We start from the raw sequence: 144,179 nt of genomic DNA on the forward strand, positions 1-144,179 counted from the left end.
TTGCTCATAGATGTCCAATTACTCCAGTACCATTTGTTGAAAAGACTTATCATTCCTTCATCAAATTGGTTTTACATCTTTGTCAAGAATCAGATGGGTAGTATGTGTGGGTCTATTTCTCGATTCCCTGTTCTGTTCCATTGATCAATATACCTATCTTCTGCCAATAACACAGTCTTGATTACAATCAAATAACATATTATTTTTTATTAATAATATATTTTTATAGGTGTATAATATTATATCTAATTAATATGTTAATATACTCTTATAGAATAAGTCTTAAAATTGGATAATTACTCCCAATATATTTTTTTCCAGAATTATTTCAGTAAGTCTAGTTATTTGCATTTCTGTATAAAGTTCAGAATAATTTTATCTATCTGTACAAAAAATCTCACTGGAATTTTGATAGGAATTGCATTAAACCTATATATAAATTTGGGAAGAACTGACATCTTTATTATGTTGAGACTTGTAACCCATGGACATGGTATGTCTCCCCAGATAGCTTAGGTTTCTTTCAACAGCATTTTACAGTTTTCAGCATAAAAGTTCTTGACATGATTTTTAGGTGTCTACCTAAGAATTTCATTTTTCAGTGATTTTAATGAGAATTGTATTTATATTTCTTCCACTACCTTTTTTACTTTTCTGTGTTATTAGACTGGCTAGAATAAAACTCCTAGCACCATGTTGAATAAAAGTGGTGAGAGTGAGCATCCTTGTCTCATTGTTGATCTTATGGGGACGTCATTTAGTCTTTCACCATTAAGTATGTTAACTATAGGGATTTTTTCAAAGAAGATCTTGATCAAATTGAGGAAGTTCCCTTCTGTTTCTATTAGTCATAGAATTTTCAATCATGAATGGGTGCTGAATTTTGTTAAATGCTTTTTTCATTATCAATAATATCATGTTGTTTTCTTCTTTATAAAACAGTGGGTTTTATATTGAAGATACATTGATTGATTTTGGAATATTGAAAAAGACTTATATCCCTGGAATAAATATCAATTGATCATGGAATATAATTATTTTTATAGATTGCTGAAATCTATTTGCTAATATAAAAGTAAGGTTTATTGAGTCTATAATCACAAGAGATATTGTATATACTTTTCTCTGTTTCTACTGTCTGCCTGGGTTTGGTATCAGGATAATGAGGCCTTTCTTGGAATATATTTGTAGGCACTCTAAAAGAATGTGTAATTGTTTGGTGTATATTCTAAAAATGTTAATTAGACCCTGTTGGTTGATCATACTGTAGAGTTCTATATGTTTGTTAATTTTCTGTCTTGTAATTATTTACATTGCTGAGAGAGGTGTATTGAAATTTACAACCATAGTCATGGGTTTGTCTGTTTTTTCTCTTTTACCACTTTTTATTCTACATAGTTGGCAGCACTTTTGTTTAGTGTATACACATTCAGGGTTGTTATATCTCTTGTTGGGTTTTCTCTTTTTATCATTTTATGATGTTTATATCTGTCTCTGGTAATTTTCTTTGCTTTGAAGTTTCTTTTATTTGATATTACTATTGCTACTCCTGTTTTTTTTGAGTAACGCTTGCATTTGATTAATGGATGCATTGATTCCATCCTTTTGCTTTCAACTTGTGTGTATTGTTGTATTTTGAATTTAATCTCTTGTAGATAGCATAAAATAGTATGTACATTTAACATAAATACATTATTTATACATTATGGCTTAAGCCTGCCATTTTATTCTTTGTTTTCTGTTTTTTTTCTATCTGCTTTTCCTTTCTTCTGCCTTCCTGTGGGTTACTGGAACAATTTTTAGAGTTCTTAGAGTGTTTTTAAGTGTGTTTCTTGTGTGTAGTTTTTTAGCAGTTGCTTTAGTATTAGGTTATATATATACATAAGTTACCATATTGGTGTCTTCTTTTTACCAGTTCAAGTGAAGTATGGAAACTTGACCTCCCCTTTTATACTTTTATTTTTACCCATTTGTTATATAATTGTCTTAAATATTTCCTCTACATACATGGAGAACCACTTCAGAGAGTGCTAAATGTTTCCATCAGACATAATTTATAAAACTCCAGAGAAGGAGAGTCTATGTATTTTTACCCATATTTTTGTTACTGAATTCTTTCTTCCTTTCTAAAGTTCCAAGTTCTTCTATCATATCCTTTCTATTTAGACAACTGCATTGGCTGTTCTTTTAGGGTAAGTTTACTGTTGAAAAGTTATATTAGTTTCCTTTCATGTCATAATACCTGGATTTCCTCTTCATTCCTAAAGGAAATTTTTCCATGGATATAGAATTCTGAGTTGACAGTTCTATTATTTCAGCAATTAAAAATGTTGTGCCACTTTCTTTTAGCCTCCACAGTTTCTGATGAGCAACTCACTTGTCAGAAACATTTTTCCCCTATCGCAATATTATGTTTTCTTCTTATTGATTTCAAGATTTGTTCTTTGTCTTTAGTTTTCAGATATTTGACCATGATGTGTTTTGCTGTGGATTTCTTTGGGTTTTCCCACTTGTGGTTTGCTCAACTTCTTGACTCTGTATGCCTTTTGCTAAATTTGGGGGGCTTGCAGCATTATTTCATTTTTGCATATGTTTTAAGCTTTGCCCTCTTTATCTTCTCTTTGTGGGACTACAAAGGCACAATGGTTTTATATTTTCTTGTAGCTCTATAGTTGTCTAAGCCTCTGTTTATTTTTTTTAAGTATATTTTTTCTGTGTGGTTCAGATCGTAAATTTCTATTGTTCTGTCTTCCAGTTTACTGAGTCTTTCTTTTGTCTCCTTCGCTTTTAAATCTTCAATTATTGAATTTTTTTTTCAGTTTAAAATTTTCCTTCTGGTTGTTCTCTATATCTTCTATTTCTTTGCTAAGACCTGTTTATTTATTTTTTTGTTTGTTTGAACCATGTTCATCAATGATCTCTCACTGAGGCATTTTCATGATGGTTACTTTAAAATCTTCATGAGATAATTCCAACATCTCTATCTTGGTGTTTACATGTATTGGTTGTCTTTTTACATTCATTTTAGGTCTTGCTGCTGCTTTTTATGACAAATGATTTTCAACTGAAATTTAAACATATTGGGTATTGTGTTGTAAGACTAAGTATATAGGAGGTGGAGCCAAGATGGTGGCGCGAGTAGGAGGTGGGAATCTCCTCCCAAAAACAAACATATTTTTGAAAATACAACAAATACAACAAATCCTCAAAGAGAGACCAGAAGACACAGGACAACAGCCAGACTACATCCACACCTGGAGAGCCCAGTGCCTGGCGAAAGGGGTAAGATACAAGCTGCAGCCCGGCAGGACCCAAGGTCCCTTACCCCAGCTCCTGGCGGGAGGAGAGGAGTCGGAGCAGGGAGGGAGAGGGAGCCCAGGACTGCTAAACACCCAGCCCCAGCCATCCGCACCAGACAGCAGACACAGTGCTTGCGTGGGGTGCTGGATACTAGGGAAACAGGACAGTAAGACCTTTGAGTGGGTCCTGAAGCCGGTGCCCCTGTGACAAAGAAAAGCGAGTGCTTTTTGAAAGTCTTAAAGGGATAAGGACCCCACAGCTGGACGGATGCATCCCAGGTCACAGTCCAGCAGCTGGAAATTCCAGGGAACTCCAGGAACACTAACTCCCTGGGAAACAGCTCTGAGACCCCTCATGGAGGTAAACAGCCAAACAGCCCCCCGTCCCTTACCCCTCCGGGGACCCACCATAGCAGAGCAGCAACCTGAGGCTGGCCACGCCCATAGAAAGGGAGCTTCCTCCATACTGGCCGGGCAAGATACAGAGACCCAGTCTACACGCAATTGCCCAACACGAGCCACTAGGGGTCGCAGTTGTCCCAGTAAAGAAAGGCCAGGAGCAAGTGGAAAGCCTTGGATCTCCCAGTTGACAGACGAGTCAATAGCACATCACTGCACCTATCAACATGAAAAGGCAAAAAAAAAATTTGATCCAGACAAGACTAACCCAGACAGCTTTGACATCTGCTACATCTTCCCCTGAGAAGGAACCTGGGGAGATAGATTTAACCAGTCTTCCTGAAAAAGAATTCAAAACAAAAGTCATAACCATGCTGATGGACTTGCAGAGAAATATGCAAGAACTAAGGAAGGAGAATACAGAAATAAAACAAGCTCTGGAAGGACTTCAAAACAGAATGGATGAGATGAAAGAGACCATTAATGGACTAGAAAACAGAGAACAGGAATGCAGAGAAGCTGATGCAGAGAGAGATAAAAGGATCTCCAGGAATGAAAGAATTCTAAGAGAGCTGAGTGACCAATCGAAACAGAACAATATCCGCATTATAGGGGTACCAGAAGAAGAAGAGAGAGAAAAAGGGATAGAAAGTGTCTTTGAAGAAATAATTGCTGAAAACTTCCCCGAAATGGCCTCTCAGACCACAGAGGTACACAGAACTCCCATGACAAGGGATCCAAGGAGGGCAACACCAAGACACATAATAATTAAACTGGAAAAGATCAAAGACAAGGACAGAGTATTAAAGGCAGCCAGAGAGAAAAAAAAGGTCACCTACAAAGGAAAACCCATCAGGCTATCATCAGACTTCTCAACAGAAATCCTACAAGCCGGAAGAGAATGGCATGATATACTTAATGCAATGAAACAGAAGGGACTCGAACCAAGAATACTGTATCCAGCATGATTATCATTTAAATATGAAGGAGGGATTAAACAATTCCCAGACAAGCAAAAGTTGAGGGAATTTACCTCCCACAAACCACCTCCACAGGGTATTTGAGAGGGACTCCTCTAGATGGGAGCACTCCTAAAAAGAGGACAGAACAAAATACCCAATATATGAAAAATGGAGGAGGAGGAATAAGAAGGGAGAAAAATAAAGGGTCATCAGACTGTGTTTATAATAGCTCAATAAGCAAGTTAAGTTAGATAGTAAGGTAATAAAGAAGCTAACCTTGAACCTTTGGTAACCACGAATCTAAAGCCTGCAATGGCAATAAGTACATACCTTTCAATAAGCACCCTAAATGTAAATGGACTGAATGCACCAATCAAAAGACACAGAGTAATAGAATGGATAAAAAAACAATATCCATCCATATGCTGCTTACAAGAGACTCACCTCAAACCCAAAGGCATGCACAGACTTAAAGTCAAGGGATGGAAAAAGATATTTCATGCAAACAACAGAGAGAAAAAAGCAGGTGTTGCAATACTAGTATCAGACAAAATAGACTTCAAAATAAAGAAAGTAACAAAAGATAAAGAAGGACATTACATAATGATAAAGGGCTCAGTCCAACAAGAGGATATAACCATTATAAATAAATATGCACCCAATACAGGAGCACCAACATATGTGAAACAAATACTAACAGAATTAAAGGAGGAAATAGAATGCAATGCATTCATTCTGGGAGACTTCAACACACCACTCACTCCAAAGGATAGATCCACCAGACAGAAAATAAGTAAGGACACAGAGGCACTGAAAAACACACTAGAACAGATGGACATAATAGACATCTACAGAACTCTACATCCAAAAGCAACAGGATACACATTCTTCTCAAGTGCACATGGAACATTCTCCAGAATAGACCACACACTAGGCCACAAAAAGAGCCTCAGTAAATTCCAAAAGATTGAAATCCTACCAACCAACTTTTCAGAACACAAAGGCATAAAACTAGAAATAAATTGTACAAAGAAAGCAAAAAGGCTCACAAACACATGGAGGCTTAACAACGTGCTCCTAAATAATCAATGGATCAATGACCAAATCAAAATGGAGATCCAGCAATATATGGAAACAAACAACAACAAGAACACAAAGCCCCAACTACTGTGGGACGCAGCGAAAGCAGTTTTAAGAGGAAAGTATATAGCAATCCAGGCATATTTAAAGAAGGAACAAGAATCCCAAATGAATGGTCTAATGTCACAATTACCGAAATTGGAAAAAGAAGAACAAATGAGGCCTAAGATCAGCCTCATTTAAGGAGGCTTAATCAAGGAGGGACTTAATCAAGATCAGAGAAGAAATAAACAAAATTGAGAAGAATAAAACAATAGCAAAAATCAATGAAACCAAGAGCTGCTTCTTCGAGAAAATAAAGAAAATAGATAAGCCTCTAGCCAGACTTATTAAGAGGAAAAGAAAGTCAACACAAATCAACAGAATCAGAAACGAGAAAGGAAAAATCACGACGGACCCCACAGAAATACAAAGAATTATTAGAGAGTACTATGAAAACCTATATACTAACAAGCTGGGAAACCTAGGAGAAATGGACAACTTCCCAGAAAAATACAACCTTCCAAGACTGACCCAGAAACAAACAGAAAATCTAAACATACCAATTACCAGCAACGAAATTGAAGCAGTAATCAAAAAACTACCAAAGAACAAAACCCCCGGGCCAGATGGATTTACCTTGGAATTTTATCAGACATACAGTGAAGACATAATATCCATTCTCCTTAAAGTTTTCCAAAAAATAGAAGAGGAAGGAATACTCCCAAACTCATTCTATGAAGCCAACATCACCCTAATATCAAAACCAGGCAAAGACATCTCCAAAAAAGAAAACTACAGACCAATATCCCTGATGAACGTAGATGCAAAAATACTCAACAAAATATTAGCAAACTGAATTAAAAAATACATCAAAAGGATCATACACCATGACCAAGTGGGATTCATTCGAAAATCCATCAACATCATCCACCACATCAACAAAGAGAAAGACAAAAACCACATGATCATCTCCATAGATGCTGAAAAAGCATTCAATAAAATTCAACATCCATTCATGATAAAAACTCTCAACAAAATGGGTATAGAGAACAAGTACCTCAACATAATAAAGGCCATATATCATAAACCCACAGCCAACATCATACTGAACAGCGAGAAGCTGAAAGCTTTTCCTCTGCAATTGGGAACAAGACAGGGATGCCCACTATCCCCACTGTTATTCAACATAGTAGTGGAGGTCCTAACCATGGCAATTAGACAAAACAAAGAAATACAAGGAATCCAGATTGATAAAGAAGAAGTTAAACTGTCTATTTGCAGATGACATGATATTGAACATAAAAAACCCTAAAGACTCCACTCTGAAACTACTAGAGCTAATATCGGAATTCAGCAAAGTTGCAGGATACAAAATTAACACACAGAAATCTGTGGCTTTCCTATACACTAACAATGAACTAATAGAAAGAGAAATCAGGAAGACAATTCCATTCACAATAGCATCAAAAAGAATGAAATACCTAGGAATAAACCTAACCAAGGAAGTGAAAGACCTATACCCTGAAAACTGTAAGACACTCTTAAGAGAAATTAAAGAGGTCACTAACAAATGGAAACTCATCCCATGCTCTTGGCTAGCAAGAATTAATATCGTCAAAATGGCCATCCTGCCCAAAGCAATATACAGATTTGATGCAATTCCTATCAAACTACCAACAACATTCTTCAATGAACTGGAACAAATAGTTCAAAAATTCATATGGAAACACCAAAGACCCCGAATAGCTGAAGCAACCCTAAGAAGGAAGAATAAAGTGGGGGGGATCTCACTCCCCAACTTCAAGCTCTACTACAAAGCCACAGTAATCAAGACAATTTGGTTCTGGCACAAGAACAGAGCCACAGACCAGTGGAACAGAATAGAGACTCCAAACATTAGCCCAAACATACATGGTCAACTAATATTTGATAAAGGGGCCATGGACATACAGTGGGGAAATGACAGTCTCTTCAACAGATGGTGCTGGCAAAACTGGGCAGCTACATGTAAGAGAATGAAACTGGATCACTGTCTAATCCCATACACAAAAGTAAATTCGAAGTGGATCAGTGACTTGAACGTAAGTCATGAAACCATAAAACTCTTAGAAAAAACATAGGCAAAATCTCTTAGACATAAACATGAGTGACCTCTTCTTGAACATATCTCCCCGGGCAAGGGAAACAAATGCAAAAATGAACAAATGGGACTATATCAAGCTGAAAAGCTTCTGTACAGCAAAGGACACCATCAATAGAATGAAAAGGTATCCTACAGTATGGGAGAATGTATTCATAAATGACAGATCCGATAAAGGATTGACATCCAAACTACATAAAGAGCTCACACACCTCAACAAACATAAAGGAAATAATCCAATTAAAAAATGGGCAGAGGAGCTGAATAGACAGTTCTCTAAAGAAGAAATTCAGATGGCCAACAGACACATGAAAAGATGCTCCACATCGCTTGTCATCAGAGAAATGCAAATTAAAATCACAATGAGATATCACCTCACACCAGTAAGGATGGCTACCATCCAAAAGACAAACAACAACAAATGTTGGCGAGGTTGTGGAGAAAGGGGAACCCTCCTATACTGCTGGTGGGAATGTAAATTAGTTCAACCATTGTGGAAAGCAGTATGAAGGTTCCTCAAAATGCTCAAAATAGAAATACCATTTGACCCAGGAATTCCACTTCTAGGAATTTACCCCAAGAATGCAGCACTCCAGTTTGAAAAAGACAGATGCACCCCTATGTTTATTGCTGCACTATTTACAATAGCCAAGATATGGAAGCAACCTAAATGTCCATCAGTAGATGAATGGATAAAGAAGATGTGGTATATATACACAATGGAATATTACTCAGCCATAAGAAAAAAACATATCCTACCATTCGCAACGACATTGATGGAGCTAGAGGGTATTATGCTCAGCGAAATAATCCAGGCAGAGAAAAACAAGTACCAGTTGATTTGACTCATATGTAGAGTATAAGAACAAAAGAAAACCGAAGGAACAAAACAGCAGCAGAAGCACAGAACCCAAGAATGAACTAATAGTTACCAAAGGGAAAGGGTCTGGGGAGGATGGGTGGGAAGGGAGGGATAAGGGTAGGAAAAAAAGAAAGGGGGCATTACGATTTGCATATGTAGTGTGGGGGTCACAGAGAGGGCTGTGCAACACAGAGAAGACAAGTAGTGATTTAACAGCATCTTACTATGTTGATGGACAGTGACTGTGCATGGGGATATGGAGAGGACTTGGTGAAGGGGGGAGCCTAGTAAACATAATGTCTTTCATGTAATTGTAGATTAATGATACCAAAATAAAATTAAAAAATAAAAGATTAAGTATATGATTTAAACCTGTTTTAGTTTGTTTTCTTAAAGTTTATTCTTTTCATGGAAAATATTATACCATTAATTATTAATATGCAAATTATAGTCTTCATTTATATATGATGTATATTTCAAAAGTATTTTCTCTTTTTAACAACTTTTAAACATGCTTCAAAACAGTTTTAATCAAAGTTAAAATAGAAGGAATATATCTGCTAATCTTTTTTCATTGAACCAAGAAAAACTGGAGTTTATTATAAAATGGTTCAATTGTTGAGCAATTTACTCCAGTAGAGAAAGGAGGGTACACCTTGTGTAGGTAGAAATCTGGGTCTCCCCTTGGCCCCCGTTGATGCCTGAGTGGAAGGGCTCCATGTTACTGCTGGGTGAGGACGAGAGCTCCTGTTCCCCAGCAGCCTCTATTGATACCTCTTTGGCTAGTATGGATGGGAGTGGTGATTGATTACTGCTCCCACTGTGGCCTCTGCTGGCACATTATAAATTGGGTAATAGTAGAGTGGCCTTGTTATTGCTGGGTAGTTTCTAATGTCCTGACCCCCAACAGGCCTCCTTTGTCTGACAGCCCCTTAGCTGGGAGGGAGAAGGGTGCTGCATTACTGTTAGGTTGGAGTGGAAGTCCAGGCTCCTCTGTAGTCTCCACTGGCACTACACTGGGGTGGGGGGAAGGACTTTGTTCCTCCTGATAGGGATGAAAGTCCCAATTCCCTACACAGACTTCCCTTTACCACCCAGGAATTAGGGACAGGAAGTTGAGATGCTTTGTTCTAGTCTAGCAAAAATTGGCTCTAGGTTCCCCATTGGGCCTTCTCAGGAGTGGAGTGGGTGTTTGTGTGGTGTTTGACTGCAGCAAAGCTGTATTATTCCAGTATCTTTTGTCTTTCCTGTCCTCTGGCTAGAGAGAACAGGCTTCTCTTGGAGCTTTTCTGGTCTGCACCAGTTGGTGTCTCTGGGTTGTAGGCTTCTTGAGCTTCAAGTTTTAGATAAAAGAGGCAAAAGAAAAACAAAAACAAAATCACTGGGGAACTCACCACCACATTGTTCCTTGGATCTTGAGGCCCTTGGCTGGTCTGTCTACTCTCCATCTTTCAGACTCTCCCTGCATTTGTTTTATATGTAATAGCCAGGGTTTTAGTTGTAATTAACAGAGGGATCAGGAGAAACTGTGTCTACTCCATCTTCCTAGAAGTGAATATCTACTGTTTCTTTTTCTTTTCTTCTTTATTTCATTTTTTTTTAATTGGGAGGACAGCTTGCAGTTGTCATCTTAGATTCTTTAAGGAAATTAAACAGTTGTTTTTGACTAGCTTGACACCAACAAGTGCTCCTTTAGGACTTGGAACACTTAGGTTTAGAAGTGAATTTTTCTAACTTGGAAGTTCCTACCAAATGACTCCTGCTTGGGGGCATGTCCATTTGATTCCTTGCTGTTCCCCCAAGCTTGTCACAAAGCCAGGCCACAGACTAGTACTTCTGAATAAGTGAATGAGCACTGAACATTTAAACTTTCCTTTCATGAGAGCTTATATATTTTCTTGTTGCTGTGATGAAGTAAGGGACATGTGTCTACCCTCTGTGCTTGATTCCTCACCAGGTACTCAACCTGTACTTAGGACATGAGCAAAATGTATACAGAATTTTGCAATTTAGAAAAAAGCAAGTTTAATTTCTGCACATGGCTAAGATTTTGTTTTATGGCTTAGAATTCTTTGTATTTTGAATTACAAATGGGGAGGATACCAGAATGTTTCCTGTATGTATGTGTGTGTGTGTGTGCATGTACAATCACCCCTATTGTTCCTAAACAAAATGACCCAAAGAACATGGCACACACAATAAAACACAGACCATTTTTAAGGTGTTTCCTAGATCCCTGAATCTTTTTTTTGGAGGGGTATGGGAAGATGATTTTCTTTTATTAGGCAAGTCATGGTTTGATTATCTTTTTAAGTCTTTGTCATGTATTGTGCAAGTTTTGTGTGTATGTGTGCATGGTGGGGGAGATAATGTTAGTCCATCATTTTGTAAAGCTCTGAATATAATTTTAAGTTTTTGCAACCATAATTGTACTTTAGATAAAGATCTTCCATCATTGAAACATTTTTTAATGCAGGTGAGAGAGCATGATTCTTTTCAGTACTGCTGAGTAGGTTTGGTTTAAATACTAATAATACTTGCTTTCCCACTTGGCTTTAAATTGTGCTTAAGGAAATGGTGAGATTTAATTCACTGTACTTTTGATAGAAAGTAGGGAAATATTTGTCCATGGGAAATTTCATCACCTGCTAGAATGGAAATTCATGGGGGCAGGGGAACCATTTCATCTCATTGCCTAAGAGGTGTTGTTTGCTACATTCCCTGACTCTCTCAAAGGCATCTTTCATGGCAAACAGGCAAACAGTAACTAGTGATGGAACAGAAAGAGCACTTCTTATGTGGGTCATTGTCAGCAGACTTGCACAGCAGCTGCACTAGGTACTGATGAGGATTACCCCAGTATCCAGTTGCAGGATTCTGTGTGGTTCAAGAGACTGGCTCTCTAAGCATACCACTTAGAAGGAGATTGCAACAATAGTGCAGCCCCACTGTTGCTAGTGGATATTGTGGCCATTATATCATAGTACAAAGTCAGTGTCAGATAAAATCAGAAAGCCATAAAATGCAAGAAGAATCTCAGAGATTTTAAATCCTAATGTGGAGAGTCTAAAACAAATGTACTGGGCTTGTTGCACTAACTAGTAAGGAAAGGAACACAGAGGAGGGGATTCCTTTAACTCAGAAAACTTGCAGGGTGTTCAGTCTTTTCATTTGAGAACCATTTGGGTGTGTTTTGAAATAAAGTCACAGAGTAGGCACGTTCAGACCTTTATTTGCTACATTTAGTGGGAAAAGATTTTTCCTTCCTTCAGAAGTACAAGGAGCCAGAGTTTTCTGTGCAAACTGAAACAGGCGTTGCAAGAATCAGATTCACTTTGGACGACTCTTCACATTCCAAGTCATCATTGCATTAGGCAGCACAATTCCATCTCTGGTTGATGGGCAGAAAAAGTGGGCAGCTTGCCAGGTAGACGTTTCCATGACTCCCAGCCCCCAAAGGTGATGCGTTTTTCAGCTAATTCAATGAAGAGTGGGCTGAACTTTGGGTTTAACCGAGACAATAGCTTCCTTCGCAGTATCAGCAGAATGGTTGATGGGAATGCACTCTACATTTGGCAGAGAATCATGTGACCTTACGACTGAGATTTTGTGATGGTGCCAACGGAGACTTGGAAAGCAGCAACCGTCCTGACTTTTTTCTTTTTTTCTAGCATGGCTCAGAAAATGGTGGATCTTAATACTTGACTTTAGCCAGACTCAGCAAGCGACTGAGCTTTGAAGCACAACTTCGCCTTTATTCTGGGTTTTTGGCAGGCCACCAGGAGGCTGTCCCTTTCACGCCTGATAAATTCTGCTGCTTATCTCTAAATAGGAAAAAAAAGGAAAATATAAACAGAATATTGAGGCATAACAAGTGAATCCTAAAATGTATGTGCTTTTCAGATTTTGTTTTTTCTTCCTGCTGATTTTTTAAATGTTAACACTTTCTGCTTGCTGAAGAATCCCAGTAGTATTTTTTTCTTTTTTCTTTTTTCTTTTTGGTTTATAATGAACAGGCATTTGAACTGGGCAAACAGGACGACAGCAGCAGTGAGAATGAGATCATTGCAGCAGTGTAGCAAACTGGCACCCTGCCTTCTCACCCTTTTGGTTCAGGAGACAAACGTGTGCAATCCTCATTTCTAAAGTCAGCACAGCCTGGAAGGATTCCTGGTCTCTCCCACCTTCTACCATTCTGCTGCCAGGGACGGTGAGGATTGGTGCAGCTTCTGCGCAGTGCTTTGTGCCTGGAATACCGAGAAGGAAGAAAAAGAAGAAAAGCACCCTGGTCCTTTTTTCCAAGAAATAACAGGAGCCCTGAAGAAAAAACTCTGAGTTTCTCCTACTCCATGCAACAGTGCTGGGGGAAAAAAAAAAAAAAAAAAAAAAAAAAGGACGCTCCTGCTCAAAAACAAAAACAAAAACAAACAAACAAAATCCAAACCAAAACAAACCAAAAAAAAAAAAAAAAAGCAAACATTGGCTTGTAAAACTACAGAGACATCGGGCTTTGTACAGCTTTGTAAGGCAACATAGCCAAATGAGCCTTCTTTATTTTTATTATTTCAAAATATGGCCTAATTAGCAATATATCGCACTTGGTGAAATCGCACCTTTCCTATCAGGTATAACTTTTTTTTGTTGTTTCTTTTTAAGCCTACTCTTATGTATAAGGGGATCCTTGAACTTTCAATTTGCTCTTATTTAACTCATCACCCACTTTACTCCTATTAACTTTTTCCTTTTGCTCTCTTACTCTAATCCTGATTAGAATAGAAACTTAAGTAAAAATAGAAATATGTCTATGAAAAAGACAGTACATGTTTTTATTTTTGTTATACATAGAAATTTGGAAAGGCATTAATGTGTTATCTGTGCTTTTTGTGTATAGTATTCGTTTTTGCTTCTAAGCAAAGTAAGCGTTTAGCCTTAGTTACTAAAGAAGCAAAATCTTTCATGTACTATGACTCATAATTTGAAAGGTGGAAGAAGGAACTTTTTGAACTTCTAATAAAGGGTCATATTAGAATATGCATTATTAAACTGCTGATAAATGAAATTAGTTTGGGGGAAGTTATTCTTAAATTATTTACCAGGATTTCAGTATAACAGAAATAGGAATGAAAAGATCACGTTCTCAGTTGCTACTTAGAAAAGAAGCTTGTTCCATGGTGATCAGTCTTTTAAACATATTTTAAAAGAAGCATTTGTCTTAGAGAAGTTGCAGAGTGTTAGAAATATCCATTAAATATTTTAGTGGGAAAAAGAACATGCAAACTTGTTTTAAGTTTAAAGCAATGTATTGGCTCAGCAGATAAATGCATTGCATTCGAATTATTTTGTCTGTAGAAGTAAATTGCTCAACAATTGAACCATTTTATAATAAACTCCAGTTTTTCTTGGTTCAATGAAAAAAGATTAGCAGATATATTCCTTCTATTTTAACTTTGATTAAAACTGTTTTGAAGCATGTTTAAAAGTTGTTAAAAAGAGAAAATGCTTTTGAAATATACATCATATATAAATGAAGACTATAATTTGCATATTAATAATTGATGGTATAATATTTTCCATGAAAAGAATAAACTTTAAGAAAATTGTTATGCTTCTGAAATCATATTTTATATTGAAAATATTTAGGCAAACAAAATATTATAGAACTGATTAATTTTACCTTCTGTTTTGTTCTATGAAGAATTATGGGAAATTGGAATTACCCTATATACTGATAACATTAAAAAATGTTATTATTAAGTTACTGTTTATTGTTCACTAATTATTTAAAAAATAGCTCTTGTTCCTTTATACTGCCTCAGCTAATGGAACATCAACTTTCACAAGCTTAATTAACATTTATAAACCTGTTTTCGTATTTCAAGATCCTTTAGTTGAAAAACATTATTTTAAATGTTATTTTTAGGAGCCGTTAATCTCTACACTCTTAATTATCTTATTAAGCTCCATGCCAAATCCGAATCTCCTTTCAGCTTTCACTAGTTCATTGTGCAGAACCTAGTCGCTTCTTGAACAGCCATGCCTCCTTTCACTTTCCAAACTGTTACTGTGAAAACACCACCAACCAAATGAACGCATAAATGCAAACTAGGAAACCACATTATATGTCATATGAGTGGCCTTGGGTGGGGCTCTCCGAGTCTTCCAAGCCTTTTTAAAAAAAAATACTTTAAAAGGTTTTGCCCGTTTTGATACTGTGTTTTCTTCTCGATCGTCCACCTTCATTCCCACCATCCACCCAGATGATCTCCTAGACAGCAGTTGTCTGATATTTCTCCTTTTGTGGTTGTTTTAGGGAAAAACTTGAAATGGATATGAGAAGTGAAGAAAGGGATCATAGGAGAAAATCATCTCAGGTAAAAACAAAAAGCAAAAGAGCAATTAGTACTTAATATTTTTAAAGAAAAAAGGAAGATAATTTTGACTGTTTGCTTATAAGATTTTGTCTCATATTTTCTATGGATCTGGCTGTCCGAATTTTCACTGATGGTTTAAAAATGAACAGTATTACCTATCTTTGTGAAAAAATTTCTGTGTGAGTTTCTGACCAATGTACAGTTTGAGTCCCTTTCAATATATATCTATATACCCATTCATGTATCCATAGACGATTCATATAATATGTAATGGTTGAATAGAAAGCAATTTGGGAAAAAGGGAAAATATATTTTTATTTGTCATACCACAAAAAAGGAAGTGAAACCTGGGGGAAGGGAATAAAGTTGTGATTTTTTTTTATGATCTAATAGAGAATGAAACCAAGCTATACATTCTTATAGTTATGATAAACCCAAAACAAATGTTGCCATTAATTTCATATCTAAATTTATGAATATATGTTGAAATGTTTTTATTACAATTGAACGCATGATTGTTGGCTTTTACTACAATTTTATTAAGTATGGGAATAGTAGAAAACAAATAATGGTAAAAATTATATAGACCAAAGTATTTATATAAAGTCTGTAAAACACATTTGATTTTATTTACTTTAAAACATACAAAAACACTATGTAATTTTTGTATAGTATTATTATTTTTCACCATGAATATACAATTTAAATATGCTAAATACTGTGGATTTGAGTGAAACAATTAACAATTGTGCAACTTATAATTTTGTTGCTACTGAGCTTAGAATCTTAAAAAATGTGTATGTGGCTGGTTTTGTTTACTCTTTGTGTATGTTCATTGTCTGGTGGTTTAATTTTTTTTAAATAACAATTTATTTTTGTCCAATGTGTGGGCCAGATTAGAGTTGTATGTAGTCATGTATAATATTTTAAGTATAGCTTTTTTGAAAAGTAATTTTAAATTTATGGTTTAAGAGGTAAAAGATCATCTTTTATGCACTAAATCTGGAGTACAAATGTTAATAACATTGCTAGTAATAATAATGCTATTAATGTATCATTAATTTTAGTTTTATGATAGTAATTTATCCAAATATTGTTAATTTCAGTGTTATTCCAACTATAGACACATACGTATATACTTAAGACTTTTAAATAACTTCCTGTATTCTCTGCCTAGTCAACAGGATCTTACTTGTTTTGTGAAAAGTTATAATGTCACCAATCCTTTGAAATCACTAAGGAAGGTTTTATAAGAGTTAAAACATGCACATTCTAACTCTTATACAATTAGGTTAATAGTTAATTTGGTCTTAATTATAGGCTGGTAATACTACATTCATGGCTCACAATTACATAATTCATACATGCATGTATGGATCTTTTTTTTCTTTTAAAACTCATCATTAATGAGAATGGCTTAATTCCCAAATACTCACTTTTAAAACAAAAGTAATCTGTGGAAAATCTTCCAATATACTATTCTTTAAATTCTCATGTACATAGGTCTGTATTTATAATATTTATGAAGGCCTTTAACTGGGAATACGCACACTTAGAGCATTTTAGCCTTTAAAATATTTATACTAAAGGATCAATATTATTATTTTTGTCTAATTTCATCAGATATTTACAGCAAATTCTGCATTAATAGGGAGCCCATGTGAGATGTTGCCCATTGGCATAAACCCGTAGATCCGATCTTGTGGTGAAGTGGACCTCACAAGCTCGCTTCTATGGGTCTGTGTCAGTGTGGTGATCTGACAGAATGCTGCACACAATGCTGTTTAATAATATTTTAATCAAACTCCTGTTAAACTCTAGTTGATTGCTATTGAAGTGATTATATTTTCCTTTGTTTTTTGTGTACATATTAATCCTCATCTATCCTGAAAGGCAGGTTTCAACTGTTGACCACTTTTATAGCACAGACATTAAATTTTGAATCCAAGTATAGGAAATTGCTTAAGAAATTTGAATTTTTTATAGAAAGGTTTGAACCAAGATCTAAATATATCCTGTTCAGAAACTTCAGTTCACATTACAGTGGTTAGTGTCATCAAATTCCATATGCAAATTAAAGGTTATAACTGGCTTTACTATTGAAAACTTCTCTTGAAAAATGAAGCAGAGTGCTTACTGACTCTAAATATTATTAATTGCTAGTAAAGCTATACCAGGAGAGGTATCATTTTACATGACCTATGCTGGAATACCAAGACGTTAGGGTAGTCCTAGTGACACACATTGCATTATTGGTAAAATGTTAGAATATTATGTCTACATCCTTGCCAAGCCCTTTGGTAGATGGCCGCCATATTTGGAGAAGCTGCCTGAAGATATGATAAGGAGTTTGAAGCAACATGGGAAGCTGTGTGCATCCGGGTTGAGGTAGTAGGTTGTATGGTTTAGAATTACACCCTGGGAGTTAACTGTACAACCTTCTAGCTTTCCTTGGAGCACACTTGAGCCATCGAGGAATTCTTCATCACTTAAATCTAATGAAGCCAGTTTCTGTGCAAGAAGGTAATGTGTCATGAGTATTTTGGAGAATTAATTTGAGCTTTTATTACATTAAAATGATCCTTTCAAATGAGATTATGCCATTTTCACTTTACTTATAAACACTGACAAGATGGTATTTCTAATATGATCAAACATTTTTAAGAACTGATGAGTAGTGACTTAAACTGCATTAATACTGCAGCATTTTTCACTCATAGATTCACAATTTTGGCACCAATTTTATATAAACTGGTCATTTGTCTTTCTAATTTTATTGGCCACTTAGACACTACAGTGAAAAAAAAAGTCTGCTAGTGTCAGTGACTTCACAGTACATTGTCTGAGTCTTTCTTATGACACATCACTTTCTTCCTCATGTTATGGTTATCTACAAGCTTGTTTATTTTTTCCATGCTAGACTGTAAGCCCCTTGAGGGCAAAGTCCATGCTTTAATTTTCACTGTATCTCCTGTAATGCTTTACATATTAAAATCTTAATATGTACTGGATGAATGTATGAATGGAGAAAGAGATCTGTTTCCGTGATGAGCTTCTACTGAATAATTGAATGAATTACAGCAGTGGTCACAAATCTGAATTTTGTTTATTGGTTCTAAAATTTGCCTAAATTTAATTCCCAGACTGCTCTGCATTAGTAATATAGTTAACTTGTTTTTTGACTCATTCTAGGTAATATATAATTTAGGATTGCTTTTTCTCCAGAATAAAAAGAATAGAGCAAATTCATTTTATTAATAAGTTCATTTTACAGTCTATAATCCTAAATTTAGTTAATGTATATTATTTTTGAAATTTTGAATTCCTTGATTTCTAGATGAATGGATTTTCTATCAGCATCAATTTTATGAATCAGTTTTTATATTCCATATGTTTCCCTTATCTTCTACCATTTTTTTTGTATAGTTATATATATCTGTTGAATCAGAAACAACTAAACCAGGAAACGTATCAAGAGATTAATAAAAAATAGGTTTACAAAGTGTAATTGAGGATTGGATCATATATTATTTGAAGGAAAGATACCTACAATATTCTGTTCTTACAAAAAAGCAAATTGGTCTTTTGGAGTCCATTAGCTTACCCTCAATTTTAGCTGCAGTCAACAGTGTAATGTATGTAGATAAGGTAGTTTATATAGATCATCTTTCAGTCACAGAATTATATACTTGTAAATATTAGAACTTTAAAATCTAAGTATGAAACAATGAATACACAAAAGATTTTTAGATACAAATCTATGTTAAGAACCCCAAGATCCTTGCAGTTTGGTGATGTGCTGTCTATAGAACATTCTGGCATCCAAAATATCTCAGAACCTAAACTTTACCAACAACGGTAGTGAAGGAGGAACTTTTGAATCACTAAGAGGAAGAATACATGAGCCTTAGGAAATTGAATACCAATTATTTCAAGCAAAATTATTTGACTGCTATGCAGAAGTTAAAAACTAGTAGTCTCTAAGAAAGAAGGCTTTTCAAGGAAGGACTAATCAAGAGACAACAAGAGGCAGGAGAAATCGATGAGAGAAAGGGAGAGAGAAAATGAAGAGCTGAAAAAGAAAATGACACACACCTAGCAAAGAGAAATAATATTGTGTCTGATGGTAGCATTTCAACTCAAAGGTAGAAGAAACAAGCATCTGAATAGTAAACGATCACCTCTTTATAAATAGTTTAACCCTCAGGGCCTCAGATCTCTTTAGTGTGTGTGTGTGTGTGTGTGTGTGTGTGTGTGTATGTGTGTCCCAGGACTTTGTGTATAGGTTTGGAAACCAACTCATACACACTAATAAGCCAAGTAGAATACTATTGCCGATAAATGCCTGTTTCCATAGAGTGCAATAGAGTTTATCATAGAAGTCAGTTATGATGTGTAGTTGAAGAATAATCTTATAAAAATACTATGACAGATGCATAGAATGGTGATCTCTTATCTACCCTATCTAAAGTAAACTGGTGTTACAGAAGAATAGCTGAAAAGTAATGAAGATGTAGCTATGACACATTATTTGAGTCATGTAGAAATCATAACTCTGAAGCTACAAGATATAGTTAGCATCAGTGAAGAAAATAAAAAGCTTATCTGTAGGGTGAGAATACCACATGAGAGAATTATGCATTCACTAATGATTAATAATAAGTTTTGCTTCTCCAGCTAAGGAGGTTATTTAATTTGACTATATTTTTATGAAGTAAAATGTTAAATGACAAATTCATGAATTGATAGGATTATTTTTAAAGAAGCCAAGATTCAGGATCACTGCTGGTGTCAATATCTAGAAATAGTTAAATTATGTCTAAGAAACCACAAGAAACATTGTACATTCAGAGAATTAACATTCAATGGGGGGATAACTGTGCAGATTGAGTAATTCCTTTAAGAATTTTAAGTGGTCAAGCTTTATTGTACACCAAATGTTGGAAATGTGAAAAATCAGGAAACAAATATCAGCAAATTATACTTTACTTAACCAATATCCCTTTTGATATTTTGTGACAGTGAATTTTATATATGTCCTTGTGTTCATAGTAGCTGATTTCCCTTAAATGCTTTGTGGAATGAAGCAAGGAGAGTGAGGAGCAGGAAAGTCAGAGGTTTGTGAAAAAAAGGGAAAAGAGATGGAAAACCAATTGCAGAGCAACTGATTGGGCCTTACCATAAAAGTCTCATTTACTTCATATTATCATAGGCCTAATTGGCCAAAGTAAGTGAGGAATCAGATAAATTACTTGGCAATCAGATTGAGTCTTCTTGAAAACCATCCAGCAGTACATGAACTATGTTATTAGAATAAATGAGTCCCTTTCTGTAAATAATCATTTTGTTTCTTATTCCCTATTATCAAATGTTGACTCATGAACAGAGGTGATTCCCTAACTTTTCCTAAATGATGTGGTACAGGGTTCTGCCATCCTGAGCCTTATTTCATACCCATGCCTAATTTCTCTTCCACAGAATACAGGAAGAACTCTTGAGGTTAATGATCTTGACTATACCCATAACTAACCCCCTAAAAAGCCCCTAAATGCCTATGAAAGATCCTTAGGTGAATGTCTTAACATACCAAAAGGGCATTAATCTCTTCATTGCCTACTGATTCCTACCATCCACTACTACTTCTCAGCAAATTTGCTGCCTGTCAATATCATGTTCTTTCACCCATGTGTTTCACCTCTTCAGCCACAAAGCCTTTATTCTTTCTTTCATGAGCTTAAATAACTTAAGGATTGGGCAGTGTAATAAACCAGACTTCAAGACAAGAGGAAGTAATGGAGACTGTGGTAAACCAAAGAAGATATATTCATTTTCAAGATATTCCAAAATGACTTCATGCAATCCAAATTTGGTTCCCAAAAGCAGTCAGTTTTCTATCTTTGAAATAAAGGCATCATAGTAAAGTGAAATTATAATAAATTTGTTTTTTGATGAACTTCACATTATCTTTTCTTATAGTTGAACTAGATACTTTGCATTATCTATAGAACTTTCAAGTAATTCTTAGGTGTGTGAAAAGACAAATTCCTATACACTTTTATGCTGATGCTGTTACTTCCAACAGACATGTATGGCCCATGACAGTTCAAATATTTCCTTGAATTTAATTGCCTAGTGAGAAATATTTATTGGTCAAGCACCAGCCACCACTTGCAGTATTTTAATGCTATTTTAATGAAAGAAATGTAGTAGTAGTAACTGTGGTAGTCCTAGCAGCCTGTAGTTTTAGGTTTCTATTTACACTGAGATCTCACTGTACAAAACAATGAAATTCTTAAATTTCTTATTTCTCAAGTAATTATAACACGGATAGAAGGATAACTAGCATTTTCAAGTCAGAAAATAAATCTAAAGGCTAGATAGAGTGTACACAAAAAAAAGTTTAAGTGTTTTCATTCCATATAAAGTCTTACATTTTATATGGATTAGAGTTCAAGAGTAAAGAGATTGGTATTGTTGTTAATTATATTTTCTTATGTTATAATTGAAAGACCATTATGCATAAATCTGGAATTAGATCAGGTTCCTGTCCATAAATTTTTCAATATAGTTTAATCAAATGAACTTAAATTTGGCAAATAGAAATGACACAACCAATTATGAAAACACTGAGTTTATAGTAATATAGAAGACATGTGTTTGCAATTTTGCTATGTTTAGTAGAAACCTTCCTATTTAATACAATTGGGTACAATTGGGATCGGTAGTTGATTAGTTAATCCACAAAGATTTTCAAAAAAACAAATCTTAAAAGTTAACACATATATACACTATACATTTTGTTTATATTTTAAAATTTAATTATATATTTATCTGCCTGTATTTTTATGTAAGCCAAGAACTATTTTTGATTTTGGGTTGATGCAGATCTAAGTCATCTTTCCTTTCTGTAAAACCCATAATGCATCATTTATGATGTCTAATTTGGTTGTTTCATGAATGTCTTTAAGTGAAAATCCAATGCAAAGAAATCTGAGAGCAGAATACTTTTTTTCTACGATTTTTCCCTAATCTTATAAAGTTGTCCTATCCACATTTAATTCTATGGCATTTTTTTAAGTGACTGAATTTTTTAAAGTCTTCTCAAAATGCTCAGGTTTTGAATACTTCTCATTCTTTTTACACTTATCCTTAAATTGGTTTAAATAATATTTGATTAAGTTACACAATTTCACATTAAACCCACTGGAACAAACTGGTTTGGGAACAAACATAACTGACTTCCAGCAAACATAGAAATCACTTGCTGGAGGGAACAGAAATACTGAGGTATTGTAGAACTTTTTGAGGTGATGGAAATGTCTTTGCATTATCCAAAGCAGTAACCATCAGCCACATGTGGGTATTGAGCTTTTGAAATGTGTCTAGGGTGACTAAAGAACTGAATTTTAAATTTAATTAGTTTTAGTTAATTAAAAATTAAATAGCTATGTGAGGCTAGTAGCTAGCGTATTGCACAGTGCAGTTCTAAAAAGTAGCTCACTTGTATTTTGCATGGTGAGGGCCCCTGTTGAAAACGTGAGATACTCTGTAAAGTGGTGATGTTTAGGAGTACTTCCTCTGGAGCTGAATTCAGGTTTAGGAGAAGAATGGCTTGGGGAACTCAGATTGATTTGGAATTCATTTTTGTTTTGTTTTGTCTAACTGCTTCTTATTTGCTTCTTTATTTTGCTGTGTGAGTATAGCTTTAGCTGGATGCAATTTTCAAGCTTTATACAAAAGAAGGAAGTCAAAGTGTTATAAGCTACAGAGGTTTGCAACTGTTTCCTAAGAATTCAGTCAACACAAACCTAAAACCTAATTAGTAAGTAAGGGGGTTAACTTCTCATGTTGGCAAAAAAAAAAAAAAAAAACATTCTTAATTAAGGATCATAGATCCATAGGAGCTATAAGATGAATTTATTGAGTCTCTGGGTCTTTGAAAATATTTGTAATTTTTCTGAGGTGTGTTTATTTTTCTGAGGAAAGAGTTCCAGTTCTTGTCAGATAATCAGAGGAATCCATGATTCCCTGGGAAAGTTAAGAATAACTGCATTGGGTTACTGTTAATACTCTATGAGGTACCAGAAGTTTTCAGAAGTAAAGTCTGAGAGAATTGAAGCTTCTCTTACAAATATTGTAAATCTGTCTATCCATCCACATATATATCTCATATATATAATTTACATATGTAATTAAATATATAAAATTTTAATTAAAGATTATAAGATACATAATTTGTATGTATTTCAGTAATGTAAGTATGATTTAATTGATTGGCCAATCCTATGGAACGTTGTTGAGGAAAGAAAGAAAATAACTTGTACCTTGGACAAAGTCAACAAAATCAGATTCAACAAAATCAGATAGCTAAGATCACTGTCACATTGAACTTTCAACTGTGAATTATCGGAAAAATCTTATCAGTGCCTTTATGGGTTCTTGTTGATGAACGATGGAGCCCATTAAGATGGTGCATTATGGCAATGGTTTATGAAACATTAAAAGACCATCACCAGTCTCATACTAGATAAAAGGACTTGTCTCACGTGAAAAATTAGAAAGTTGTACTTTGATATGTTTTATGAAAAATTAAGATATTTATGTTTCCATGTATTTTTATATTTCCCTTTCTAATTAGTATTTTTGTTTAATCCACCAACTACTGATCCCAAACACATCAGGTTGGATGGTTTCTACTGTTAGAGTATAATGGTACTATTCCTGTTACATAAGTTAACAGTCCTTTTAAAAGAGGACGATTTTTAAAAGTGAGAAAAACTACAATCTGGGGCATATATCATTCCCTAGAACCACATAAAATGGTGAATAGAACTGAAACAAATGTGTCTTATACCAAAGGAATTGATTTCAACTCCCTTGTTATCTAAAATGCCTCCTGTGACAGAGGCTCAAGTGCATGAAAGCAGTATGTACCAACAGCAAAAGTTGAGAGGAAGATTCACTCTACTTATAGAATGAAAGGGCAGCTTCACTAGCTGAGCTGGCCAACCATTTCTGTGCTTCCTGAGACTTCCTCGACCAATGTTTCTTTCAACTTAGTGACCCACACAACAAAAGTTCAATGGTCTCTTTCCTGTTTTTGATTTTTTTTAAACCTAGAATAGCATACATAAGGTTGCTAGGCCTACCTGAAATGCATCAAATGTATTTACTTCTCACCAATAATTTATCAGCTCTGTGTGGTAAAATATTTACTTAATGATAAAGAGAGAGCTTGAGTAGACTCTCTCTATTGCATAAATGATTACTTTATTTTTAATGTCCAAGTATTTCAAAACATGGGAGTACATAAGTCTTACAGATGATTTGAAATGAAGTGATTGATATTTGGTAATACCCAACATTGTTCCTTATACAATCTAGAGACTCAGAGAAGACCTCCGATTTCTCTCCCCTCTAAAAATATTAGCTTGAACTTGCTTATTATTCCGCACCTTGGGTTTTAAGACCTCTTAGAATAGTGGTTCAACTTTATTGCTTGAGGACCTGCAGTGGGAGGGGACTCTGCAGCAGGAGGTGGGTGTAGTTTAAAAAAATCCCTCATGCTACTCAGATTTTCCATCTGCTTAGGCACCCCTTCCAACCGGCACCCATTTGTGCTTTGGTTTCAGAGGCCTCAGAAAGGTCATCCCTACTCCAAAATGAAGCTTGGTGCTTCACTGCACATTAAACTTAGAGCACAGTTACTGACTATTCCCTACTCCTCTTAATAAGGGGACTGAAATCCAGCCCTGGATTCAGGCACACCTGAATATATAACAAGTCTGAGTCAAATACTGCTACACAAGCTGATCTTGTCATCATTGCTTTGTGCTATTCATATGTAGAGTGGAAATTATGACACCAGCATTGCAAGATTTTTATGAAGATTAAAAGATCACATGGATATGGCATTTAGCAAGCATGGCGCCTTGAAGAAAATATAAGTTGAAAAACATATGATTATGATGATCATTGCCATAGCACACGGTATGGTATATTGTTTACTTATTAACACCCCTCCACATCCAGTGCCGTGGAATTCACAGAGGCAGGGCTGGCCACAGACAACCTGGGATGTGAGAGTTTCCTCTGAGCCCTCCCCGTGGATTTCTGAACATCATGGCTTTGCTGCCTGGAATTGTTTTGAATATATCACATTTCAGGTATTTCTCTTATTGTTAGTTCATGGTGGATGAGAATTCTCACTTTTTCCTTCTGAGATTATAGTCCCTTATATATCTAAAGTTAATTCTTTTCCTTTCTGTATTATTCTGTTTTGAAAAAACATAAGCCATTTGGCACTACTGGGTATGTACAAATAAACTGAAATGATAAACTGCTCAAGAGCTTTAGTTTTCCCGACTCTAAAGTACGGGTAATAATCCATTCTTGTTATATTTCTCCAGTATAAAATGTTGAGAAAACAAAAATACATAATGTAAAAATAAAAAAGCCTCAGCATTCTCAGCAATAGAAAATTAACTAATTTAAACTAATCTTTACAGGAAATTTTATTAACAGACTTCCAGGGAAGAAGTAGCAAAGTATTCTTAAACCTTAAAGAGAGGATGCCTCTCTCTCTTTTTCTTAGTACCTCTCTTTTTCTCTGTTTCTCTTGCTGTAATTTGCTGTCTCTCTGTTTCTGTCTGTCCCTTCTCTCCTGCCCTCTCTCCTCCCTTCTCTTTTGTGTCTGTAGGTCCTGTTTGTATTTCTATTGCTTAACTCTGCATTATGTCTGCTTCCATTGCTACATGTAAATTGCTTTTTAATATCTAGCTAAGTGCCAAAAGTAAGAACATTATGTTTATCAGATAAATGAATGAGTTATTTAAGTGAATTAATGACCACAGCTACAGAAATGTAACTTTAGTTCATATGAAATTGGATTATATTAGATATAATGTAATTTATATATTAATTTTTGGCTAATGTTGATCATCTTGGTCCAGTGATGCGATAGGGAGCTAGGTCAGTCCTATAATTTTTTTCCTAACAGGTTTCTTTTCTTATAAAGCAAATCATTTTAGTGTGAGCTAGGGCATGCACACCATGCCTCTGAGATAAGATTGACCACATTAAAAATTTCCCACAGAAAATAGGGCTGCTCTCTTTGTTTCATGATTAGGTTTAATTTTTTAGTCTTCAGAAACTAAAGGCAGTTTGCCATCCTAGGCCAATGAAAGCATAGTCAGTGATTTTATTAAAACCAGTTTACATTTTAGAAAATAGACAGGAAGTTTTTGAACTTTCTAAAAAAGCTTGTGACATTTTGCACCTGGTTCTTTTTTGTCTGTTCCTCAGGGTGGCTGAGAACTGAGTACCATGGCAGGGAACTGACAGTCTCCCCAAACAGGGTGACTTCCAGAGGGGAAGCAGCAGAGGCATCTCAAGTTCAGTGTATAATGTATCTAGGGCCTGAGAGCCACTAACCTCTGCTCTGGTCCTGTCCCACGAATCTACTGAAAGGCCGTACCACCTTCCTGAGTCCTGGAGGAGAGCCTAAAAACTCAACAGGGAATAGCATCTTTACCTACTTGGCTCTAAGCACCCGAAATTCCCCTAATGTGTTGTCAGAGCTTTTAAGAGCTGAGATTCTGACCTGGCCCATTTTCAAATGCTAATATTCTTTTATTGATGTCTGTGAAAGTGAAGTGGCCTTCAGAGTAGGTCTTTCAGATATAGTAGATGACTGTTGGGTACAGGGAAGGTAGGCCTTCTTTACTTAGTTTCACTACAAAGCATGGGCTGATAGAGTGGCTAACAGATTTAACAAATAAAAATACGGGACAGCCAGTTAAATTTGAATTTTAGATAGACAATGAATAATTTTTAGTATCACTATGTCTGATATTTCATCTTGTTTTCATTGCTTACCTGAAATTCAAATTTGACTTTATAACCTATATTTTTATTTGGCAACTCTTTTGAGATAGCATTTTCCATAATAATCTGTCTTACTCCATTACTCCATATATGCTCTACTTTTACTAAATAAGGCAGGAAAAACTCACAAAGGACCCAGAATAAAATTAATGTCATGAAAGTTGAAAGGGAAAAGCATTGCACAAATTAATGTTATGATTTATATTAAGATAAAAGAAAATTGGAGACAAACTTTCTTTTCCTATATGCTAGGAAACTGGATGATATTAGCTATAGTGTAATTTATATATTAACTTTTGGCCGATGTTGATCTTCTTGGTCCAGTGGTCACTTCTGAGTTAATGTAAAGCATAGCTTGCTTTTCACATGATCTGTTGCTATCAGTTACTTTACAGTCTTTGTTGGCTTTTGAAACATCAGTTGCCATCACAAGAGAAATCTAAACACAGAACCCATGCTGTGTCATTTGCCCCAGACTCAGTGAGTATTTCTCATGCAGCCAGGGAACCAGTGATACTGACCCCCTGGCTGTGTCCACGCATGTCAGTCACATCTATTCTCAAGGCCCAACCTATATTCTCTTCCTTCTCCCCATCCTGACCGCTCCCAGTCCAGGGGCTCCCACCCCTTCCAGCTTTGCTCAGACTGCCCACCAGAGCCAAGCTTCCCAGATGGCTCCTCTCCCCACACACATCAGGCCCAAGTTCCTTTCTATTCTTGCAGCCTCCGGCAGAGAATCACAGACCTGAAGACTTAAAAAGTGTCACCCATCAAGTCACGCCAGGCGCACATATGCTTGTCCATGTGTTCGCACACAATGAATCTTTTCATTTAATGAGGCAATTTGTCCTGTCAACTTGGCCCCATTTCCTTTACTTTATACAGGAGGACATAAGCACATAAAGATCAGGAGACTGTTTTCAAAGTCACATAGTCACTTACAAGTCAAGGCTGAAACCCTGATCCCTTCGTTAAATCAATCTTTTCAGAGACTTAAATTCTTCCTCTGTTGAATGGGATCATCTGGCCACAGAATGGTGTTTTTGTGAGAAATAAATGAGAACTTAAAGTGTCTAGCAAAACTGCTTATAGGGAGCTTTCAGGAAACGTTTGTTTCCTCCCCTCTATATTTTTATTAAATGGACAGTCAATTTATTAGGATGTAATAATAGAATTCCATACCTTCCCAGATCTCTGCCCAGCTTGCTTTTTGACACTGACAAACTTATTTAACTTTTCTGTTCCTCATGTGGTTCTCTGCTGTGCATTAATGTTCTGTGAGTATACGTTCCTGTAATTCTTCTACTTTAGAGTTTGACTCATTAGTTAGCACATAGCTATAACTCAATAAGTATTTTTAAATGAATAAGTGCACGAGTAAATGGTAGTGTTCAATGTTGTTATTATTTTCCAGTTGTTTGATGACACATTTGGAAGTAATGTAGGTATTATGTAGTTTCTGTGGGTATTTTAAAGTAAACTGTGGGATGTTGTTTTGATGTAATTAGATTTTAAAAATTGTCCCATAATCTAAATTAGATTTGTGCTTAGTTTCACAGTATTTCACATTGAACCCCAGTTAAGCCTCTGGCTTCCTTTCACCTCCTAAAGCTCCTTTCCCTGTCTGTAAGACCCTGCTCAAAGAGCAGTGGGTGCTTTGGAAGAGTTTTATTATCTTGTATACGTGATGCTGTTTAAGTTCCCCCACAGGACATTAAGGAACTTTACAATCTGTTTCCAGTGTCCCAGCGTAAACTTATGTCAGCCTACCCATTCATCTGCCCCCAGCCACATCTCTTCCCAGGTCAGGCCCATACACCACTCTCCTGTGTGAAGTCACGCTGGGGTTCCATGCCCAAAGGTAGCTCAAAGTCAGTGTTGTATAATAAAGACAAAAAGGTACATAAATAAGCACAGGATTGGAATGAGGCAGCCAGAACACAAATGAGGATGTATCATTTTATAGCTGCGGGGGGGGTCTATGTAAGCCTCACTTGTTTTATCTAAAACTAAGGTAATAATATAACATAGAGCTCTTGTAGGAGTAAATGAAATGACATAATTTATGTGATAAACTGCTTTGTACCTGGAAAGCTGTAAGTGGGAGCTATTGTGAAGATGAACCCAATGTCTGTTCTTATTTTTTTCCCTCTTTCTTAAAACTACTTCTTTTCTGACAAAATTGCATTAATTCTTTAAGATTTGCATCTCCCCTGTATTCACATGAATATGTAATTAATAACAAAGTTATATGTCCGGGCATTTCCACTTTCTTATTTCCTTATTGATCTTGTATCCTTTTGTGTTCTTTAGTTTGTCACTTAACAAAAAAACAAGTCATAGGTAATGAGTGAAAGGGACTTTGACAATCATTTATTCCAATATCCCCATTTAGTAACTGAGAAACCTGAATTTCAAATTGCTTAATAATATTTTTTGCATTGAATTGTGTGATATCTGCCTCCCTAGTAGTCTGTGAATTTCTGAAAAATAGAAACCATGCCTGTCTCTCAGTTTAGTATCTGCGGTGATTGACAAAGGTGGACTTAACAGTGGTGGGTATTTCTGGAATAAGTGAGTATCGTGAAACTCCTGGTCAAATCGCTGAACTCTAGGTTGGTGCTTTTGTGCTATACTTTATTGTTTGCCATTCATCTTATTCTGTGGATTCATTTACTGAAAATTTCTCTCAAAAGTTTTTGATCATCCTGGAGTGGCACACATAAAGCTGATCTTCATAAGATCCAGGCACTCTTCTGAGTCTATAATGTGATCACTTAACTCACTTTGGAGTTGTAATAATGCATACTCTTGGAGGCAGCCCCTGGGAAAATTGAAGCTAGAGCTGTATTGTTTTTTCCTAGTGAAGCTGATCTAGTTGTGTGGATCTTTCTACCCTTGACATCAAACCCAGTGGTCCTTTCTTTGGTCTAACAATTGATTGCTTCAACTTTGACTTCATAAGAATGCTCATTTTGTTTTGATTGTGACTGCATACTACATTAATGCCTGTTAGCTCATTTCTACTCCAAGAAGAAGCAGGGAAGGTGTAAGGATCCAAGTTTTGTGGATGAGGAAACTAAGGTTTGGTTTGAATTCAGATTTCCTTTCTCCAATCCTCGTGTTTACACTGTACAATTTTGCCTCTCATTGCTTGGTTGGGGCTGCCTTAGACCTGTGGCTGGGCTATGCTATGCTTATTCTACACTGCAACAGAAACCTAATATTCCATGTAAGTTCAAGCAGAGTCCCAAAAACAGCCATGGGCTGTACTCCCATTTAGTCCCCATGCTAAAGGCCCCTTTGGTTCCTGAAATAAACACCTGGCTAGTTCAGATTGTGGTTTAGGGATGCACACTCTGCCTGTAGTAATTATAACTTGAACTGAGCAGTAACCTTCAATGAGTCTTTCATTTCCCTGCTCAGGGAGAGAGAGACCAACAAGCAGAGACAGAGTGTGCTCCAGTTTCCACGTGTCAGTTGGCATCGTTGTTAAATGTATGGTCTTAAACAAGTTCTTTAACTTCTCTGTGCCCCAGATGCTTCATCTGTAAAGCAGTGCCAGCCTCAAAAAGTTGTGGAAAAGGGTGAATGGAATAAAAAAATGTAACAGAGCAGTACTTGGCCCACAGGGAGTGCTCAATAAATACTAACTCCTAATCGTTCTTCTTATTATTCATCACTTTGTGAAAATTAAAAGCAACAATTTCATTCAATCTGAGTTGATCATTGAATATATTATCATATTTTCTTTCTGTAAATAAAGTTAAATTCCTTTTAAAACAAGAAATAAAAGGGATTGGGATTAGTTTATTTAGTATAACTAGGTGATTTCAGTTCATTCTAATTTCAGTAAAAGTACATTTGTCAATTTTGACCAAGGTGGACACTGAGCACATCTCCTCTAGCATTGCTGACACCACATTGGGAATGCATGTAACCTTTTGTTGAAAATACAGTTACAAGTGCCAGATCCTCTTCTTGATACTTGCTTGAAATTCATCCCTTAAGAGTTACGTGTTATTAATGAACAGTGGAAATTTGCTGAATGCATTCAGGTTTGATTTAGACATAGCTTAATATTGTTTGCCTATAGTATATTTAACATTCCAGGACTCCATTCTGATTTATTTTATCACATCTATCATAAAACTAATAATTATTAATCACTTCCACTTTTCTATTAAAGCAGGTAGGGCACAACAAAGCAGAGTAGTAGCATGGATTGAGAAATGATAGAATTTCAAAGCTTCTTCTCAAGGAAATGGAAAATATTCTGTGCAGGCAGTTGTCAGTAAGAAGAAAATCTGTTCTTACAAGGTTATCTCATATAAATATTAATATTCCTTATATGGCTATTACTTCCAGCATTTCATTTTCCAAATGCGCTTTCTACAAACATGTAATATTATGGTCCATTACCAACCACTAATGGAGAATTTCATGACTAACTTTTGTACTGAAAACAATTAAGTGCTGTGTGAGGATAGATTTGCAAAACAAGATGTGGTAGCGTTGAAATGGCCTCTTATTTTTAGAAGAAGACTCACTGACTGTGGCTCAAAACTTAGACTGCCATCTTATGGCATCATTATCTCCAGGCCCAGATGGGTGTCTTGCGCACTTAAGGGACATAATGGAAGGCAATTTGATTAAAAAAGGTGGTTTGTTATCATTAGAATATTTGGGGATGGAAAAATAATAACTTGTGTAATAAATATATGATTTGAAGCCATGTTCATCCTCCACAGTGATTAGCAGTTCAGTTCTTTCAGCAGCCATGAAGTAACCAGATTTTTCTACTGCATGCTTTTTTCAGAGAATAGTGAGTCTGATTCTTGATCGGTCAAACTGAACAAAGTGGAAATGTTTCATTTATGGTGTGACTATTATGGGAATTACTCCATAGCTCATTTTTTCCCCTCAACCCATAAAATTGTTATTTCAAATATATTTATAATCTAATTTCTAGGAAAATACCCAAGGATCTTATCCTGTTAAAACATCATAATTTTTTTCTGTCTTATTTTTATTTAATATGTTGGATATCTGGGTCCATTAAAGTTAATTTAGAATGTCTTCCTTTATTGATGTTGCTGTAGTCCATTTCTAGCATTGACATCTGAGGATAATATAATGTAAATAATGATTCAGTAAAACAAATAATTTATATTTGTATTTTAAATAGTGCTTAAGGAGATTTAGTTCTTCATCTAGAATCCATGTACTGAAATAAGCGGTGTTAATGTTGTGGAAGGTTTTTTTGTTTTTTTTTTTAATTTTAACTTCTAGGATTTACCCATACTTAAATAAATTTTAAGTATTTATAACCAATCTCCACTGACAACCCTTTCAAACATTGTTTCCATGTTGTTCAACATGTAAACAAGAAGAATAAAGAAAATAATTTTGAAATAAAATAGAAGTGAAGTGACTTACCTGAAGCCACAGAACTAGCTCATGGCCACACCAAAAATTAAACCTGTATTGTCTATTTCTGCCTAAGTTCTTTTCACCACTCCTGTAAAGAAGACAGTGTTTTAAGACAACTGTCCATAGTACATGGTTTCACCTTTATTTGTGAACACAAAATACACTTTTCACTATTGTGGTGTTTACATGAAACATAAAAAATATAAATGCTTATATGACACCCACCATGGATGATTAATCACAAATAGTAATATAAGGTGACATTCATTAAATTGCTATTCTCTCAATATAAGTATTTCAGTGAAGAGTATTCTTTTACCTTAAAGAAGCCAAATAATAGCATTAATTCATGAGAAATGAAATCACTCAGTGGTAAAATGCTTTTAGATTTTTAGAACAAATTTAGCTGTGAATTCAGGAACATTATTAGCAAGGCTTTTTATGTCTTGAAGGTGAGATTCTGCTATTTTTTTAATAGAATATTTGCTATAAATCCCAAAAGTGATAAGTAAGGTTATATGATTTAGGAGATTCAGGGAAATGTAATTCAAAAGAGAATACTTCCTACATAATGGAAGAAAAATTAATTTAACTTAGATATTTGTACAATTTGGAAGCAGATGACCCATAAAAGATTACAAAAGCAATGCCATATATTCTTTGGCCCAAGGCCAGGACATGAATTTAAGAAGCACCATCCCCACCCCTCTTCCCCTGCCCACACACACTCATCATGCTTTCACTCTCCTTCCCCTGTCTCATCGTGTTCTCCTCCACTGCCTGAAATACTTCCCTGTCACACGTCAGTCTCAAATATCACATTCTCCAGACTCCTCTCCAGACTCCTGGAGGCTGCGATAAAGACTCTCTAAGGTGCTCCTTAGCATCCTGTAACTTGCACAGCCTCTGTCACTGTATTAAACTGTGATCGTCCACTTACCTGGCATTATTTCCCACCAGACTCTCAACTCTATGAGGAAAGGAGCTGTGTGCCCATTACCTAGCCCAGTGTTTCACACACAGTAAATTGATACTCTCTGATGGAAGTAAAGAATACCAAAGTTAACCAAGTCCAGTACAATTCCTTATAGCTTATGCACAAGATCTCTTCCAAGGCTCTTGTCAACTTATTTCACCCATATTACAGAGGAGGAAGCTAAAACTTATGCAGGCTAAGAGACAAGAGTGAGGGAATCCCACCATTCTTCCATCTTCTATTTCATTCAACAGATTTGTTCTGAAAATTCTCAGTCCCCTTCTTGCCAGACACTATGTCAGAGCTGAGGATCCAAAGATAAACTTAAGTTCTCCTAAAGCTCTCTGCCTCATCAGAGAAACAGACTATAAACAGTAATTATAAAACATTATGATAAGGGTTTGATAGAACAACGTATTTTTGTGCTGCGGGATTTCCAAAGAAGGAATATGATTTCCAAAGAAGGAATAAGACTGTGCATATTCATTTACTCTATTTTATTTTATTTTTAATATTATTTTAATACTTTTCTTATGTCTGAATGCTTGGTATATAACCACTCTAATTCAGAAAAGGTAGGCAAAAGCCTGTGCAAATTAATGACAATTTAAATATTGTCATAGTATTTCAAAACTAATTAGTTTTCATTATTGTTCATATTATACATTGATTTGAATATCAAACAGAAGTTGATATAAAGCATAATCCATGATAGTTATAAATGGCTTTCTTAGGAAAGTCATTATCATTGTCATTTATATATCTCGGAATCCTAAAATAATTTTCAAGAAAGAATTACCCGAAGAATGTTAATAAGAATGGGTGAGTGGAAGAACTAGAGTAGCAGCGCAATATGGCATGAAAGAGACTATGGGTGAGTCAGGAACTTGCGAAACTGTTCTAGAAAGCAGCTGTGTGCCTGAGTTTTGATCAGAAGTTCATCTGCTGTTTTAAAAAATTTTATAAAGAAAAACTAGTCTGGATGAAAAGATTCATTTCACATTTCATAGTTTTCAAATTATTCAGAGAAAAGCAAGTAGCCATGGAAAATAATGGTGCTTGATAATGGCAATTAAAATATTTCACTGACTGATAGCAAATGTCAATGAATAGCATAGTTCTATTTGCATTACTTACTAATCACCAAGCCATTCAAAACGAAAAGCTCATAAAGAACAAGGCAGGAACATACCAGTTCCTTGAGGGAAGTTCCTTAAGGAAAGGAGCTTTGCTTTATTAATCTGTGTATTTCCAGTGCTGAGTGTGGTGGTATCTTGCTCCTGCTTGAAAGTCTTCGATCAAGATAAGACGACTCTGTTGACTTCATTCTTTAATTTAAAGATAGAATAAACAAACATTAAAGAGACCTAAGCTAAATGTGGATAAAATAGCTGGGCCATAAAAGCCTTCTTTCAGAAACTGAAGAGCAGTCAGCTGTCAGTGATTAAGGGCCAGGGAAACAACTGAGTATGTAAAAGTAATACCTGTTGCCTTTGGAAGCTGTCAAACCAGTGAAAATGGGTAGAAGCCAGTAAGGGGGCAGTCACCCCTTCAAAGCATCTCAAGAATTCACATTCAACGCATTCCAGGAGCACTTCCCCCGCTGGCGATCCTGCTCAGCCCAATGGCTATCCACCTCAAACTGCAGTGTGCAAAAATTAACAAGGAATCAAAGAGATGTTTTTATGGAACTATCCACACTGCAACCCTTTCCCTTGTGATTAGGAAAAAGAAAGTCAGTCATAAACTCATTGTGAAAGAGTTTCTGGTAAAGGAAGTGGAAGGGTCTGCAGGGATAAGCAGTAACCCACACAGAATTTGCTAGATATTTTTTCCTTCTAGTCATACTTTATAATTACTTGGTTACATCCCTATCTGACCACCTGTAATTGAATGGTCATATATTACTGTAAGAATGGAGGAAGAGGTGTTTAATAGTAGATTAAGGCTACCCCACCTGTTTAGTAATGTGACTGACTTCAGTAGACAAAAATCCTTGCTTTACCAGTGTTCACAAACCATCCAATTGCTACAGTCAAATCAAGTGTGTCAGAAAACTCGTTCCACCTTTGATAACCAGAAGCAGTAAATCAGCAAAGTGGATTCATTGTGCTACATCACTAGCTTTTACTGTTATGATCTATAGATACCCTCAAGGGACACTGAACTTCATATGTACCTAAATGACTTGCTCCCAATTTCTTTACTTTCTATCATGTCATCTGTTTTTCTTAGTAAGGTTCTCATAAACTGTAGTGAGGTACTAAAATTTTAAAAAATGACCCACATAACTACAATTTCTAGTTCTAATGGAACAAGATAATTGTAGTGAGGTCTAGTAATCATTTGTGTCTAGTATGATTTCACTGTAAATCATGCTTTTTTCTTTTTACATTGTCCTTATGTATTAATACCTGTCATAAAACATGTTTGATCCCTTTTTCACAGGATAAGCATCATACTTCAATCTTTTTTAGAAAAAACCTTCATATTCTCACTTCATTTTCAAGGGGGAGCCTAACTTAACATTTACTTCTCACTCTGATCACCTATTAACTTGTGGTCATAATCCTACTTCCAATAATTCCTCTCTTTTCTAAATTATAGATGTAGGAGGATAGAAGTGTATTTTTGCCTGAGAACAAACCCTGGATGTATTTCAGTCCTGCTTTTAAGAACAGTCATTTATGTAAAGACATAGTTATAAAAAACTCTAAGATAAATAGCTTTTATCACTGCTTGTCATGGTATTTGCTATTGAAAGTGAATTTTATACTAATTTTAATTGACTCAGATTTTAAAACAATACATTCTAACCATCATATAAGTAATGGTTTGTAACAGGTTATTTTTATGGTACCAGAAGCTAGAAATAACCGTTTCCCAAAATAACTATACCTCTTTATGCCCTTCTGCCAGGTAGAAAAAAATACATATGTTCTTGGGTTTTACCTGCATGCTATTTGCCTAATACTAAAGCTATATAATTTGGTATTTTTTTGTATACATTTCGAGCACTTGTAGTTGTGATTTTACCATTCTCAAGTAGAATAAATAAGCTTATAAGTGTCTTTTGCCTTTACTAATTATCTACAGAAGATGTAATAAATTACAGTATAAACCATCCAATGAGTCTGTATCTGTGGTACTTGTTCCATACTACTTATATCTATAATTCTGTTTTACCATTTTTACTTCATTTTCTACCCTCAAATCCCACATGTGTGTGTGTTTGTATATCATGATAGCTTTCTGAAAAATAATATAGATAGAAGAGATAAACTAGGAAAATAAATAGAATGATATCCATATTTTAAGTTTTCTAAATACCATAATTTAAACTTCAAGAATTATTGTATCTATTCAAAATTAAAAATCAAAAAGTGATATAAATATTTAAACAATTAACACTTCATCCTAAAGCTGTGCCAGTGGAAAAAAGCATAAAATATGAAATGTAATTAATAAATAGTTAACATTGAGTAGTGAAGCCATCCTGCACTGTCTGTGACAGTTGTGGCTAAATATTTTGTATTCTAACTTATGAGATCTATATTTTATAAATCTTCTAAACTTCTATCCAGTAGATCGGTTTGCCCTAAATTTGAGTATGGATCCCATTTAGTAATTGTTTCCAGTTCTTATCAGTGAAATTTTTATTAAAAGTCCTTATAAAGAACACAGGTGAACAGATTTCTAGAATATTTGAGCTTTTTACCCATGTTAAATACTGTAAGCTTATAGCTTTATAATACTCATATCATCTGTCAAAACTGGGGGTTTATAATTTTTTTTCTTTTTCTCAACAAGTTTTAAGGAGAGAATTCAGATATAAAAAAAAGTCACCCACCACACCTGTTCCCTCCTTTAGTAACTGATTACTTTCACAAAAACTAATTTTAGTATATAAGAAATGGAAAATTATTGTAAAGTGGTTAATTAACAAGGTATTTTTGAACCCAGGAACTTTCATTCCATATCCTTTAAATCAAGTTTAATATATACTAAAAGATAAAGCTTTCTTTGAATTAAAATTAATATTAAGAAACATATTTTTCAGGTTTCGCTGACCTTCAACAATCAAAGACTAATTACTCTGAGACCACTTAATCAAATCTTAACATTCTTGGTGTTCTTTTCTCACTGGCTATTGACATCATAACACCATGTATCAATAGGTCTTCTTTAAAATGAATAATCATAATATCTTGGCCATTGCTCACTAACGTTTTTCCTTGGAAAAAACCCTCCCCTATGTATTTATATGCATCTCTTGACTCCATATTTGGCCTAGATTAATCACTCTGCTAATTTTCTTATTCAGTTGGATGAAAGGAGGATTTCAAGCTTTATATTTCTTGAGAAATAAAAAAATGAGTAAAAGAAAATATCTAACTTATGCCATATTTATTTCCTTTGGGCATTTGATCCACACATATGCATGCATGGCAACCTTCTGCAGTAGTCCAGTTTATACACGAGGTCTACCTTTCAACCTCATAAAAGACATTTCATCTGTTTGATAATGCATTGTCCACACCTTGGATTCCAGAACATATACTGAATCTATTATCAGAAGAAAGATTATTTAAAATGCATTTAGAAATTGTTTTGAAGAATGTATCGCTGCAAGGTGGCATAGCCATGTAAACATGACACTACCATCTTATGGAATGTACAAAATGGGGTGGCTCTTGTGCCAAATAAACATTCTTCAATTAACGCTTCACAATATGTAGTGTGAATGTTCATAGTCTGTGTTTACCCATCCTGAGGCTGCTACTTTTAATGCCTCAAAAACTGTTGCCTGTGTATATTCTCCTTCTGGTGGAGCTTGGGTTAAAGATCTGATTACAGGCACATTTTCCCCTTGAGTCTGTCTAATGAGCTAAAGTAAAATCAAATGAATAAAGAGAGAAGGCCTCTTAGATGAATTCCATTGTCCTATAAATAAAGGTTAGAGAGGGCTATAAGGAAACTAACAACATAATAAACTCTTTATATTTGAACATAATACCATTTTGAATTCTGAAATTAGGGGGCTCATATATGAAAAGTTTCCTACCCAGGATGATTTAGTCATAGTTCTTTGGGAAAAAGTTATTTTATTTTATAGTGAGGTTTTGAATAGGTATTTGACACCCATTATTTATTTGCAGGGAAATGGTGGGTTTTCAAAATGAAATAGACTGCCTTAATATGATTTGATCCTTTTGTTACTGAAAGATTTACTCTCACATTGCTCATTTGTTTTGTCTGTATACTCTTACCCTTTAAAAAAAAATACACACTCCTTTCATTAGTTTTATTTACAAATAAAATCTAACACCTTAATTTTGAATTAGAATGGTATATTTTCTGCACATTTTATTAATGAATCTCTTTCATGAGCTTTTCTTTTCTGGGTTCTATACCCTGAATTTTTTTTTTCTTTGCCTATGTTAAATTCAGTTTCATTGGCCTACTTAGAATGTTGATGTTCAAACAGTTAAATACTTCTTTGAAGCTCAGATTTTAAGCATTCTTTAGCCCTACCGACATGATTTATTCCAATTAAACATTGTCCTGCCCTCTGTGCTGTCTGTTAGGTGGTAGTAGCAAAGGTTGCTCCAGTCCCATGCAGGAGAAGCAGGGATTGACTTGGCAGATAAAATGGTCTGAGAGTCTACATCACGTGATGCCTCTTACATCCTTGTTGAATTCACAGGTTGTTTCCACATAGCAAGGGTAATGCTTTATGAACTGTGGGTAGCTGACCTTCCTCTTGATGTAGATATTACCTCTTTCATCATTGCCAGCATTTTCTTTTCCATTTTATTATTTTCACTGGAGGACAGAGGCCTTGTAATATTAGTTTTGTTATATTTCCTTATATGTAATATATATATATATATGTACATATTACTTAAGACATAATTGAATTAGATACATTCTTCAATAGAAATTTTGGAACCAGTATGTCCTTTCCAATAATTTTTCTAAAAATAAATTATTTTTAATACCAGGTAAGGCTAATAGGCAATAATCTCCATGGTGTAAACTTTAACCTAGAACTAAGCTATGCTGTTTGATAATCAGACCTCAAAGGTATAATAACTTTCTTTCATTATCAGAAAGATTATGATTAGTGTGACCTGAAGTTCCAAATAGTTGTGACATCTGTGAAATCCAGTTCTCTGGCTATTTCTTTCTTATTCAAGTAATTTTCCCTTCGAGCCATTTTGAATTAGAATGGTATATTTTCTGCACATTTTATTAATGAATCTCTTTCATGAGCTTTTCTTTTCTGGGTTCTATACCCAGAAAAGTAATTTTCCCTTCGAGTGTTGTTGCTGCACTCAAGGAAGACAAAGATTTTCTTTGCTCTGATACAACTAGAAAATGTCATGAAAATTCATGTAATGAATTTTGCCTGTATAACTGGAAGAAGTGGTAGTAAATTATTGTTTAAAACAAGGTTAAACATATTTTTTTTAATTACTATGATAAACAGTCAATGTTTGTTAACAAAACACACACTAAACTATTACTGTCTAAACTTCAAATGAAGATGACTGGGTAAAATTAATGAAGTGTTTCCTGAAGTCATTGCTAAAGTCTCAAAGTAAAAAGAGGCAGTCACAAACTGACTTAAGTTGCAGGAATGGCAGCAGAAAGCATCCTGAATGTAGGTAGAAATGGAGGTACACTCCACTGGTCAAAAGAAGTATTTCTGTTGTCCCATAGCTATCTTAGTATTTGGAAATGCACACTAGAAGGCATGGTTTTCACATTATGTCAGATCTGCTCAGTGGATGAGTGGCACATGATATGGAAGCTGTCCGGTAAATCCCATGTGGAAGGGGATATAAACTGGTGGACCAGGAGAGCCAGGAATGTGAGAAAAACATGTTTGAACCTCTTACGTTCTTAAATTTTGAAGCCCTTATTGACTTCATCTTTTTTTTTGTAATTATTACATGCTATTGTTATTTCTTCTCAAGAACACACTGTTCTGTGACTTCTCTGTCCTGTTTTCATATTTTTAGTATCTAATACATTTTGTACTTGATCTCAAGGAGAATTTACAGGGTTTCTTTAAATTCTTAACTCAGTGTTTTTCAGGATAGGGCAAACCATTCTGAAGAAAGGAACACAAAATTCCAGACACGTTTGAGGTATGTAAAAAGTCTGAAGTACTTGGATCTTAAAGAACTGTAGGCACAGGTTAGGTTACTGTCCTGAAAATTAGGGAGGCCAAATACTACCTCTTTGTTTAGAAATCCTGCCTCTATGACTTTTTCAAGATAGCTTTTTTGTGAAAAGAGTTGCGACTTGTGAGGAGTGAATGAGTAAGCATTTTTTATTAAACAAGCTCAACTTTGATCTATATGTTGCTGTTCATTTGTTGTTACAATGTATGCTTCTAATTCATGCAATACCCAACATGTTTTTCCTCTCTTTAAGAAATAACCCTTTGAGAAATACTTTCACTTCTAAACAATGTGATTTGTCTATATTTGAAATTCTCTTTAGTTAACAGAGATCTATGTGGGAGTATATTCAATGACATTGATAAAAATCTCTCCAAGTACCTCAAGACTAACTGAACAGGAATGGAGAATAGTCAGAGTAGAAATAAACCTCCTATGTCACCACACTATTTATTGAATTTTTTCTAAATGAAGGGGAAAAGAAGTTATAAACATTAGTTAAGTTATATGCATGTGCTTTTCATTTTATAATTGTAAAAGTTGGATATCTGAGGTTTGGATAAATAATCAGTTGCAAATCGGCTTCATTTTAAACCGGTAGGGATTGTCTTTTCAAAAGAGTCTAACGTGTCTTTCATATATTTCATTGATATGTAAATCTAAAACTTTTTTGGAAGGGATATGGAAATGTGATGGCATTATTAAAGTTTGAAAAGTTTGTTTATCTGATTCTTCAGCTCAGAATAACAGTGCCTCAGATCCTGAAAATTCCACTAGTTGTCTCTATTTCTCTTTGCTGTGATAGATCTTGTATACATTAATCTTTTTCTTTTACTCTTTTCTCTGTTTCACATCTTCAAAACCCAGCAACTCTCACACCACATTCCAGGTACATGGCGTCAAGTTTAAGAAATAGAAATGAATTGAGAATGTTTTTTCCTTTTAAAAGTAACAGGTAAAATCCCAAATCAATCTGTTACATGGACATGTTATTTTTGCATTTATATAGCACTTTCTGTTTTCATTGGGCTTAAAGTTGCAAAACTGACATTCCAATACAATGTGGCAGATTAATGTGTTTTCACATGGGGAAGCCAGAACCTTGAAGTGGTAAGTAGCCAGTTTGTAGTTGCACAATGAATATGGCAGAGATAAAATTAAAATTAGAACTCAGAGTTTCTAAGTTTCATGTAATTTTTCATCTGCTTTCTTTTATATACTAAATTCTCAAATTAGAATTGCTGTGTGCTTTCAAAATTAATTTGTACCTCTCAGAAGCACTTGTCCTATGATACACTTCTGTTTTCTTTTCTGAGATTTAAGTGCTTGTTTTCAAAAGGTTAAAAATGTTAGAAATGTGAATGAAATAAATGCAAGTAAAAACCTCTAAACTGGTAGATTTCTTGTTTTGATAAAATCCTCATGGGCGATGCAACAAGCTTTGATATTCTACCAACAGGCCTTATTCCTTGGAAAAGACATAATGGTGTATTACTAAATGCTCTTTCATCATGTAACTTGAGATTTTGCCACCTGGGAGAGAATAGAATATTTTGTTGATATGTCCTTTGAACACTAAAGTATTTAGTGGCTACTCTCAAAGTCTACCAGATACAGAAAAGTTTTACCTGTAGCTGATTTTTCAGTCATATCATGTGCAGTCAGATCAGAAATAGGTGAACAACAAAACAGTGGAGTAAGGAACCAATGAAATAATGAATTCAAGAATGAAACTTCTATGCAAAGGCTTTAAAGATATTGTATTAGATGTTATAGTTCTATGTTTGATATAATGTAAAATTCAAATAAAAAATAGAAAACAAAAATAGAAAACCAATTATTCATTTATGCCATAGTTTCTCAGTTATTTAAAATCATTTTAACTTTCCCACTTCTGCAACATTACACAAAGGAGGAAATTCAAATAGGGAACAAGACATCTGGAGAAAAGTATTGATTTCAACACTATTCATAATGTCCCCAAATTGGAGCCCCTAAAGATTCTCAGCATTTGGGGAACAGTTAAGCAAATTATGGTACATTCACAAGATGAAATTTTATACAGTTACTTAAATTATTAGTTAGACAAATGGTAGCATGTGATAAAGGAAAAAATATGAGCTTTGGTATCAGACACATCTATATTTGAATCCTTCTGTCACTTCCAAAATCGTCAGAATACAAAGGGACTACTAGAATCTCTTAAAAGTTCTTTATAGGATCTTCTTGACACGATATAGATTGTCTGTATGTTGAGTAGTGAGATCTGAATTCAAAAGTATACTCTCAGGCCAATTTAATTTTGAGAGGTGTTGTGACAAAACACCTAACTAGATGAACTTCAGAATCACATAGACCAGGATCAAATTCTATCCATTTACTAGTGGTATGACATTGGGTACATTACTTGACTCTCTTTGAAGCTCAGCTCTCCTATCAATAAATTGCAAATAATGACACCACTTACCTGGCAGAGGCATTGTGATGAGATAATGTCATGATGCACAGGACTGGATAAGGATTAGGTTTTGAATACATGGTAATTATTGGCATTATTGTTATTGGGTCATTATACTAATAAAAAAATCTCAAAAAGATTTTAGTTGTCCATTTTTTGCCTAAATAATTAGTTCTCAGAATAACATTAGAGACCCTTTATAACTGTGCTCCAATCCAACTGCCTGGCAACTTCTCTTAATAACATTCCTTGCATAAGACAGCACTCTACAATTCTTCTCTGATCATTTCCCAAACATTGATGTATCCCCACCTTTGAGCGTTTTGTCTTTCTTTAGCCTCAGATTAGATGTCTTTTTCTCTAACTTTGCCTTTTCTAACAGTTCTCCTTCCAGGCTCAACTCAAGTGGGACTTCCTTCTCTATGCCTTCTTTATAGCACTCGGTATTTGTTGTTACTCCACTGTGTTCTCTAAGCACTTTGTATGAGAGAGCATGCTTTGCATCTTCCATGCATTATAATTTTGTTTATGTCTGACACTTCCCCTACATATTAAGCTCTTTGAGCACAGATGCCTTTCCCTTCTCATTTTAGTAATTCTTTTAGCAACTTAGTCATTTGTACACAGTTGACATTCACAAAATTGAGGTCAAATCAAATTCACAACTGACTAGAAATAACTTCATGTAACTCTTCTTGAATAGGTATGTGCTCCTTTAAAGTGCCCATTTGTAATTTTCATGTATATGAAGTTGGTTCAAAGGCAAAAAATATTAGGCTACTTGACCCAAAATCACTTTTCCCCCCTTTTAATCTGATTTTAATTAATTGTACAGATATATAAGGTATATAGGTACAGTTATATGTGCATAATACTATTTCTGTCTAGATTAGTTCATGAAACATAGCCTTTATGTAACTCACAAGCTCTAGCCTTGGCTTGCTTACAACAGTGCCTATAATATTTTAGGAAACTTTTACTACTTGAAGATACAGAAAGACAAATGCATTGATTAACGTGTTGTATTTGGAAGACTTATAGATCCTTTGGATAGCAAATAGACTTGAGATTTCAAACATAATATTTAATAATTCTTTCTTTGGAAAGGAAGAAATTGTAGTTAAGATGGTGAGAAGATGAAGATGGTGAGATTAGAGGAAGGAAAAAGCCAAAACCTAACCATAATGTGATGTCAGCTGATCTTGAAAGAGTTCCTAATTTTAGGCTAATTAATTTTTTTAGCAGCCTTGTCTATAACTTCACCCATTGATAGGTAATGTCAATCAAGCCCCCCAGAACAATAGCTCCCTTTGTACATTTTTTTATCTATTATATCCTTACAAATCTATGAGCCATTTTTATAAGAAATTACTCTGAATGACTGAAAAGATCAATTAAACTGCAAAATCCAATATATATATATTACGTACATGTGTGTATATGTATATATGTATGCATGTGTATATGTGTACAATATATATATACATGTGTTTTTTTTCTTTTGCAAAGATTTACACCCAAAGAAATAGCCTATTCATTACCGACCTAAAGAATTTGCCTAAACACTTGGTTTAAACAGTCTAAAATGTAAATGCTTAGATAAAACAGTTCATGATATCCTTTCTGATAAGAAATCAGTATTTATAATAATACAGTCAAAGAATCAAAATGCCTGATCATAATCTTATGATATTTAAATATCTTGATTACTTTCTCTTGGTATTTCAGATTGAATGAATTCTACTAAGGCACAACCTTAGATAGGGAAGGGACTGGACTTGCCAGAGTTTGACCAAAAACAAATTAATAAAAAATTTAATACTATTCAAGGTCAGGATAGACTTCAAAAATTCCATATAGAATTGTGAACTTTACAGATAAATGTACCAGTATTTTGCAAGTCAATATAAGATCCAGCTCTCTTTTATCAGAAATAGAGAATGAATTATTTAAATATTACATATTTTTCTTTGAATAGAAAAAGAGACAAAGTAGTTCAAGTACACTTCTAACATGGAAGTATTATCTGACTTAGGAAGGTTCTAGAATATGTGTTAAGAATCTTGTCTCATGAACTGCTTCTCTGTTTCATCCCATGTTGCTTCCCTAATCCCACCTCACTGCATTCTCTTCCTGTTCATTTATATGAAACAAAACTGGACTTCTCATCCCTCCTTGAATATATTTTTATTGTTTTCTACATTGCCAAGTTTCAAACTCCTTTTCAGTATGTATAATTCTACCTTTCCCCATGGAGACTGGATGCTCCTTGTGTACCATCAGAAATAAAATATACATACAAACAAACAACTAGTATAAATCAATGATGCCTTGAAGATTAAAAAATCAATTATTAATATGTAGAAACCATTTTCAATAACAGATATAATTCCTTAGGCTAGTTCAATGGTAATTATATTTAAATACATACTTTTAAAATTTATATTATCACTCTCAATACCTAGCCCAAAGAAATTAAAACTATTGTTACATGTAAAACTAGTTTATAGGTAATATGCTCAACAAAAGATTTGGAATAATGATGAAATACTATGTTTTACTAGTACTTAAAAAGAGTCAAGCTAATGTTAATGGACAGAATAATCCTTTTGCTTGATAAGAGGAAAATTCACAAACAGACAAGGATTATTTTCCTATTTTAGATCATTTTCCCTCAGTCTACCAGCTCAAAACTAGATGACAAATCCATTCTCAGTTCTTGAGGAAGAATGAGGGCTAGCACACATTTTTATATTTTAACAATTCATGATGACCCAAATATGGCATTTTTCAACAAAGTTTTCATAGGCTATGTTGCATGTATCATATATGAGATGTTTATAACTAAAAGTCCAAAGAAATTGTGAGAGAAAAAATGTGTAAAATGCTAAATCAAACTTTGCTAATTCTAAGCTTAGGTAAGGAACTAACTTATTTCTGTTACCCTGAAATTTTTACCTGTAATCCTCACAACATTGAATAATTCATCATTTACTAAATTTAGTTGTTAGCTGGGTATTTTGTAAGATTTATTAGTTGGTGAACACTCAAATAAATGAAATTATTTTATTTTTAATCATAAAGAAATGAAATTCATTCAAGTTGATAAAATAAATATAAAATAAAAATCAAATTATTTTCTAATAAGAATACCCCCTTTTTTTCCTCTTGGCTGAAATTGTCATGGCAAATTTATTTTGTTTGCCTTTTTATAAAGACATATTTGTAGACAGTTGCTCATGCTATTAGTACAGGTGACCTTCTACATAAATTATATATGATTCCTGGATATTCTTATTTTTGTAAACATAACATTTATTTGTATAAATGTATTTATAAATGTAAATATGCCATATGTTACAGATGTTTTAGAGATACTACACATTTAAATGAATATATGACAGCAAAGGATCACAGGATTCTGGAATACAAGTGAATTTAAATAACTAAAATATTTATAAATAGCTTTGAGAACTTCAGTCATGTGAATTTCCTTATGAAGCATACTTTAATACTGCAATGGAGAACAGAGTGTTGGAGTTGCCTAATTTTAGTCCTCTTTTAAACAATGAGAAATTTACTGGTTGCTTAATTTTTAATGATATATTCATAAAATTAAGATATGTCCACTCAATAATTTTCCCTATTAAGTTAACTTTCCCTCTACTCATCAACAATATTACATCGTAGACTCTGGTTATTTCTGAATTGGTTCGTTTATACCTTAAATAAGGCAGGTTATTTTATAATGGGGTTCACCTTCAAAGTGATTAAATTAAAAAGAAAATCTGGGATTTTTCCATTTTAGGAGCAATAACATAAGCAGATATATATTGGGGTTTTTGAAATTATCTGCAAAAATGCAGATATTTGAACTGGAAAGGACATCGGGTCCTTATTCTATAGGGAATCTAAAGAGGTTGCGTGCCTTACACCAGATCCCACAGCCAGTTAACCAGTGATCAGCAAGAGGGCAGATCCCCTGCCTTCAAATGGTGCAATTTCATATTACCCTGATATTTAAAAGTAATCCTCACGAATATTTCATTATTATTAAATCACATTTCTAACTGCTCCAAGCCATTTTTATAGTCTGCATACACAGTGAATGACACATAAAAATAATCACATGCTTAACCAGTGAATGAATTTAAACACCTTTAAGTAAATTTAACATCTAATGGGAAATTGATACTTACTCTGTGATCACCATTCAGTGTAAACTGAAGGTATGCTTTATTACTGTGTATTTGTTCACTCTTTTTTAGTTGGAGGCGCAATTCATAAGAAAGTTACTGATGCAATAATGAAAATAACTTGTTTGTCTGTATATTGATTTAACTAAAGAAGGAAAAATAAGGCACAGCGGTGATTTATTTGTATATTGTCTTTAAACTGATTGAGAGGTTTGCCAGGCTTACATACTTATTCTCCCAAGGAAAATATCTCTTTGATGGCTTTAGTGAAGAAAACGATGCATTTGAATCTATGTATCATGTGTGATTTAAATGCAAAGGATACATTTACTCTTCTGGGGTTGTATTTGCTTTAGGTTTATCCAATTTTCATGGAAGGCCCTTTACAACAAGGGTTGACTGTGTTTTTGTTTTGGGGAGTCTTTTGCCCTGTGTGCAGTTACATGCCTCTAGTATAGAGCAAAAGTGGCTGCTGCTCTTGGGTTTCTCTTCTAGAGCCACAGTCATCTCCCTGCAATACTGCCTGTGGAACATTCCCAATCCTCATTTGTTTCTCCCAGGACTCTGGCTCCTTGGGGATTTGCCTGCCTAACTTAATGAAGATATTCCAGTTTTGCTCTCTTTTGGGTAATGTTTCTCCTTCATTTTATCTAGTAGAGGATTATGTTAGCTAAACATGATTGCAGTTGTGATACCAGTAGGTACATTTCTAGTATCTGGTTTTGTTACACGTTGTTTGGTCCCTGTTTCTGCATGTAACATAGTGATTTAACGTAACCACCTTTAAATAGCTGCAACTCTTAGGAAAAAGTTTGGAAGAATCCTAAGCAAGTTGTTTGAAAGAAAGAGGCTTTTAAGTGCCTAATTCAATTAGCAACTCATAAAATCTATACTGATGAGGATGCAGATAGCCCTTATGAGCATTAATTTCATGAAATGAACATTTTGTAAAAGTGAGTGTGGAGTCTGTAGATCCTTAGGCAAATCTTCACTGTCGGTTGAATTTATTTAAAGAGCTTTTCTGGTCACCTTTGAACCTCAATGATTTCTCCAGATGTACAGAAGTGAACAATGTAAAAATTTTGCTGTTTCAGCAGAACTGATTCCAGCTGGCTGGGAACTGGATCTGCAAGTCATTGGTTACAGCTGTGTTTCGATTTATGTGATGGTTGAAAAAATAAATTACCCGATTAGATGGCTAGAAAGAGGACTCTTTGTTTAGCCCTTGTGTGGGGACTGAAAGTGTTTATGGTGCTGTTTTCTACACAGTCTTTGCAAAGTAAGCTGGACAAATAGACTTATTCAGTATTCCTAAGAAATGTTGCATATTCAGCTTTAATTCCGTGCTAAAGAAACTTTTTTAAAAATCATTCTGTCACCTAGCAAATGTTTTAAAGGTCTAGCATTTAAGAGAAGCAGTAAGTTTTCTGTCCTACTGAGCACTACGTTTAGTAATGGAAAAGGCGTTTTCTTTTGTTTAATGTGTAATTTAAAACATGACCTTGTCAGGCATAGGAATGGAAATATGTTTCTCTTAAATTCAAAGCTTTGTAATAGCAAAGCATATGATCATAAATTCTAATTTAACCCTTTTTCTACTAACGAGTTATGGCTCGTGGCACATAAGAGAAAATAAATTCATTAAATTGCTAAAGAAAGAAATATAATCAAGCATTAGTATAAAACAGTTGACATGCCTATGGGCCACTTAGGCTATGAGGGTTTTGACTTTGTGAATATTTTCTTTGTAATCTCTGTAAAGCTTACAGCTAGAGTGGGAAGAGTCCTAAACTACATGTAACTTCTCAGGTTACAATCAAAATGTTAGTAAGGCTTGAGGTTTAGGATACAGTGTCTTACAAAATATCCCCCGTGAGATTAATATACTAATATAACATTGTATAAAGGTTTTTTTTTCTCTAATTATTTTCCAGTGTAGCTGAAGTTGAGTCCCTCAGTTCCATTAAGTTATAAAGCCGTCAGGACCAGTGAGTAGATTGTTTGCAGCTCTTCCAGTTCCACTGAAGCATTAAAAAAATGAATGGGTAGGTGGTTCAGAAAAAGAAGGCTACAGTGCGTTTTTGTTTTCATTTTCTCAGACACTCATTTTCTAAATAAATCCAACATTTTTGAAAGATTTTTCCCCTGATGCTTTGTAAAATCCTGAAAAGGGACAAAATGCTAGAGTGGACATGAAAATGAGGCCAAGAACTTGATCAGGTGTTACAGTGTCCACCAAGTTCAACAACAATTCAGTGTCATTTTTTCCAAGAAAATAGATGATTCTTAATCTATTTGCTTTCTTAGGCTGTGATATGTCCTGTGGAATTTAGGTGATGCAGAAAGAATAGCCATAATGTATCCAAAAGGAAACAAAAATGGGATTGATCTCTCTTAAATTGCCACTTTTGCTGTGTCAGGCTATGTCCTTTATCAATGAAAGTATACCCTCTAACCTTTGACAAACCAGTGCAATTGATTGGAAAGGATGGGAACAAAGCATGAGAATGCAGGGTGCACTTGAACGTTCACTGTTCAGAAATATTTAAATAATGTTTACAATGCTTAGAAGTGTTTTCCTCTACTCCCATGTAATGAAAACTTCCTCAATTTACCTTGAAGACCTATGTAATAAAGTTAGGGAATGCCACTAATGTAAATAGTGGCATTCTTTATGAAAGAATGTTTTGAAAATTTTAACTTGTCTCACAGTATTTAAACTTCAAAAAGTGTATTAATCAGGAAACTTTCTGTCACTGAGCAAGAGATAGCAAAATGAGACTTCAATTTTGAAAAGAACATGTATAGTTGTGTAATATTACATTTCAAAAATGTACACTGTCTTAATAGGAAAAAGGAAAGGAAATAAAAGTATCAATAAAGAGAGAATATTTTTTATTTAAGAGGATTTACTCTATCATTGGTTCTCTGTTATGAAGTGTTTTCTTTAAAATAAAAATAGCCTACAAAAGTATATTTTTTTCATATTGAAGAAAACTCCTAGAAATCTAGAATTAAAATGATTGTGAGCAATAAAAATAATAACTATCCATTATTAACTTTATTTTCACCTAAATTAAGCAGCATTCAAAATAGGTACTTTTAAAACCAAAGAAATGAGTTTTTGAAGTTTTTGATAATTAATAGAGATTTTTAAAATTGTGATTCACTTGATTTTCTGAGATCTTTTTTATTCAAAATGTCTAAAAGCCACTTGAGGTTTTATAAACTGACATATTTTAGCCTGACATTTAAAATGCATTATTAAAGCTAAAATTTGTCCTACTTTAATATGCTTATTTAATAAATTAATCCTAATTTTTTCTCATCCACATTGGCTAATTTTTACAGATATTATCCAAGGTAACTGAGTTCTCCTTAGTGCATGAACCATAACAGTGTACTTAACACATTTTTCTAAATCTTAGAGAAAATTACTACCTCCCTAGTTCCAAAATGAAAATATTTTATATACCATTTCAAATAAATGACAATTTAAATGCAAATAGGGTAATCTAATAAAAGATCTGATATAAAATTTTAATATTACCATGTTAACAATTTATATGAAAAGATATTTCTGAGATTCAGTTATTAGGTGAGATGCCACAGGGACATTGGAAGAGGATCTATCATAAGTCTTTCTGAGTATAAATGCTACTGGACAGTACTGTGAGGATTAAATGAGGTGATAATGTATACAAATACCTAAATGGTAGGTAGTCATAACGCATATGTATTTCCAATTTCACTCCTTTTGTACTGAACAATATTTTAGAGCTGAATTAGGCCTCAATGACTAACCTAGTAATTCCTCCTAGTTTTTAAAAAAAGTGAACTGATGTTTCAAGGGTTAAATGACATCTCATACCATAAACTTTATTATTTACATAATTGACACTAGACCTAGTTTCCTGACTCCTAGATCACTTTCCTTCCCTCTTCCCAACTTTATTTCAAAGTGTTGTTTATAGAACTTAAGAAAAATAGTACTCTTCTATAGTTATATTAGCTGAAAAATAAATTATTAGTGCTCCCTTGCCATAATATTCAAGCTCTAAATGTGTCAGTAATTTTGAAATCATTGATATCATTTAAACCCTTTCCACTTATGTCTCCTCTTAAAAAGTCAAGATTAATTATTTTCTCTTGCCTATTAAGAAGTACATCAACACAGCAGAAGTGTCCCTTTATTAATACTATGTATAATCCTGCTAACCACTGAAAAATATTACTCCAGATTAAAATATAATGTGAAATGGCATCACTTTTCATGGTCTCCAAAGCCCCTCATTATAGTACCTTGCCTTTTTCCTGAAAGAGAAACACCCCACCAGCATCTTCAAGACCTATTTGTTCATGTATGTGACTGGACAACAGTGGCTATTTTGTCACTTTCCCCTCAAGACTTCCCTCAAGTTCATGTTCTCGCTTTAATTACCCCTGTCTCAGACTTGCTGTCCTTAAGTCTCATCTCTCTGGTGTGGCTCTGAATGCAGTCCCCTTGTGGATACTGATGGCAGACTGGACTGGCAAGTGGTTTGCACACTTGGGGAAAGTGGTGAGGGTTGGAGTAAAGGGAGGGAGAGAAAGAAATTACTAAAGAGAGTTCTAATCACATACATCTCCTAAATAGAAGAATAAACATTAGAGTTCACATGTCAGGGCCTGTAATCATCTCTGAAAAGATCATCTCTGAAAGGAAGATATATCTCTGTGATTACAGTTACATGTTTGTTGTGATATTCTATACTTACATATCAAAGGAGAGAGAGAATAAGTGATTTCAGGTTGACAAACATTTTGCATCCCTGTCAAAAAATGTCTCAGTTAAACATTGAATCATCCCCTAGTGCAAATACTAAATTTCTGAAAGTGAAATTCTGAAAGTAAATATAGGTGAGGTTTTTCCTGGTCAAAAACTAGCTGTATCCTTCACCATGAAATTTTTTAGTGGTAACTAATAAGCATTTATATTTTACTGTGTTTTCCTTTTTGCTTAAGATAATTCTAGAATCTACTTGATAACTCAAAATTATCTTAACAAGGTTTACACACACACACACACACACACACACACACACACACACACACACACTTCTTTTTTTCTCTTTTATTTAATAGAAAATTACCAACCAGATCGTCCTCATTCATTGGCATCTGATTCTTACCTACCCCATCCTTTAATTATTCTTTCTTTTCTCTTGGAAAGAAAAAAGTCTAACTGTAGTTGCTGCTCTTAACTGTTGTTCCTTCCACATATAAGTAGGATTTTTACAAGTTGCTTTTTCTCTGGAGTTTTGCTACTATTACATCCTTTACTGAAAGGAGAAATATGTACTATGTGTTGTTTGATGCTATGAAGTGAATCGTTTTCATTTCCGGGAAGGTTAGACACATAGGGATCTGTCAGATTTATTCAGAGATTTAAGCTTAATTATTTTTGTGTGTCGTTTGATGGTTTTGTTATCAGTTACCTTAAAGTTAATTTAAGATAAATTACTCTCTTTAAGTAGTCTTGCATATTTCAAAACTGTTAGTAAATAAAAGCATTAGATGCTCTTCAGTCAAAAGAAACTCTCCTACATCTTCATAATCAATATAGATACATTCTTTAAAAATAGACTGGAATAAGAGTATTGAGATCCAATGATCAGTTATGCTATATACTTTTCACAAGGATAGTTTAAGTCAGCACTGTCCAATAAAACTTTCTGCAGGGTTGGAAATGTTTTATAGCTGGATTGTCCAAAATGGTAACCACCAGCCATATGTGCTATTGTACATTTGAAATGTGGCTAGGGCAACAGAGGAACTGAATTTTTACTTTTATTTCATTTAACTTTAATACCTATGTATGGTTCATCATACCTTATTGGAGAATGTAGGTTAAATAAAACAAGGGAAATATTATGCAGATACTAAAAAGCAGTATATCCTACATATCCATGAATTTTGAGTCAGAGTTTGAACCATAAATCATATTTTCCTTTACCCTAAGCCCCACCAGTTTTAAATATGATTCCCATAATAACACACTGATTTCAATAGCCTTTATAAGAAATAAAAGATCCCTGCCTTAGTAGCAAGCCAGACGGCAGGTTGTCTTTCAGAGCAGTTATTGCTTCCTTTAACTTAAAATATCATTGATATACATTCAGATCTCAAGTTAACAGAACAAACTCAAATAGCATATAAAAATATTTTTCTAGCAAGACCATATTTGCATTGCATTGCTTAAATTAAATATAAAACAGTGAAAGTTTTACTTTGTAAATACTTCAACCATAATCAAAGTCTCATTTAGGGGTGTTTTAGAAGATGATCAGAAATTAATATTAGAAGAGACCTTAAGTCCATATCTATGACAGTGTTAATTGAATTGATTGATCACAACATTTTCTTTTGAATAAATATTGACTTAATCAAGTCTGCAGTCCCATTGACCCAGCAGTAGGCTTGACAGAAGCCTGGACACTTGAAACTGGCTAACCCCTGTCTGAATATAAATATTTTAAATGCATAGCCTTTCAGTTATAATTATTATTTTCCTTCAAACCTTTATTCCTCTTGAATTTTCTAACCCCCGTGGTTAATATTTTTAAATCTTCTGTTAAGTTACGTGATGTATGTGTCTGTCTCTGTATGTAATAGAAAGAGAGTGCATGGATTGGGGGGAAAAGTTGTATTTACATCTGTTATTTATGATTTGCAGAACTAGAAGTGAGGTGCTCATACAGATAGTTCACAGACCTAAGATTATCTGTAAGCAGTTTGCTGTAAACGCATGTTCAATTATTAAAATAGTCGACATTTTATGTCTGATAGCCATAGCAAGGTCATGACATTAATTTATCCAGAGTATTGTGGGCAACTGTTTGGAAAAAAAATAGCATAAAGGACACAGATGCCAGAGCTAAAAAGAAGAAGGATGAGTCTGAGCAATGTGACTTTGCGAGGACCAGTTTAATACCCGCAGAACAGGAAGAAGTCAGCAGGAGTCTCACTGTTACTGACAATAAGTATTTTAAGCTATATTGTGCATGCATTCATTTCTGTTCCGGTTTTTTATTAAATTCTAAGCTTGAACACTATTCCGAAATCTACAGATGCTGAAATCTAATTTCATGTTTTATTTGCTGCTTCATCATTGCCTTCTCTCTCCTCATTTCTGCATTTCCATTTCTTCCTTCCTCACTTATTCATTTCCTTCCTGCCTTTCTCTCTCTGGTGAGAGTGTGTGTGTACTTAATTCCATGTCTGCTTCAGGTGACCACTCCTTTCTTTTTGGGTTTTTCTTTTTGGTTTTTGTGCTTGAGTTTTTCTTTCTCTTTTCCTTTTTCTTTCTAATCTGGAGCCCGTAGGAGCTGATTTTAGATGTATATCCACCTGCAGATGCTTCTTTCTCTGTATGGGCTGTGTGATGTTTCCTATGGAAGCTCTGCGAATGGCTGTCCTTCACGTTGGTTGCCACAGATCTATTGCCAAACTGCTACCTTAGTTGGTCCTGCAGTGCCGCAGTGCATACTGGGATCTGTCTGTGTGAGTAAACTGAAATTTCTACAGCACCAGACAGCATTAGCGTTGGCTTGAGAACTGCCGTACTTTTCAGCCCTTTGTATGTATTTCTTGTTTGCTGCAGAGTCACCAGTGGCTTGCTCTGTCTGGCAAGTAATTCAGAAATATTGCTTATGTAGAAAGGAAAGGTAGGCAGTTTACCACATTCTGTCATTAAAGGAAAGGATTAAAGAACAAAGACACTGGATAAATACCTATATACTGCCTTTTATGTTGTGGAATACTGTAACGCAAACACCCCTGTGTTCCGCCAAATAGTTTTACTTCCTTTTGCAACAATGCATGTAGTAGGTGGTTTTCATGTCTGTACATAAATCCGTATTTTATGTCAGCATATATTCCATCTTTAATATTTATATCCTACAAACATTTCTTCATCTTAAAGACTTTACATATGCAAAAATACACAGCTCTTTGTTGTTATTTTTATAAATATATGTGTGTGTATATGTATATATACACACAAACATGTACTAATACCCTGTTGACTGATTTCATTCCAGCAACTTACTATTTCAACACAGTTTAAATCATACTGATGATTCAGATCCTGGCAGATCTTATAATTCCTGTAAAATGAGAGCACAGCTAATAAAAATATTAAGCAATTATTTTATTAAAATCGCAGGTTTTTTTTCATTATTAAGTAGAAATGATTGGTCTATACAGATTGGTCTCACTTGCGTGTCTCTCAGGCTGTTTGGGGGCTCCATATACAAGTGAAAAGACTTCTTTTGCTCTTTCTTCAGCCAAGAGGAAAAAAAAATAAGACATAGAATAAAGCCTAGGACTGTTAAAGACTTGCTGGCATTATTCTCTATCTCATGTGTGAGCCTGGCTGCCTGCTGCCTGGGGGAGTACATTTAGGGTGAGACTGTGTCGGAGCCTGTTTCCTCAACTGCATTTGGATATCTGTCTTATTGATTAGGGGGGAAAGGGGCGGGGATCCGAGTGCGAGGTGAGGGGAAGACCACCTGACTACTGGCTCACTGAAGCACAAGACATTTTCTTCCAGAAAGATGTCAAACAACTGAGACGTAACCACAGAGGATGTAGAGAGGTAGAAAAAATAAGGAAACCCTGGAAGAAATGAAGGCATTTCTTACAAGAGCCCTGGGGCTTTTTCTTTTCACTCCTTTTCTTTCTTTCTTTCCTTCTTTTTTTTCTCCTTCCATCATCTGACCTGCAAAGGCTAGAGTGACAGCGTCATGCAAATGCTGCAGTCCCGCAGGTCTGGGAGAGGGTGGATGCTAGACTGTGAGTTAATGTTAATGATGAGCGCAGTGAAAATACCAGCCGCTGCCACCACCCCCTGCACGCAGAAGCGCTCTGAGTCAGCATCAGATGCTTTGCCTCGCCTCTCGCCGGGTGTCTGTATGCCTGTGCGCGCGCGTGCTCGCTCGGGCATCCGTGTCTAGCCGAGGGGAGGGGGTGGCATGTGAGTGCGTGGAGGGTAAAAGCCAGTCAGTCAGTGAGAAGCAAAGGTACGTTGGAGAGCAACTAAAATCTGACTGATTTCCATCTTTGGAGCATCAGATGTATTCCCTAAGGAGGATGGGTCTCCGTGATGGGGGTGGTATAATTATGTTAATGTCATATTTATGGAGGGGTGAGATTTTTCATTCTAATAATTGGTTGAATGCTATGGTCAAAAACTGTAAAGCCATATTCAATTTTAAGGAAAAGCATGGACTTTTATCTATGGACTGTTTTATTTTTTGCTTTTTGTGAGTGCTGCTTTTTTGTTTTATTTTTTTTAACTATTTACTATTTTAAGCCATAACTGATTCAGTATGGAAAATCAAATGATAAACAGAAAGAGATCTTATATAATGTATTACATCACGGAGCAGAATGTTTAAAGTCTTACAAGGCAAAGTGAAGATCTGGACAAGGGTGGGGGGGTAGTGGTTGGAAAGGGGTGTGGTACTAGGGTGGAGGAGGGGGGCCAGTTAGCAAATATTTTGTTCAGCATAGCTTTCCTTGCAGCTTACTTCGAAATGGATGATTCACCTGTTCTACAGGAAAACATTCTAATTCTTTCCATTCTGCTTTTTTTTTCCCCTTCTTCTTTTCCCTTTTAAGATCCACCACTTCAGAAGAACCAGATTCCACTTCTGTGGCCAAGACTTTTATGTTATGGCTGGTCCGATTGTTTTACCCTGCGTTCTATGCTACTAAACCTTGGATCATTCCTAAAGTACAAATTCTGTTCTTGAACCACAAACAAGGCTAAGAGATCGGAGGAAATTTCAGTGAATATACAGGATTGGGATTGTGTATTGTCAAAAGTATTGAGTTTTATATTGCAATTATTTGAGAAATAGAATAATTTTATTTCTTATGTTGGCAGCATTTTAAGTTACATGTTTATGAAGTGGCATTGCTCAAATAGCTACAGAGTATGCATGGAAATATTTGCTGTTGAATAGTTTGGAGATCCAAAGAGAAAAACCAAGCTTCAGAGGTATTAAATTGTGACATGCAAAAAAGTTTTTGTTTTATTCTTAACTGCAACAGTAAATATTTAAATCAGATTTAAAGTGTTGTATGTCCTGGGCCCACCTTAACAGTTATACTGTGTAGAAGTGTAATGAGAAGCAAAATTTCAATTAGGGCCCCATTAACTGGCATATAATCCTTTAATGTAATAGAGGCTATGGTATTGCTGTACAAATCTACTAGAAACAAATTTTAACCCATTTTTAGTCTCCTTCTCTAGAGCTAATGGAATGACTCTTAACTGTTCATTGTCTGCATTGTTTCTCATATTCTTCATTATTTTAAGGTCTGAAATTAGTCTCTAAATGGTCGTTATGAATATCCAGCTTATCCTAACTTTTTTATAGCATATATATTTATACATATGTATTTTAATTAATATTTAGAGGAAAAAGTTTGACTGAACACAGCTGTAATTTCTAAGCTAGCCTAATTACTGGAAGAAGAATTCTACTGCATCAAACCAGACTTTTCCTAGTCCCTGAGACCCTAACTTGTGAGGTATTTTAGTAACATCACAAGTCAGGCTCTTGGGACCTAGGCGGAGGGGAACCAGCAGCTTTGGACCTTATTGATTGTCTGCAGTTACCACCAGAACAAAAGAACATACATAGATTCTGCCTAGGAGAAAAGAACAATGCTCTTCTTTATAATCAGCAATGCTTTCACCAAGACCCACCCCCAAAAATACTATTTTCAGAAACTGTACTAAAGTGACTACAGAGTTGCACTGAAATAGCATTTGTATTATATTAGAATGACCATATAAAAGCAATATGAAATAACTTTGTAAAAGCAAAATTAAAGTACAAGTGTTTTTAAAATACTTTTTTTGGTGTATTTTAGTGTCACCAGTCTAGGAAAACACTTCCTTAGTTAATAATGAAGAGGGTGATGTATATTTATAACATTTTTCATATGCATAGAAATATATACATTAGCTACTTACACATCCTATATCTCTCCATGTAACTATGGTTCAGAATATGTAATATATAGCTATAATCATGCATGAGGCCCAGAAACAAAGTGATTTACAATCTTTTTACTGACCCTATTAGATTTTCTACTGATTTAAATGGAATGCTGTCTTATACTCGTTATTTATTGCCATAGTTTTAAAAAATATTTTAACCAGACAAAATACTTTTTTCTTATTACAGTGTTCTTGTTTTAAGAGTCCAACAGTGAGAATTATCAATCATTAGCAAAAATATGTTATCTTTTAATTTTTACATTTAGTTTTGTATATATCTTGGACCCACGTGAGATAAATCAGTAAACACCACCTCTGAGGTCAGACTGCTTTAGTTCATCTGTCCACTGAATCTGAACTGCATAGTTTTAGTTTTAAATGTAGAATTTTAGTTTTGTAAGAGATAACTATTCCAACTATAACTAACATGTCATATTTGAGTATTAGTAGCCATTACCACATCAAATATTTAATATTTAGAAATAGAATCACTATATTAAATCTATTTAAAATTTTTACAATAATGTTTCAGATGTTAAGATTCAAAATGGAGATAAGAGACTCTTCATAATAGAAGAAACAAAGTGATTTTATTCTTTTACCTCTATTGCTTTACATGGGTACTCTAAATTATATCTATTTTCTGCATTGTTAAAATAAATGTGTGAATGTACTTGAGAATACTCTATGGAGTCTTTGTTCACCTGTGCATTGGATTTGTTACAATAACTTCAGATTTGAAATATCACAGAATACAAATCACTCATGAGTTATATTTTCTAACAAATCGATAATATAATATTATAAACATATTCTCATCTATTCATGGCATACAGAATATGTCTACTAATCTATCCACACAGTACTTATTCAGAGTCCTTATTTATATCATCTCTTTCATTTATCTAGGATGTCTGAAATTTTAAGTTTGTGTATGTGTGTTTGTAAACATGTTTTAAAACTCCAATGAAGGGAGGTAATATAAATAGTGAAGATTTGGGGTAGTATTTTTTACTTCTTTTAACCCAATTCTCATTGTAATTAAACATTTTAAAAAGCATAAGTTTCTTAATACAAAGAACTCCATCTGCAAGTACACTGAAACTTGATTGTATTTAATAGCAATGGTTACACAGTGGATCAGAAACTACCTCATATAAAGCAGTATCACATACAGGTATATGTCTACAGACACCTGTTTTAACATGATCATAAATATATGTAAGATATTTCATCAATATAGTTCCAAAATAATGTAAGGGATACATGTTTATTGGCTATAGTGATAACAAATACATTATTTCAAATGCAGTATTTTATATTTTGTTATCATATTTCTGAACTGCACTATATGTTAACTTCTATTTCACAGATGAAAGGTACCAAAGCTGAATTTAGAATACAGTAATGTTTATTTTCCCCATAAATATATGTGAAATACATATTTTTTACCAAGCATCATGCATTCTTTGAACTCTCTCTATGTAATGTTCCTATATATAAACTATCTTTTCTGAGAGCATCATTGATAAATGCTTTTCTCTTAGTCCATAAAGGTGAGTAGAGGTTTAAGTGGGTGACTTTGTTTATATAAGCTGCTTTATGTTGTACATGGTTAGATGGACGCCACTTCTGCATTTCTATCTTACCTGTCACAAGATAATACTGGTTTGGGGCTATATAATATGACTTTGAAAATCAGAGCATACTAAGCTTAAAATAAAAGGAGAGATCTACAACAAAGAGGGAGAAAATGATGTGTGTTGCATACAAAAAAAGCAGTGATATTAACAATTCGATGGCTTCCTGGTTGGGAGGCCAGCCTGAGCCAGACGCATATATTAAGGACTGTCTGCTGCCAATGTGAGCTTGCTCAATGCGGTGGAAATGAGGAATCACCTCCACTCTGACACCAGCTTATTTTCACATTTTAATTTTGAAATAGCAAATCATTGTTTTACGTAAGTATACTAACCCCTGATTGATTCTTTTCCTTTCTCACATTGTTGACTAATTTACTATGAAATTCAAGTTCCTTTTTTTTAAGGGTATCACTCACTTTACTCCTATCATTTTAAAATCTATCAAAGACCAATAACATTAGTTCTGTGGGGTGGGGGGGGCGCAGGGGTTATTGTCTCTTTTGTATTTCTTTATAATCATTGTGAATCTCATAGTTTAAACTTTTAATCTCTGTAGGGAAAACAGCATTTTTCAAAAAATTTTTAAAGCTTTTTAGGATACATCAAAGAAGCCACTTCTGGTATTTTGTCAAATCTAAATATGATTATATTTCATTTCAGGGTCACGGGTTCAGCATCTTTCTGAGTATAAAAGTCCTTAACACTTTGGTGTTCCAAAATGTGTAGCAAGAATGCTACAGATGAGGTGTAGAGATAGTAAGTCATTTAACTATTAGACTCCATTAATAATGTCTAGAGAGGTATGAGTATCTCAGGGGAATTACAGTCCAAGTTAATTACTAATGAAATTAGAAAAGATGTATACTACCTTAAATTCCACATCAAATGGACATGCTGTTCCACGTGCCTATGCTTGGTGGAATTCCCCTGATAAATATGTATGGCTTTACAAGCTGTCGTGTTTGGATGAGTTTTGTGAAAAGCTTACATAAAGGGTTAGCTAACGCCCAAATTTTCTTGCCATTTACACAGGCAGTGCAGCTTACGTTTCGGTAGCCAGCAAATGCAAGCTTCATTTTGATTACTTGGATTCTTTTGTTTAATTTCTTACTAGACATTTAACGTAGTACTCAAATCCCACTGATCTCTTAGTGACTGTGTTTTGGAAAAGGAAAACAAAGTTCCCAATGTAAAGAGTTTCTTAGAAATCTTGGACATTTGCAAGCATTTGAAAAATATAGACGTTTTAGTGTAGTTCCACAAATACATATGTAGTACACAGAAATCTATTATGATCTGTTATCTCCGCATTTACTTTTATGATCTATCAGTGACCAAATACACACTGAGGCATTAATATATATGTATATATTTTTCTATATATATCTTCATTTCAAAAAATCTTAGTAAAATCAGTATAAAAATTAGGACGTCTATGTAACATGATCCACAGTTTTTCAATGAGCTAACTCCAATTTTAGGTGAATGTTGCTTTTTCCTCCATACCTCTCCACATAAAATGTAGCTTTACTAGATGATGTGCATTACTAGTCAATACTGACTTGTATGTAATGTTTTACCTGTGGACGTTGGGAACTTTAAATTGTGAAGGTAAATGAGATTAAGTGAATTTAAGATTAAATAGTATTATCTTCTGTAATCAGAGGATTTCAAGCATGTTTTCTAGTAAATTTAAAAGTGAAAATTTTTCATGTGGCGAAATAAATTTTTTGTTCTAGATACAAGTAATGTGATTTTAAGTTTGTTACTTAATAATTAATTCCTAAACAAGCAAAACAAATGTAAAAATAATCATGGATTATATATTTTAGGCCAACTAAATAAAATAACAACCCCTATATTTCATCTTAGCCTCTTAAGGTTTTTGGGGTATTTGTGGTTATTTAGGCAGATTTTCTGAGAAGTTTCTCCCTCTCTGTTGGGAGGTGTCTGATGATTTGTGAGCACCAAGTGACTATTCTGTGGAATCATCTCTCCTTGTTTTTGAATTAGCTTTCTCTTGGTCATGAGTTCGCATCAATATTCCATACATCCAAATTGGTAGCTCTTTCTTGAAGCCCTTCTATGTATTTTTCTGGACCTATAGTGAATTGTGAGACATTAGAGATTCACATTTTCTTTCCAGTGTACAAACATCTCCGTAAGAGATTTGGGGTGGTGTTGAAACACTAGCCAATGGAAGCAACTGACTTTGGAGGATTTAAAAATATACCGTCTTTCTCATAGTAGACTTCCTTTTCTTACTGGGGAATAGGGAGCCAGGCTGTAACTAAGTTATTTCTCTGTTACACACCACACCAAAGCCCAGTCTGTGCATCTGTAAACCTTGGGGAGGTATCTACATTAGACAACATTTTTTGTTGGGGGATTACACCAAGTCAGTTCCCTTCACCTCTCTCTCTCTTCCTGGCCCCCCTTCACCCAACATAGAGCCTTTTCAACTTCTTCAAAGAAGTGGGGAAAAAAGTGGACTCTTTATTAATGGCAGAAAGCAAACTGGCTGCTGGACTTCCGAGACAGCCTTCTAATAATAAAGCAGAGTAGGCATAGCGACAAAGAATTCTTGAATGTACCAAATATATATAGGAAGCCTATTTAAATTCACCAGAGGGGCTTAGAGGACAAGCAGTAGAAAGTTTAGAATTCAATTCAAGCCATGCCAGAAAATGAGAATGTACTTAAAAAAGGATTTCTGCGACAATTGTTCAAAGACATGTCAACTTTTAAGGTTCTTTCTTGAATAATGAAATTTGTACTCTAATTTCTGTAGTGACTTTTTCAATTAGAAAGGAAAAATGATTAACAGGATCTCAGAAGAATTGTGTCTCATATTTAAAGAAAGTGAATTTTTTTTCCATAGGGTATGCAGTAGTGAGGGCCACCTAGTGCAGTCTATTCAGAGTCACCCAACTGTATACATGGGACAAAAAGGTAATGTATTTTTTCAGCAGTTAGACATATCATAGCAAGTGCTTTTCTTACTTTGGAAGAAAGATACCCAACTTTCATGTTCTTTCTAGTTCATTTCCTCCCATTTTCTCCCATTCACGTCAATGATTTATAACATTTTAAATAGATGTAATGAAGTAATTCTGAAAGAGCAGATGGCTGATAAATAATAGGACTATGTGATACTAAACTTGAGAGATAAGAAATGATCCACACCATCTCTCTTACTGACCTTAGGGAATGCTCTTTGCACTTTATCTCTAAAACATGTACATCTATGAGGAATATGTACATCATAAGGATATATATTTTACTAGTCCTAATGTTGAGATAAAGAACAACTTATAAGCTTCATTTAAAGGTCACTATCGCCTTGACTCTGATGAAACATTTAGCAGGCTTTTTCCTAATGTCTTCTTTCAGAATTAACATAGATAAAGAAAAAGATTGTCATTCTTAAGGATTTAAAGTTGTAAATAGGATGGAAACTTTTACTCACAGGCAACACATCTTTGTTGCCATTGTGGAGAGATCCTGCTTGAGAATGAAGCCCAGATAGAAATCGCCAGCTCATAAATATAATTTATCAATTCTAAATAAGCTGCTGATTCATTCATTTATGCATTCATTCAGAAATGAATATACAGGGTAAAAAAGAACTCAATGAGTTAAGCTTGCATCAACACATGGGGCCACTATGGTGGGTTAAGATTTAATCATCGAACAAAATTTGATTGACTTTAAAATGAAATGGCAGAGGTAGGAGTATTAGTTATAGATATTAAATATTTAATGATAAAAAGTAGTTATTTTCCTCAATCCATATAGATGCAGCTGAACTGATTTACAATTGTTCAAGTGCTAATGACATTTTAATATCAGGACTTCAGTAGACTTAATGATTAATGAGTGAAATAATCCAAGTAATTTTTTAGCCCAGTCCCTAGCACCAAGAAGACACTCAGTGACTATTAGCTTATTTCTTCCTGTTTAGGTCAGTATTTGTCTTTGCTAAACAGACTATTTTTTCATCACCAAAATTTACTGGGAAATCACTTTAGCTCCAGGGACACTTAAAAATCATCTACTATAAATGTCTTTATCAAATGTTTCCTAAGGGCCAACTATAGGAAAGAAAGAGAAATTCTGCTCTCAATTAGCTTATGGTCTACCAGAGAGATTTTTCACTTACTCAACATTTTTTTGTCCTTGTTGTATGACATAGCATTCATAAATCCTGTGGTTTGGTAATTTATAATTTGCAGATTAGCATTATATGTGATTTGCTCTATATTCTGGTTGTCAGTGAGACAGTCTATCTATACACTTAGAGTTGCTTTTGAACAAGATACGGGGTATAAGGATTTTTCAGTGCCTAGATTGTGTTCATATTATTCCATATACTATACATACAGAATTACAAAACATAGACCAGGAAAATTTTCATAGTTTTGCTTAATAAAAATGATATTTTCAGAATAATGGGGCCAATGTACAGTACTTCCACATGACTTCAGTTTCTCTAAAAAAAAAAAATCCATCATTTAATTTCTTTTTTTAAAAAGTAAGATGAATATAATATTGATCATAAAAGTTTTATGAAGCAGCAATTACATTAATTAGTCTAAGGACCCAAACATTCTAATTGGACTGTTCTCCAGGAATTAATGAAATATGCAGAGGGACCTCAGAGTTTTAGACTTTTGCATCATAAATGCCAACATTGAATTAGAATAGTGAAATAGAAGGTAGAAAGATGGAATTCTAAGACTGCTTCTACCACTAGTTATCTTAGGAAACTGAAACTCTCTCCTTTTCACTTTCTAATTTAAAATGGACTTATAAAATGGGGTTGTGGAGAAATATGATTTTAAAGTGACTTTCAGGAAATAATTTGTATGTCTTTAGACAGTTAGATATTTTTTCATCCCATTGGGGACTTTTTGAATCAGAGAGGTAGGAAAGAATAACCTTAGTTTGAATCACCACACTAATAGATTCTTTCAGTAGCAAAAGATCAAAACCCAGTTTAAGCAAAAATCAAACTGGTTCAAGCAAAAAAGAAAGCTATGTGTACGTCACCATTTCCTTCTGCTCCTCTTCCTCCATGTCCCTTCCTCCTCTTTCTCTTACTTCTCCTCTCCTCTTCTTTTCTGTTCCTTTTACAGGTTCCTCTCCCTCTCTCACTCTTTGTGTCTCCAATTTGACTTCATTACGAGATGACTGACTTCATTCTCATATTACGTGGTGGCAAAGGTGGCCACCCGCAACTCGACAAGCATAAGGCATCATTCCTAGAGCTTGTGATGCCAGAAGAGAAAATAAAAAGGGTCTCTCTACATCAATTTCATTTCTCAGAAAGACTCTGATTGGCTCAGTTTTGAAGCTACATCTCTGCCCAGATGAGTTATTCAAATTGGGCATCCCATGTAGAGAGGCAGGATAAGATTACCTAGCAAGGTTAGTGTCAATGGCAGAAGGTGAAAGAAATTCAAAGCAGACAAGAAATAGCAAGGCTCCCAACAACCACTACAAATTTCTGAATTGCTTAGCATAATGGTATGTTACAGAATTCTGTTAGATATATTTGTCTTGGTAAACTTAGTGGAGTCTTACAACATACAGGCAGAATTAAGTTATTTAGCCAAATGTGTTCTCAATAACATTGTATATCTACAGCGACAAATTTTCACATTGGGTATCATGGAGATCAGTTATACTCTATGAACATTTTCCATGATCATTTACTATATGGCATACATCAGGAAAGTCAGCATTTGGACGATTTGAGAATGTGACACTTTAAAAGTTATTTAGAATTATTAGAAATGGGAGTTTTGTGAAGAAGGGATAGTGATTATATTCTGTAGTCCAGTGTTTATCCTCAACCACCATATGTTTAGGCCTACTGCTAAAGCAATTTTTTTTATTCTTTCCACTTTTACTGCCAATATTAGGGAGCTTTATGTTGCTGACATCCTAATCATATGAAATCATATAATGGCTACAATTATATGCAGGTATAATTATATAATTATATACATACATACAATTCATATGTAATTATATCTGCATATAATTGTAGCCACTGTATGATTTTATATGATTAGGATATTAGATTTTTATCCTTTGAGCCCTGCTGTTAGGTCATGTATGACCTGGGCAGTTTTAAACACTTACTATCAAGAACTACTATTTAGGAATCTTCCCCAGTGAAAAAAGATTAATTTGCTATAAATAATGATAATGCAAAACATTTTGGTGTGTCTTTTTGTGTGTGATATACACGAGCAGTGCTGTAAATATAATTTAGAGAGTTTGAAAATTAATTTTAACATTCATAATTCTTCTTCCTAGTTAATCAAATTACAAAATTATGCTGTGGTTTCCAGTATATTAAAATCAGTTGTCATATTGTGAACATCTGTTTATGCTCCTATTATGAATATGTGTTTCTAAATGTCTGAAGTACAGATTTCGTAAATAAAGTTTGTTATTCATTCTATGTAAGTATAATACCTACTTCCTTCCACAATGCTTGTTTATTTCTCACAAAGTAAATCTTTCAGATTGTATTTTATTATTTCCTTATCAACACGGAGGAAAAATGAGTAGGATTTTAGTTAAGCCTCACTGATTGGTTAAGGAAAGTGATGGCTGTCATGGGCAGCCCTTCCTAACTCTGTAGGGTGGCTCCAGACAGTCAGTTGGTACTATCACTTTGCCTTAACTATAAATCACAGTTTAGTAATGGCCAGGGCTGACACCTTGACTTTTTCAAGAAGAGGAAAAGACCTGATTTGAATGGAAATCAATTTCATTTCACAAATCTTGGGCTACTACTCCAACCTGTTCTTTTTTTTTTTGCTTCTTGAGACTTATTTGGGATTTTCATAATCATCAGAGGATTATTTCAATGTTATACTAGAACTCTTTTAGGTGTAAAACCATATTCTTACTTCCTTCTTAAATCTCATTAGGGAGAAATTTATTTTTAAATATAAGAAAATAATAAGCAGTAAGCCGGATTTTATTTTTAACCATTTAAAGTATTTGATAGGTTTAAAATATGGCAGTAGCAGCAACTGCTATTTAGTTTTACAAAATTTTTGTAAAATATTCTGTGATTTAAAAGCAATCTGAGTCTACACATATCCTGTGTAACCTTTGATTATCTAATATGGAGTGATTTTGAACATTTATCAAGCAGGTCTCAAGCTAGAATCTTTTGAAAAGTATTTGAACTTTCATATTCTTGCATGTCAAAAGTAGGTTTAAGTATTCTAGAGTCGATGAGGGATAGCATGCATTTAATTATATTAGGAGGGTCAAGCATTAAACACTACCTCAATTTCTCTGAACATTCAGCCCAAATAGCATAGACATAATTTCACACTTGACTAGTATAAAAAGTTATTTTTAGATATTTTAGGAGCTTGGCACTGAATATTTAAAAAAATTAACTGACCCTATTATATCTTCCATCTTAGGAAAACACTGCAATTTCTTTAAAACTGTAGATAGGAAGAAACTTCTATTTCTTCAGTATTTTTGCTGACTCCCTCTACAAGAGTGATCTAAACTCAGTGAAGCCTTAGATCTTCTGAATACAATTATTAATAGAGAATTTGTACATCACTTCTTTCTGTCAAGTATGGAAAGAATACCACAATGCCTGGTAGTGATTCTCTGTATCATCTTCATCATTCATCTTCAATTTTGTCCCAAAATCTCACTTCTAAAAAGGAATATTATTTGATTGCTCAATTCATGATTCTGTAATGCTCCATTAACAAGTGCAGACAGTTACAAACAGGAGACTCCAAACCTTTAAATCGTTTTATCTACAATTCTCATCCATCCATCTACCCACTCATTCATTCATTCATTCATTCATTCATTCATTCAGAATCTAGACAAAACAAGATCCTATGCTAGATATGTGACTAATACAAGATGAAGTTAAAATTCCTGCACAGAGTATTATGAAGTATTTACTTTAGTTGTTGAGAATCAAGGAGAATTCCCTAGGGGAGGCAGCATTTAGCTAGTGTAAGATAGAAAGGGTTTTTAGAGGAAGTGAAGCAAAATGTGGGTTTCAGGAGGAATATGCAACAGCTGCAAAAGTGCAGAAGTGGGAAAGACAACCTGTATTTGGCATTCAATTTTGTTGGAAAATTGGGTGCATTTTATAAAATATCTGTTGTAGGGAAGCTGAGATTTGTTTAAGGAGGCCCTGCAGTGCTCACAGAAGCTCTTCTGGTAATTGTGCAGTTTTACAGTATGGTTTGCACTGGGAACACTTTAAAGATTTTTGGTAAAATGCAAGATTAATATGAAGTCAATGTAACTTAAAACACGAACCAAAGGACATATCAGAACCATTAAGCAAGGTTTATAAACACACATCACTCTTCCTACCCTGTAAATTCTAACAGTAGATTTGGAGCATACAGAAAGATTTTGTAAAAGCTCCTAGATGATTGACTAACTCTCCACTTGAGAAATTGTTGAGTAGATAATGTTGAAACAAGAAGATAATAGGGATCATTAGACCCAGAAGAAATTTAAAAAAGGAGATCTAAACCAGGGATTCCTAACCTGAAGTCCACATATGCCTGCCCTTTTGAGGTTTCATGTTCCCATGAGATTACATGACATATTTTGTGTGGATATCCATTTTTTTCCTGGGGAATATGATCTAATAGTGTTGGCAAGATTCTCAATGGAGACTAAAACCACCCCCAAATTAAGATATCCTGAAAAGGAAGAAGTAAATGTGAGAAATCTCATGACTGTATCATTAAGAGAATGTAATGACTGAGCAGATTGCATGGGTATACAATCGTGGCAAGGAAGAAAGGAACAGAAGATGACACTAAATTTTTCCACCTTTTGACAAGAAGAATGAGAACGATGAAAATTCTGTGAATCAGCATCAGATCCCACTTGGCTCCTATTTCATTTAAGAGAACTTTATTATCAGGCATGTTGGATTCATTCTGTGAATGTGACACGAGAGGCAGGTGTCAAACACATAATGGAAAATTTGAAGGTGATTATTAACTTTGAAAATCATTCTCATGGAAACCAAGTTGAATGCTTCAAAGTCAGGAGCCTATGCTCCTTCTAGAAGTTTTTTGCTCTCTTTGAAGGTATTTCCATTTCCCAGGTAATAGCAAGACAGCCCCTGGAGTTTCATCATGCTGTTTACTCAGTCAGTAGGAATAAGGAGAGAAAAATAAGAACATTCACTTCCTTTTCAATAAAATTTCTGGAATTTTTATATACATGATCTAACACATTCTTAGAAGTTAGTCACCAGGTAGGTACACAAAGCTTTTGGAGGGTAGGTGCATGGAAATGTAGATTTTATTCTGGATACTAATGACTACCCAGAATACAGCTAAAAAGGAGAGGAAGAGGAAACTATTATTGCAGAAAAACTAGCAATCTGTGTCCCAGGGAACATAAACAATTTTGAAGCACTCAATAATTAATAAAAGAAAACCATAATATAGGGACTTTTTATCTCAACCTTTAGTGTAAATAATATATTTTGATTGGAAAGAGGTAGAAATTTCTTTATAACATCATTTTATGAAACCATACTTCATTCTAGCTTTCTGTACTCCTCAAGTGATTCATTTCCTAAAAATACTGGAATTTTGTCTGCAACTGGAAACATAGTATTACTGGTTACAAATGAAGTTAAATGTACTAGTCCAATGTTATTGAGTCCAATGGCTCAATTCATCTTAAGCCAATTTAAGATATTTTCTTGTTATTCTGGAGAAAAATAGTTTATTTACAAAATAAGCTCTTACTGCAAAATGATAAAAGGTGTTTATTTTATAAATTTAGAGATTCTAAATAGAAAAGCAAGAAAGTATGGATCTTATCACTCAGAAAAATAGCTCCTATTATATAGTATATACTCATACCTTCTCCCTTCTCTCTGTGTCTGTCATTTACACATACACAAAGACTCAACATTTTCATAATCACTTGTAACTTGCTTTTAATTGTTGAATATCAAATGAACACTTTCCCACATAATTTTAGCCTATGTTATTGTTTGAGCATAGTATAATTATTTAACTAGTCTATTCATAGGTATAAGTTGAGTTTCCTTCCATCCTTTATTTCCTAATAAAAATAGTATTCTGGTGATAAATACACATTTATATAATTATAGATCATAAATCTCTTGGGATATTAATTGGGACGGATGATCATGGCCTGAATGAAATTTATGTCCATGGAAGTGGGATGTCAAGGCATGATCAGAGGAATGTTTAGAAGACCATTGTCAGAGCCAAGTGACTAACAGTATGCAGGAATGCTGCCTAAAATATTTCATCCAAGGTTATTCCTTCCACAGTTATGCTTGTTGCTTAATTTTTCTCTACTCATTTAATCTATAACATGTATTGCTTTAGTGGGAGGACAGACACAATAAAAAATAGTCAATAGAAAATTTAAAGTACCTAGTAGATCATTTTTTAAGCTTAGAGTAAGTACAATTAGTTCAAGACAAACTGTTTTGATTTGGAAGAGCTAGACTCTTGAGAGGGAAATAGTTTTATTTTTAATTCCTAGAGTGCGTGGCCAGAAATATTAATCAGATGATAGAGACCTGGATAGTAGAATTTATGAAAATTAACCATAAAGTAGAGAGGCATGCAGGATATGAGAGAGGCCGTTGCCGGTCACACAGGACAGTGTGAAACTTTCTAAGCTGTGGGCAGTGAAAAGCCTAGAGTACAAAAAAAAAGGAGTAAAAAGTGGATGTTCACAAGAAAAATGGCATATTTCTCTCCTAGTGTTGCAAATGCTGGGGAAAGGAAGTGGGTAACAGATTCCTATCAGATGCATGTGAACACATAAGGCCCCTGCCCACCTGGAACCCTGGGGAAGGCAGCTTTGTAGATGCTTGTGGGAATGACAGCAGGGGGAAATGAGAGAGAGTCTGAACTAGTACCCTTTCCCTACAGCCTGCAGCCAATCACTTTCTTCCAAGAAAACCCTTCAGCAGGGTATGGAAGAGATCTGGAGAAGTTTCCTTTTCTTCGAGACACATCAAGGAAATAGCTGACAACAGATGGTTAACGCTGTGGAATTTCAGAGGATCCAGACCACCAGCTAGAACCAAGGGAAGGTGTATAATCAGCAAGCTGGGCCCTTTAAGGGCAGCATTATATACTACTGAGGGAAGAATTTCATGAATTTTCAAAGGATGAAGAGACCAATACCCAAAAAGACATATCTCAGCAGAGTTTAGTGAAGGCTAGAAAACAGTGGGTAGCTGCAATGGGGAGAAAGCGGAAATCACAGATGTGAAATGGCACCTTTATTATATGCTAAATAGTCATATATTCTAGAATATTCTAGTGCATTTTAAAAGGTAGATGTGATAAATGATAACTGGGTTTTCTTTTCCTTTTCCTTTCTAATGAGTGAACTGAGAACCTTTGAAAATTGGAACCTTTTTCATGGAATGGAGTTTATCTAAGAGTAGCATAGGATTTAGTCTTTTTTAAAAGTTTCTAGTCTTTGCTTTTTCTGTCCTGGTCCTTAGCAGAGGCCCATTTACTTATTCACTCAGCCAACAAACACACTGAGTACCTTCCTTATGGCAAGCAGATTATTTTAATCTGCAAATGTAGTTTCAATTTGTAAACTTAATTTCAGCTACAATTTATTATTTCTTTAATATTAATTGATCATACCTGTGCTTTTATACTAGGTGGAGTATATGCTTCACAAAAGTCTTATTTATAGTCAGATGTTAAGATTATAATTAGAAATAAACAAAAGCACAAACACACCTACCCACAGAAATATAGGGAAACTGATGATAATAAAGAAAATGTCCAATGGAATAGTTTAGAAAGACTGTCTAAAAGAACATTATGAGAAAAGCAGCATTATTTCTTTGTTAGTGCTTCCAATATCTTTTCTGGGGATTCAGGTGGAACAGAGAATCCACCGAAATCACTATTAAGCTCATATCTGCAAGCTAATCATGTGTGATAAGGCTAAAATGTAAAAGCATTTAAATCAATAGCTCTTTCAGATGCTTTTCTGATAAAATTGCTTCATTTTCTTTTGTAACTAATTAATTCATCTAAGTGGGAAGATTAAAAGAAAACTTATTTATTTAGGAGTAATAGGATCCAAACAGTGTATTGGATCGTATTGTTGGCATCTTTGCAACTAAGACCCTTTTAATAATCAGATCTCAGAAACATCTGTCTTAGAAAGGAGTATACTTTCTGGCTTCCATTTACTTGAAAAAGAAGTAAATTAGGGTCAGGAGCCAAGGTTAGGTTACTTCTACCTGGAAATTAATCAGAAAATTCATTTCACCCTTTGAAGTTGCTTTTCTGTCTCCCGCCCACACCACCACCACCACCACCAACCACCATCTTTTATCTTCTTAAAATCCTAAAGCACCTTTTCATGCATCAAAATATTTTAAGAGAATTTGAAATTGTGGACTTTCTCTATTTATATAATTGTATGCTGAAAATATAATAGGGTAGGGTAAAATGTTTTTAAAAAATGTGACATCTTAAAGAAAATTCACTGACATTATAAGTGACTCCAGTATATTGGCAAATTTCAGGCTACATTCTTAGTCATATTTCTGCTAGAAGAAACCTACTTTCCATTTTGTGTTCTCTCATTTGCATTACCACAAAGTTATTCATGCATATGAAAAGGATATTATTTATCTCCATATTTCTTCTATTCCATATTCCAAACCCAATGTGTTTATGAGTTATACATAAAGAAACAATGCTTTGTCTGTATACATACATATCTATGTGATTCAAATTTGGCATTACAACTGGATAGCAAGTCCAAGTGATAACATTATGTGCTAGCTGTGTCTTATTACATCATTAATGGCATATCAAAATTGTCAAATATGTTGAAATCCATTCATTGTAACTGACAAGCTGTAGCATAATTTGTCTCCATTGGGAAAGGTTTAAAAAGGAGAGAGAAGGGAATGTATTTCTGAATTCCTCCTCTAAGTGCATATGACTATATGGTAAGCTCTTGTCTCTTCTGCAAATATTTTTGGTGATGGTAACTGGCTCCTGAAGTTTTTATGTGCATAAGCCATATCATCTCCTAAATTCAGAAATGCAGTGCTGTTCCAGAAAGGACTAACTATAAAGATGAACTGGCAAGAAGAAAAATGACCAACCTGGCAGAGCTTATCTCCCTCTAATGTTTGATTATTCTAAACTCAATATTCCAGGAAATCATTTCACTTCAAAGTTTAGACAGAGTTCACAAAGAAAAATTATTTCTCCCCTATTCTTCAATCCTACTCCTGCCCCTTAGAAAAGCAAATGTTATTGCTTAATTCCCAAAAGTTTTCCCTCAAAACTATCTTGGCATTTGGGAATTAGAGGCAAACAGGGTGACAGTGCATTTCATCATAGACACAGAATTCATTCATTACAATGATGAGGTATTCAAGAATCCCCACCCTTTGTGTCCTGCTTTATCTGTATTTGGGTATGGCATAGAAGAAGAGAAAGAGGAGGCTTATGTTTTTCTCTTTAAAATTAATTCCCAGTTAGCCATTTACTAGAGGATTATTTTTAAGCCCAGAGGACATTGTAATTGCATTTCTCTTTTCAGTAATTGTAGCCGATATGAAAGTGAATAGACAATGGCAAGCATGTAGAGAACAACCTGATTTTCTAGACAGACCCACTTGTCTGAGATCAAACGGCTACAGCACATTTAGGGTTACAGTCTCCTTCCCTTCCTCCTTATTCACCACAGCAGTGGAGCCTGTTCCAGCGTTGCCATGGTAACACTATATCTGGCTGCTAGCTCTGTCGTAAGTTATTGAACTGAGACTGGCTTTTGGTTTAGCAGATAATTAGGTTCTGTCTCACAGGTTCATTTTCCTGTGACTGGGACGTGAATATGACCTACAGCTGGCCTCAATTTCAGTGTCACAGACAAAACTTTAACCCTTCCCGAGCTCCTGAGACATTCTCCTAAGGCTCGCTTGTGAGGTGGAGGAAGTCCACTGCAGCTCACCCACACCTTGCCGAGGATTATCAAATCTCCACTTTATTTTCTATCTTCATTGTAACACTAAGGAATATATGGTCAAGGTTATACACTTAGGACATTTCAGAATCAAAAATATATCCAACATTTTCCATATACACGTTTATTTTATATATAACATACATAAAACTTTTCACAGTCATTATCATTTCCCTGCTTCTTTAATAATTTTCAACTTATATCAAAGTGCCCTGTGTTGGAATTTGGATTTCAGAGTATTTAAATTTTAAGAACCTTATTCTTAGGACTATTAGCTTGGTAGACTTATTCTGAGCTTCAAGAACTATCTGCCAGTTGATTCATGCCGTTCCCTCTTCTTCTTAGAATCCCAGATTTTAGCTGACATTGAGGGTTCCTTTGGATTCCACAGGCAGGTCCAAGTTACAGAGAACAGCAATACCACTATACTAAAATGCCCAAATATTCACACAGGGCTTGAATCTTGGTGGTTGGGAAACCATCTAAGACCTGCCCTTTGTTTAAGACAAAGAAAAAAAACATAACTTTTGGAATAGATACTGAATTCACAATACCCATGACAATACAGACAGCTGTAAGGTTAATATGTGAGGGTATGTCTGTCCATTTCCAGCAGTAAGAAAGGCCTTCCAGGAAATCTGTTTGAAAATCTTAGTGTATTTCACCTAAAACCTTACCATGAAAGTATAAGAAAGGAACAGGGGAGAGTTGAGACCACTGTAATTAAAACACAGATTCAAGAAATTCCATAGCATGTTTGGCTGGAGAATCACATAACTATCAGTAGAGATACGTAAAATTTGTAAAAGGAAAAAAAAGATTCAACAGTCATACTTTGGAACTAGGATGTGTCTGTGTGTGTGTACATGTGTACCACATAGACTATTTTCTCTTTTAATCCAGTTCTTCCATCCTCAAATTCTATGTGAGAAGAGCATCTTGCAGAGCAGAAGTCTCAGATGTCTCAAGTCAAAGCAGCCATGGGCCTGGAGGTGTCCCATGAATACAGAGAATTTAATGAAGAGTGTTGAGGTCAGGGTGGGGGGAGTTTGTGTGACATCAGAGGAAGTGCTGATGTGTGAGGAACCCAGTTATTGCCAGTTATTTTCCACCAAACGGAGCCTCTTTTCACCCCTAATCTCAAGTATATAGCACCTGTTATTCTCATTCGTGATTAATGAGTGTTTGTTGAATGAATGTATTAATTCTTCACCACTCTCTTTTCTGTACTGAGAATTAAATTAGCACTTGGGTATAAAGAAGACCTAGAAAGTCTATAGCATTTTCAATCCAAAATCCTTTTAACTGTCTTCTCCTGGTTCCCAGTAACCCCTAAGCCCTACACATGTAGGTCATGTCTAGCTTGCATTATTGCAATAACCTAGTAACTGGTCTTCTTCCCTCTTATTACGCACTAGAGTCTCCTGGCACAGGAGATGGGCAGTTAACCTAAAATGCAAATCACTTGAAGTCAGCACCCTCCTCACAACTCCCTAGTGATTTTTTATGTACTTAGAATAACACATAAAATCTTTACTGTGCTCACAAGGCCCTATAGGACCTTGCCCCTGCCTACCTTGCTGACATTATCATTCCTGTCTTTTCCTTCTTCACCTTGCCTTCCGTCTACAGCTGAGTACACACTCGCTGGAGAGCCTTAGCCTTCGCTGTTCCCTCTGCCAGAATGCTTGTCTCACTCTGCTTTATTCTGGTCTCTCTGCTCAAATGTCATTTCCTTGTAGATGCCTTCTCTAAACATCTTAAAAAGCTCCTCATTCATTGTCCAAGCCCTTTTCTGTTTTAAGTTTTCTCCATAGTGCTTATCTCTTCTTGATATGAAATTAGACAAGCAAGTACATGCCTTTGCCACTAAAATATAAACTCTGTATGGGCAGGAGCTTCGATTATTCAAGAGTATATATAACTCCTGTGCCTTGAACCTAGAGGGCTGGACCCCAGTAGATTTTAATGAATATTTGTTGAATGAGTAAATGAATGAATGATGAATAAAGAGATCCAGGTAGAGGGGCTGGGTATCCTAATCAATGTGAGACCAGTAAGGAATGTTCCTGACGTAATAAATGAAATCTTACCCTACTTGATGAAATTGCATGAGTAGATACAGTGAAATTTAGGGACAAAGCTTATATTTTTGTGACTCTTCATCGGATTGAGATAAAACAAGGGAATTGAATTTATTTCTATCTCATCCTTGCCTGAATCAAACCCTAAATTAAGCATCATTCATATACCAAACACATCACAGCCTCGGTCACTCATGGAAGGCTTTTTCTGTAAAGGCTCAGATAGTAAACATTTTTGGCTTAGTGGGCCACACAGTCTGTGTCACAGCCACTCAGCACTTCTGTGGAGGTGGTAAAGCAGCCACAGACAACATGTGAATAAATGGGTGTGACAGTGTTCCAATAAAATGTTACTTAGAAAAATGGGGAATTAGTCACATTAAACACATGGGCCATAGTGTGCAGACTCTGGTGTAGAGAGTGTTCCCAGCAAGTTACTGCAAGAACGTGGGAAGAACCCTGACTCTTTGACCTGGTTCTTTAAGAAATGAAACCAATTGACTGGAATGGCTAGCATGTGGAACATATTGAGGCCAACTTCTTTCCTTGCTCCCCTTAATTTGTTCAAACATAGTCCCTGACTTTGAACTGTTAATTCAGTAGCAATACCTGGGATGCCTTAGATTTTTCCAATGACAAATTTTCTTCTTGGAAAATGAAAGAGGGATACATACAGTGGTGTATTGGTAAACATGTAACAACTTGCTCTCTGGGGCTGGGGACAAGAAGTTTACTAATTTCTGTAGTGTATATTCTCCCATGGTGGCCATTTTAAGCTACCAATATGATGTCACTTACCATGGAGTTGGCAACAGATACACATAATAGTCTCTTGAATCAGTCTGAGCTGACTCCAGCCCACAGCAGGATATGTATTAAAAGCTGCAATAACTTTGCTTACTGCAATTGCAAAGTGAGTGGTAGGCTTGATGGGAGCAACTGGTTGGATGATCTCCTGGAATGTCAATAAGTAATGAAAAAGTACATAAATATAATGTATGTAAAGCCCTTAACTCCGTGTTTGGATAAGATGCATATTCAGGAAATAGTAGCTATTATCTTCCTAGTTTAATAAAGCATTAAAATTAAATGTTTAGCTACAGACTCAATCCAGTTTTAATGTCTTTATGTTAGTAAGGCCTCTTAACATTGATAAATGAACTTTATGTAGCTCTTTGTGACTGCCCAGCTCAAGGTCAAGATAGCAGCAAAATACTCCAAGCAGAATAAAAGAAGTCCCTGCTCGACTGAGGCTCTTGATAACACTTCACAAGGGTCAAGCTGTGCTTTTTCCTAAAGCATTAAACCGAATGCATTTTAGGAGCATAGTTCAATTTTTTATTGAATACTAGGTTCAGTTTGACTATTATCCAAAGAAATACACTCCAACAAGTTCAAGACCAGGGATGGGCCAACAGAAGGATGAAGGTTTCACTCAAGTTTTGAGGCAAACACTCAGGTTGAATTAGTAAACGTGCACGTCTTACTTGGCCATGAACAATATAGTTTGGTCCTAGGTGGTCAGAACTAGTGAAATAACATTTAAAAGATCAACAATGGTTTGAGTAACCAGAACACCAAAGCGGACATAAGTCTGAAAGAAATTAGTGAAAAATAAGTGGACCCTTAAAGAGATTGAGACACAGCTTAAGTCTAAATACTCAGTATTTAGGAGAAAAGACTAATATACAGTGTATTGGATACTATGAAAGAGCATTTTGAATTATTTACCCCTTTAGTCTCCTCTTCTCATTGTCTTCAATCTTTAATGTTTTCTCTACCTCTATAAAAGGGACGACAGTGTTTCGTCTGTGAAATAAACTTAGAAGGAATGCTTCCTTTTAGCTGTCTAGGTAATCTTAATTTTTTTCTCCATGTGTCTATTAGCACATAATTCAAACATATTGATTTTGTAGTGGTTATCCTGCTCTATTTCTTGAGGGCCTTCTGTTCTAGAAGATTCATTTTTAAAGTAGGATACCTCAGTGCAAACCCTGATCAGAATTCCCCCCAGTGCCCAAATATTATCCAATGAATGGAAATTTCTGTTTCCATGAATTCTTCCATATATATTTTTTGCTATATTTTCTTTCTGTTTTCTGTTCATACTAGTATTAATGAAAATGTATTTTAAATAATCAGTTTTCTTTTAAAAAACTTCTATTTATGGAAAATTCCAAATACATGCAAGTTAGCATAATTTCATCACAAGTTCATCACACTTAGAGGTTCAAATTATTCATCATTTTTGGTGGGAGGAAGGGAGGAAGAATTGACACTTTTTCTCCAGCAATATGAGATAAATTTGACATGTAACATTGTATAATATATTGGGAAATGACTACCACAATAAGCTTAGCTAACATATCTATCACATTACATAGTTGCATAGCTACTTTTTTTTTTTTGGTAATGAGAACACTGAAGATCTTAACAACTTTTAAGTATATGGTACAGTATTGTTAAGTACAGTCACCATGCTGTATATTAGATCCCAGAACTTACTTATCTGACAACTGTCAGTTTGTATCCTTTGACCACAATCACTCATTGACCCCACTCCCCAGACCCTGGCAGCCACCAACCTACAATCTATGAGTCTGTTTTTTTCACATTCAACGTAGAGGGAGATCATAGAGTATTTGACTTTTTTCTGTGCTGACTTATTTCTCTTAGCATAATGCCCTCCAGGTTCATCCATGTTGTTATCAATGACAGGATTTCCTTCTTTTTTATGGCTGAGTAATACTCCTGTGTGTGTGTGTGTGTGTGTGTGTGTGTGTGTGTGTGTGTATGCATGTGTGTGTGTATCACATTTTCTTTACCCATTCATCTACTGAAGGGTGCTTGGGTTGCTTGCATACCTTGACTATTGTGAATAGTGCTGCAGTGAACATGGCAGTGCAGATCTGTCCTTGAGATAGTGATTTCATTTCCTCCAGGTATATATACTTAAGTAGTCAACTTCTCAGCTTTTATCAATTTATGGCCAGTTTGGTCACTCATCCCTAACTTCCTAGATTCTTTTGAAGCAAGCCTTCATTATATAATATGCATGCATCTATAAATATTTCAGATGTATCTCTAAAAGGAGAGCATTGTTTTCTAAGCCACAATAGTATTATTACACCTACAGATATTTACAGTACCTCCCAAATAGCATCAAATATTCCAAAAGTGTAAATTTTTTCCTGATTGTCTGATTTTTCTTTTCTTTTTCTTTTTTTTACAGTTAATTTGTTTGAATGAGAATTCAAACATGGGCCAAGCATGGCATTTGGCTGACATATTTCTAAAGTCCCTTTCAATCTATAGGTTTCTGTTTTTTAGTTCATTGTCATTTATTTCCTGATGAAACTGAGTCAGGTGTCCTTTAGTGTCTTTCTCTTTCTGGATGTTGTTGATTGCATCCCTGTAGTGCCATTAGCACTACTCTACTGGTCTTCTCTACTGGTATTTCCTATAAACTGAGAGCTAGACTGAAGTTTAATTCAGGGTTTCTCTTTTATTGTTTTAGCAAGATTGATTCATAAATGGTATTGTATGTATCCCACAGGAAGCACATAGAAAGCCTAGTAGGAAGACGTTTGTTTTTTTATAAATATATATTGTGATTGCGTCATCTAGGAACCAAATATTTCAAGCTCATATGTTAGAATTTAATATGTTGATATTTCATATTTCATAAAGAGTGCCTTAATCTTCAATACCATCACCCTGGCGAATATCAGACTATGGATTATTCTACTCATATGTCTGAAATTGAATTAAATTATGGAGAAATTCCAGAGGAAGTAGTCTTGAACTATATACAAGGTACATATGTAGATCTTCTTCAATCGAAGATAATTCTGGGTCACTCTCAGAAAAGAATGAGGAATATTGTATTACAACTAGAATTTGTGGTGATCCTTAACTTTATAAGTTCTTTAGAGAAGACCAAAAGGACTAGATTACTACAGGCAATTCAAAGCATCAAATTTGAATACTGTGGTGCAGCATGTGACCCATTCCAAACTTCTGCAGGAAGATGGTGCATCCCTGTCATTATCCTGGAATGCAGAGTTGAGATAAAAATATGAAAACATGGTATGAAATGTCAATTACTTTTTCAAAATAGATGTATGTGCATTCTTGGCAATGGAAAAACAAATTAAAAGTATGTGATTGTTTATGGACTTTCAGAAATCTAAGGCTTTTTAAATAGCCATCTCAGTGGTTGTCTTTTTTATTACTCTTATGAAAAAAACCTGGAAAATTAGGGGATTTTATACTTATCTCATAATGACAAAACCCTAATTTCATATTCTTTGCCAGAATGAAGAGCATATAGCTGTCCATTATTTATTTATCAACGATGAATTATAGTTAGTTTTCCACTTGTTGCATGCATAGAAAACTGTATAAAATGCTCATTTTATTCAATTATATCACTAAAATTAGACCCGTATTCTATGTTCAAACTGTTGGAGACTTAGTTAGACTCTAAGAACTGTATTATCTTACTGAGTTCTCTTAAAGTTCTAAGGTTCCTGAATTTATTTTAGTTCCTTATCAGTAATTGGAGGGATTTTTCTAGGAAGTTACATAAATCTACAAATTGGAATGTAGAAGTCTATGACCCATTTCTTACACTTCTTTTCTTCCTATTGCTTTGCCCCCCAAAATAAGATTATAGATATATTGCTTTGTTATAACATACCATTGTTACCAATTTCTAAAGGAATTTTCTGTTTTAATCAAGCTCCTTAATCTAATATGTAATTTTAAACTTAGTGTTCCATATAATATCTTACTTGTCACAGACAGGAATCTTGACAGGTTGAACCTTTAGAGCAAAATGCTGAGGTTATTGTGAAAACAGATAAGGGTAACCCAAAGCAACCCCAAATTTATAATCTCTACGGAGTAATAGCAATTAGATACTCTGGCAAGACTGAGCCAGAAATTATCTTATTTCTCATATGGTGGGATTCTTATTATTTTATTTCATATTTCGTAACATCTCAGGCCATGAATTTAACTCTCTTAAGTAAGGTGCTTTTGTTTTGCTTGCTCTGATTACGCTTTGTGCTAATTAGAATATTAGCAGAAATGTGTGAGGAGCTGCTTATACCAAGGAAGAGGTTAGTTTTTATTGATTCCATAAAACCTGTACTCTGAGAATTACTCAAGAACCTAAAATTCAGTTGAATACAAAGAAATGGCAATTACTCAGGAAGCCTCATATTTTGTGAGCTATTGATGTGACAACATTTAGTGATACATTGTAATGTCACATGAAATTCAAGTATATATATTTGGCATTAAATTAAAATGTCATTAAGTGTGTAGTTTGTGTTCTTGTGACAATTTTATATTTTGTTTATATCCATTTATGATTCATTTGAAAAGATTTTACTGTAATTTGATTTGTAACAGAATACTAATTCTCATGGCACATCATTAAAATTCTATGTTAGTGATAGAGTTTTTCAGAGAAGGTAAACTTTCTACTCACATTTGAAAGTAAGTATTCCCTAATTTACCCTGATAATGACAAAAACTCATATTGGAAGATTTGAGCCAGCACTACATAAATTTAAATGTTCTTTCCTAGTGTACTCCTTTTCTTGGCCCCTGGTATTTTTGAGGGGAAAAAAGTAACGGATATTTGCAAGAGCCAAATTGAAGATCTTGCCCTATTAAGCGTGCAAGATTGGCTTTATTAGTTGCTATTTTTAAGAGATGGAGAGCATAACAAAGTAGAATCTTAGAGTTTGAAGAAATCTTAAAAATCACCTACCCTCTCTTCTGAGGCTGGAATCCCTTAACAATACATCTGGCTTATAGCATTCTACACTAGGAGTTAACATTTTCAAAGGTGGGGAGCTTACTACTTTCATGATATTTTTGGGTAACTAGTTTCTAGAAAGTTCTTTGTTATATTGAGCTAAATTTTGTCTCTGGAACAATACCAAATATGGAAATACTTTGAATATTTGAGATCGGTTTTCATGCCCCTTTCTTTCCCCTACAAATTTTTAATATTCTATAATACATCTTCAAAGATGTCTAAAGTTTTTGTATAATTATTATACATCTACACAAAGTAAAGGGTGCAGTCTTTCATCTGCCCAAAATTTTTGAGCCCAATTACAAGGGGTTAAGGTCCAACTACAAAGTGTAAAAGAAAAAGTCCACACACGACCACCCTTACTGAAGGCATCAACTGCAAGTTCAGGGTTTCTGAAGTCCACCCTCAAGTTTGATAATTCACTAGAAAGACTCACAGAACTAACTGAAACCTACTATACTCACAGTTTCAGTTATTACAGGATCAGCCTGTAATCAGCCAAAGAGACCTAGTGCCTAGTCTTGGAGAGCTTTAAATGTGGAGCTTCCATTGTCCTCAGAATGAGTTCTAATATTAATCTGTGATGGTGCACATGAAGTATTGCTAACAGGGAAAGCTCACTGAGCTTCAGCATCCAGAGTTTTAACTGGGGGCTTTATTACAGAGGCAGGACTGATTAATTTACCAGGCTGTCCAAAGGGTCCACCATGAATGACAGGCAGTCCTAAAATTTGGGAAATCCAAGGGCTTATTGTTACCTCCCAGGAGTCAAACACAAAGCCAGACCTCTCCTTAGGTGAGGCCAAATTCCTTACCATGCAGTATCATTTCCTATTTTCTTATATCAAACACTCCAATTTCTTAATCTTACATGAACTATAGTTTTAGATACTCAGCAAATCTTGGTTCCATTTCTCTAGACAATTCATAGTTTATCAATGCCCTCTTTGGAGCCCCAGAAACTTTAGGTAATGTTGGTAACAAAACGCATTAACTCACATCACTTGTCTCCAGAAGCTATCTCTCTATTGAAGTATTTGATCCCTTCTATAAAGTGTGAAATAATACTTTAGACTTGGGGATCAGGCAGACAGGTAAAATCTTGACATTTAACAGCCATTAGACCTTGTAAATGTAACATATTCTTCCGAGCCTCCATTTCCTCATAGATGCACAATTAATCATAGCACTTCACATATTAACAGGACTACGTGAGATCACATGCAAAATCTTTAATGTATCATAAGAGCTTAATAAATATTAGTTCTTTACTGGAAAAAATACTGAATGGTATGAATTTGTGTTTGAGAGCTATCTCATACAATGTTTGCCTACCAAGTCTTCTAGACTAGATATATGCATACATTATTAAAATAAAACCGAATTCATTCAATTCATCAAATATTTATCTAAGTCCAACTGAAGTGTAAAGTATTATGCTAGTGACAGAGAGAAAAGGATAGTTTCTGCTTTCCTGGAGTGAGAACATTTTCATAAATAACTTTGATATTGGTAGACTGGAATGGGTGTTGAATTAAGGTACATATCTGGTGTGATAACAAAAGTGCAAAAGAGAAAGAAATTCTGATTGGGGATATTGGTAAATGCTTTTATAAGAAGGTGACATGTCATGGAAGATAGATCCAAGGTACTAAGGAGGGGTTTAGTAGCACTTTAAGGAATAATGAATGACATTTTTCAAAATTTCTAAATGAATTTACTTGGTAGAAAAGTGAGTTTCACAACAAGAGGTACATAAAATTATCATGAATATAGAAACTAAATATAAATAAGGTGATCTTATATCAGAAATAAGTTTTCCAAAAGAAGTGACAATGTTAAAGAAAACCACCTTTTAGCCAAAAACTTAATTTTTGTATTAAAAATACCTCATTTATCTTAGTGGGATATAAAGAGATTGCTTCTGTGCTTTGTATTTTAAAAACTCAGGAAACTTTACCCGATTTCTGAAATATATTACGTCAGTTTTGAATTCAAGGAAAATGTAGATTTTATTTGAGGCAGGCAGTTAATTTGCGAACAGTGAAAGGAGTTAAATATCATTAATTTGTTCATCAAACAATTCATTCAACAAATATTTACTAGATGTGTTTTGTGTGTCAGGCACTAGTCCAGGCTCTGTGGGAAACTGACAATAAACAAATAAGTAAATATTTAGAAGGAAATATTGTCAAGAAAATTAAAGCAATATAATGGGTGATAGAGAGTGTTGGAGAATAGTGAAATTCAGTAGGTCAGGAAAGACCTTGTGACAGATATTTGAGCAGAGACAATTCTTAGTGTGGGAGCGAGTCAGAGAGAAATCCCAAGGTGAGGGTTCCAGGCAGAGAAAACAGCTCAAAGGTCCATGAGCAAGATTCTGGAGGTTGGAGCATACTTGACATTTTCCAGGAACAGCAAGGACTCCAATGTGGCTGAGAAGAGAGAGGGAGAAAGGAAGGGGAGATTACTATAAAGTCAGGCTCTGCATGGCACTACAGACTCTGGATTTTATTATGAGTGCTTTGTCTATAGCCTGACCCAGGCCTATCTGTTAAACTTCTGTCTTTACTTCTTGTTTCTATTCCCTACTGCCCAGTATGGTAACACTAGCAACTTGGAATTTGGGTAGTGCAAAGGGATAATATGAAAAAAAAGAAAAAGAAAATACCTCAATAATTTTTTATTTAATATGTTGAAAATATTTTTGATACATTGGATTCAGTACAATAAAATAAGTTAAATGTTTCCTTTCTTTTAATTAATATTTTTATTCTGAGATAATTCTAGATTTCCCTGCAGATATAAGAAATAATTCAAAGAAATCTTATGTTTCCCTTATCCAGTTTTGTCCATTGGTAATATTTTGCAGTTCTATCATCACAATATATGTAATGGGTATTGACAGTAATTCAATCTTATTCAGATTTCCTGTGTTTTAATTGTACTCCTGTGTGTTTAGCTTTATGCAGTTTTATAGCATATGTAGGTACATGTTTCCACCATGTCAAGATTGAGAACAGTTTCTTCAACACAAGGTTTCCTGTGTGGTGCTTTTACAACATCCTCCCCATTCCTGGTTTCCATACCTTCCCAAGCCTATCTTCTAGCAACCACTAGACTGTCCTCCATTTATATAATTTTGTCATGTCAAGAATGTTATGTAAATGGAATCATACAGGGTGTATACTTTGAACTGGCTTTATCCCTTAGCATAATTCTCTGAATATTGATCAAAGTTGTTGCAGATGTCATTAGTTCATTCCCCTTTATTGTTGAAGAGCATTCCACTGTATAGATGTACCACACTCCTGTAGAGATTTTCATTTACTGGGGTAAATGCCTGTATCCAATTGCTGAATCATGTGGTATTTGCATGTTTAGTTTTGTAAGAAACTGCCAAATCATTTTCCAGTGAACCCACCTGCTTCTTTTTACCTTTTGTTCCATGGCTACTAGAAAATTTGAAATTGGTTCTCATTTCTGTTGGACAGTGCTACTCTAGTTAGAGCACAGAGGACTCCACCTTGGGTTCTTTCCATATGCCTTTCTTTCTCTCTGGAGCGTGTTCTCATTATTCCCTTACAAAGGCACATAAACTTCTACAGCACAGTGGTTAGAAGCAAAATCTAAAACCAAATGGCCCCTTTTGTATCTTGGATCTACCACTTACCAGCTGTATGATTTAGGATATTTAGTGCCTTTTTCCCTCAGTTGCTTGGGTGACTGTAGCAGTACTGATTTCACTGCAGTGGTGTGAGGACTGAGTGAGTGAGCACATGTGAAGTTATTTCCTAGTGAGACCCTTTTGACCCTGTGACACCAAGCAGATATAAATCCTTATGGTTTCCATTGCAGTCAACACTCTCATTAAAATTATATGATTATATAATTATTTCTATTATTTATTAAAGAAATTATAAGAATATTTCATATCTTTCTCCACAGCTGTAGAGGCAGTGACCTTGTCTGATTCAGTGCTGTATCCTCAGGGCTAGCACAGAACTGGCCAAGAGGAGGCAATTCAAATATCATTGTTGAGTGAATAAGTGAATGAATAAATGAATGAATGTCCTTCAATGTAAGCATTTACTCATGATTTACTTAAAGTATTATTTGATTTAATTTCTCCCTTAACTTTCAAAAAATCGTGTAGTCATGTATCAGAGGATAAGGTCTCTACTGTAAGTTATGTAAATGGTTTTTACATGTAGATCCTATGTATTATGGAATTAAAACTGGTCTGGAGTAGTGACAGAATTCAATGGTAAAAATATTAAGACATGTATATATGTATATATGTAATACTCTTAGGTAGTTTTGGTTTAATTGTTCAGTTTAAGTAATCATTTCATTGTTATGCTTAGATTCATGTTACTTGATTATTTCCTTTGGCTTATAGGCCTTCTGAAGACCGATCCTCCAAAGCATCATTAGGTGACCCTGAGATGGAAGTACTTCTTTATACTTTGCCTATCTCACTATTCCAATCATTTAAGGTTTGAAATGGGTCAGCTTCATGATGGCCTTGGGAAAGCCAGATAAACTATGTATGGCACAGCATAGATGATCTTCATTTATCCATTCTCTGGTTAAAACTCAAACTGTGTACCATTATAATTAAAAGCACATGCCTTTCTCACACACACACACACACACACACACACACACACACACACACACACACACTGCCAATGATTCACTTTTATCTTCACTTATCAAGGGAGATTACTGTAGTAGAAAGAACACTGACTTACGGTCACTTTGACCTAAGATGAGTGAGGCTCTTTGCTGCTAACTCTGTGGTCTTGAAAAGACCATTTAACATGTTTTCATCATTCCTTTCTTTTTGCTAAGTAATGAGGATGGTAATAAAACCTATCCCGTGGAATTGCACTGATGACTGAATGTAAGGGTCCATCTACAGATCTCCAATAAAAAAAATCTCCATATTTGGATGGTCCCCGGTCATGTGCTGAGTTTCATGGATATAAACATGTATGTTTCTTTGTTTTCTCCAGTTTTACCATATGCCTCAAAGTTACCACATACCTCAAAGGCAGGGATCATTAGACCACTGTTACACCTTAGCTTGCTGGGTATCAGAAATGCACTTTCACTTGGCACAGTTGCATCACAAGACTTTACCATAAGTTCATGACTCTCAAGTCCAAATTAATCAATAGAGGAATAAAATGTCCCTTGTTTTCATCAAAATAATTGAGTTCAAATTTGGACTGAAACATATCCAGGTGTAAAGGAAAGATCATGACCATATTTGTTTCCAGATATTCTGACTTTTAATGCTGAGTAAATTAAAATAATAAAATATGCTAATATTTGTTGGGTTTTTACTTTGTGCCAGGGCAATATGAAATAACTTACCAGGACTACTTTTTATTGAGATATAACTAACATAGAGCATTGTGTAAGTTTAAGGTGTACAATGTGTTGTTTTGATATGTTTGTATATTCAATATAATTATCACTTTAGCTAACACCCCTAACATGTCCCATATTTATCATTTTTTTGGTGTGATAAGAACATTTACGGTCTAGTTTCTCAGCAACTTTGAAGTATATAATATGGTATTGTCAGTATAACCATACAGGTAGCTATGATAATCATTCCTATTTTACACTTGAGGAAACAGGCTAAAAGAGATTAAATTAGTGGCTCAAGGTCAGAGTGCTAGTAATTATTAAAGTGAAGATATACTTCTGTGTCATGTGAGGGTTCAAGCCTTTACCAGTGATGCATGTTGCCTCTTATTTCAATAATTTACATTGGTCATTTGGGTTAATTATGGAGAAGGTGATGTTCCTTTTATTATCATAGGTCTTATAATTTTCAACATTTTTATTCAGATGCAGCTGAGTGAAATGAAATCATGTTCTCTCTCTCCTATGTCTTTACATTCATTGTGTTCTTATGGTCTTTATAAATAAAACAAACAATAGCAACAACTAATCCTTTCCTGAAGTGAGTAATAATTCTAGATCCTTCTTCTATTTTAGTATTGCAACCCAAGGACTTTGAGGTTCGTCATAAATATCTACATACCAACAATATTTAATTATGATCAGGTAACTCCAATGTTTTAGATTTGAAAGTGTAGCACCATGTTTTTTGTACAATTACTCCTCATGCCACTTTTTAATAGATCAATAGTTGCCATCTGGAATAATAATATTAAATGGAGCATTTTTTCTAATTAAAATATTAAGCCCTTATTTAAAGGTTACTGTTTATTTGACCATTCGTTTACATATTACACAGGAATCTATATTTGGAATTTGTTAGCCTTCTCTTTACTGTAGAGCTACTCCACACAGCTACTCTTACGTGAAAATTGTTGCTTTATAGGATCACTGGGCTCTATGTTGCTATTTTATTATTGCTATTATATTTAATTGGAATGCTCTTACTGTGTAACCAGAGAGAGTTCTTTCAACCTGGGAACATTTGCTGCAATTGGTAGAGAGATATTTATTTATTTATTTATTTTCATTTCCCTAAAATATCAACTTTGATTAATAATTATACACAGCCTTTGTTCTTCTTATCTGGGTGTCAACAGTAATTGGAATCCATATCCATATCCTACCTTGCAATCATGCTGCAAAAGGCCAATAAATTCCCGCTGAGTGTGTTACTTGTTAAATTTACTGCATTACATTCAGGGTAATGAATAAAAGCAGTGGGCCGTTACCGTCTGGCTGGCTGAGGAAGGCTAGAACAGCCAGACTCCCCCGAGGCCTTGAGCTGGCTTAAAATGGTGACAGGCAGAATCAAGGGAGTCCCGGATCATCACAGTTCAGTTTGTCTCCCTTAATTTCCTCTTCTGTAGAGACTCAGAAGGCTGTAGGGATGTGAGGTAATCGTAGCCATTAATTCACCACACTTTCATAAAATGCTGCATGCTCTGATTTCATTAACAAGCAAATAGAGTCAAATAGAGTTTAGGTAAATAGTTATGTATTTACATTCAACAAGGGCTGAAATACTACTGAATGCAAACTAGTGGCTATGCCACTATACAGCTCTTTTTGTAGATCTACGTATGTCTGCTGTGCATTCAGTTGTCTATTAAAAATGCACGCAGGTACATTTATACTAGTGAATAATCAAGGAGGCAAGTCCCATGATGCATATGGATTTATTTCCATCTCATATTCATGGAACATACATAATCAGTTACTGAAAAAATGACCACCACGTTCTTAATTCTATATGTACACCTTTTTAATAATATACTCTTCATATGTAAAAGTTTCTTTCTTAAACTATAATATTATAAAAATTTAACATATACTGTAAGTGTACAGGTGCCAAGATGTTATAGCAATCTGATCTGTATTTTCAGGTAACTGTTTTTTCTTGGTAACTAAGAGAAAGTCTTTATTCTCCCAGGGAATAAATGTTATGCACTACAGTTCACAACTCCCTTAGTCTTTTGGGTTACTTTGAATTTTAATATCCATCCAGAAAAAACTAGATTCTTAAAAAGGAAAAAATAAATTGTATGAAATGACCACTTATATTATTCTTGAATGTCTTGGAAAATTTAGTGTAAAGTGTCTTTGCTATCTATGATAGAGCAGCTGGTTCCAAATAACATGGTGTATCTCATTAGAAAGATATTAGATCTAATTATGCAACATATAAGTGAGATCATTATAGTAACATTATCTCAATGAGGTAAGTGAAGCACAAGTGAAATCTAACACTCCACTGCTTGAAAGACTTTTTGAAAGCAAATATAAGGAATTAGTGATCACTTAAGTATATACTGAAAGATGTTCAAATCGTTTATGAATCTTTGACCTGTAATGGAAAAATGTAATAGAATCAGGTAGAGTCTACCTGATTGACTCTACTGGAGATAAAAATTAACTTCCTGGGAAAATATTATCTTTTAATGCAGACAGTTTGTTTTCTAATCAAAATAAAACTAAAAGGCAGTAGAAGAGTCATAGGTTTTGTTGTTTTGTGTTTATTCTATCACCCTTTTATAGCACTTCTACTATGTTAGAGATCCTCAAACTTTAGAGTGTAACAGAATCACAGAAAGGGCATGTTAAAACACAGATTGCTGGCCCTAGCCTCAGAGCTTCTCATTCAGTAGGGCTGGGTGGAGCCTGAAAATCTGCATTTCTATATTCCCAACTGGCATTGATGCTGCCGAGACAGATCCTATTTGAGAACTACTGGACTATGTGAAAATCACTGTAGAAGACCCTTAACTCACATTATCTTCTAGATTATTTTTGTATGAGATAATAGTCCAAGGATACTGTATTCTGCTTGGTATTTTCCAATCAAGCTATATATTTTGGGAAATCCAGATGCTATTACAAAGAAAGCTATCCTGAAAATACAATTAAGGCTATCTGCCTGACAAGTGCATTAGGCATATTTTTAATAAGATATTTAAAAACAATAATCCAAACATTAAAATGAATAGGTATTACCCAGCAAAGAAGAGGCCAAAAATAATGAGAAGTTTAAGCTCTATGAAGGCTAATTTAGTTTGCTCTTATCTGTCAATATTCTCCTAAGATATTTGAGTATGTTAGCTACTAAATTGATGGATTCTAATGCGCAATATGGTGACTTTGGTAAATAATACTGTAGCATATGCTTGAAATTTGCTAAGAGTGTAGATCTTAAGTGTTCTCATCACAAATACAAAAAAAATACTAAACATGTGAGGTGATAGATGTGCTAATTAACCTGATTGTGGTTATCATTTCTCAATGTATATGTATATCAATCATGTACACTTTAAATATATACAATTTCATTTCTCAATTATATCTCAATAAAAGCTGGAAAAAAAAATAAATTGATGTTGTCAAAGCAAATTTTAAATTTAAAATAGCAATTGAGTGACTCTTGTCACCATATATAAACAGCTGGTTGGTGCCTTTCATTGTAATGTAATGGTAACTATAGCTTGTATGGCTTATTACCTAATTGTGCTTAGGAAAATGCATATCATAAAATGACACCAAAAGTTTGCATATGTGTATTGCTTTTTTTATCTGTTACTTTCTCAGGCATTATAACTGCTATGTTAACAATTGATTTTCAAAGGGCATTTTCAGAGGGAATATTTCCTTGACTCTAATCAGGGAACATTCAAAATTAGATAATCTGGTTCATATTCTGAATTCAAGTGTCTAAGGTTCCATAAAATAAGGAAACATCTGTGTGATAAACCACCTAAAATCAAAGGAAAAAATTGTAGGACATAAGTATTAGGACTGTAACTTCAAACTTCCTTATGGAAGAGAGCCTAAACCAAATTTATGAAGCAAAGTTCTAAATTTTTAAGAACTGGGTGACAATCTATTTTTCCATGTTGGTTTTAACTGAGCTATGGTGACCAACTCTGAGAAACCCTCTTCTTAGCTCCATTCTTACCCCTAAGTAGAACCGGACACTCCATTCTGCATGTTAAAAATAATGAAACAGTTTTTGCAATAATATGAAGGCTTTTCAGTTATCTTAATGTGGTCATCCTGGTCCTGAAGAAACTTCTGTTTCTCAGGATCACCTCTTCAATATCCAGAAAAGCTCACTGTTCTGTTGCATTATATTCACAGGTATAACTAGATTGAGGTTCAGACTCCATTGACTCTCTGATATTCTTATTCTTGGCTGCACTTTGTAGTCACATGAGGAGCTTTAGAAAATCCTGATGTCTGGGTCTCAACCAGAGTGGTTTGGATTTAATTGATCTGGTAAGTAGCTAGGTTGTTAGGATCTTTTCAGAATCTCCCCATGTGATTACAGTATGCAGCCAAGTTTGAGATCAATGTTTATGGTTATTTACAGGTGACTCCATTAAAAGGTCTAATAACAATGAAGTTAGTTTAGGCACTTCACATTCTAAGAGTATTAGCACATGGGGAAAAGTACAGTGTTCATTCCCATTAGTGTGGGTTTGTGTGTACGTGTGTGTTTTTGGCCATGGCAGAGATGGGGGCTATCAAGGTGAAATCCACTCCGTGGATTTGCCACAGCCTTAGTGATAACACGTCAATGTAACATGTACTTAGAGAAGCAATGCTTCTTATGGTAGTTTGAGTGTCACTTGGTCAGTTTTTCTCTTTCCTGTGCGACTGCACTGGTTCCCCAAACGGAATTCCCAAGAGTATATGCCGTGCCCGCCACTGTGCAGGGTCAGGGACCTCGCAGTGGATGGACATAAAGGTAAGTTTATATCATTACTGATAATATGCTTAGAAAACTGAATGCAGATGTGAAAATTATTGGCAAAATAAGAACTTAAGTGTTTAAAAAAAGATTAAACAGCATAGTGAGTTGGCATTTTTGTTTTAATCGTACAAAACCATGTTCATCCTACAAAAAAAATGTTGTGGGAGTCCGGGGGGCAGGTGGAGAACCACAGGCCTCCATGAGTTGGTATTAAAATATAGATTATATTGACAAAAATTAGAAAAGGAATATAGATGTGGGAGTGGGGAGGTAGAGTGGGAGGATTATAAAAGCAACATTAAATTTTAAAAAGCCATTTGCCTAAATAACTTTTGGGACAATTTGGAAAATAAAATTGTAGACTATTTAGAAAACTAGTAACATTACCACATTTCCACACAGGTATATTATGAAAGCTGTTCTCAGAGACAAATTCGTAGATCTTTCTTACATAAAAAAGAAATTAAAATGAATCAAGTCTTTATCTCAAGACTTAAATAGACTACAATACATTGAAAGGACAAAACAGGAACAGAAGCAACACAAATTTAATTGAATTAGAGAAATGTAAAATCAACAAGTGAATCACAGAACTAAATATTTTTTTAAGAAAAATTTCTTTAATTTTTTAATGCAGAGTGAAAAGCCAAAAAAATTAAAGAATGAGAAAGAGAAAACAACAAATACAAAATGAAAAAAATATATAGAGGGCAATCTTGTTTAAGAAGGTAACTGTAATTTTCTTGAGGAAATGCTAGCAAATACCATTTGTATAAAATATTAAATAATACCCAATAATCCATCCATACTTCCATTATGTCAGTAATAATCATTATATATTTAATCAGTGTATGATTTAAATGACCAGTTTATAATACTTCACCTTCTCATATAACAACATAGTGCCTCTCCATGTATTCAAATTTTCTTATAAGATCCATAAATATGTTCTATGTTTATTTCTTACAATTTTATATTTTATGCAAATTTGAATCAGATTTTTTGCCATTACATTCTTTACCTGGCTACTGCTGGTTTAGAAGTGTCACAAAATTCCATATATATTACAGTATGGATGTAAACTGAAAACATAGTACCCATAATTGAGTCTTTCTTTCAAATACCCAAATTTTGTCAGAAAAACAAAGTGCTCAATCCCTTTAAATCTATTCTGATGTACTATGTTAGAAAATATTCAGTCTTTCAGTCACATATTTCCTTCTCCCAATAATCTCTTCCTAAATGTTGGTTGGAAATTGCAAGCCCATTGGATATCCAATTTTGCCACTTAGCAAAATCTGAATTCCAATTTAGCTCATATTCAGATTTGAATTTCCATATTCAAAAATGTCAACATTGTTTTTCATTATCGATATCATTACATTGTGTTTAGGATTTGAAAGGTATTTAAATACACTTTGTTTCATTTCATAAAATTTTTTTATATGCCTCTTTAAAATTTTTTTTACTTTTAATAGGTAAGATACAATTTTAAGATATACATATTTATTTAACTGGAGACCTGCATTTTACTCTCAGCTACATTTACTTATCCCATCGTCACTCTTTGGATGTTAGTACTAATACTCTCGGGATAGCCTCCTCCCCACAAACACCATCCTCACCCCCACTCTGATTTGTGGCTCATCCAATATACTGGTGCATGGAGGGCAGAACTGGCTTACAGGATCTCTGCAGACTGGACGTGAGATACAGGCCTGTACCATGGGAGCAGCACGGTGGTATCTTAAGCTTTACTCACAAAGGTTGATCAAGGCCAAGCCCTTCCAGATCCCACTCTTTCTTTACAGCTCCTTCTTATTGTAACAACCAACATCCTATAACGGACAATGGGGACCATTGCCAGGAGCATTAGGAGAGGCAAGTTTCCAATGTTTGTCTTCCAGGATCTCATCCTGTGAAGTTACTTTCCTCTTTGTGGACAGGGATACTTAGCACTTGCCAGCTTGCACCTGAAGAGGACCAATATACATCACCATTTGTTGCTCTCTGCAACAATGGCGTGAAGGAAATGAACAGGACCAGCCTGTTGTTTGCTGGGGCTGTGCGAGAGGGCAAGTGTCCACGACTTGATCCTCCTCCTCCTTCTAAGGCAGGGGGAACACAAACCACACCAAGCCAGGAGATGTGTCAGCCTTGGAGGCACAGCAAAACTCAGCTTTATTGCATCAGAAGCCCAGTTATATAGGGGAAGATAAGGAAGTAGCAAAAACCAATGGGAATTGATTATCTCATCTGTCACTAGGGTCTTAGGCAGGTTTCGGGTTAGGTGGGGAGGTGGAGTTAGGGCCAAGAGCACGTACGCTAGAAGCTAGTTAGGCCATGAATGCGGAAGTAACGAGGGAGGATGGAAACCTCCAGTCTGTGGCTGTCACAGGCCTAAAAGAGGCAAAAAGTCCCAACAAGTCCCCCTTTTTGTTTTATAAATGCTCTGGGATGTCCCGGCAGGCAAGGCCCCTGTCTTAGGTTGTCCCCCTCTGGGGATCTTACCCATCACTGGGTACCTTGCAGCTCCTCGGTTGCTCCAAGCTTACTCATCCTCTGGGGCCTGTCTTAGGTTGTCTCCACTTTGGAGATGTTACCTGTCATGGGCACACGGGGAGATAGTTAGGGGGAATCAATGGGCACGGCCTCATTATAAGGCTCACAGCGACTGCAGGGGTCACTGGCTTCTGTGGCAAGCCTCTGGTGATGTACTTGCATGTTCATCAACTGAATTGATTCAATTCTTTTTTGGACAAACTGGACAATTTTGTTAATGATGCAGGGCCCAAAAGTGAACAGTAGGAGCAAAAGAAGGATAGGACCAAGCAGGGGCAGAATGTAGGGCAACCACCCATGTAACTCAGTCCAGAGAAAATTGGCTTGTAATTCTTTTCGGTATCTCTCGAGATCTTCTTGAAGTTGTTTGACTTTATTTTGGACTATGCCGGAGCGGTTCGCATAGAAGCAGCATTCTTCTTGTAAAAAGAGACATAAGCCTCCCTTTTCAGCAGTGAGGAGGTCAAGCCCCCTATGGTTCTTAGGACTACTGCCACGAGGGAATCCAACTGTGCTTGGAGGTCAAGAATTGTGCTGGCCACACCTCGTAGGCCACTCCTCGGCTTCCCTCAAGACATCATGGCCCAGTAGATTGGTTGTAAGGCCTGGAGCCACAAGGGGGCACACCTCTCCCATATTCCCATCTGGGTCAACCCAGGGAACCCATTCAGCAGTTTCTTGGGAGCTAGTCTGTCCACCCACCCCCAGGAGGGGAGGGCTGGGAACCAATCTCCAGTGGAGGGGAACTTCTTTTCTGAGGACAGTCCTGTCTGCCCCAGTATCAATGAGGCATCTGAAAGCTTTCCCCCCAATAGTATCATTTTAGGTCTAATCCCAGACCACAGAGGAATTGTCCATTGAGCCTGTGTGGGGGGACTCCCCTTGTTTAACGGGGCTGGGGAGTGCCCCCTTTGGAGTTTAAAGGTCTACCCTGTATATCAGTCTTAGATCTACAATCTTTGGCCCAATGGAACCCCTTCTGACATTTCAAACAAGGAGTGTGAGGCAAGCCAGGAGGCTGAGGCCTCACTGGAGGAGGGGGTCCCTTTTGTTTATGAGGGCATTCTCGCTTAAAGTGTCCATCCTGACCACACCCAAAGCAAGTACAGCCTTTACCAGGGAATGCCTGCTGTAGAGCACATACCAGGGCGGTCAAATCATCCTTGCGAGAGGCTTGCAACACGGAAGCTATGGTCTGGGTCTGATGGGAGTGGGTTCCTATATCTTTGGTAGCAATGATCCACTTTTCCATGGATCTATCCTTTAACCCTGTACATGCCATTTTATGTTCTTGATTCATACCTTCCCACACCATCATCTTAACAAAATGATCTCTGAGATCCCCAGGGGGAAACTTTCTCTTGATGCTCCCCTCAACTCTATTAATGAAGCTAGCCAGATCTTTGTTGGCCCGTTGGTTTATCCCTGCAATTGGAGATTCCGAGGGGCCTTCCTCAAGCTTCCTCCATGCCGCCAGACCTAGGGCTCGTATTTGGTCCTGATAGGGAGGGGGGATGGCGGCCTGTTGAAGTCCCGAGGAAAACTGTTCAGAGATCCCTGCAAGCATTCCCATGGTGATAGGGATTACAGAGTTGGTGCCTTGATTCCTCTCAGCTTGCTGCTGGCATTCCTCTTTATGCAAAGCACACCACTTAATATAGAGGGGGCCAGGGAGAACCACCCGGGCAAGAGCCCTCCAATCTGTGGCGGTGCACGGATGGTGTGCAAGTCCCTGGAGGATGGTCTCAGTCCAAGGAGCATTGGGGCCATCCTCAAGAATGGCCTTCTTTAACTCCTTAAGGTCACCTGGCTCCCAAGGGTACCAGGGGGCAGGGCGGTTACCTCCGGGATTAACATTGACAGCAAATAGCTGACATGGCCCTGGGTCTGGTTGTGGGTGGAGCCCTGAATTCTCTTGAGGTGGACAACGAATAGGAGAGCACAAGTCCTTATATGGGAGAGGAGCTGAAACCCCTGCCCTTTGATATGTGGGAGAGGGAGCTGATGGTGATTTGAAAGGGTTAGAAGGGGAACTAGCACCAGGAAGTGGTGGGTACAAGGGGGCCGTGGATTTGGGAGGCCAGGGGACAGCATCAAAAGGGTTGAGGGCACCACTGCCACTATTTTCATCCAGCTCTTCATGGCTTTCCTGTCCTACTGGTGTGGACTGAGACTGAGGAAGGGGATCAGAATTTCCGTGGGAAGGGGCTCCCAACCCGGTGGCCTCCCCATCCACTAGGTTCTTGGCAGTTGGCTTCGATGGTCAAGGAGGGAAGCAACTCTTAAGGGCTGCTAAAGTGGGGAAGGTCCCCAGAGGGGGGATATCCCCCCAATTAACCTAGGCTTTGCGTACGAGTTGCTCCACCCTGTCTCAAGTCTCTCAGTCAAACAAATTACTCACGGGCAGCCATGGGGTGACCTTAACTAAGGTCTTCCAGGTCTTGATAGCTTGGCTGTCAGAGAGCTCTAGGCCCCTACTTCAGAGGAGGACCCTAAGGGATTCAAGGGAGGGATCAGACTTGGAAGAAGAATGTCCCATAGTTTATGGGAATACACTTACCCGTGGCCCGATTAGCTCGTCAGCGAAGTGAGAGATCCTCACACGGGGCACCAGTCGTTGCTCTCTGCAACAATGGCGCGAAGGAGATGAACAGGACCAGTCTGTTGCTCCCTGGGGCTGAGCAAGAGGGCAAGTGTCGATGACTTGATCCTCCCCCTCCTTCTGAGGCAGGGGGAACACAAACCACACCAAGCCGGGAGATGTGTCAGCCTTGGAGGCGCAGCAAAACTCAGCTTTATTGCATCAGAAGCCCAGTTATATAGGGGAAGATAAGAAAGTAGCACGAGCCAATGGGAATTGATTATCTCATCTGTCACTAGGGTCTTAGGCAGTTTTCAGGTTAGGTGGGGAGGCGGAGTTAGGGCCAAGAGCACGTACACTGGAAGCTAGTTAGGCCATGAACGTGGAAGTAATGAGGGAGGATGGAAACCTCCAGTCTGCGGCCGTCACAGGCCTGAAAGAGGCAAAAGGTCCCAACAACCATTTCTCCAGTATCTCAGCTCCCTGTAGTCCATCATTTCCATATGCCCCACCTAGGACATCTAACAGAAACTTACAGATCAAAGATAAACGTAAATGTTCATAGAAGGAAAAAGTCCATAAAATATATTTAACCACAAAAATAATTTGGAAAGTATTCTAAAATAAATGGGAATGCAGGATGTGCCACAGAAAGTAAGGCACAATAACGAAGATCAGTTTGAAATACCAATTCAAAGCAGACTTTCACCCTTGAGCCAGGCTGCAGTTCTTTCCTTAGTTAAGAACTTAGTATGTATCAGTCATTGTGCCTAAAATATGTGCATATATAAGCACATTTAATCTTTCCAATGCTTCTGTCAGGTAGTTTCTATTATTGGCCTTCATTTTGGAGCAATTAAAAAATTGTTCTTCCATGACACAGGTAATAAATAGCAGAATCTTGATTCAAAACTTAATTTTGCACCTGCTTTAAGTTAAGCACAATGTTTTAATGTTTTTATGTTACTTTTATTAATTGCAAAAGATTGATACACACTTTTTTTTACAAAAGCAGAAATCATAGAAAGGACCCTGAGGGGTTTCATAGAAACTAAAGACCAAAAGTAGCTGAAACATTAGAAACCAGTTAAAAAACACTGTCCAAACTTGGCTTCTCCCCCATTCTATGCCTACCACCTCACCCCTTCCCACCACTCCTTACTTTTTCTCTTGGCCACTACCAACCCTCTCTCCCCCATCACTGGCTTATTCACTTTGGTTCATATGGTGGAAAATCAGTCACTGTGCACTCTGTATCTCCTATTTCTAGCACTCATTCCCCAAAAGATGAACTTGACTCACATTTGATCATAAAGCCCACAAAGCATGGGGGTGGAAAACTCTGGCCAGGTTTGGATTCTATAACATTGCTCATTCTCTAACAATTATCAGTTCATTCCCTTAAATCAAAGTTATTTGGGAATGCTCTATGCATCTTATTTTGCCTGGGAATACAGCAGTGAACCAGACAGACAAGATCTTACATTTCTCATGGAGAGAGACCGGCAATAATGAGAAAATGTAAATATCTGAGAATCAAGTACATACCTAAAATATATATATGAGCCAATTTCCAGTGGTGCTAAATTAAAACAAAGTAATATAGTGAGTGGTGGAATGGAGGTGACAGTATGGAGATACAAGGGACATTTCTCTGAGATGACATATACGTTAAGATTCAATTGACAAGAGAAACCAGCCATGGAGAAATCAAGGAAACCATTCCAAAAGAGGGTGTGAGAGCAGTGAGCTGAAAATATTCGTCAGCCAGTATAGCTAGAAGTTAGTAAGTAAATGGGAGAAAGATAGGAGATGAGTTAGGGGTCAGGAGGCAGACAGGGACTAAAAATTCAGTATGGAGGCTTTGAATGTTATTCACAGTGGAAAAGTTACTTTTTCCAGAGGTAGGGTACTCTTGTTTGCCCAAGTTGGGTTTCGTATCCTGGGTTGTATCTTAATTTGATCACTATTGCTGCAGCCATAGGGCTGCAGAAGGAGGAGGGATACTTTCCCGTGGGAGCGAGTGGTGGTGCTGGGAAGATAAGGCAACAAACAATTCTGTTCACAATTCTGTTAGAGCACCTCTGTTATAATCCCCTTAACAGGCCAGCCCCATATATTGTCAAGCACTGGAAGCCTCTGTTCTGGCAAAGCCAGCTTTATCTAGGAGGTTATCTTTTTTACTAGTTTTAAATATTTTAGTTTTTCTGATCCTCAATCGAATTTTAAGGCTTTTTAAAGGGGGCCAGCTCAATTGGAATATCATCCAATCTTGGAAAATTATCTTTGTTACACTGATTTCTTTATCGATTACCTGGTGGACTTGAATACTGTCTATTGTCTCAAGGCATTGGCTTCTGGTTCGATTTCCTTGGGATTTGTGTCTTAAATTTCTAATCTTCCAAGCTCTGTTCTTTGCTATGCTTATTTTCAGTTTTCTTGGTAAAAATGACTGGATCCTGAAGGCGTTTGCCAGATATGGGGCAAGGAGAATCACACAGCTATGAAAGTAAGTCCAACGAAGGGGGATGGAGTAAAATGGAAAGGAGATGCCAGGAGAAGGAAAGAAAGTGGTAGTAACAAGAAAAGGGAAACTATCACTGGTCAAAATAATAGTCATATTAAAAAATAAAGAAATGGCCCAAAGAGTTATGAATGGCTGAAACAGAATTAATGAGATGGGAAATTTCTCAAGGAAGAGAGCCAAGTATTATAGGTAAAGGAAATTTTTTAAAATTGCATAAAAGGAAGAAAAAACAAAATAGGAGAAAAGAAAAGTTTAAACCCAAGTGCAAGGTGAAAGAATAAAACAAAAAGAATGGATAAATTAAGAAATGGTGCCTTGCTTTAAAGCAAATGTATTCTGTTTTCTTTATTCTTATCTTCAACTGGCTTTGCATTTCTCTGGCAGCAAAGCCAAACTGAAAGGATAATTTTGTTTATGTACCCAATTTGCATAATTGTGCAATATAAATTACAATGCTAATTAAAGACAGCCCTTGGGCTTCTGGAATTGGGTCAAAGTGGCTCCCTGAGTGCAGAGGATGGGGCTTTGGCTCCATCCCCTCTCCCACGACAGGGAAGCCAGGCAAGAGAAAAGAATCTCTCTGACAGTGTGTGAAATCTTGTCAGAATTTGTTGAAGACCCACAACGGTACATCTCACTTCAAAACTTGGCTTTTAAAATCATCTTTGTGTGATCCCGCAATGAGATGCTTAAAGCTAAAAGTTCTCCCAAAGGCTGTGTTGGTTATCTTTTTATGAGGTTATTTTGTCTGTCACCTTTTTTTACAAAGAGAAAATTTTTTTTCTAACTGAAGATAACTGAGCGTGAATGAACCTGGCATGCAATATTTTCTCACTGGGCTATCGCCAGAATTGTCCCAAACCAGTGTGTGACATGCCCTGCTAGGGCTCCTGAGCCTGGGGAAGACAACAAGCTGATTACTGAGCATTAGTTTAAAAAAATATCCTTAAAACTAAGCTTTTGTACCATAACTACATCAAAAATCCATCCCAGAGAGTTTACTCCATGTGCTGTTCATAATAGAGGTGTGTAGGGTATAGGGTTCATATCACCTCTAGCTTAGGTTTTTCAAGAAAAGGATATTTCTGAGTTCTTATGCTGAACACTGGCACAACTACAGTGGAGAAGCCTGTTTAGGCCTGTTCTGCAGGTGGTGTTTTGCAAGCTTTTTTTTGCCACTGAACCCTGACCTCAGGCAAAAATTATATATGAAATAGAAAGAAAGAGATCCCAAATCACTCAGGTCGAAGTAGTTATATGAAGCGGTAGCAGTGAGAGAGTCCTTGGGTCCCATCTCAGCCTTCTCTGCTTTCCCCTCTTCTACTCCACCTTCAGAGGATGTAGAAGTCACTTCCATAAAGCATTTTTTATCTACTTAACTTGAGTAATAGCATAACAGTTAAGGATGTTGGCTGTTTGCACCTGCCTTTGACTTTAAACACCATGAGGTTCTTTTCACAATGAATCATTATAGGAATAATTGGAAAATATGTGGCCTATTTTCCATCCTGTGTTATATTATTTTCTAGAGCAATGTTTTCTAAACACTTTAATGTTCAAGCACATGAAAAAAGATATTATTTCTATGGAATAGTGGGGTAAACCAGAGAAGAACTGGGACTTTGGACAAGGCTGCTTGCTCATGTTCCAAGGTGACTGGATTTGGGGATCTAGCCAACACAACCCTCCAGTTACCTGAAGACACAGACATTGGCTCATGGTTGGACATTAGATGAAGGTCTGGCAAATCACTGCCAGTCTTGGAAACAACTGGGAAAGCCAGAAAAATCTTGAGAATATTGTTTGAGCATATAGACATAACCATGGATAAATATTACAGCTTACTTCTGGCATATGAGACAATATGCTTCCCATTTTTGCTAAAGCTAGTCTGAACTGGGTTTTATTTCCAACTGGAAGATTCCCAATTGATATACATTTTCATTTCCTTAAGTTTATATCTAGTAGGTCATGTTATAGTTTAAAAATCTCCAGGACTCACCATTTCACATAGGATAAAGTCCAAATCTTTATCCAGATATAGCTAATATATAGGTTTACCTGTAATACAATCAATTTGAGGATGGTATTCTCTCTCACAGGTTTGGTGATGACAGTGTTAGCCAAAAATGGCACAGAGCAGTTAGCATTTGTGTTCTGGTTAGTATCCTTTTATTATCTTAGTTGAATAGCCCTCAACAGACTGTTTCTTGCTGCTACTGGAACTGATATGCTTTTTGGTAGATTTTATTTATTTTCTTCTGCTATTGCTCAGGATTAAGTCATTGTAGCCTTTTTCTTGAGCAGGCACTCTGATCCTAGTTGTAAAGGCATAATCTTACAATATAGATACTTCAGAGAATACTCCTGATGCTTGTATATTGAGAGTAATTTGGTTCTCAAAGTGTGGTCCCTGGACAGCAGTATCAAGATCACCTGGGAAATTGTTAGTAATGCAAATTCTTTGACCCAATCTCGGACTGACCTAAAGCAGGAAATATGGGGATGGGACCCAGAAATCTTGTTTTAACAAGGTGATTCTCTTGCATGATAAAATTTGCAAACCATTGTCAAGGATGGTCAGATGTATCTTTTTGGTTACATTTGCTCCTTCAGAGTAACATCCTTCTTGAAAATTCACTTAAATATTTCATGTATGGCTGTATTGCTTATTAAAAATCTATTAAGTGCCAGACATGGTTCTAGGTATTTAAGGATATAATGGTTACTGCAGTTCTTGCCATCATACTTATATTCATTTAGTGAAATAAACTGTAATTCCCTAGAAGATAGAAACTGAAGCTTGTTGTATCTGCCTTGTTCTTAGTAGGGTTCTGGGAACATAAGTAGATGTTCAATAACAACTCCTGGATTATTAAAATAAATATTATGTTTAAAATGTTAGGACCTTTTGAAGAGTTTGGCTGAATGAAACTCAAGTATGTACTTACAGAGTGGCTTGTAAATCTATGCTTGAGCTGCAAGGTACTTAAAGGGTGCTGGTGAAAATGCTAGTTTTCTAGGTAAGATAGCAGAGAAAATATTTGTTTCAGTAATTGAAAATTGACTGTAATTATGCAGCATACAATACCCAAGCAGACCTTGGAAACAGCACTGAGATCAGGGGGAGCAAACCATGGTTGGCTTGGTCACTTAGTTGCTCTATGACTTTAAATGTCTCTTAACCTCACAAACCCACATAAAAATGAGTCATGTAAACTTTCAGAAATGTTGTGAGAATTAAAGGAAGAAAATATTCAAAATCACTTTGCTACATTTTTATAAATGTTAACTGTTTTTCTAGACAGATGGAATTGGGTTTGAGGAATGTGTCTTGAGTGGAAAGATGGTGATGAAAATATGGAGTCATTGGGATAAGGGGAAATGTCCTAGTTCAAAGTCACTATGGACTGCCATGAAATTATCCTTTCCCCCAAATCCAAAATACGTATGAATACTTTTAAGACTATATATAACTTGATCATTAAGACATTCAACCACAGTGCTGTAATACACTTACAGTTTAGACCATTACATGGTAAGTCAGTTGAAAAGTATTTAATCTCTCTTATTCTCAAATATTTAGTACGGAAAGCAAATAAAAATTCAAGTATTTCTCAAATTCATCATGAAAATTTCTAGCATATTTTGTGGACAATAATTTCTTGGATTATTAGTTACTTTTCTATTTATTTTTCAGTAGGTGCAAGCATATTGTGAGATGTTCTATATATATGAAACTTAGAACAAACTGTGAAGATAACATAATGCATTTTGGGTAAGGCAAAGCAGTAGTCCAAATATCTCATTAAAATTCAGACTAACACTTTGGGTTCTATATTTATTCATAAATAGGTTTAAAAATGTTATTGAAGGTATGTTTCTCATTGCCACTTTTTAATTTTCATTTTTAGACTGTGGGAAATACATTAGATTGAAAATCAGCCTCACGGAAACTGGGCCTGATAGTGACTTACCCAGGTTGGATATCATGTCTTTGGAAAACTGTTCCCTACAGCCTGCGCCCTCAGTAGAGTTAGGCATTCTTCCATAATGCTATCCTCTAATTTCTGCTCATATCTTCCTCAATCATACTTGTATATTCACATGCCTATGTTTTGTATCAGGTGAGTTCCTTGATGGGAAACAGTCTTTTTCTTCTTGGTAACTTTAGCACATAGCCTGGCACATCACTGATGCTCAGTAAATGTTTATTGACTCAAACACTTTCAGTTCAAATAAATACTAACCTTTGATTAACTCAGGAAGAAAATGGTGTAAGGTTAGTTAAACCACTCAGGAAGTCCTTTTTACAGTTCTGATTAAGCAATAATTTTGAACTTCTCATATTTGATACAGAGACACAGAGCTTGATTTAGAGACATAGAATGGTTGGCAAGTAACATATGTTTTAGTATTCCTTAAAGAATATACTTAGCCCTTCAGGGAATGAATCTACTGGGAAATTCATAGATAAATCTAAGTGAGAAGAACTAAGTGGCTCAAGGATACATGTGTGTGTGTATAATTTGAAAATTAGGTGGGAGAAGTTTGCATCAAGATAGTAGATTTTGTCTGTGATAGTCACTAGCTGTGACAGACACTACCGGGTGCCTTCACTTCCCCTTTCTTAATTATCAGCCATTCAAATTAAGTAGAAATATGTCCATCTAAAAACTTTGTTTTGATGACCTCTGGTACAGAGAAATAAGTCATGTCACACTGTTCTGACCAGTGATAAAATTAGTGAAATTCTTGGTTGGGGCTTCCAGGAAAGCTTTATGAGGTGAACTCACTGGGATGGTCCTTTGTTCCCTTAGCCTTCCTCCCAGAAGGGTGCCTGGAAGAGCAATCTTCTTGCAGTTATGAGGCTCAAATCCATAATTTAGGGTTGGTTTCAATAGGAACAAAGAAGAAATCTGGATCCTTGATGACTTTCAGCTGCAGTAGTCATCCTGGTCTTCCTATCCATGGGCTTGTTGCAGGAGACAAATAAATCCCTTGCTTATTTGACTCACTGTTGGGTTTTCTTGAAACCAGACACACTTCTGATATATCTACCCTTCCAAGGAAAACAGCAGGACAGGACTTAAAAAGTCTGATGAAACTCATGTGTGGTCAAAACTGCTCTACTGAAACAACTCCATCTCAGTCCATGGTACAAGGGAATTGCCCTAGATAACATATGGTGTCTGATCATTTTTTTTATTTCTTTGTTAGTTTTTCCTGAAGCCTATAGGGTTAAAGAATCCATAAAAGTGTCTAAGAGGTAAATATGCAGTTTCTGTGGGCATAAATAGATAAGTTAAATTACTATATGTATGCTTAGTCAATCAAATAAACAACATAGTTCACAAAATACTGCTTTAATTAAGTTTTATATCTTTCTGGGTGTGATACATTGTGCAGAAGCACAATCAATGAATATTGGCAATCTGCTTAAATCTTGCTCTTTGTCCCATTTATATAATTTATTGTGTCAGTGGTTCTCAAGTGCTGTGCTCCTGTAGTTCATCATTTGAAAATCCTTCCCAGATGTGCTGAAACTTTTTCATAAATTTTATATTATTTTTTGATAAGTGCACGTGCTTGCAATGGAAAGAGAAAACACCCTTTTTTTTTAATCCGAGAGGATTATCTGGCTTTGAGAAATCTTGATATGCCCTGCCCACTCCACCCTTATTATTCAAATTGAGATTATTGAAGAAATCCCTGCCCTATAAATTTAGCTGACCCCAAAAAAATAAATGAAAAATACCCTATTTTAAGGATTTCTGTAGGATCTGTGTATAACTCAGTTTTTTTTTTCCCCTTAAGAATCATATGATCCTAAAATAGGTTCCATTCCTAAGTATCAAACTGGAGTAGTTTTAAAACAAGAAGTGATGGTCTCTATTGTGGCATTTATTCATAGAGGTGATATCTCTGGTTAGTGAATTTCAGGACTAGAAAACCGGCCTGCTGTCTCTTAACTTGTGGAAAAATGAGGAGAGGACTAAAACTGCTCTCCATATTCATATGGAAACTACCTATTATGGGCAGTTGTCATTTGTACATTATGTTTCTTTCTATGTACTGTAGTTCATTTTCTCTGAGCAAAGTGCTTATCCATGGCAAAGGTGTACATGGGTGTATATACACAAGCCCAAATATGTGTGTGTTTGTTCAATTCATTACTTCTGGCCTTCTGAATATATTGAAGGAATGAGGAGAAATACATACACCTTGAACTGAAGGACCTGGCCTAGTGCAACATCTGTGCCATCTACTTTCTAGTATCTGACCCTCTGCCATAAAGAATTGAACCTAAAACTAAAACTGCATTTGCTAGACTCCTTTGCAGTTCCATTTCTGGATGAGATTATGTTTGACCAATCAGCTGTCCTCACATAACATTTAGGTGACAGTGAAGCAAATGTCATACAGCTGGCTGATTATTTTAATGACATTTACTTGGAAGACAATGTAGAATATAATGCACACATTTCTAGAATCTGATTTGATAACTTCTGACAAATTCGTAGACCTTTGTAATCAGTATCAATAAGAAGGTACATATTTTCCTCACTCCAGAAAAGTCCTTTGTGACTATTTCTAGTCAATCTTCCACCACCGAATCCAGGCAATGATGAATCTGCTTTTCATTACCATAGATCATAGTTACCTTTCCTAGAAAATAAAACAAGTGGAATCATATATGTATCCTCTTTAAGTCTTGCTTATTTCACTCAGTATACTATTTCTGAAATTTATCCATACTGTTGATGTGGTAGGCAGGACTCCAAGATGGCCCCTAAGATTCTTGCCTTCTGGTGTGTGTATCTTTTAGTTATTCAATCAAGCACTGATCTAGATGCTAGATTGGAAAGGGAGTTTTTGGTTATTATTAAAGTCTTTGTGCAGGAAGATTTTCCTTGGTGAGCCTGACCTAACAAATGAGCCTTTAGAAAAAACTAGAGATATTTAAAGCATGAGAGAAATTCTGCTGTTGGCTTTTAAAGAGGAAAATCCATGTTGTAGAGGAGGCCCTGTGGCAGGGAACACCAAACAACTTCTAGGAGATGAAAATGACACCATGTTGATAGCCAGCAAGAAAGCTACAACCACAATCTTAAAATTACAAAGAACTTAATTCTGTCAACAACCATGTGAGCCTCATAAGATCATAGCAGTGTCCAACACTTTGAATTCAACCTGGTGAGACCTTAGTAGAGAACCCAGCTGTGTCACGCCTCGCTTTTGATGTGCAGAACTGTGAATTAATAGATGGGCATTGTTTGGAACTGCTAAATTTGTGGTAATTTGTTATGTATCAATAGGAAACTAATACATTGTATACATCTTTAGATTATGTTTTTGTATTGGTGAGTGTATAAGTTATCACTGTATAACAAAACACTAACAATTCAGTGTCTGAAAGCAACACATTTATTAAATCATAGTTTCTGTGGGTCAGCAATGTGGGTATGGCTTATATAAATAGTCCTCTGCCTAAGGGTTTTTTACAAGCCTGCAGAAAGGGTGTCAGCCAGCACTGAAGTCTCACATGAAAGTTAAGTTAGGAGGAGTCCACTTTCAACCTCACTTAATGTGAGTGTTGGCAGGACTCAGTTCCTTTGGGGTTGTTAGACCGATGGCCTCAGATACTAGGTAGATGTTAGCCAGGGACTGTTCAGTGTGTTGCTTTATGGGCTACCTCAGGATGGCATTTTGCTTCACCAAGACCAGCAAGCGAGAGAATCTGCTAGTAAAATGATACTATCTCTACTAATATAATCACAAAAGACACACCCCCTCAGTGAGATATTTTATTGGTTAGAAAGAAGTAACTCAAGGGCAGGGGATTACCCAAAGCTGTGAATAAAATTAGGAAGCTGAGATGACTGGGAGCCATCTTAGAAGCTGCCTTCCACAGTGAGTGGTACTCAATCCTATGAATGTGCAGAATTTCTTTATCTATTCCATTCAGTTGTGGATAGACATTTGGGTTGTTGCTACAAACATTCAAAATGTGTGTGGGTATATGTTTCATTTGTTTAGTGGAATTGCAGGGTCATATATAAAATATATGTTTAATCTGGATAACAAACTGTCCCAAATGCTTTCTATAGTGATCCTACCACTTTACAGTCCAACAATATACAACAATGTATCAGAGTTCTAGTTGATCCACACCTCCAGAAACATTTGAAAGTGACAATCAGCTTAATTGTAGCCATTTGAGGGGGAATATAATGGCACTTATTATGGTTTTAATATGCACTTGCCTAATGCATATTAGGTATATTAATAATGTTAAGCATCTTTTCATGTACTTAGAGGCCATTTGTACCTTATTTTGTGAAATATGTTTAAATTGATTACCCATTTTTAAAATTGAGTTGTTACTTTTTATTACTGAATCATGAGTTCTTTACATATTTTGAATACAACTCCTATATATTAGAATATGCACTGCAAATGTTTTTTCTCAGTTTGTGACTTGTATTTTAATTTTTAAGCACTCTGTTGTAGAATAGTCTTTATATCTGATGAAGTCCATTTTTTCTGCTATGATTGATACTTTTTAAACTATGAAAATGTTTAGAGGTCAAGATAAAAAACATATTTTTTTATCCCAGAAGTATGATCATTTCAGCTTTTGTTTTCATGTCTGTGATCCACATAAATTTTTCAGTATAGTTTGAGATAGGGAGTGGTATTTGGTTATTTGTAAATACCTCTAATTTTTCCAGAACCATTTATTGAAAAAATTCTCCTTTCCCCATTGAGTTATTATTTTTTCTAAATTATTATATCTAAAATAAAATAACTTTATATGCATGGTCTATTTTTGAGCTGTTGATTTTGTTCCATCAATCTATATGTGTGTCCTTTTACCAATACCTTTTTCTTGACTACTGTAGATTTGGTGGAAATCTTGAAATTAAGTATACTAATTTTGTTATTTTATCAAGTTATTTTAGCTATTCTAGTTCTTTTGCATTTCCCTATAATTTTTAAAATAAGGTTGTCAATTTTCCTCAAAAATAAAGCTCACTGAGATTTTCAATGGGATTATACGGAATCCACAGATCAATTTAGGGAGAATTAGTAACTTTTTCTACTGAGTACCCTAATCCATGAATATGATATCACTCTTCATATGGTCTTCTTTAATTTCTTAGCAATGTTTTATAGTTTTCAGCGTGTAGGTCTTGCAGTTTGTTAAATTCTAAGTATTTCATGTTTTTGGATGAAATTATAAATACTTAAAGAAATTATCTTTTGTTCATTGTTAGCAAATAAAAATTCAATTGATTTTTATATTGATCTATTTTATACAATCTTGTTATACTCACTTGTTAATTCTAGTAGCTACTCTGAAGATTCCTTAGGAGTTTCTGTATATAGCATCATGTCATTTGCTAATTGAAACAATTTTACTTCTTATTTTCATATTTTGTATCTTCATTTCTTTACTTTTTTTTCTTGATTGCACTTGGCTACGATGTTGATTAGGGATGTTGAATGTTTGTAAAATGAGGAGGGCACGTTAGTTTAGAGAAGCTCTGAAGTCTGGATCAATAGGAAAGGTTTCATAAGTGAGAGAAAGCTCAAGGACTTTGGAGCATGAGAGAGAATGGAGGACACTTCAGAAGAGAAAGAAGAGAAAAATCCAAGGTAGACATGAAATGTTGTTCAGGAGGAAGAGATGGACGATTCTGTAATTAGGTAGTGAATTATGAATTACATCTAGGAAAAGAGCTTGACCTCTGTGATATTGTGATTTATAAGAAATGTATATTTGATCTTCATCCCCATTTCTGGCACAGAGTTCCTAAAACCCTTGGAATTTCCTTATATGAGAACATAAAAGTATCCTTTGTTATCTCTGTAAATGACTTTGGAAAGCACAAGGGTGAAGGCTGGTTGCCAGAGGAAGCAACCTTGTGATTGGAGGGTTGGAACTTTCAGTTCTATCCCCTGATGTCCAGGTAGGAGAAAGGGATGAAAGTTGATGGCCAATGGCCATATGATTTAATCAATATTGTCTATTTAATGAAGCCTCAAAAACCCTAAAGGAGAGGTTTCAGAGAGCTTCCAGGTTGGAGAACGCATGGAAAGGTGGGAAGAATGGTGCATCTAAAGAGAGTGGAAGGTCTGTGTCCTTTCCCACATACCATGCCCTGTGCATCCCTTCCATCTAGCTGTTCCTGAATTACATCCCTCATAAGAAACTGGTAATCTACTTATAAAAATGTCTCTTTGAGTTCTGTGAGCTGCCGTAACAAATAATTGAGCCCAAGGAGGGGGTCAAAGCAACCTCCGTCTATAGCCAGTCAGTCAGAAACACAGGTGACACCCTGGACTTGTCATTGCCATCTGTAGTCAGGGCATTCTTGTGGGACTGGGCCCTTAACCTATGGAATCTGACCCTATCCCCAGGCAGAAAGTGTCAGAATTGAGGTGGATTATAGGACAACCAGCTGGTGTCAGAAAATTGCTTGGTGGTGTTGGGGAAAAACCCATACATTGGAATTGGGTGCAGATTTGTAAATTTTATGCCAAAGGAAATAAAGACACACTTATTTTTGGGCCAGAAGCTGTGAGTAAGATTCTCTCTTCTAGCTTTTCTTTCCCACTTCCACCTTCTCCTCCTTCAGTGTTGTTCCAACATAGTGTTTCCAATAGTCTACTCTGCACATTCAAAACTCCTCCCCAATCTTTTGTGTTTCTTCAGCACCTCACACAATTTCATAATCTTCTCTCCTTTTTCCTTTAAATCATTTTGTAAAAATTATCATAGTGATTCTACTGTTATTCACATGTGCATGTTTCCAAGTGGGCCAAACACAGGTGTCATACCACCTAATAATTTTCTTTCACTTCAAACCCAGAGCCTATTTAGATGTTGATTGTACTGGAATATCCCTTTGATGAAGAGGTAGAGTTCCTATATTTTACATACCAAGCCTACTGTAACAAAATGCAAAGCAGATTTTAGTTTATACTTACCAGGGATCTGTTCAAAATGTGAATGAAGGCCTGTCTGGGCAAGTGGGAACTCAGTGCATTCACTCGTGATGCTTGGGTCCACTCCAGCCAAGGTTATTTCTCTTAGGCATGCGGCTGATGAAGGGACAACATGTCATGTAAATATTCTCTAAACTCCAGCACTGGAATATTACTCTCATCCATTTACTAGTTCACAAGAAAAACACAAGTACATGTGAAAATTAGCATTGCATATAAAGATGCCTTTAATACTATATCTAGTCTTAATATTTCCTATTTATTCTTTCCTGCAAGAGAACATAAAAAAGGAAGATTAAAAACTTGTCTCAATTTTTCCATGTCTAATACAATGACAACAGCTTGATGGCATCATCTGTGGATCGAGCTGGGGTAGCTGTCAATCTCTATTTCCCTCCTGAGTCTCTTTCTCCACATATCTCATGACCACAAATCGTCAAGTATCGTATACATGCTTCGTTTCCCAAGCCTTACACATTCTAAGGAGCATTTTAAAACGTCTCATATTTTAAAGCATAGCATGAACCTCCAACAAAATATAACAGCACTAACTGGTCATGATAAGAAAACCATCCCAGAATCATAATTATCAGAGAAAAGAAACAAAATAAAAATGATGTATACTTGCTACTTGCTAGACAGACCTTTTCAGAAGTGTCTCCTCTTCTTGTAAGCAAAAGCAAAGCAATGCAGAAAAGTGAGAGTGACCCCTGATTCTGGTGAAGGAAAAAGAATATTTTAGCTACTCTTAACTACACTAGGGTCATCTGCTGCTCCTCATCACCCAACCCTAATGAGATGGTAAGTGAATACCCCCAGTAACAGCCAACTGGCACCTAGGTGGCCTCAATCTCCTGCCTTCCCACAGATGACAGGAATGAATCCCAAGGGTCTGTGCAAGAAAACCTACAACAGAAGGTAAATGGTATTAAATTTGCTGAGCCTGTGGAAAGACAGAGTAAGCAAAAGTGTAAAAACTGTCTTTGAATGTGAAGTGGCAAGCTGCTTATTCCCAGGAGGATGAGGATTGTGTCTAAATTAATCCTGCCCCTGGCATGAATTGTAGACAACCACATACTTTTACAAATTGTAGAGAATCAGATAATTTTTACAAATGTAGTCTTTGCTTTTATGGATAAATGGATGCAATGTAAGTGACAAAGGGTTTAGGTTGGGCAGTTTAAATAATTTGCAGATTTAGGATTTAAAACAGGAGCTGTTGATTAGTTTCTGGAAAGGGAGATGTAGTTAGTAAATAATGTAGGTTTTGTAAGCCATCTTGGTTACAACTACAGAAATCTGCAGTTGGGGCAGGAGGAAGCAGCAGACCATTTGTAAAATATATGTTGTACACCTGAAACTAATATAATGTCAACTAGGCTTCAATAAAACATCAAAAATCAAATAAAAATAAAAACATAAAAAATTATCACCATACCTCGACCCCCCCCCCCCCCCACACACACACCAGTAAATAAATAAAATACTGTGTGTGACTATATTCCTTCAGGCCACAAATAGCCAACTGCTGCTCTAAATGAACATTAGTTACCAGAGGTGAGCCAAAGGTTGATTCTCAGGGAGTGGGAATGAAAGTGGTGGGCGCTGAGGCTTCCTGTCAAAGGGGAAAGCTCAACTCTAACTCCCATAGCTTCTGCTAATAAACATCTCTCTAAGGAAAAAGCTTGCTGGCAGTGCAAAGCTAGCATCAATACAAACTCCATAGATCTTCCAAGCAGACTGCTGCCCTCATGCTCCACTCCACAGCAGTGTTGCAACTCAGGTGGCACAGGAAGATACAGAGAATGCTCTGAGCAAAGGGAATGAATTAGGTGTCCCTTGTGCATGCTGGGAATGAAATATGTTGCTTCTCACAACCAAATTATAATATTTCAACAGTTTAAATAAAATTGAATTCTGTAATTACAGTAGTCTGTGGTTCTCAACTAGGGGTGATTTGACAAAGTCTGGAGACATTTTCGGTTGTCAGAGTGGTTGCTACTGGCATCTTGTGGCTAGAGGCCCAGGGCACTGCTGAACATCCTACAGCGCATGGGACAGTCCCCTACAACAAAGAGTTATCCAGCCTGCAGTGTCAACAGCACCAAGGTGGAGAATTGCTGCACTAGTGCTTTGATAGATTCCATGTGAACATAAGTACAACACAAAATACATTTGCTGTGGGAATATTAGAGCCATTACCACATAAAAATGTTCTGAGCAAAAGTCTTCAAAGTAGTTTGCAGAAGGAACTTGCATGAAAATATTATGCTCTTTCAAATTAATGCAAGAAGTAAAAGAGGATCTCATATTTTTAGATCTGAATGCAGTATCTTTCAGAATATGATTCAGGAACAATCTTGCTTTGAATTCAGGGTGTTTTATAGTTTAATTTTCTAATCTTGATGTTGGCTGTAAAATGTAGATATTTAGGTTTTCCCTTATGTGCATGATAACGTCTGGAATTACATCAAGCCTGAGCAATAACTTACCTGGTTGATGCTGAGAATTGGAACTTTGGAAGAGGAAGGCTTAAAGCACATGACAAAATAGAAGTAATGCTTTTGTAAAGTAGAGTTGCAAAGAGAGTAGTGGGGCCTTGGAACTTCCTGGGAACTGAATGATTTTCTGCCAGGAAAGCAGAAACTGAGATAGAGTTGAAGCTGGGCTGACAGAACCGGGTCCAAGTGTTCTGCTTCATTTTGATGTGTCTTAATATGGAGCCCCTCAGATGATGCTGAACCTATATAACTTTGAGTCTGGGAAAAGGAAAAATATTCCAGCCTACACATGGAATTGCCTCCAACAGCTGAATTTAGTTATGTGTGTTAATCAAGTTTACCCCAAATGATCATGAACTATTGAAATTATCCAAACTTCCGAATTATTCAATGACTACTGAGGTAGGAAGTAGTAAGAATCAACAAATTCTTTCCTGAACAAAAATAAAATCAACCAAACTGATTATCTGCAGCATTCAAAACAATATTCCTATGAGGTAATTGATTTTTAAAAACTTTACTTTAGAATAGCTTCAGATTTACAGAAAATTTTTATAGTACAGTTTTCAGTATATGCCACACCCAGTTTTCTCATTATTAATATCTTACATTATTATCTTTCATTAGTAAAGGACATTTTCAAAATCTATGAACCAAAATTAATATGTTATTATTAAGGGAAGTCCGTTCTTTATTGAGAGTTCCTCAGTTTTTTCCTAATACTTTTTTTGCCTATTCCAGGATCCCATGCAGGATCCCATGCTATGTTTAGTCATTATCTTCTGAGACTGTAACAGTTTCTTAGACATTCTTTGTTTTTGATGGTTTTGAGAACTACTGGTCAGGTATTTTGTAGAATGTCTCTCAATTGGATTTTTCGATGTTTTTCTCATTGTTAGACTGGGGTTGTGTGTGTTGTGAGGAAGGCCAGAGAATAATGTGCCAATCTCAGCAAATCACATGGCAGTTATTAGCTACCAATGTGATATGTCATTCTTGATATTAACTTTGATCACTGAGCTGATGTAGTGGGAATAATTCAGTCTTAAACTGAATTTTATTTATGTATTGGAATTTTGTGAAACTGTATGTATATGACATATAATACAGCTTGAGAGAATGTTCAGATAGCTTTGCTTTTCTTCTTTCAAATGCGATTTTTTAAAAGTATTCACTCAAATATTCCTTTTTTTTCCTCTTTATTTATTGAAGTATAATTGACAAAGAATATCTTACTTTCAGGTGTATATCATAGTGATTTGATATTTCTTTACATTTTGAAATGATTCCAGATAAGTCAAGTTACCATCTGTCACCATACAAAGCTATTACAATACTATTGACTATATTCCTTGTGCTGTATCTCCATGACTTTTTTATTTTATAACTGGAAGTTTGTACCTTTAATTCTTTTCATTTATTTCTTCTGTTCCCCAACCTGATAGCAATTGTTTGTTCCTTGAGTCTGTTTCCATTTTGTTCATTTGTTTTGGTTTTTGGATTCCACATGTAAGTGAAATTATATATGATGTATGTTTTTGTCTGACTTATTTAACAATCAACTATTAAAACAACCCAGTTATCCACCAACATTAGAATGGATGAATCAAAATTCACCATATTCATACAGTAAAATACCATAGAAGAGACAAAAAGGCATGAACTCATACATTGACATGAATGAAGTTCATGAACATGATTTTGAATAAGGAAGGCAGACAAAAATAGTATGAATGGCATAATTCCATTTTACAAAATTTAAAACCTGGAAAAATTAATTTATGGCCTTAGAAGTAAGGCTAGTGGTACTCTTTGGAAGGTAGTGATTAGAAGGACAGGAAGGGAAGCTTGTGGGGGTTTGTGATTTCTCAGCCTGAGTTATTGTTCCAAGGGCGTTTTCATTTTGTGATAATTAAATTTGCTATACATTCGACATTTTTTCAGGTTTTGGTACATACTTAAAAAATTAAGAAAGTGATTTTCTTCAGCAGACTTTGTATACATGCAGTGTACGTCCATGCCATATTGTTCTTGGCTGCATATCTTGCCTTGAATCTTTTGCTGCATTTTTATGAAGAAACCTTTATCAGAATTCCACCTGGAGTACTTTCACCATTCTTTCACAAACTCCTCGCAATACTACCATGAGATCTTTCTGTCCTACAGTGTGTTACTATAATTATATTTATAGGTTGTAAAATTTATATTCTAACTATAATTTCCTGTGACTTGTAGCTTATTATTATGTACTGTTAAATTTGTACTTTGTGTTGAGCTCACTCATTTTATAGGATTAGTTTCACTTTGAAGGATTAAATATGGCTAAGGTTTGTTTAACTGTGTAACATGAGGCTCTAAAAGGCACATGCTAAAGAAAAAATAGATGTTGCTATCACTTCTGCTCATAATGGTGGTAATTATGCAGAAGGACAGGAGCACAGGCTAAGTGAAAGGACATAGTCTTCCAAGGGCAGGCCCTAGGATCGCCAGATTCTCTCTGGCCCACATAACTGATCTTTCATGTTGTTAAGTGGAAAATGCAAGCCAAGTACTTGTTCAAAAGCTGGGAGCACAGCAAAAAAGATTATTGAGAAATGGAAGAGAAAGGAGAGAGATTAAGGGTTTTGTAGAGATAAATATGAGAGAGAGATACGTTTTTAAAAAATTTAATGGATTTTACTATGTGGCATATGATTAAAACATTCTATCAAATCATCACATAAAATGTTCAGTGAAACAATCCTTTTTACTATTGACAGTGTTTGGTTGGATATGTTTTTCACTAGTGTGATGATCCCTGTTTCAAAGTTATGAGGTTGGACAATAAAAAAAGTTTATGTCAGTTGCAATTAGAAAAAAAGTAAAGAAATATTTCTTAAAATGCATCCAAGTAAGATGTCTTGATTTTAAATCCTCAGTCAGTTCCATAGAAATTCTGTAACTCACTGGCTGACCAATAATAAATTATCTAGCTTCCAAAAGTAGGAAGTAGATTTTTTCTTGCTTGCTCTTAGTTCATAGTCTTGTCCCTGGTTCCAGAGCTTGTTAGTCCATGAATTTACTAAATTCTGCATTATAAAAATTTTTTTCAAACCCATATGTCTCAAAAATTACACTAAAAATAAAATTCCAGCTGATAGCTTTTTTTAAAAAATCTGATGAGACTTTTTCAGAGACCCTGAATTAGAAATGTCTATCAGAAGACCCAGGATCCCAAGTTGGCATTCTTTGCCTCCCTTGTGTTAACAGTTTTGAGAAAACACATGCAAAATTCCAGGTTTTCTCCCCAATTAAATTCTAATTAAATTTTCTTTTATCTGATACAAATTTGAGTCACTGCAGAAATTTAAATATGCATGCGAGTCCCTTAGTATTAAAATTGGAGATTAATAATATTCAGTGTATTTTCAAAGTTAGAGAATATTTTTGGTTTACTCTGCTCATAGACTCTCCAGGGAATTAAGGTTTATTCTCTAGTTTCAATTGAGAGCTTTGTATGACAAATCAAATCTTACTAACCTTCTTTGAGCCTTCTTTCTTAGATCTATGAATGATTTGGTGGTTTAAAATTAAGGATTATACTCTAAAAGTATAGATTTGAGATGATAAATACATTTACTGCTATTTGGGAGCATTTTAATTTGTTCTTGTTATCTTATTTCTAGCAGCAGATTATCTCTCTGAAGATCTAATAATATGTTACATAACATGTATCCTTGTTATCTTACTTGAAAGTTTAATTTGTGAGTTAACCTTGCCATAATATTTACTTGCTAGTTTCATTTTAATAACAAGTCTAGAAAAAGGGCAAATCTATCCACTTCCGGAAATAAGAAACAAACAATTTTTTTTAGAATGTATAAGGGTATGTCTTAGTTCCTTAAATAAATTTTTAGAAATACACTACTGAAAAGCATATAACTGCTTACTCTAAACTTATTATTGAAAAAACAAAAATGTAGTTGGATGCAGTATGTCTTTCGGTCCCCATGTCCCCTTTTCTAAAGTATTTACTTTCTCCTTTCTGGCCATCTACACCTGTTACTAAAAGGGCCAGCTCTGACCTGCTTCTCCTGTTCCTGGGCAGAGTGCTGCATCCACTCTTAAGTTCAGTATAGCAGATTCTGGGTCTATGTCTTATCTCTTTAACTGGAAAGCAATAACAGTTAATTTTGTCTCTCTTGTATCTGTTGTAACACCTGCAACATCCTGAACATTTTTTCTGTCAGAGACATACATAGTAAAGTGAATACTTATTTATCCACTGATTCTGTGACACAAATATTCCTCTCTGATTACTCCAGGTTGATGTGATACTATGATTAAATGAACCTCTTCAAAAAATCTCTGCTTTCATAAAGTTTACATTCTAGTGGAGATCGATTATAAGCAAAAAATGTAAGTGGTAAGTGAATACATGGTTATGTGTGCATTATACCTGACGATGGGTGTGTATGCATTATACCTGAGAACATCTGAAAGAAAAGAAGAGCACTTTGCAAGAAAGGCAGGTTCAAAGGCCCTGAGTCAAGAGTATTAAGACATAAGCAAGGAAGAAGTCACAGAAAGGAAATAGGCAGCCAGATGATGTAAGTCCTTAGAGTGTAATGAAGTGTAATGAGAAACCACTAGACAATTTTGAGCAAAGGAATGACATTATCTCTAGTTATATGAAATTCTGTAGTCTCATAACTTTCTAGTCTATTTTCCTTGGTGCTCATCCTAAAAAAAAAAAATTACCAATTTATATATAGTCTATATACCACAACAATCTTTCTACCTATGCCACATATTTTATACATGTACATTACAAATAACATCATACAGATGTAAGAATAAGAGAATTTCCTCTTAACATGATCAACCAAAGGAAACTAGACCTGATTTTTAAATATCCAAACGCTTTGCATATGCCATTATTAAGTTAACACACAACTAGTTCTCTCTGAAACATTATGATATTTAAACATAAGAATGTTTCCAGAGAAATTTTGAAATTTTTCAAATGGACTTGTTTCTTTTTTAATCATTTTTTGTGACTTTTCTATATACTTTTTCCCCATATGTATGTTTTTAATTTAAAACAAAAAAAGCCATCTTTCTTGTCACCCTTCTAACATACATGCCCTCAGTATCTAATCAGGGTTTAGGTGAACCATTTCCATAATGGTATATGTATACATATGTATATGTTTCAGCAGCCCTCTTCCACCACCATCCCCCACCAAAAAAAACAAGCCAAACAAACATTTTATCAGGAAGTTGGATATTTTATATTTTATTTTCTTTATATTTGAAGTCTAAATAATGTTCCATTCTGAGGGAGATTACTGAGAAAAAACAGTCTTTGCATTTTAAGATGTATCATTTCCAGGCTGCCTTTTCATTCATAAATATTCACATCATATAGGTAATTAAGCAGCCTATCAATAAAATTTCAAATGTTGTGTGATGAGCTATAAGAACCTTTCTTTTTACTTCCCTGGGAACTTTCCCACCTTTTTCTTCCCCGAGCGTATCGTACTAGCTTTGGGGGGCACTTTTGCCTATTTTCATGTAGTTCTCAGGGGGGTGTCAGTAGGAAACCACAAGTGACCCAGCATGAAATAATTATCTACTCCACACACAATCATCGTTAGTATAAGTTGTAATTGAGTGATGAAAACTAAAGTATTTGGAATTCTTTATTGGAATTTTATGAATTCCTTTAGGGGTAGAACTTTATTTTCCTCCTTTGGGAGTTTAAAGTGTATAACACTGGAGCCATCTGTGTCCATGTTTACTGACAAATGGAAAAATCCACTTTGCAGGATGAAACAGTGAGGAAAAAAGACAGGTACAGGTCAAAAAAGAACTTTCAGAGATACATACAGGAATTAGAGGATAGAAAGATGAAGAGAGAGATGTAAAGAAAGACATTTATTTTCCAGTTCCAATCCTTGTGCTCTTGGTTCATGTTATCTGTACTCCCCAGCTCCATAAACCAAAAAAAAAAAACAACAAACACCTCTTTTGTTTAAGGAAATTTGAAATGGATTTCTGTTATCTGCAACCAAAACAAACCTGAGATGGAAATACTTAATACCAGAAGTTATGTTGGAAAAAAAAGACCCTAAAATGGAAAACTGGCTGAGTTGAGGTGGGGTAAGTTACAAGGATTATTCCATTATCCCAGGATGGAAATTGCCAAACCTTTATTATACCATAAGAAACAGATTAAAAAGTTACCTGTGAAATCATAATAATGAAGCAAAACTGAAGGGCGAAAATAGCAACAGACTCACAGACTCCAAGAAGGGACTAGCGGTTACCAAAGGAAAGGGGTGTGGGAGGGCATGGCGGGGAGAGAGGGAGAAGGGGATTGTGGGGTATCATGATTAGTGTACATGGTATGTGCGGGGTCATGGGGAAGACTATGTAGCACAGAGAAGATAAGTAGGGTCTCTGTGGCATCTTACTACACTGATGGATAGTAACTGCAATGGGGTATGGGGGAGGGGGACTTGACAATAAGAGAGAATGTAGTAACCACGTTGTTTTTCTTGTGAAATCTTCATAAGATTGTCAATCAATGATACCTTAATAAAAAAAATAAAAAATAAAGTTACCTGTGAAATCTTTGGATTTCATGTGCTTTGTTGAGGCTGAAGCCATAGGAGACTTGCTGGCAAATGTCAAAGTTCTTGGGATATATTTAAATTCTCCCCCAGGTAAGGTCCTGAACTAGTGACACAAGGTTTTATAAACTGATCCATCCAAAACTAGAAAGGGCATAGCACACAGGTTTGTTGAAGGACTTTGTCATGTCTTCTTTCTCTATCTTTCCTCACTTAGCTTGGAACAAAATACCAGGAACTGGACATTTTTCAAGGAGCATTAATTAATGGTTATCAACGGTCTTGGATTGTTGGCAAGAGGATGAGAAGAAAAAGAAAAGAAAGCTAAAGAAATGGGAAGGAACTATCCTATAGATCTGTCTAGAACAGGTTGAATTCTGTGAATTTTAAGTAACAAAATCCAATTAAAATTCATTTGCAAAAAGTAACTTACTGGTTTATGAAACTTAAATTCCATTGACAGTCTGGTTGTAGACCCAGGGACTCAAATGAAATGAAATTCTTACAATACAGTTTCTTTCTGATTACTCGCTGTGCTTCCCTTGGTGTTAGATCAGTTCTCAGAGAAGTTCTCCTTTATTCAGGGTGAAAGGATGGTTGTTAAAAGGTCCAGATTTATATCCTCCCAGCTCCAAGTCTAGAAAAAAACTTAGTTCCTCTTTTCTACTCCCTCAAGCAAAATTCTAGAGCAGACTTCTTAAATACAGATGGCTTGATGTGTGTGATGGTGGCAAGTAATTTTCTCTAACTTTTCTATAAACAATAGTAATTATAAAAATGACAATGATAATAATACCTACCTGATAGTGTTGTTGTAAGAATTAATTTATGTGAAACTTGGCTAATATTAAGTACTTGGCAAATACAAAGTTCTATAAAAGGATAAGCTTGTACAGTATACTATGGCTGCCCAGCAAACATAATAATGTTTACTAGTAGCAATAGTAGCAGCAGCAGTAATAATAACAGTAATAATTACTATCGCAATTGTTTTGAGCTACCCAGAATGCATTATGACCATCATCCTTGAGTGAACAGTGCCTATCAACTCTAAGGAATTGTTCCCTTTCTGCATGTAGTTACACTGGGGCCGCCAATCATGCTGCATCCTTCTTTTCCTCAGGGCTTTAGATTATCCAGGTGATGTAGGATGGGTCTGATGCAATACAGCATTCACCAGACACACTCATTGTTCTAGAAGATGAAAGGATGTTTGGAGAACTTCCCTGAAATTTTCTAAGTAGGAGGTGAATGAGGGCAGCTTTTAATTCCTCTTGGATAGAAAGCTGTAAATGCCTAGACCTGAGGCCATACAAGATCTTGGGTCTGCTCTATGGAGAGTCTATCTAAATACAAGTGAGAGAGATTTGATGGCACTGATTGCCCAGTTCCAGTCTTTAAGGCTCAGATTTTAGGTCTTTTGTTTTTACTTTTAGCTATTTCATTATTCTTCCTAGTCATATTCATACTTTTTAAAGCTAAAATGAGCAATGTTTCAGAAGTGGCTGGATTGAGGCAAGATGTTACCATAGCTAGTAAGTACTGTACATTTATACTGTACAAATACCTCACAGAGAGGAAGTCATAGAAAACAAATTCTGAGAGATTCCTGAAAGATCATGGAGCCCAAAACCCTCTTAGTATATCACAATGGGGTTAAGTAAGAATTCCCCCCTTCTATTTTCAGAAATTACCCAAAAGCAACAAAGATAAGAAGGAAAAAGGTAAAGTCAACATAACATATTCAACAAAACAAGGGGATATCTGAAACTAAATCAAAAGTGGAGTAAAAGCATGCCCAAATCAATTAATATAGTAGTGTGGGAAGATACCAAAATAAGGTGCCTACAGCTACATTCACATCACTTTTTTTAAAACAATGCACCTTGCCTATATTGGCAGTGTAAATCCAATACTTGGAAAAAGTCTCTGTACATGAGTTAATTTCAAGGAGAACATAAGAAGATGATACTCAACAATAAAACACACACTTAAGCTATATTTGCAGGAAGCAGTATGTTGCTAAAGCTGTGAGGATCAGAGAGATTGAATTTATAACCCCTCCACAGTTGTCAGACTCAGGGCTATGGGAGTGGGAGGGTGATAATGGCCAAGGGAACTCATTTGCACTGTTTGAACTCATTTGAACTCGTTTGCATTATTAAATAAAGAGGTTGTTTGAAAAGCTATACAAACAGAATAATTATGTATGTGCATGTGTGTATATATATATATGTATATGCATATATATATATGATAACAAAACTAAGATGAAACATTTCTTGATTTTAAAAACTATGAGCGAACCAAACTTATTAAAATAAAACTTAATTAAAACTCCCATTTGTAATATGACAAATCTTCATCTATAGACTATGTAACAAAGAATATCCTAAAACAAATTGACCGGGAGAGATTGAAAATGAAAGGATGGGAAATGTGCAGCAGCCAAATGAAAACCAAAAATAAATCAGGAGTCACATTCTTAATATCAGACAAGGAATAATCCAAAGGAAAAAGCAGTAAACAACGTCAGGTAAACCACTGCATAATGAATAAGGGAGACATTCACAATGAATAGATGATTCTCCACGCAAAAAAGGATACGGTATCAACAATCAAGCAGAAAAGACAACTAAAGAAAATACCTGAAAGAGCATTGTGTGACTGCATTAACGGTAGTGAACTTTTATTGCCACAAGTGCGTGATAGATCAAGTAGTTTCAAAAAGAGTTCCTTTATGGTAGACTTATGTATCAAAGATTATGAGATGTACTAGTTGACATTGTTAATTTCATTCCCTGAATATAAAAGCATAAATTATCTGATACCCACGGAACACTCACATTAGGGCACACCCTCACACACACAAACACACTCACACACTCCACCTCTAGTTGCTGCAACCAGAGTGCTAAGTCAATGGGGGGCTATGACTGTCCTGAGACCAAATGCTTACTAGGAGGAAGCGTGAGTTTGAGAAATATTGATGACTACTACCTCTTAGGTCTTCACAAGATGGGCAACTAAATCTAAGAGCCCTGCACAAGAATGGGAATATCTAAGATTCTGTAAACCCACTGAGATTCTTTGTTAAAACAGCAACAGCAATAGATGGAACCAGAAAGAGATCTGTCTCTGCTATGGCTCTGATTGAGGTGAAAAATGTTTCCTGAACCTGATAAGCATAGGCATGCCTCATTAATTCATACAAGCTGAATTGGTCAGGGACCCCTCAAGTTAAGAAACTAATTTAAAGTTCCAGGTTGTTAGCATCTTTTGGTATGAGCAGAGGCAACCTCGATTCTTCTCTGGAGATCCTCAACCTAGTAGCACAGGAATTTCAAAGATTAAAGCCAGCCACTAGATTTAATTGCTAACAAATGCCAAATACACTATGGAACAAGTTATGATCAGGAAACAATAAAACCAACAGGAAGATAATTTGGTTTATCAGATACTTGAATAATTAGTCAACAAAACATATAATAGATATGTATAAAATAGTGAAAGTAATAAATCTGACGATAAAAATTGTCAAATATCAAAAGATTGTAATTGCTAAAATGTCTACTTAGTTATGGATAACCAGTGATAGCTGGCCATGGATATAAGCAATATTAATAATTAGTGTAGGATGCTCCCTACCATTAGGAAATTTTCAAAGCACAAAATGATGAAGAAGTCCATCTAAAGGACTCTATACATCAGATGTTATATGGCAAAAACAAATCTTTCCCCTCTATTTCCACTGGACAAAATTCCAATTCTATTGCTTTACTTTTAAGAGGAATTGGTAATCATCTATCCAGGAAAATTTCCCTTTGAAGCTTCAATCTAAATACTAGCCTTTTATTACTCTTGCCAAATTCAACTAAAAATCATGTAATGGACATTTTCACGTTACCTATTAGACTAATAATGATAGACATACACACCCTTGGCTATAGTCACAGCTACTATGGCCTGAAGACACATTTTCCAGTTTAAAAAAAAAAATGGCTTATGGGTATGTTATCTGTCCAACAATTACATCTGTTAGCAATGTACTGTATAAACTTTACAGTTGGTAAAGAACTTTAATGGAGGCTTTTGTAAAGTGAGATTACATGGAAAAGGAAAATAACGTTTTATTGTTGTTTTTTGGCCCTCTTTTTATTTCTCTGAGTTAGCAGCATGTGCGGGCTCACGTCTTTGAGTAGTTAGACAAACTCTGCCAACCTTTTGCCTAATGTAAAATTCCTGTTTAACAAAGAATCTTTAAAAAATATGTGTTGGCCCATGTTTATGGACTTGCAAATGACAAAACAAATTGCTCAAATGGAAAACCTTTAATTTAAAAATACAATCTGTACCAACCGCAACTCCATCTTACAATCTTGAAGAAAGTCCTTCCTTCTCCAGGAACACATTCAGTGAACTGGCCATAGCTGGACACTGAGAGATACTCCCCAGAGTAGCACTGTACCTACATCTTGTATTTAGATTGGCTTTTCTTGAAAAACCCAACTTAGCTATTAAAGGTCTGCACTGTACGGTTTTCTCTCATCTCCTATTCTGGAAGCCTAACAGCTAGATACTCTGTAGTCTCGTCTCTGGTAGTTACGGCTTGAGAATTTGACCTTGACCTAGTGTGAGATTTATAATCTTGGCAGCCTAATGGATGGTTACCTGTGCCACTGAGAGCACAGTGGCTGTGGCCTCTCACATTGTCAGTGAGCTGCGGGCAGCAGGGCCGGGGGCATAGTGAGCAGACAGCTCGGTGGGGACTACCATGCTGTTTCCTTGCTGCCTCTTTCCTTGCTTTTGCTTATTTATTTGGTATCCCCACCTATTGGGCAAGTTATTAGATATCCTAATATGTTCCTTTCTGCTCAGATGACAGTCAATTTCTGTCACTTGCAGTCAAAAAGCCTGATATAATATCTTATCTATAAGGCAAAGTATCAATTATGAAGGAGACATATCATTTTTTAGCCATTTGCTTCATGTAATGCAGGTGAATTTACTGTATATAGGTACCACTTCCCTCTAGCCTCATCTCTCCCATCTTTCTCATTTCTGCATTTATATATCAATAAGGAGAGTACAATATTAGATTTGTTCAACACATGCTTAGCTTCTATTTTTCAGGGCTGTGAGGCACACATACCTAGTACAAGGGATCAGGGCAGAAGCCAGAGGATAATGGTTATTATGCTTAAATCCATTATCAAGTGTCCTGTGAATGCATTTCCTGGGGGAAAAATTAAAAATGAATTGTTTCACTCCAGTCATCTGCTTAAGAAACTGTGGTCTCTGTCAGACTTAAGTCCCAAAGGAAAATATGAAGCATACAAACAATGGAAAAATGAAAAATGATGGAAAAAGTTGTGTGCAATAAGGGGAAGTAAATACACTTTAATATTTTTCAAGAAAGATTTAATGCTTTTCTGTGTATGTTTATTCTGCATCAGGACCTGTTTCAAATGATTCACATCAGGGTTTTTTAACCTCAGCTTTGTTGACATGTTGGGTAAGAGGATTCTTTGTTATGAGCAGTTGTCCTGTTAATTGTAGAATAAGTAGCAGCATCCTTGACCTCTACCCACTAGATACCAGTTACAACCGCCGATTTATAACAAACAAATATTTCAGGCACAGTGTCAGCTGGGTAGGGGGCAGGGGAATCATGACTGGTCAAGAATCATTGCTTTAGATGAATTGCTTATTTAATCCTTGGAACAAACCCATGAGATAGGAATTTTCATTACCTCCCTTTTGCAGATGTGGAAAAGGAGGCACAAATATTTCGTTAGTCAAGCAAGCAAACAGCTAATAAGTGGCAGAACTGAGATTCAAACCTAGGCAGCCGGACTCCAGAATTTGTATTCATATTATTTGTCAGTTGTACCTGAGATGTTTGGGCTCAAGGGTTAGTTGAATTTAAGGGTCTATTAAATTCACCTGTAAAAACAATTCATAAAACATTGTACGTGCTACTAATGTCTTCTGGCATTTTATTTGCAAAAATTCTCTGAGGTATGCAGAGCCAGAGAAACAAACACTTAAGCTTACATTTAAGTCATTCATGTTCTTTAGATACTCTTTTAAAAAGCCTTGGTAGGAAAAAGATAGGGAGATATGACTTTTAAAAGTCAACATTGGTATCTTCTAATGTGAAATTAATAGCAGGTAGATAATTTCAACCCCCTCCTTTAAGCATACTATTTACCTGAGCTATGTATTGCCAGACCCAGTTCCACAGCAGTACAGACCCAGCTCCAGTTGAGACCATACTGGTTTGCTGGAACCAAAATAACAACTCAGATTTTGGCGTAAGGCTCTCTATATTGGATTACCTACAGAGCTTAGGGGAGGAGAGTTTATGTGGCTCCACAGTGTTTCCATTTATTTTTCTAAATTTCGAAGACATTTGGTTTTTCCCCCTGAGAGTGTGGAGCGAAGGAAAGAGGAATGTGGAGAAGAGAAGAGTGAAGAAAAGCAAATAGTAACTGAATGCTTTACTAGAAAGCAGCTTTCCCTTTAGAACACTTTAAAAAATTTATCATTTTAATTTATATATAAAATGTAAGATTTAAATTTTAAGCATCATCTCACATGAGCTGGCTAATTAGATACATTCTGCCAAGAATTTTAAACAAATAAATCTATGCCACTTTTCTTCTGACTCACAAAAATTTTTTACTTGCACCTTATTATATTGAAATGTGCAATTTTTAAGTCTAATGCATCTTTGTAGCTTTCTAACTGGGCTAGGATGTAAAGAGCAGGTGGGTTGAGATTGAACTGTTCTTGCAAATTTAGAAGAAACGGTTTGTCAGAGATGAAAATTCCAAAGTGTGCTAAAGTTAATGGAACTCAGTGCCTATGGATTCAACAAAGGCCATAACTGAGTCTTTTTGACCTTTCATAGTCTTAGACAAAGCTTTATTCCCTTAGTATAGAACACACAAGGTGACATTTTTCAGCAGTCTGACTTTTCAATTACGGATCCTTTGGAAAGCTAGTGATCTCTGTATTGTTAATACTGCCAACATTGTGTCAGTACATTGAAGAACCTGTGATATTAAATATGCTGATGTAAAAATATATGTTATTTCTGCTCAGCCGTGTGCAAACAATCTGGCTGAAGTGCTAGAATTATAGGGAAATCCTCTCCAGAGACAAAAGTAGAATGGGATTCTGTTGAGAGCAATTAAAAGACTGTCTTTGTTTAAGTGGTTTCCTGAAGTACTGAGGCCAAAATTTTAAAAGTTAATTACATATAGCCTCTCACTCAAGTTAAAGTTATAATATTCTTTAGAAAGTTGAAATATCTTTTCTGGGTAAAGTTATAATATTCTTACCATATTATGCTTATTTAAAGGGGCAGAGAGAGCATCATTATATAATTATTTAGACAATTATTTGAAATATTAAAATTCTGTACAAACGAGTTTTTGAATAAAGTGATAGATGTTTAAAGTTTCAAGAGAGTGGCAATAAAATTTCTTCAGGTAGCAAAAGTTCATAAGGATATGAGACTGAATATTTTCTATCACATAATTACTATAACAAAGATAGAATCATATTCCTAATGTTTAGCCTCCACAATAAATGCTCATTGATTAGTTACAAGTCTTGGCTGTTGTAAATGTGATGGGTTCCAAATGTTTAAATACAGTGACAGATCATTGATAAAATGAATTATAGTGAGTAAAGTAACAAACTAAGAGCACATTCTTCTCAAAAGTAAAAGGAATAATGAATGTGATACTTAGTCACATATTTAAGATATCACCCTTCCAGATTATTTTAAAAATGTTTTTGTTACTTAGCTCCAATCTCTTGCCTAATATATCTCCTTTAGGCAATAAACTCTTAATGATATTACTTCCATGTATAAAAATTTTTGATATTTTCAGAGAACAAAACTTATTTGGCATGAAATTAAAGTGCATGCTACACTCCAAAAATTTTTATTTGCTGATAATGACCAAATGGAGCAAAGTATTTGGCGCAGAATAGAACTATCTCATGATAGCAAAAACAATTGGGAAGAAAGGTTACATAATAAAGAGACCCCAAGAAATGGCATATGCTTTTTAAAAAATCTCTTGTTATCTTAAAACTGTATGATAGTATTAATTTAGAGGTTTTTGAGGTCAAGAAATATATGTATCAATAAACATAATTATTGTACAGACATAACTATTATATACATATTAGAATATATTCTTAGATGCTATTATTAATAGAATTTCTGTAATGTTTCAGTAAATAGCTTCATTTACATTCCAATATAGAAATACTCCATATAGCTTTTTAATCTACATAAATTATGGTAAGTAGCCTATGTCTAACCTTCATATAATAATAATAAATACTTAAAAATATTTATAAAATAATATAAGCAGAGATTAGGAAAGGTAATCTTTCTGTAGAGATTAAATTCTGTGTTGTTTGAATTTTTTTTATCCTATTTTGCTCATATCTCCAAGTAGAAATGAGTTTGATGATGTTAGGAAAGTGAAAAATAGGCACCCATTGAAAATTAAAGATTCAAACTTATCATTACAAAGGAAAATTTTAAATGAATATTGTCTTCCAAGGTACTTTGTAATGACAGGAAGACTTTCAGGAAAAATCTTTTCATATCAAGGGGAAAGAAGATTATTTTTTTAACTATAAAAATGACAATGGTGGTAAGTAATCCAGGTGCTTGATCAAAAGTTCATAAATGTTTTGATATAATTAAAAACATTTTTGCAGAGAGGGCAATTTGGTGGGAATAGTGGCAGATACACACAAAATGATTGTTAAACTTTGGTAATTGGAGGAAGGTGGTATAACTTCCAGTTATAAGATGAAAAAGTACTAGAGTAGTAATGTATAACATGATGGCTATAACTAACACAGTTATATGATATATGGGATAAAGGGAATAAATCTTGAGTTCTCAATAAAAGGAAATTTTTTTCTTAATTTTTATTGTAGCTTTATGAGAAGACAGATATTAGCTGAACCTACTATAATCATTTCACAACATACGTAAGTCAAACAATATTGTTGTGTGCCTCAAACTCATACAGTGATGTATGTCAATTCTTTCTCAATAAAATGGAGAAAAAAACTTTGATAACCCTCAATATTAAACATGATTCAATTATAAAAATAGCCCAAAATGTAGTAAGTAATTGAGTGACCTGAGTAAATTTTTATCTTGTCTTATTTTGTTTTTAATAAGTGATGTAATTAATTTTTGTATAATAAATTGCTGCTGAAGATAATTCTAAATGGCTCTGTATTTTAAGTTATAAAACAAATTGATTTTCTTCTTTAAATACTACATCTCTATTGAGTTGGTTCTCTGTTGCTCTGTAACAAATTGCACAAAGTTAGCAATGTAAAACAACACCCCTTTTTTAGCTCATGGTTCTGCATGAATTACTACAGTGTGGACATTGCATGTCTGGGTATTCTGCTGAGGATCTCACAAGGTTAAAATCAGAGCATCGTCTTGATTGCATTTTCATATGGCAGTTGGAATCTTCTTCTAAATACACGTGGTTTGACAAAATTCAGTTCCTTGTGGTTGTAGGACTGAGGTCTCTGTTTCTTTGCTGGCTGTCATCCATATGCCACTCTCAGCTCCTAGAAGCCACCCACATTCCTTGCCTTGTGTTCACTTCCATATTCAAAAACAGCAAACACAATAGAGTAACAGTATTTCTCATTAAACTGATTTCATGCCTTGAATATCTTTTGCTAAGACCTGGTCCTTTTAAAGTCTTTCTTGATTAGGTCCAGCTCACTCAGAATAGTATCACTAAATTAAGGTCAAATATTTGGAAACGTAATTACATCTGCAAAATTCCTTTGTCATGTAATACAACATAATCACAGACATCATATCCAGTTTCTACCCACAAATAATGCAGGACATTGCACAGAGGTCACTAGGAGTCATTTTGTAATTCTGCCTACTACATCTCTCCTAACCTAACTCTCCACTTCCTCCCATATCTAATCTGCTGCAGACAGCTTTTTTATTTCTAAATGTAAAATTGATCAAGTTGATCAACACCACCAACACTGTCCCTTCCATAAATGCTTAAAATATTTTGTTGGCTTTCATTTGTCCATTCTTATGATAACACACCTGGCTATTGTATTTTCAAATGCTTCCTGCCTTTCAACTCTTCATGCTCAGTGCTCCAATTCCTTTTACCCAATTTTAGTATCTTTCCCAGACCTTTTTTGTTTTTTAACCCCCAGCTCCCTCATGCTGAAATGTTTATTTCTCTAAACCTCTTGGCTACCTCTTCACTATACAAGTGTATTGTTTCTTAAGTTCATTAACATTACAACTCAGCCTTTCATCCCTCAGGAATGTTCCTGTTACCTTACCCCCATCCCAACACTGTCAGATTGGGCAGATGCTTCTCTGTGATCCTATATGACTTGTGTGAATCTCCTAACATCAATCTGCACTTTAATTGCCTGTTATTTTCTCTATTTCTTTGGGTTGTGAAACTGTTGAGGAAGAACCTTTCAAAACTTTCTCCCATGTACCATTTCTTGATTTCTGGTATAAAACGTAGTGCCTAGGACCAAAATATTTGTTGAATTTATGAAATGTTTACATTTTCCAATTATTTAAACCATCTCTATAAAAGACAAATATATCAACTATTCTGTATTATAGTAATTAGCTACCTGTGGATAAAGTGAAGATCCTTATGGCCAGGGTTTTCACCTGGCCCTGGTTGGCTAGCTCACTACACACATGTGAGCAATATTTTGTTATTGACTCTATATAAAGGGCTCCGCCTAGTGCCCTGGGAGATATGGCGGCATGGCTGCCGCAGGGCTGCAGGAGAGCAGAGATGAGACTGGAGTGGTGGCAGCACCACGGACAGAGACTGAGATGGCTGCAGGGGTAGTGAGGCCCCGAGTCAAAGACCAGCTTGCTGCATGCAGACTCACTCTGAGTGGACAGGATTCTAGGGATTGACCTGCCACCGTGGGAATAAAGTTGGGTATAACCCTTTTACCCCACACCGTCATTTCTTTGGTCTCTTTGAATCCATAGTGAACTTGCCCAGGGCTGAAACCCATTGGCAAGACACTACCTTATAGATTAGACAAGAGGAACAATATATTGACTTTCAAAATCAAGTGAAAATTTGACTTCCATAGAGCTACTTCAATAGTGGACTAGGTAAATGTTTACTATGTTTGTGTAACTGAAAACATGTATTGAGTCTTAATTACACTTTTATTTGTCTAGTTAATAGAAAAAATAATGTTGGAACATAAATCAAAGGACAAACCAACCAAAAGGACATAATGAAACATAATTAATGAGGCAAAAAGATAATCTTTTAGTAGTTACAAAATCAAATAGACATGTTTTTGCATTAAAATATTGGAATTATCTTGGCTGTACTTTATATCTTAATTTGTAGTGTTTATTTTAGTTCATTAATTTAAGGAAATTTCCAGGGTTAAATAATTCCTTTAAAAATCAATTCTCCTAGATCTGCCAGGTATACAAAAACATTTGCATAGTTTCTTTCTTTTATCAAAATTGATTAAATGGCCACTCTGATGCCAATAACACTTTGCCTGCATTACACACTGATCATAGCATTCTAAGGCATTTTATAACTCGTGTGTAGTCACTGAACAGTTAGCATTAGTTAAGCTAACAAAATATCCTACAATGCAGATGATAGAATTAAATAAATGATTATTAAGGAAAATAGTAGCTTAGAGAAATGAAATTCCCATCATCATCAAATGCAATACAGACACATTATCCAAATGTTTAAAGAAAAATTTCTTAAGGAGAATTTTCCTGTTGAGTTACTGGAATATGATGAGAACACAGCCCTTTACATTGAATCATTTTGAGTATGAGCAATTGAATATGCTTTTGGAGAGGAAAAGTACTTCAAGCATTAGCATGTATAAGTTAAGTTATAAGAAATACCCCATGCAGTGTTTACACAGCACTTAAGCAAGCTACAGTAACAGAATCATATAAACTCATTGCACAAGTGTGGAAAATCTTTAACAGTTTACACCTGGCTTCTCTCTGAATGTGTTATCAAGTCTTTCCTTAAAAGAAAACATCAGCACTACCTTTCATTCAGTGCATACAATAGTGTAAGTAGTTTTTCCTTTTCTACATTCCACTTTTAAGCAATTGACAGTTTACATTAGCTGTCAAGAAGTTGTGTTTCTAAGGAAAAAGTAAAATAAGCATTTACAGATGGCTTTTACAAATCTGAAATATACATCCAAGAATTGGTTATGCTCCTTTTAAAAAATGGTGAATCTGACAAAAAGTGCCTTTTCTCTATTTTATTTTTCTTAAAAGTAATAAAGTTCTCCCAAGGATGATCATAATTGTTACACATGGATTAAAAATAACTTCTTTGGAATGTACTTTTTTGATCATTTTCTTCCTTCAAACAATAATAGTTTTATGCTTGAATCATATACTTTTACAATGAAGGCAAAGATTTTTCTTCTGAGAGATCTTCACATGTAATTTTCAGTTATTCTTTGCCTTACTTCATTAAATTACATAAAAGTAAATGCATTTTAAGGCTCAAATTTTAATACTATATGTGGAAAAATTCAGGGTGAGAAACTATAAATGTTTAAATTATATAAATCTTCTTCTGGCCCAACAAAAAGGGAGATGTTAATTGATAGTTCTTGGCTCCTTATGAGAAACATCTGGAGGTGGAATGGAACTCCTCACGCTCTGGCTACCCCTCAGACTAAGTACATGAACTTGATATCACTATTTTTAAGAATTCCTGTAAATTTCCAATGTGCAAGCAAGATAGAGACCCACTACTCTAAACTGGTGGCTCTTACTTGGTTGCACATAGAATTAGATAATGGAGCTTTTACAATTCTTTTGAAAACTTTCCCAAACCACAGTCCTCCATACCAATCAAATCCAGTAGAGTAGGACCCATTGATCAGAATTTTAAAGATACTCCAGATGATTCAAGCATGTAGCTAAGTTTAAGGACTTAGTGCTTTATACTGAAAATCAGTTTAGATATACTGAAGTTTAAGAATTAGTGTCTTAGACTAAAAATCAATTTAGCTACCTTGGTGCTTTATGTTAGTGTGTTGGTTTGATTTTATGAGACAGGGAGATGGTGGGAAAGATGGTAGGAAGGGAAAGAATACCATTGCAATTTTAACAAATGTGTTTTTGTAGATTCTGTATCTTTAAGAGCCAATTTAGTTACAACTTAACTTGTATTAAAGATGAAAAACATGTCTCAGAGACTTTTGCCTGAAAACAAAATAAAAATGTTTAATGAAGGTCTGAAAGGTTTTCCCTAGGAATCAGAAAGGATCATAGGAGACATTGTGTAATCTATCCTTCATATTTTTCACAGATGAAATCTGCCATAAAGGGGACAAGCATATGCTAAAGCAACTGTTATTGAACATTTATTTTCTTTTCTTACACATTGTGTCCTTTGTTCAAGAACTGTTAAATGATAGATGTTTTCTTTCTTTCTATCCTTAAGTTGTATAAGATGTATCATTTTCAAAAACTGTTCTAACATTTTAGTCTGAATTTGACTTGGTTTCTCCAAATTCTATTACCATATGGATTAAATTTCAATCCAAGTTTTAAAATTTACAGTTATGCTTTTTCAACAAGCATTCCAAAGAAAAGTTATAGTCAGGTCAATTTCTTAAAATGTACTGGAATGAAAAGCCAAAATAATCATGAACTTTTCTCCCACAATCATTATATTTGTCCCTATAAGTGTCCAAATAATATTTGATGTAGTCCACAATCAACTGTGATAATAGAAGTAGACATGCCAAATATTTTCTTTGTATAATTCATTCTGTAAAAGTAAACTGGCAATTTGGAACAATGGAAAAGATACATAAATTCTAAAATATGGAACAAATTAAATTTTGAAGTAAGTTTTCTTATTCCTTGGTGAGAGGGGATTGAAATTTGGAACAAAATAATTCTACTAAATAGATCCTTCATGTTCTTAAACTCCTGTTCCTACATATGTCATCAAAATCACCATCTAGCCCTCAAGGGATGTATTATCATCTAGGAGCAGATACCCTCTGCAGAGCTGCTACTCCGCACACAACACATACACTATATAAAGGTTTCTTAAGGATAATTTCTTGACTGGCTTTTAAAATTGTGGGGGTAATTATACTCCTCCCCCTGATTTTAACCATATTTCAATGATCAAACATTGTACAAACAGGATTAAAACATATCCATGTTTTAATCAAGATCGTTTTCCCTGCCGGAGCTATCATTTGCATCAAGGGTGAATGTAAGAACTTAGTTTGAAAGTCATTCAAGAGTCTTGAATAACTGTGGCAAAGCATTTAACCAAGATTCTGCATGATTAGCCAAAAACAACTTATGTCCTTGACTCTTTATGGTGATGTACTCACACACTCCCTGGTTTAGCTTGGATTAGTTTTCTGGAGGTAAGTGACTTCCTAAAGTCTGACTTCCTGAAGCTCTGTTGAGCATGCGACTCAATGAATTGAGAGGAGTTCTCTGTGTTAGAAAACCTGTCCTTTCCTGACAATGCAAATTATTGCTAGGACTTTTTTTTTTTCTTTTGTTATCATTAATCTACAAGTACATGAAGAACATTATGTTAACTAGGCTCCCCCCTTCACCAAGTCCTTCTCACAATCCCCATTACAGTCACTGTCCATTAGCGTAGTAAGATGCTGTAGAATTACTACTTCTCTTCTCTGTGTTGTATAGCCCTCCCCATACCCGCCCCCACATTATACATGCTAATCGTAATGCCCCCTTTCTTTTTGCCTGCCCTTATCCCTCCCTTCCAACCCATCCTCCCCAGTCCCTTTCTCTTTGGTAACCATTAGTCCATTCTTGGGTTCTGTGATTCTACTGCCATTTTGTTCCTTCAGTGTTTCTTTGTTCTTTTACTCCACATATGAGTGAAATCATTTGGTACTCGTCTTTCTCCGCCTGGCGGAGCATAATACCCTCTAGCTCCATCCACGTTGTTGCAAATGGTAGGATTTGTTTTCTTCTTATGGCTGAATAATATTCCATTGTGCATATGTACCACATCTTCTTTATCCATTCATCTACTGATGGACACTTAGGTTGCTTCCATTTCTTGGCTATTGTAAATAGTGCTGTGATAAACATAGGGGTGCATCTGCCTTTTTCAAACTGGGCTGCTGCATTCTTAGGGTAAATTCCTAGAAGTGGAATTCCAGGGTCAAATGGTATTTCTATTTTGAGCTTTTTGAGGAACCTCCATACTGCTTTCCACAAACCTTCTGTTTGGCCTACTATGGAGCCCTAGCTGAATCCTGTCTCAGCTGTGAGGCATACTGAATATGAGTGACTAAAACACCATGTTTGAGGAGCTACTGGATCAATCAGTGCTAAATTTAACTTGTCTGCTCCCTGATCTTTGCAAAGAGAATATCCGAGATAAAACGATTTATAGTGCCCCTGAATGTATACTTCAGGAATTAGCCAGAGTCAATCCAATCATTTTGGAAATGTTATCAGTAGATAGAACATGAGTTGTGAGTTTCAGACATCAATAGGAGCTTCATCACTTACCAAGTCTCAGAAAATGGGCAATATTCCTTAAAGTCTTAGATTCTTTGTTTTAAAATGGAAAACATATGCAAAAGTTTGTAAAGGCCATTCAACGGGACAAAGTTTGTAAGATGACACAGAAAGTGCACACGTTAATAATTTAGACACCAAAACATTATTAGGCACCAAAATAATATCAGCTTCCCTCCTTTGTAACTGTAAGGAAAGAGAAGTCTGGGTTCTGAGGGTAGGTTGACTCGAAGAGTGATAAGTGGTAAAACAAAAATGACATAAAACCAAATATTATCCATCTTTTCCCTAGAATTGCATTCCTTTACTTTGATCCACTTTCTACTTGTTCTTCTCATTCCTCTGAAAGACTGTATGCTCTTCTATTCAGCCTAACCATTCTACATACACAGAAACATACTTTTACTATCATACTGAAAATATTTTAAAGCAATGTATGAAGTTTAGATAAAAAAATACACATACTTGTTTGTGGATATTTTGGCCCCTCAAAAATGTATTTTTACACCTACTAGTAATGAAAAAATATGTGATAAATAAAAAAAATTAGGCATTACCCTCATATTACTGATTTACCTAAAAGTACATATATTTGTGCTTCTGATACGGTTACAGAAACAGCACCATACTGTTTCAAAGCCGAAGTACACATGGCATGTTCATGTCTGGAATGAAAACATTGAATGACTATGAATGTACCAAGGATGAGACTATCATGGATTTTTCAATATAATTAATATTTTACTTATTTGATTAATAAAAAACAATATTAATTTTTCTCTTAGAAAAAATGAACTGAAGAATATTTTTAAATTTATCTTGTTTTTATTACAGATATTGGCAGGAACTAATTCACCCTACTAGGAATTTTTGCTCAGAACTCAAAATGGATGCTTCCAAAGAAAGTTTGTTGAAATAGAAAATTTGGACATCTTTTCCCCCATCTCATATTTTAAATGTTTTCTCTATAAAGATTTCTGGCCATGCTTTATCTCAACACTTCGAGAATTTCAATTATTACTCTCTAACTGTTCAACTCTATTATCTGTACAAATTGTTTTGTGGCATTACATTCTATATACCAATCATGAATTCAATGCTTTAATTATGATCTCAATCCTTAGACATCTGTTCTTTTCATTCACTGTAACTTTATTTTGAAAAGTGTTGAAAATCAGCCTTTAAATGGTCATTTCAAGTGCTTCCTTCTTATCCTGAGAAAAATGTCAACCATATCCCAGTTGAGGGACATTCTATAAAATACCTGACCAGTACTCCTCAAAATGATGAAGGACATCAAAAAGAAAAGTCTGAGAAACTGTCACACAGGTGACAAGAAAGTTTCACACAGGATAACGTAACTACTTAATATAATGTGGTATCCTGGATGGGATTGTGGAAGAGAAAGAAAGATTAGATATAAAACAGAATAAAGTATGGATTTTAGCTGAAAGTAATGTATCATTACAGCTTAATTGATTGTAACAAATGTACCATACTAATATAATATAATATAAATTGTTAATAGTAGGAAAAATTGAATGTGGGGTATATGGGAACTCTCTGTATTATCTTTGCAAGTAAATCTGAATGTATTCTAAAATTTTAATTAAAAAATGCTTCTTTTCTGTGATTCATGTATTTGGCGTCAATTTGAAATCTTACAATATGTTTGAATTCAAAGCAACAGTGGTCATTCATCATTCAACATGGAAAATTTCCTTGCCCTTGAGAATAACCCAAAGGTAGTGTACAATTAAGGGATAAAGTAGGGTGATAATGCATTAAAAAGTGGGGTGATTGAGAGGTAGACATGCAAAATAGTAAGCAGTCTCAGCAAGAATTTCAGAGAAGTAGAGCAGCACGGTCCCATAGAATTTGTGATGATGGAAATGATTGTGTCCTATATAGCTTCTAGCCACATATCCTGCGAGGCAGCTGAAATACGGCTTGTGTAACTGAAGGACTGAATGTTTTATTTTATTTAAATTAGTGCAGAGTTAGCATGTGAGCTGAACATAAAAGCCTAAGTAAAACTTGAGGACATTCCATTTCAGTGCAAGGATACAAGATGGTTAAATAAGAGACACTACACTTGTGGAATAGTGAGTAGATCATTGAGCTACTGGATCAACCAATCCTAAATCTTGCATCACCTCTGGTACTTCTTATCTGAGCCAATTCATTTTCTTCAACCCAATTTTAGTTGGGATTTCTATTATTTGTAGCCAAACACATCGAAACTGATCCATGATTAAAGGAGAAATGACATGAAGTACGAGTCATTACCAGTAGAGCCCAGATGCTCAGTAAATGATGCTCTGAACTTTGCCCTCCTCTTTCACTATGTCATCTTCTGTGGATTTCTTGCATCTGTGCTTTTGCTCCCAGAGCGTTCCCTTTGGACCCTCATCACCCACCGGTATTCTTCTCACCTTTTAAGTCTCAGCTCAACTAGCACCTTTTCCATAAAGTTGATCAGCTCATGCAGAAGTCCCATTGACCTCAACCTCTATGTTGCTTGTACCCAGGGTGCCTCATCAGAGCTGATACCAGTCCTGTATACCCTGCTGCTGGAGTCATTTCAAGCAGTAGCTAGTGGGCCAATTGGAGACCTTGCCTAGGAAATTCAGAGTTGGAGTTGAAGGTAAAGCTCTTTCCACTTTCTTGCCTGAACTGGGAAGGAGGGAATCACATGGACATGTCTCCTATTGCACAAAAGACAGAGAATGAGACTTACCTGCAGAGAAGAGATGAAGGAAGAATGACAAAAGCAGCAGTGATAGCATTCAGGTTCCAGGGTCTAAAATTTGTAGGTTTTCCCACATAAACCCTGGTCTTTTCAGCTGTTCTTTTAATCCCCTCAACTGCCTCTACTTTTCCAATATGTCCTCTTTTATCTTATTTGACATTAGATTTCTGTCACTTGCAGCTGAAAACATACACAAAACCCTCATACATGCATATTCAAATACATGTTGTACACAGGTAAATATGTGTTACAGGTAGAAGTTACTCTGTGACACTGGGAAGCCACATTTCTTTATTTTTCTATCTACTCTTTAACTTATCTCTGCAACTAATTGTCAAGATTATGAAATCATGCCTCAGTTATTTTTCAGGACTCTGCCCAGTAGTGTGGGGTCATACAAGAACCCTGGTACTTTTCAGGAAAATGAAGGGTGTCTGACTTCATCCATTATGTCAGCTCTTCCCAGAGTCAATTATCCAGATCTGTATGGTTCACAGAGGACAGGTACATCTGGTGAAGCAGCTACTCTTGCAGGCAACATTTAGCCCCTGAGCCACTGTGACCTCAGAGATATGATTAAAAAAAAACTTGTCCCAGTCTCCACCCTCGTAGTATATTGCATTTGCCCCTTTTCCCATTTTGGGCATTTCTCTGAGGTTAGATCATAAGCTTGCATACACCAAAAATGGCATTAAACTATCATATGATTATTTAACCTAGACTCAGTGAAAAAAGAATAAGGAAAACTTTTCAGATGGAATAATGCTGGACCTCTTAAAGGAGTAACCTTATGTAGTAGTGGCTTTAGACTTTACCTGCTTCATCTGTGATACCTGTATGACTTTGAGCAATTTACTTGACATTTTTCTTGGTTCAAATGCTTCACATAAAAAACATTATGGAGAGATTAATAGGATTATGAGAAGACACAGGAAATACATGTATATATACATGACATATAGAGGATATATGTATATAAATGTAGATATATCTGCATCACAGTACCTGGCACATAATGGATATGAAGTCAATACTAACTTTTATTAACAGAAAATGCTCTCATCTGATGCAATCAAGATCAATAGTCATTCTAAATAAATATTTAAAATAGAACATCTTATGGAAATGTATGTATATATCTTTAACTTATAAATACACATCCATTCACCAAAGTTTTGCTGCAAGGCCAAGGCCATGTCTTTCAATATAGGGATTCCAAATGCAGCCCAAGTCATTGTCCTTGCATGTATCACACCCGTTTTGAATCATCCAAGATTCCCCACTCCCTATTTGGGTCAGTCCCCATTTGGGTATTTGCTTCATTTCAAAAACTTTCACAAGAGGAATAGAATACTTCTGTTTTATTACAAAAATTTCTCCATCCACTTACAGTTTTCATGTTTTTAATAGAGACAGCTCACTTTCTTTTGCACTCATCTCTTATTGGTTTATGTAATATTCATAAAAACTATGTAAATATACTAGTAGAACAGAATGTAAACTTCCTGAAGCAGGGATTTTTGTATTTTTTGTTCACTACTGTATCCCCAGTGGAACAATGTCTAGCACATAAATATCTGATGAATAAACTCATGAATGAATTCAACTGCCATTAAGTCATTTAGGAAACAGAATTGTGTGGGCAGAATGGTAAATTCAATAGGTTATTGTCATTATTCAACATACTTTACAGACAGAATGAAGTAAATTATTAATCTGATTAATCTGGTAAATAGGTTAAATGGAAATGTGTTAAAAACTTTATATGCCGTAATGCAGGTTTATGCCAGGTGTCACAGAATCAAAGATAAAGAATACTATTTTCTGCCTTTGAGAAGTTGTTCATGGTCCAGTGGATTCACTGTATAAAAGAGGGTGATTAAAATACCTTGTGATTAGTGTTACAAAAGAAGTTTGCACAGTGTTCCAGATTAGATAACTGGGCTTCATCCCGAGGTGGGTAGGAGTCATGGGCACAGCTAAAGGTAACCAAAAACAAAACTCATGCTCACTCAAACTCTTCTGCGTCCTATGAGCTAAATATGCAAAATTAATCCCTCAAAGTGTCTTTTTACAAAATTTAAATTTCTTCTTTAGAAGCAAGAATTGAGAGAAGCACAATTACAAAAGAAAAAGGAAAATGTGTATTTGACCATAAAGTGCAGAATTTTTTTTTGTTTCTGCTTTTTTGAGATGATTTTATGGCTGGTATTATGAATTATAAATTGTGATGAATCCTATTAGGCTAAACTTTATTATACCAATGTCTTGGTCTAGCCATAGTTTTTAGATTTTTGAGTTGGAGTTCTTTTGGCAAGGATATCACTTTATCCTCCTTTACAGCTCTTAGCCACTTAAATTAATAAGGTCTTGGATAAAAAGAAGTTGTATAAAAGGCAAGGGTTTTACAACAGATGCAAGCAATCAACAATTTGAGCTATAATCTGAGAAAGCTGAATCAGGCGAGGATTATTTCTACCATGTAGTTTTCCATCAAGTACCCTAATATTGCATAGAAGAATGAGCCTAAGAAGCAAGTTATTATAAAATATTGGTTATTCATCTTCCCATAAGAAAAGATTAGGAATAATACCAGTAAGCCTATACCCATGTTTACATCATTGACTACCAAGAGTTCAGTCCTCAAAAGTCATCCATCATCATCTGAACACTTAAACCCAATGTCTCCCTACATCTCCCTGCTCAAATCTGACCCCAAATCTCACCCCTCCCAAAGGCAGAAAACACTTCCATTCAGTTCCTGGGATGCTCTTTCAGTCATCAGAAGAATTGCCTATTTACTCAAGGTCTTCCCGAGCATTCACATGATTTTCTTAATGTGGTTGAAACCTTAATGTTTGTGAGATCACTGCTTTCCATGAAGAGCTCTCAAGCAGGGAATGCTGTCCCTCCAGCACTGGAGGTGAGTTCTTGCTGTTTCCAGGATAATTATCTATCTTTGCCCTTCAATCAACCCAGTTGATTTGAAGCACATGCCATCAGACTATATCAGCTGCTACCCCTCTTTATGTTGGCATTTTCCTCATTCCCAGTGACTCTCCCTCACTCATTGAAGATTTTAGCAACTGTTTCCTTTCCCAAACCACTTCTGTTACAATTCTCTAAAATATCAAAGTCCATACACAAAATTAATCTAACATCTAGGCTGCTTAGCTTGTTTACCTCACTTTCAATAATATTTTTCCTAAAACCCATTTCAGCTACACAGTTCTGTAGTCCTAGCCTGAAGCTGTGCATTAACTATAACAATATTTGCAGTTTTAGGTGTCATTCTCTGACCATGTACTTTTTTATCACTCCACATCTATTACTCTTACATTCCATCCTGAAAAATTTTTTGAGCCCATTTGAACTGCCAGTCTATCGACCATCCTATCACTTTTTCACTGTGCATTGATCACCTCATGCCATTATTGTCCTCTTTATCCAGCTAAACTCAATGGTTAGTCACTAATGATCTCTCTGTAGCTTTTGCCACCAACTTCCTTACACATATTTTCCTCCATTACACTAGTTGGAAAAATTCTAACCAAGGTTAAGGTACACCTACTTTCTGCTATAGTACACCTGTACTCAGAAGTGGAGAAAAACACACAACCTCACTGACTGGTCCTTCTTTTAATTTATATCTTACAGGAGCACCCAGGAGAGGACTCACTTCTCTACCACCAAAGCTACTCCCTGCACCTGTGCCCACTCTACCTCCTGCTGTATGTGAACTAACTGCCCCCCATCTTATCTCAGGCCCATCCCAGTAGTTGTGATGTGACCCCACCCCCTATTTCCCACATAAGGACTCTGATCTTAGTCATTACTTAGCTTTCCAAAATTATCTATTTCTCTGTATTGTATCTTTAGACTCAACTCAAAATTATATGTATATATGTCATATATATATTTTATTAAAACTATTTTGAAGACAGCATAGCATTGGTACAGGGCAGGATAAACTGGATTAAATTCCTAGTTTTCAGGCTTATGGACTGGGTAAACTTTGTGAAATTACTTCTCCCTCCCACAATTTTCTAATCTGTAAATGAAGACAATAGGTTTATCTACTTTCCTAACAGGATTGTTCTGATGATTAAATTATTAATATTTGTAATGCTTTTACAGCAGTGGCTGACATCTGGTAAGCCCTCAGAAAATGTCAGCTATCCCTCTTTAAAACCAAAAGCAAGAAAAGGAAACTTTCTTGGTATGATGTGTCAGCTACTCAATTTGTTGGCTTCCCTTAATATAATACTAAAATATTTAGAAAAATGTGTTTATTCTTACTTTCTCTACTTCCTTACCTCCCTTCTTTATTTTTTTACCCACCAAGTCAGGTTTTTATCCTCATCATACTTCTGAAATCACTGATATAAAATTTGAATATAATGTCCATTTGAAAAATCCAATGTTCAATTCTCAGTCCTTCTCTTAACTTCATAGCATCATTTGAAACATATTCTTCACTTGCTCCCAGGATATAATACACATCTGGTTTCCTCCACTCACACTGGCGGCTCACTTCCAGTTTTTTACACACATAACCCCTTTTCCTTTCCAATCTCAAAATGCTGAAGTGCCTCAGAGTTTAGTCCTTGGCCATCATCTCTTCTGCATCTTCATTCATCGTCTCATGGTCTTATCTAGTGCAGCCCAACTGGACGCAGATGGCTCCCAAACCTACGTCTCTGCTCACGTCCCTAGTTTTTCTCCTGAACTCTAGATTCGTACGAGGGCCTACTGTGGTCCATCTTGCTGTTCCCTCAGGGACTCTGCTCTTGCTTTTCTCATTTGTAATATTATCCAGAAGACTCTTACACAGTTTCCTCTTTCACACAATCCAGGTATTTGCTCAAAATTCTCACCAGAGAAACTCCCTCTAATCACCCTACCTAAAAATATAGTGCCTGCCTTCCTCATTACCTCTCTCTCTAACATGTTTTATTTTCTCTATAGTGCCAGTAATTTGTGGAAATCATAGTGCTTATTTGTTTATGGTGAATTTTTTTTTTGAAGTCTCCTCAATGAGCAGGAATGCCACATGAGGTTATGGACCTTATGTGGCCTTATGACTTTCCTCATTTCTAAGGACAGTGCCTAGTAGATGACAACAATCAACAAATATTTGCTGAATAATAGCTGTATTCTGATTTCAAACAGAGTTAAGATTAAAAAAGTGCTAGTTTGTGATCCATTGTAAAATTACCTGTAGTTTACTTCTTATAAACAGAGGTATCTGGTGAACTCACATATTGGTTGTTTAGATGATTGACTGTTTTTAAAAGCAGGGATCAAGACTGTTGCATATTTGCATCCCTATTGTCTCATTCATTGATTCATAGTAGGTAATTGGTAAATTTTGATAATTGAGAGAAAGCAAGCAGAACCCCAAATTACTTGACTGGTTTTAGGCTTAACCCACCACCTAGATATGATTTTGTGTATTATGCTGCTGTTGTTAGTGTCTGGGGAAATGGTAGTCCACAACAGAAGACAGGTAAGGGTTTTTGGCACTAAGGGTAGAATGGAAATTACTGGAATTCGACAGAATGGGAGGTAAACCTCCCCTAAATTGAAGCCAAATGAGAGAGTAAAGAAGATGTTTAGGGCAAATGGAGCTCTAATGTTATCTTTATTAAACCAGGTTTGTTTTGCTTAGATAAATAGCAACAATGGGTTTCCATATTGCAACTCAGAATTATCCAGTCTTTGCATTCATACTCAGAGTGAATAAATACAGACTCTCATATTGGGGCACTGCTCTGTCAA

The 144,179-nt window shown here is 35.4% G+C and overlaps 1 long non-coding RNA gene across 3 annotated transcripts; it reads right to left on the minus strand.

Moving 5' to 3' along the window:
* Positions 1-12,470: 12,470 nt before the first annotated feature.
* On the minus strand, positions 12,471-99,773 carry LOC140848425 (uncharacterized). Of its 3 annotated transcripts, none has more exons than XR_012129259.1 (5): positions 97,325-99,773; positions 76,937-77,093; positions 34,643-35,092; positions 12,888-13,031; positions 12,471-12,608 (listed from the first exon to the last, which is right to left on the minus strand). It is a non-coding gene; the product is annotated as an uncharacterized lncRNA (long non-coding RNA). The 3 variants fall into 3 exon arrangements; XR_012129258.1 differs by lacking the exon at positions 76,937-77,093 and having other exon boundaries at positions 34,643-34,778; positions 34,935-35,092; positions 97,325-99,761; XR_012129257.1 differs by lacking the exon at positions 76,937-77,093 and having other exon boundaries at positions 97,325-99,769.
* Positions 99,774-144,179: the final 44,406 nt, after the last annotated feature.

The sequence above is a fragment of the Manis javanica genome, chromosome 3 (genome assembly GCF_040802235.1).
Source record: "Manis javanica isolate MJ-LG chromosome 3, MJ_LKY, whole genome shotgun sequence".
NCBI lineage: Eukaryota > Metazoa > Chordata > Mammalia > Pholidota > Manidae > Manis > Manis javanica.